The sequence below is a fragment of the Streptopelia decaocto genome (assembly GCF_964273445.1).
Source record: "Streptopelia decaocto genome assembly, chromosome: 2".
Lineage (NCBI taxonomy): Eukaryota > Metazoa > Chordata > Aves > Columbiformes > Columbidae > Streptopelia > Streptopelia decaocto.
This window is the reverse complement of record NC_138655.1, coordinates 148,762,677-148,906,855: the sequence shown is the minus strand read 5'-3', so window position 1 is coordinate 148,906,855 and position 144,179 is coordinate 148,762,677.

Here is a 144,179-nt window from a genome sequence, read left to right as displayed (position 1 = left end):
AGAGTAGCCATTCTCCTGAGACTTTTTGATCAAAACTGGGAAACCCCACAGAACTCCTTGATTTCATGTGATTGCTACTAATTAAGAGATGTAGAAAATTTGTAATAATAAGTTCATCTGATAGGATTTTTGCCAAGGCAGTTGGAAAGAGCTTGCGAGAATTTTACAATCTGTGTGTTGGTCCTGATTCAGCTTGAACCTGAACTCCAGGGTCTGCTTTTTAATGTCCTCTCTAGTCTCTACCCATGGCTTAGTTAAGCTCCTTATCTCTTGTTATGCTGCTTTTTAGTGTCCAAGCTGAAATATTCAGCCCTTTTCTAATACAAATACAGTAAATCTCTCCTCTGTCTTTATAATGCAGGATCCTCGGATGAATCACTTCACAAATTTCAAACTAATAACTTATTATTTTTCACTGATATAACACGTAGGTGGATAACATTCCATCACCGGTGACTGTAATCACCTTCAGCCCCAATTCAGCATCCCAAGTTCTGCCTTGATTAAGTATTTGTCGCTTCTATTTCATCCTCTCCTGACAGAGATAACTTTGTTTTAATTCAAACTGTCACACTCTGGAGTTCAGGAAGGACATGAAAATGTCAGGTAATAATCCCTCCTCAATCTTGTGAGTAGTTAACACTGCTAATATGCAGAACCATTAGTATGTTGGCATGATTTTAACTTAATCATTTGCAGCAGCCCAAGCTTTATTGAGATCCGTTAAAGGCAATCTGGATAAGTGTCACCCATCTTTACACTCTCTACTCTGCTTTCAGTGCTTAACAAAATAATGGAATCATAGCATAGTTTGGGTTGGACAGAACCTTTAAAGGTCATCTAGTCCAACCCCACTGCAATGAGCAGGGACATCTTCAACTAGATCAGGTTGCTCAGAGCCCCGAGCAGCCTGGCCTTGAATGTCTCCAGGGATGGGGCATCTACCACCTCTCTGGGCAACCCGGGCCAGTGTTTCACCACCCTCATTGTAAAAAATTTCTTCTTTAGCCTGAATTTCCCCTCTTTTAGTTTAAAAACATTACCCCTTGTCCTATTGCAACAGGCCCCGCTAAAAAGTTTGTCCCCATCTTTCTTATATGCCCCCTTTAAGTACTGAAAGGCCACAATAAGGTCTTCTCAGAGCTTCCTCTTCTCCAAGCTGAACAACCCCAACTCTCTCAGCCTTTCCTCACTGGAGAGGTTCTCTATCCCTCTAATCATTTTTGTGGCCTTCTCTGGACCGTCACCAACAGTTCCCTGTCATTCCTGTGCTGAGGAGTCCAGAGCTGGACACAGCAGTGCAGATAGGGTCTCAGCAGAGCAGAGCAGGATGGCAGAATCATACTCCCTCCACCTGCTGGCCACACTTCTTTTGATGCAGCCCAGGGTACAGTTGGCCTTCTGGGCTGCGAGCACATTGCCAGCTTATGTCCAGCTTTTCATCCACCAGTACCCCTAAGCCCTTCTCCACAGGGTTGCTCTCAATCCCTTCATGCCGCAGACTGTCTTGATACCAGGGGTCACCCTGACCCAGGTGCAGGACCTCGCACTTGGCCTTCTTGAGCCTCATGACGTTCGCATGGGCCCATTTCTCAGGCTAGTCCAGGTCCCTCTGGATAGCATCCCATCCCTCAGGCTTGTCAACCACACCACTCAGCTTGGTGTCATCTGCAAACTTGCTGGGGGTGCACTCGATCCCACTGTCTATGGCCAATAGGCCTTTGCTCTGCTAGAGATGAAGCTGAGTTTCTGTCTACTTCTTCTATTAGATGATCATGTCATTCTACTTTAGCAGGATGGGACTATTACTGAGTCATTTTTTTTTGTTCTATAGCTGAAGTCAGTAGCAATATTCAGCATTAGTTCACTTTCTTATTGCTTCAATGTACTTGCTTAACAAGCATGACACCTGCCATCTCTGTGCCTTAAGTAATGATGACTAAACACAGCCAAAGGGCAGTTTTGTAGCTGATGAGTCAATTTATCAACAGGACTAAATGACACACTCTTGTTCAAGAGTAAGTTTTTGTAAACAGAGCAAGCACTTCAGAGGTGAAGGAATTCTCCGGGCTGAGGAGTGCAGTTGTATGTCATTCAGTTCCTCCGTAATGTGGTTACAAACACTATATAGCTTCTATACTCATTCACAGAGCATCTGCTTCTATTTTTTGAAGCCTTTTAATCTGAACTGGATCTCCTATGAAAATCTTGATCTTTTCACTTTCCCTCATTATGTTTGTAGCCTGCCTACAACAGCAACTCACTAAAAGCAAGTATTTTACTTTCAAGCTCTCAACCCAATAGTAAGCTAATTGTCACTAACTCATAGCTTAAGTGAATTCAAGAAGTGAATTCAAGTTGTTTCCACGAGTTCAGTTTAACACAGAATTCATGAGATTATAAGTTTTCTTTTTGGGAAATCACACCTCGGTCATAATCACCTTTCTCTCAACAACATTTTAAGGTGATCCAGGGTCCTGCTCTCAAGAGTTATTTTCAGTTTCTCATTCCTGAGCCTTTTGATTCCTGATTTTGATTCCTGAGCCTTTTGATACAATTATTTGGTTTTTCACTTTCTCGCTGACTCCCATGACTTTTGCTATATCACCTGTACTTATGTGGTGTCCTTAGGTGGACCAGCAGTTATTGACCATTCTTAGTTTTTTTCATAATTTTCCTTTTTTTTTTTTTTCAGTTGTAACAACAACTAGAAATCATCTTCAAAACCGCTAAGTCTTTGACTAAATAGCCACAATAGCACATTTGATTAGTGTTTTCGTTTTCTGTATTCAACAGTTTCCATTTCTCCTAACAGCAAGTGTTTGGATTCTGTGGTGCACTGAAGCCTACAAAAGCTGCCTCCAATAGCATTCTTGAGCTCCCACAGAATTAAATAGGATCTTGTAGTCAAGACTAATCTTCACTCTGCTTCACACACATTGAATTCCCTATGCTAGAGGAAAAAAATCCCTGAATATTTCAAAAGTAAGGTGAGGTCTGCTCTGAGTGACTGTTGTGCTTAAAATGTCATTCTTTGCAAAGTATGTATATTCAAGTATTCAAAAGTTAAAAATCCTTGTAAAAGCCAGAATTCATTTATTTGGTGTTTCTTACACATATTTTTCCTTGCAAGAACATATTTTTTTCATTTCTCTTTCTGGTGTCACAAAGTTATTAGTATTTACTAATAAAAAACTATTTAGTAGAGTTTAAATCTCTGGAATTCATGAAGGATGTGATTATGAGGGATCAAATTTAATATCAGTGAGATTAAAAGTTTACCAAGAACGGATTCTAGCTATTTCTGCTGTCGCGTTGTAAAAGAAAGAAGATGAAAGGCCAAATTCTCAACTGGTATAGCTTGGCATTGCTTCATAGAATGAAATGGAGACGCATTCCAATGAACACCAGCTGAATATCTGGCTTTGAGATCATCAAAGCTTGTGTGTATTAACCCCATGTGGTTACTTGCCACACATTTCCCACTATGAAGTGCTGATGTGAGTATATTAAATATCCTGTTGGGAAATTAACTATTCATATTATTGGGAGACATGAATTCTTACAATAGAAACAATTTCCCTAATGGGGTTACAAAAAAAAAAAAAAAAAATAGTTTTTTGGGAAGTGGAACATGTACTAAGAGTCAAATGCAGTGTGTTCCAGAGTTTCTTGAAGTGGGAAATACACTTAGCTGGATCTGCACATTTGTCTTAATTGGAGTTGATGGGTATGGACTTTATGACTTAGTTTTCAGGAGTGCGTCTGAAAGCAAAGTTGACCAAAATTAAACATGTGCTTCACAGCACCAGAAATCTACATGTGCATTATCATATTCAATATGAGAAGTATCCTTAATGGTTAATGTCCTTGGAGGACTGTGAGTATGAGTTTCAAATATATTAAAAACCTTCATGGCCTCCATAAGGGAAAATAAATGACAAGTGAGAAAAGAAACGGAAAATAAAATGGTTGTATTTGCTTTTGCTGTTTTTTTTTTTTTTTTTTAAATTGAATTTTTATTTCCTGCTCAGATAATCAAAAGAAAACTATATATAGCTTAGAGCAAACTTTATGACAAAAGGAACTTGGTTTGTTGTGGTTTTTATTACCAGTAGCTTTTTAAAAGTAGCCTTGAATATCATGGACCTATATTATCCAAGAATCTGAAATAGTGCAGAGGAAAGATACTTGCTTATTGCTATCCACGGGGAACTGATTTCTTATGTGTTTTATGTGTTTTATTTGTTTTATTCTTCATGTTGGTTCCTTGATATCAGCTGAGGAGTGAGCTGTAGGTTCCTATATTATAGTAAGAACTCAGGATAGCTTCAAGAGAATGCTGAATAGACTGATAATTCAACAATTTCCTATTGTTTCTTCCTGCAACTGACATATTTTAAGATATTTTAAGATATATTTTAAGAAAAAAAAAGTCTTCAAACTATTTGCTGAGTCCCGGTGAGCAGTGTGAAGCACTGTCACAGATGTGTGCACGCAGAGGTTGAATGGTTCAGTCACCTTTATTCCTTTTTCTCAACCCAAAGTTGGTTACATATTTAAGAAGTTAAGAGTGATAGGATTCATGTAGGAACTACAGGAACTATCAATGGCACAGCTCTGTTCTCCCTAAACTTGAGTTATACATGATACCACTGTTTGTGTGCGGTTTGGATTTTGCTCACTGACAGGGGCAGTATTTTGAGCTTACGCAGAGTCATCAAAAACCAGGAGCCAATGTACTCCCCAAACTAAAATTTCCTGGACTGTGCTGATTTTCTCCTCCAGCCCTTTCTGAAATAGTGGTTTATGGGAACAGAACCACTTTTTTGGTCTGAAAGAGTTAAACTTGTTTTGAAAGCCATAACAGATCCTAGCTGTTTATAGCAGGTTTATTCTGCAGTAAATGCCCATTTTCATGTAGCTCTGATAATTAATTTGGCAGACTTTGGAAGAATAAAAGATGGATTAAATTATTGTCCTGGAGACTAAAACATTTAACCTGAAAGTCATATGACAGTTGTCAGGGACTGTGTTTGCAGGCACAGTGAAGGAAGAATTCCTTTAGGAAAAACTGAGATTTTAATTATTGACTTCTTGGAATACATGATTAACAAGGGCTTCTCATCCTCAGTTATCAAATCCCAAGTGTCTGCTCCTGCATCACTGTTTCTTCAGTAAAATCCCCAAACTTCCTTCCAGTTCCCAGAGTAGCCTCATTAAATCAACTGTTGTTAAACCTTCAGCAGATTAGAACTTGTTAGTGGAATGTAGACGTAACACTTGATTAGCTTTCTAAAGCCGATGACATGAATTGATTTTTAGAGACTGGTCAGCCCTGCCACCGCCAGCAAACGGCCTCGTCCCCACCCCCATTTTCCCCAGGCATGGGAGCTGACCCATGCATGTCACAGATTTGCAGTAAACAAACTCTTCTGTTCTTTGGTAATTGCTTAAGTTTTCACTCAGAATAGGAAAGCCCCACAAGTTCTGTAATCCACTGATGCTGTAGGTCTTGTATAATCTTCAGCAAAGATGCACCACCATGTAAAAACGTTGTATATCATCACAGCAGGAGCCTTTGAGCTGTTTAGCACTACGTAATTGGATCTAGGGCTAGTCCTTAACTTTTCTGAGGCTGAGAGCAGTTACACCACTGCTGTTTCCATCACAACAGTGACAGATGAAAGACCAAAACACTGTCTAAAAACTGACTGTAACGGATTGAGTGCATTTCAGTGTCAAATTTTGCTACTATAATATCCCTATTTATAATTCTTGTCTTTTATCAACAGAAACAAACAAAAATAAAAGTCCTAAAATAGTAATTTTAATGAATCATTAAGTGCCTTAGATGTGTTTTGTTATAGTCTGCCCTGGCTATCTAACAGATTAATAAAGGGAAGGGTTAAATCAAAGTACTGTCTACAGCTTTAGTACAAGGTAAAACTCTCCACTTTGTGGTATTGTGATTTGTTAATTTGCTGTTCTAGCAATTATAGAATATTATTGTTAAGCAAGTTAGAGGGAGCAGAACATTATCCATCTTTTCCTTATTGGATGCAGGATTAATTATCAAGTCAGTTTTAAGGTTTGCTCACTAACAAGGCTTTACATAGCTTAACTCAATCTTTCACCATGATGTTTCGATTGCTTATTCACAAGTTGTTGTTTTTTGTCATATTCCAATTTTTTTCAATTGTCTTCTATGTAGGCTACAAATGTTTTACATGTCATATATGCATTCATACTGTACATGCCCTTGGCAATGAAGATTCACCACAAATTTAATAATTTCTGAACCAACCATCCAACTTCTATACTGAAGGTATGGTTGCAAAATCTTATTGGTAGTGGTGGGTTTTTTTTGTTTGTTTTTTTCTCATAAGCAAATTTCATATTACAGAATTTTCAAATTATATTGATACAGAAATTGTCTTGACCCACTCCTGAAAGAGAATAATAATAATCTAGCTTTAACCAAAAATGTCTGGAAACTTGCATTTCTCCAATAAAAAGTGTCATGGCTCTCTACTGTCTCTGAATTGCAAACACAACTCCACTTTATAGGAGATCATGTCTGTGAAAATATTCTGTCCTAGTCTTCATAGAGTACAGTTTGGAAGAGCAAGAGCAGGGTTACTAGACTGCCAGTTTTGAATCTACAGTTCAAGGGAGTTTAGGTTTTTCAGACCTAGCTTGGAGCACCAGAACAGCTCCTCCACTTTTTGAAGTGTCAGCTTAATGAATCACTCCCCACAAAATAGTTGCTTCTGACATTTCAGCCAAAGCCCTGCTGCTTTTGCAGGAGCCTATATGCTTTTATCTCGCACATTGGTCTGAGCTGCAAAAATGTTCCAGTTTATCACATACTGTTCTGTACTGTCACTTAGAAATATGCTTGTGCTTGTGGAGTGAATATTGATAAGATACCTCTAGACTGTGATAAAAATGGGTCAAAGAGAAGATATCTTTCAGATTTGATAAATAAAGTCTTTAAAACAGTGATAAAAGACTTCTGAGAGTCCATTATTGAGAATGAATTCTCAGAGGTGTACATGAAGTTGGGGGCTTATTGTTTGGTCGTGCTCTTTCAAAGGTTTAGGGCTTTTACTCTGTGTTTCTAAGAAAAAGCTCTTTGAAGGTCATGTTTGAATTCAAAGCTGTACTTATTGTCTGTTTTTCCATGCTATCTACATTACTATTGCATATTGCATTTGGGAGCCCAATAGCTCCTGAAGGTAATATTTTCTAATTCCACTTATCCTACCCTCTGGTGTAGCATTTGTCAGTGCAGGTTTGTGTCTGCAGGTGTTGATAAGGTACAAAAAGCTACCTGACTAACATTATTATACTGCTTATTTTTTCCTAGGTAGTTTGAAACGATTATCGCCGCTGGACTATAGTCATGTGCTAAAAGATAGCATGCTCCCCTTCCGCAACACCACCCTCAGCACTTTAAAGCAGTGGTAGTTGTGCAGATTACCAGACAGTGGGAATTCTCACTGTAATGGAGAGTGGGTGAAGGGAAGAGAGCAGGAAGGAGGGCAACGGGGGAGAGCTGCTTTTCGCTGCTGGTGTTATTCTTGTACTGAAGGCTGTAGCTCCTTGTTCAGATATCTGAGTGGGCAATTAATCTCTCGCTGTTAGAGAGCAGTGCTGAGCATAACCGCTAAACTACTGATGGTAATGGTGATCACAGAAAAAGAAGGGAACACTAAAATGGAGCCATAAAACCCTCTGCAGTTGACTTTATCCTGTGCGATGTTGACTTTATCCTGTGCACCTTACACTCAACAAGTGTAAGGTGCAGGTCCTCCAGCTCCGAGAGAGGTACATCTGGGTAGGGTGAGGGAGTCACCCCCATGGGACCTGACAGAGATGCGGGGTGCCTGGCTGCACTCCCTGGGGCTTGCACACCTCTAAGCCACCTCAGCCTGAAAATGATTTTTGTTCCATTGATATTTTCCTTTGAGTATAAAAACATAAAAAGAAAAAAGAAAAAAAAAAAAAAGAACCTCACTGCCCCACGAACAGCAGCCCCTTGATTGCCACGTGATCTTGACCTGGCACTTCATTAAGAGGTTAAAATTAACTGTGTGCCTGATTCATAACGAAGCAGGAGATGCACTCAGGAGCCTGACTCGTCTATGCAGACAGCTCAGCTCCACTGCCTCCACTGCAGCTCTCTGTGCGTTCCTCAGCAGAGCATCAGGCCAGTTGTAGGCATAAATACAACTTGGCATGTCTGACCAGACCTATCTTTCAACACCTCCTGCATGACAAAACATCCCTCCTTTCTGTTCCTATAATAGAAACAAGCTTCCTAAAACACGTTTAGCTCTGATAGAGATAGTTTACTGCAGTCTTTCAAATCCCTTTTTTCCCCAGGCTCAGTAATAACACAGCACAGGGATCCAAACATAGGTAATAAGCACATTGGAAAAAGAGCATGTTTCTACAACATAGAAGAAAAGTTTCTGTAATTTCAGCACTTTTATTTTTTCCCCCATTTTTGTTTTGTCTTCACTTTTCTACTCCGTCAGCTTCAGGAACTGATGCAAGATATTCTCTGATATTCTTTGATATCCATTTACTCACCATACCACCATGATGACCAGTGTAACAGCATGTAGGTTGGTAGATAGCCTGATCTATGTGGGTTGTCAGTCTATGCCATGAGAATGCAGTATTTCAGTCAGCCATGTGAATGTGAACATGTTTCTTACTCCAAAGTTTTATCACAGATATCAAAAATACTACCCCTCGAGGCATGTAAAATATATGTTTGTAAGGATAAAGTAATGGATAACATTTTTAGCAGCAAATTTATTTATGTTGGACTAGTTCTTTCTGCCTTGGTAACCAAAAAATATATGAATAATAATTCTGTCCTGACCAGGATCCTATGAAGATTCATTAAGTAATTTGTGAAAGTAGAAGTCTTTTTCTGACTCTTTCACTCTGGTTTTGGAGCATGAACTAAAACTTACTGAGCTGCTTCTCAAAACATCCTTATAATCTGGGAATTATTCTCATTCATATGTCTAAATTCCAATTAAATGGAGATATAATCTCATTTCAGCAGCTCAGTGCCTAAACAGAGGCATCCGATACCTGTTATCAGACATACGAGACATTGCTATAGATGTAGCACCTGGAAGAGATCTGTTATCGCGTTAGAACAGCATCTGGAGACCAGAGAGGGCACCCACAAAAGGTGCTAGGCAACTCTATGAGAGCAGTTCAACAGAAATCTCAAGGAATAAAAAACCCAAACTCCTCTCTAACACTCTGCATAAAGCCTGAAAGTGCCTGCAGTGGAGCGAGGGCACTCGTGCAATAATCCTTGGCCATTCTGAGAGGATTTGACCCCATCCCATGGGAATGCACCATCATGCTTGAAGCAAGACTATGAAGGGGCTGTTCCTCCATTGAATTTGTTTTGCATGACATCAGTGATGCAAGTTTAACTGGACCAGAGGAAAAGCAAGAGTCAGAAGATAAGCAGTGTGCTCTGTTGCTGCAGCAATGTAAGGAACCTACACAGGGGTGGAAACATGTCAAAGACATGTATGCTTATGAATGTATCACTGGATGAAAAAGTCTGTGCAATGTTGCAAACAGGCACCAGAAAACAGGACCTAGCTTATTTCCCAGAACCATTTCACTTATAACTTGAGGCAGCTTGGATCTGTTTTGGTTTTGGCTTAATGAACTTTACATGACAGTGTCAGCAAAGGGGAGTGATTGGGAGTGGATAGAGGGATCTTCGGCAAGAAGTCAACATAAAGACAGCTGCCACAGTTAAAGTCTCACCTATATTTGAAGGTCTTCGGGAAACAAAGAGGCATGAAGTGGGCTTTTGAACAGGTGGAATATTTTGTGATGGGCCAAATCAAACCATAGGCCATAGGCTGTACATTATTGCTCTAGCACATGACAGAAGAGAAGCTGATACCTTGCCTTCTTGAAACTTCAGAAAGTATCTACACTCAAAATAAGCGCAATAGTTTTAATCTCTTATGGATAGGGGCATGTCTAGGAGCCCTTGAGGTAGGTCCTTGGTCAGAAACTTACCAGTGCTCAGCTTTTTTCTTGGCTTTAGGCTTCCTGCTTGACATCTTTCTGCAGCCAGGACAAGTCTCCCTGGTTGCTAAAGAGGACAGGTGGTTCTTTGAGGATCCACCTGATTGCTGGAGAGGTCACATGAGAAAATCAGCCTGTTTCAAACTTGTGGAATTTATCTCACCATCTTTACACTCCTTGTGCAACAGGACCACTTACCTACTCTGTCCTGAGATTCAGTGCTTAAAGCAGGGAGATATGAATATGGACCCAAGTCTCAAGGTTGTATCAGAAGTCCACAGCAGCATCTGAAGCTACATCTGCTGACCTTGTGTCCTGGTCTGAGGATTTGGCAACCCACAGCTTCACTATTTAACTTCAGCTATGAATACAGCATTCCTTTTTTTTCAACTAGGATTTTTTAATGATGGCAGCTGTTACCCTAATTATTAGTTCTGAACTGAAAGAAGCAGAGGAGAAGGAAATGCTGCTTCTTTTATTTCCCCAAATATTTATTGTCCTAGATTGCTTTTCAGGTAATTTGCGGGATTTGTTTCATTTTGCTTTTTAAAAATTCCCTTTGTTAGTTCCACTTAAATTTTAATTTTAAATGTTGTTTTGGTAGCTTACTACGTTTTTGATTAATGGTGAAGATTTCTAGAGTCCTGCTACTTCAGTAGAATATCCAACATTTACACCTTTTATTATAAGCACAGATACAAATAGAAGGTGTGTTTGCTTAAGCAAGACCTGGTAATTTTTCCTAATAGTAATCTTAATAATGAACAGTTGATTAAATCATTCAAGATAAACAGTAACTTAAAAAGATGTGGAACTAGATATTTAAAGCTGATGGAGCCCCATCTGCTGAAATAATGGCTATGTACATACTACCCTTGTCCCCATCATTTCTTCTTCAGAAATGAGGAAATGATCATTAGTTTATGGCTATCCAAAAACCAGAGTAATCATTTGTTTCTACCTGGTATGGCCATTACTCATGCATGCCTTTTATTTTAGCTAAAGCTGTATTTCATAAGATTGAAGGTCCATTTATTTCAAACATTCTTGGCAATATGTAGAAACCTCAAAGTGCATTGTTTTCATTTCTGACAGAAAACTATGCATGACACATGGTTTTTTAATGTATTGAACATATGTAGTACCTACTCCAGCAAAATGTACAAAATTAATAGTGTATAGCTTTTCATTTGAATTCAGAACTGATGCATGGGCAAAACATATGCACTTAATCTATCAATATAAGCCATTAAGATTAACCTATCCTGTACCTCGTTCTCAGTATAAAGAGGTTTTCTGCTGTGATAAGGTAGGTGAATTATCGGGCGGTACTACTCTGGCTCCCAGAAAACATAATAGTGACTCAAATAATAGCAGCTTCTATGCCTTCACATCATGACTTTCTGCTGTATTTTTGCTGCAAATCTGTGTAAATTCGTACTTATTTTCCCTTGATATTGTAAACCACTATTGCCATGGCAATAATAACAATCAGGTAGTGAAGGTTGTGCCTTGGTGCGTTAGGTCATCCACAATAATAAGAGTATTTCTCCACTCTTTCAAACTCTTTGGTTTTAAGCCTTTCTAAAATGCTTTTAGAATCATCTGAGACACAAAATGGTCTACTTCTTCAGTAAAGAACTCTAGCTGGTATAAGTTCTTAAACTATTCTTTTTTTTCTTTTTTGTCATGATTACCATGTTTGATAAACTGAACATCTGATGATATGTGTGTCCCTTCTACACCCACAAAATCTACTGGTACTTTAAAATATTCCCTCACCTTTGTAAGCTTGCTCAGAAAAAGTTTAACTTGCACTAGGAGTTGGAATATAAAAGCAAATTGAAGCATTGATTTCCCCATTTTGTCACCTCTAGAGAACAATTCATAAAGCACGGAAGTTCTAACTAGTCAATCAATAGTTGCTGCTTAAATCAGAGCCAATGCAGATAGCCTGTTGTTATTAAAAGTGTTCTTCAGAAGATGATAGTAAATGAAAAGAGAGGAACCAATTCAAGCTCTGAGTGGATTTCAAGATTGACACATTGAGGGAAGGAAAGCTGTACATGCAATTCATCCTTTTTCCCACAGGCAAATGGGAGAAGTATATTTCCCTAAAGACTTCCCAACTCTTAAGAGCAAGGATGACCTGAAACACCAAAATGTTTTCGTGAAAACATTCTGACTCCTGAATGGCATGGAGGTCTCTGTCAGATCCATGGCAGTCTGCTTGAACCCTTGATTTCCCAAGCCCAGTCCAGAGGTCTGGGTGCTGCATTGCAACCTGTTCCTGACTCAGACCCTGATGTTCCTGCAGTACAGGAGAGGCCTGAAAGTCTCGAGATATAAAGGACTTTTCTGAATAGTCAATCTGAGCTGGGAGTCTCCAGGCAACCTCAGAGCCAGGCACTTTGAGTGTTTGATGCTCTTGTGCAGTTTCTGGAACAGGCCGAAGAGATGTGGGAGTCAGGACCAGCCATTTCAGGGAAGCAAGACAAGTTTTCCCTGGAAAACCTTAAAGATTGTTTTCTTATTCTGGATGAAAAGCAAGAGTTGGGATTTTATTTTTTTTTTTTTAAATAAATTCATATGGAATGGGAATTTTAAGCTTTGAACATTTCAGCTATACAGATTTCACAATACTCATGCAAATGGTGCAGCTGACAAATGTGTTCCTCCATGCGATGGCAATGAAGGAAACTAAAATTACAGCACAAGACTCAGTGCTATGTGATCCCTTTCTGAAGATGAGCTTCAGAGTTTTGAATAATGCACACTTCAAATTAAGCTGATTAGGCTGTTTATCAGCTATTGGAAATCTTGTTATTTTTCTGCACCCATTATTAGGCTGTACTTCTTGATATTAGTTGAGGACCTGTGCAGATAAACGACTATCAGCAGAGTGGGTAAGGTGTGATCTTGCTTCCTTTCAGCTGACAGCATTTGAGTTGCTTGGGGACAGGAGATGGGTGATAAACAGGCAGTTGTGTGGGTGGAGGCGGGAGGGACCACGGTAGGACAGCCTGCCTTGGGGCAAACAGTGGAGAAACCCCACACAGCAGCAAAATTTAACCATTGCATGCCAAATATTTATCTTTTCAGAGAAGCACACGGTGAACATGCTCAAATGTATTTAGCAGTTACTGAGGGCTGGAGGCCCAATCTTGGTGAGAGGCACTCAACACCAAAAGCAGGGTCATGGACACTCTGGAGGGACTGCAGCCCATTGATGACATACACAATGGGGCAGGGACATGCAGAAGTTGTCTGGCATTCACAGCAGGGCACTACGAAATAAAAATGTGCACTCAGGGGTTTCCACTTGGTCTCTGCAGGCCCGTACCCTTCCTTACACTGCAGTAGTGCAACCATGTGCTGGGATGCCCATGCCCCAACTGGGAACAGATCACTTTTCTTTGCAGCCATGTCTTCACCATTGGGATGAACTTTCCTCATACTGTATCTGTGTGAAAAGACAGTCATTTAAATTCACCACTCAGTAGTATTTAAACAAATAAAGCTGGGCTTGCTGCCTCTTTGTTCTTTAATAAAGGGGGAAAAACCTCTGTTAACCCATCGACAATGGACTGCAAAATGACATTTAGTGTTTAAAGATATTTCTACAGTTATTATTAGATTTAGAGATCTCCAGCTATATCAGTACCCAGACATCAGTGGTAGGGTCAGTGCTATGCTGCTTATCTTGCTTAAAAAATAATTCTTTCTAGCTAATAAAGTTTTCTGAATCTGTGATTCTTCCTCTCTTGTTCATCCTGGTGCTCTTCTTTTACATTTAAACCTTATTAGATTTACACTAAGATGCCACTGAGGTGACATCCAATGACCTATTTGCATTGGTTATCTCTCACATGCTGATGTAATGGTGCATGACCTATCAGCAAGACATTCGAAAATGCAGGATTGATTAAGCTAAGTGTTAATTGTTCTATTAAAGGGGAAGAGAAATGCCCCACACCCTCCTTCTCATAACCTCACGTCTGACCCTGATACAGTCTGTCACAACTCAACATATCCTTCCTAATTCCATACCTCTACAACTAACTCAAAATAATTACAGTCTCTAATGGACCCAACATGTCAGGTTAAAATCAGATTCTCCAGAGAGATTTGATAAAGTGGGTTGAGGTAATTCTGTTTCAATGTGGCAAATGAAACATACATTACGATTAGAAGATGTGAGATGATACTGAACATTTATAAGGCCGCTGCGTCTGGCAGAAATGGAGATAATAGTCACCAGGAATAAGGGTAGTGTGGTAACACTTTTTATGTAAAAAACTTATTTTAAAGTATGATTATGAGACAGAATAATTGCCTAGCTAACAAGGCCCAGTCTATTGGCACTGGACTAAGAGTATGTTGAAAATGGTTTTCCCTGGTAAGCGTGTTACTCTTACAACACACCCAAATGTCTCTTCCAGTGGGTAGATAAACACCAGGTGTATGATTCTGTTCAGTAAAACACTGGAACCAATGTCAGAAGAAGAAGTAATTTTACAAGGCATAATGAAAGAAAACCAGGCAGCTTGCAGAGTGAGAAGTGACAGTCTGTGATTTTTAATTCATGACTATCTGCTTTTCTGTGAGTGTTTGGTAGTTGTCATGCTAAGTCTTGCGAGACCTGTATGGGATGATAAACAAAAACCTGGCTAGTTAAATTCAGCAGTAGCACTAGGAGTGGCATGGGAGGTCCTGAGCTGGTAGCCATCTAAACCTCAGATTGTTTCCAAAGTAAGCTAGAAAATTCCAGAAAATTGATTGGAGTGAATCTAATTCTAGTATTCATATCAAACAGATTTGTTCTATTTCAAAATAGAACTGGTTGCATGGCAGCCTTCTCTGAATGACCATGGTAACTTTGCTGACTGACAGTGGTCTATTCCCAGATACTAAATCCAGTGGAATTACGTTGTCTGAAAAAAAAGAGCAAGGCTTCGTGAAGGAAGGTACCAAAGGTGAGTAAAAGGGCATCAGTAAGTGGTTGTTGGGAGAGCTGGAATAAAAAATGAACATGTAACTAGAGCTCACATTGTATGGATTTCATCTCCTCTGCAGTAATTCCCTCTTTCCTGAATTTGAGACTTTCACAGAATGTCTCCCAGAGTTGCAATATCACTTGGTAAAGGGCAGTTGTAGGCAACTGTCAGTCGCTCTTAACAGGAAAGAATTACCGGTGGATTCATTCGGCTCCTAAATTACCCACTTGAATCTCGTGCTTTTTAATAGATGAGAAAAATTCTCACAGATTCAGCCATATTGTTGACTACATAAAAGAAGCCTGGCATTTATGGTCATCTGTGTGCATCAGCTTTCTTTAAAATGGCTTCAACATGGACCAAAATTCTTCTGTGTGAGCCTACAAAATAGGGTGTGACAGAAATACAACCATTTCTCCCAGAGTAGCATGAACTTTACCTTTAAAATTGTATCCAATTTGCTAAACTTTTCATTGCAAACAGGTTTGGGAACATGAGCAAATTTTACGTTGTCATGTATCAGACAGTGTTGGTTTGTAACAGTGGCAGGTGTGTGTCCTTTGTTAAGCAGGATGCTTTAAGTCTCTGACTTCATTCAGGATGTGAAGGCACTTAACTGCTCAGGGAAGCAGCTCCAGGAGTCAAGTCTAAGTCACTGTTGCAACAGTGCAACAAGAAAAAGAATTTTTCAGGAGAAGAGAACTTTAAAGGCACTAAAAGGACTCAGGAATATGAATCTCACTGCCTGACAGTGGCACAGGTTCTTAAGCACTCAGTGACCCAATTTGCAGAAGTATTTAGAAATCTAAAATTTAGATAAACACTGTCTGCCATTTAAAAGAGCATCCATTCTGCTGCCACTGAAATCTGCATCTCTAAGTGAAGAATTACCTTTGAAAAAATGTCTGAAGTCACTTTAGAAAGGATTACACTCTTGCCAGTCACCCAGTTGAAAACTTTACAGGGTGATGTATCATGAAAGCCAGGAAAGCAATTCCTACCCAGCTCCTGCCAAAATTAAAGGAAAATAAAACATTATCTCTAAGATCTTCAAACTCACAAATTAAAAGCACATTACATTCATATTGAGTTTAAGTGTGACTTTTTAAAGTTGACAGTGTCTTTTTAACATAAGTACTTTCAAATGGAACAACTGCTTATTTATGGAAAAGTTAATACTTAACAACCTTGACAGTGGCCCTTTGATTGGTCTGTAAAAATGAAGTTGCTTTTGACAGGAAAGTTCATTCACTTATTTAAAGTCTCTACATATTATACTGGACAATCTGAATATCATCATTCTGTCACTGGAAAAATTCAGTAATACATGTAATTTTGCAAGAAAATTTAACCCTGAGAAACAAAGATTTAAGTTGCTTCTTTCTTAGGCTGTTATAAAAGATGTTTAGATCCAAGGAAGGTGTTGTGTGTTGTTTGTTTGTTTGTTTGTTTGTTTTTGTGCTGTACACAGCAGAAATTAAATAGAAAAATAAATGTCATATTCAGGTTGAATTGCAAGAAGAGAAGAATTCAATTGGCTTAAGGATATCAAAGTAATTATATTATTTTAGAATCATGTGTTTCATTAGTTCCTGTAATTCTAGCCAAAATTAACCAGGTGAGAAAGTTACTGCATATAAAATATCATATGTAGTTAGACGTAATTTGGTCAAAATAAATGAACTATAATTATAGAGGGAGGATATAAAAGCATGATAAGCTGTTAAGATCGAATCTCTTTAACAAGTAAAGAGGTGGCTAGTGGAAACAAAGAGATGAGCTCTGATGTCAAAATAAATTCAAGGACTGTGTTCTGCCTTCACTGAAGTTTCTTTTTTCCCCCTCACTGTTACATTTAATGCTTAAAATCTGATCTTTATGTTGGCTTGGCTGCCCAGGAGCTACCTCAGGGAAATTATGACCTTGTCAGGACCAGGGAAGTGAATGCTGAGTGACTGAGAGTGAACAGGATTTTTAGTCTGGCGTTTTGGGTTTTGGCTTGCTTCTTCTTTACTGACTTCATTGATGAAAGAGCTGCCTCACTTGAATAAGTGCTAGCAGTTTGCAGGCTGGGCTCAAGCCATATTAAAAGAGCATAGTGGAAAATTATAGAAGCATGGCTGGGACAGACACAATAAGGGTATTTCCTTCTGCTCTTAGACTTCTTGCGTTGCTCTCCCTTCTACATTATTTTCTAAAAATCAAAATCAGAGCTTTCAGCAGAGTTTCAGCACCCTTAAAGAGAGGAGACATTATTTCCCTGAAGCGTGTGAAAGGCTTGACAGAGCTTCTACTCCTGGTATGTATTAGGATGGAAGTCCTGTATCCAGTCCTGTTAACCTAGCAACTCTTATTTTCTCCTTCCATTTTAGGAGAGCTGCTTCTATGTTCTGAGCAATTATCACAGTCTTTTTTTATTCTTACTCTCCCACTTTTCTACACCATTCCTTCTTGTCACCTCTTTCTTTGCTGACTCTCTCCTCTCTGCGATTTTCTGCCCCTGTTGTCCTCTCCCAGTCCCATGGCTTTGTCCATCACTGGCTACCCTGCCAGCCATGCTGAGGGGCTGCAGAGAGGGATGTTTGACCTGGAGCTGTAGCTGGGGTTCTGGCTCTCTATGGGTAAGTTACATCTCTCTAAGCGACACAGGGCACCACCAGAGGATAAAGCAAATGAGGAAGAAAAGAAATACTGAAGATAAAGCTATGGGTTCCAGGATTGGTTTTGCCATTGTTAGCATGTTAATGGCTTGAAGTGCAGCTAGGTTTAATAAAGACAGTGATAAATAGCTACAATAACAAAAGATGGGTTTCAATCCCTAGTGGACATGAAGCATCCCCATGAAATTGTCTTCTAGGCTCCTGACCTAAGCTCAAAGCTTGTTGGCTAAACAGAGGAAGTGTTATGATAGGTTACAAGTGCTAGAACTGATATTATAGATAAGACTAATATGCTGATCCTTATCTAGCGTTGTTCATACAAGATATCATGTTATTTTCAAATATTTTTCTGCAATTTGGACTTAAAGAGTTACTTTTCTCATGATTTGCAATATGTCAAATTTACAAGTGTTTTGATCAGCTGTTATTGTTTTATTGCTTATTCAATAGTAGCTTATGCTGTGTTAAAAGCATAATTTAAAATGGGAGAAAACATGTTTCCTTAGGAAAGGTTATAATGGAAGCATTGAAATTAGCAAGTCCATAGGGTCTTCTTCCAAAAAAATTATGAATGAGGGAAAACAATGAATTATATTAAAGACTGATAAGTTAGCTATAATTTTTGCTGCCATGAGCACTATAAAATGAAACTATGCACTTATCTGTGTAGAATATATAGCTCTTTTCTGAGTAACATTTTCAGGAGGAATAAAAGTAGCAACAGTCACAATGCAAATTCAGTTTCACATCTTAAAAAAGTGCCTTATGATTTCAGCCATTTAAAATGGGGTTATTACACTGGGCAAAGTAAAGCATATTTAGCTTTTTAATGAGCATGTATTGTTTAATTTGGATTAAAAGAAGCCAAAGCAAGAATACAAAATCTTGCTAAGTCCCCTATGAAGGCAACAGGAATTTCAAACTGAAACAAATCATTAAAAGTAAAGATGGAAATAACCGTCCACATGTAAAGCTCTAGTGAAAAGAGTTAACTGTGCATTCAGCTGAGCACGTTTATCCTGCTCTGCTGAGACAGGCTGGTAGGGCAGAAGATTTTCAGCATTTGTTCATTTAAAGATAAGGATAACTCTGTGCACAGAGCTCTGCAAGCAGAATGCAAAGAGACTCCCTTCAAAGTCTGCTCAAGTCAGTAAACAGACTTCTTCAGCTTTATAAGAATTCTTGCCCATCCTCTTGTAATTCCACAGGCAAACTCTGCCAAGGCAGCTACTTCTAATTTCTGTTAAGTGAATGATGTCTTATTCAGCTCAGACTGATAAATAATTCTCACAACTATGGGTCTGAACTTGCTATCTCACAGAGACTCTGATGCATTTGGCATCAACATTATGACTCATCTGAATTATGTTACAGCAAAAACCTCATTTGGTTGATACAGATTTTTTCTATCAAAATGAAACACAAAGTAGCTCTTCTCCTGATTTCTCTCCTTTTGCCATTCATTTTATTGTGCACGTTTTTAATAGAGAAACTGATTTTCTGGGAATGCTGTGTTTTCCTAGGGCCCAAAAAGAGCCAAATGACCTTCCTTGTCTTTCTTTATTTGTTTAAAAATAAGTGTTCACAAAAAAAACATACCAATATTAATACTTACCATTAAGGCAATCATTTCAGTTGGGAGGAAAATCAAGGTTAGGATCTGAGAAAACAAAGTGGAATATATATATTTTTTTTGCCTGTAGCTTTGGAAGCTTGGAAAGTCCTATTATCCTAAGAATTAAATTGGCTTACTCTAATGCATACAGATGGCAATGCCTTGTGCTAGGTACAGCTGCCATTTTTTTTTTTTGTCCTCAAAGGAGAGAGGGAAAAGTCTAGTCTGTCTACCTGCAACAAACAGTGGGTTTTCATAACATAAAGGTGAGCTTGAGGGTTTATTCTACATGGTCCCATATGCATGCTTTGAGACATCTTTTTGTGCATTTAACGGTGTTTTCAACAAGGGTATTCTGGAAGCGACAGTTCTTGGAAGGAAAAGAGAATTAAAATGTCATGCTTGCTGAAATGTTAAAGAAGTAGATGATGAACCCTGTGGTCAACAAAGACTATTTGCAGAGAAACACAGCAAAATTAGTTTTTCGAATACATCTATTAATAATATAAAGAGGGAGTCACTATAATCTTCATTAGACAATCTTTGAGAAGCCTAATGCATCAAATAGGAATTTTCATTTCAGTTCATTGACTAGTCATGCAAATACTTCTGGTTTTTTTTTTGTTTGTTTGTTTTTTTTTTTTTTGTTTTTTTTTTTGTTTTTTTTTTTTTTTTTTGGTGCATGACAATTGGTGATTTTGCTTAAATTGCTATTTTCCACTCTCAAGGCAAACTCAGTATCATTTTCAGGCTAAACATTGACTGCAAAAGCTGCTTATGAATAAAAAAATCAGGCTTTCAACTCTGATACTTGCAACCTTTGTTTCAAGTCAAAATGTGCAGGTTGAAGTAAATACTCAGAAGGATGCTCATAGAAAGCACAAGTTGCACAACACCTGTGAAGAGTTGCTGACAAAACTGTAAAACCAACCAAAATTCCTGTGATGTCTCTCTCAATTTTGATAATATAAACAATTGTCATCCGGTTAGGTGGGTTGGTGAGTGGGACTGAATTAAAGGTGCTTGTTCTTAGAGAATATGAGTGACCTAAGTAGGTCATAAACTACAGTAAGATGATGGTCACATAAAAAATTTAACTACTCCAAATACAATCTGTCTTTATAATATATATAGAGAGAGTCTAATTTACACAAAACTTATGCAACCCTTATACAATAAAGGAATGACCTTATCCTGGCTCCATTCATGTGTGGTAAACATGGCTGATTAATATATTTCTTCTGTAGAAAACTTTTAAATCATTAGATACATATGATTTACTGAAAGAAAAACAACCTCAGGAGAAATGGCAAAACTTTGCTTAAAAATAAATAAATAGATAAAATTGCATGTTATATAAGGACAGATACAGTTTTCTCTAAACTGTAATGAAAGCTAAAATGAGTACCAAATCACAAAGTGTCTGAGCTGTGGGGTTCACAGATTTTCTGTCTGGGTAAATTTAGTCAAAGTCCAATACTCAGAGAGAGGACTTTAGGTGACAAAATGTAAGAGGAACATCTTATTGTCATCAGACCTAGGGAAAACAGGAATCCTGAAGATTGTATTTCTCCGGATTGTAAGTATGAGACTTCTTTCAACAATCCATTGCCAGTCAGATTTGAAAACAACTTTCTATTTTTTTTGCTGCCTTTTAAAGTACATACTCATACTTGCTGCATGTTGTGAATGAATAAACCATCCCCAAACAAAGGTTACTGTCTGCTCTTAAATCCTCTGGTCCCTTGACATTTCTGACTGATGGAAATTGGATGTAGAGGCAAGGCAAACTACTCTGGCTAAATGCTTCTGAATAGGATGATGGTCTGCTGCTACATAAATCCTGTGTGCTGTCAAGTCCCCGGAGCATTCTTTGTTCTGGCCTTGGAGAGATTTCTTGTCAGCCCACCAGACAGTAAGAAGAAAACTGCAGTTGATTCTGTCAGAACATCACACTAAATGAACAAAATGATGATTCTCCTTGTATCTACATTCAAACTTCTTTTTCAGATATCCCCCAGGTTCTAGCTCAGTTAGAATAGTCTCCAGAACAAAGAGAAGTCACCTTTTAATTATCCAAACGTTCTTTTCAGAGAACAGCTATCAGTGTAATTTCTTTGAATGACATATAATTTTTCTCTACAGAATATTGCAAACAGGGAGAACATAGGACAGATGGAGAAGAGGGAAAGGTGATAAAAGGAACAGAAATATTGTGCAATAATTCTTCTGAATCTTTCCTTCCTGATGCACTGTGTTGTAATCATACGCAACTCATGATACTTAACACTTGAAACTGCAAACAGCAGAGATTAAACAATAAGCAGTTATTGAGGAAGTGAAGAGTGGGGTGATAAAGCTCGTTGATGGGACTGTTATTCAGGGTAGTAGAAATGACAGCCAACATGGATAAAATGTTGTAGAAGAATCTTATGATACTGAATGATTAGACAATAAAATAGCACATGAATTCAATATAGTTAATGCAAAGTGGTGCTCACAGGAAAAATTTCTAACCTCACCTATAAAATTACAAGGTCTGAGCCGATGAGGAATTCAGGAATGAAATTGTGCAGTTATAAGAGACAGTTCTGTGCAAACATCAGCTCAGTGTTCATTAGTAGTCAAAAGACAAATCGAGTATTGAATGCTAGGAAAAAGATAGAAAATAAAACAGAAAATATTACACTACTTTATGAATTAATTATTTATTTGCATCTTGAATAGCATGGGCAATCTCAGCTCCCCATTTAAGTTTTAACTGAGTATCCAGTCCAAATAACTCTTTGGACTGGAATAAACCCACTTCAGATGGACTATGACAAGTGTGTATAAAATAATGCGAGGTGTAGAGAAGATGAGCATGGATCTCTTGCAACACAGGGTCTACGACACCAGCTATATACTACAAGCTAGCAGTTGAAAGGTTCAACATGAAAGAGGAGACAGTCCCCATGGCATGTAAGTCAGCTGTGGAATTTCTTGCCACAGGATATTGGAGATGCTAAAAGTTTATGGAGTTCAAAAAGCAAGTAGAAAAATATATAGTGTGAGGGCTAATAAGTTCAAGGATATCATCCTTAGCTAAGGAAACAGTGTGTTGCAAATTGCTGGATTGTGTTTTGGGCGTCACTTTGTGCTTACCTTGTTGTTAACTGCTAGAGAAAAGATGCTGAGCTAGATGGAGCAGTGGTGTGGTTCAGCACTGGTGTTTTCCTGTTCTCTTATGATAAATGGGTGGTTACCAAAGAGAAAATGGTGAAACTTCAACTCTACTGAAACTAATAATCTCCACTGTCTTCAGCAGGAGTGTGAAACAAATGTCATTAAAAGGTATTTTTTCCAAAAATATCTCGTTCAACTACATATATATATTTGCAAACAAAAGTCTACACATGGTGGTAAATCACAGAATCACAGAATGTCTGGGATTGGAAGGGACCTCAAAAGATCATCTAGTCAAATACCCTGCCGGAGCAGGAACACCCAGATGAGGTTACACAGGAAGGTGTCCAGGCGGGTTTTGAATGTCTCCAGAGTAGGAGACTCCACAACCTCCCTGGGCAGCCTGTTCCTGTGTCTGTCACCCTCACTGAGAAGTTTTTTCTCAAATTTAAGTGGAACCTCTCGTGTTCCAGTTTGAACTCATTACCCCTTGTCCTACCATTGGTTGTCACCGAGAAGAGCCTGGCTCCATCCTCGTGACACTCAGCCTTTATATATTTGTAAACATTAATAAGGTCACCTCTCAGTCTCCCCTTCTCCAAACTAAAGAGACCCAGCTCTTATAGATTGTAGATTTCAAATCTTCCAAGGAGAATTGAATTGATGCATCACATTATAGAGATGGAGGGGAAGTGTGCAAAGTCTGACATAGGGGTACTTTGTTTCAGTGGCTTAAACTCAGGATTGCAACTTAGAACAACTTTCTATTTTTGGAGGAGCCAGCACCAGAGTGTGAGACATGGACAGGTCAGGTCATTTGAAATATTTGCTATTGAAGCTGGGATATTGATTCAATTTGTCTGAGAAGAAAGGTATTTGTGGGGGTATGTAACTGTAACTGCAGTTTATCGCTTCTGTTTTGCCCAATAGGATGTTCTCTGCTTTACTTTTTGATGTTAATTTACTGCACCTCAGTGAATCTAAGATATGAGGGTTTTTTCTGACATTTTAGCAAGTTAAATGTGATTCTGAGAACTCTGAGAAAAATCATGACCTAACCTTTTCCAGCATAATGATAATAATGATACAATTTACAGGAAAATTTGCTTTAAATTGGTTAGATAACACTTACGTTAAAAGACACCTTACCAATGTGGGGGAAGAAAACTCAGAGTACATTTTCATAGCTAATTTTGGTTAAATAGGCTAATGAATGTTTTTTACATGGCAGACAAGATTGCCATGTGGCTGCAATCGCTGCTGAGAGAAAATGCTGCTTGTTTTTCCTTTTCAGTTTGTTCCTGGATTCTGTGCTTGGCTTTATATGGATCCTGTGCATGGTGTCAACAAATTCAAAAATGATTTGTCTGGTGCCTAAGCAACAGAGCTCCTAATATGGTGCCATGTGTCTGGCCTATTCAAAAGGTGGATTCGCATTTACTTCATAGATTTTTTCATGCCATTTTCTGTGTTTCAGAGGAGAGAGTGCAACATCCCCATAATTCATCTCAGCAGATCTGGGGTTCTGAAGAACAAATATCTGTGGTGAGATTAAAACCTGGGTGTACTCAGAGTACCCAGCCCTGCCTCAATCTGGCTGCTGTGCAGAAGTTAAGCTTGGAGTTGGCTGAGGGCTGCACGAATCCACCATGATTGTAGCAGCATCTTTGCCAAAGCCTCCATTTTCAGCACTGAAGAACTGACTCTACCTACTCTTAATCTTTTAGGCATGAGATTTATGCTTTGCTTCATCTCTTTTAGATGCCTGTTTACAGTCCAAAGTTCTTCCAAAACCTTGAGTTTTCCTTAGAATAAGGTCGTCAGAGAAATAATTGCTGAACTCTTTTCCCTTGCCTCCTTCTTGGAGCACTGCAGGAACACTTCAGTCATGTTTTCATGACTTTTCTCTGTAATTGCCAGTGATAATAACTTTTCCTTTTTTTTTTTTTTTTTTTTTTTTTTTTTTTAAGAATAAAGGAATTGTGTCTTTATAATCAACTGACAGCAGGAGCTGGGGTTTCCAAAAAAGCATCAGAGACAGTGAGATTCATGATAAAAATCTGCCTCAGGAGAGCTGCTTTCATCTTTTACTCAGTCCATCTTTTTCCTTGCTTACAGGTTGCAGTAGTGGAGCCCTGAATAAGCCTCAAAAAATATATATATAAAAAAAGACTTTTAATCTGACCCATCATCACTGCAAATAATACTATTGGTGTGGCAGCAATATGTCTATTCTCTCTGCAGAGCTTTCAGATGGCAGCACTTTTTCTATTCTTGCTGCAGAGCTTTCAGATTTGAACTGTCCTGCAATAGAAGCTACACACGGTGTGAAACAGACTTTGGTCTGAAACGACAGGGGCTGTAATTAAACTTAATTGAAACCATGTCTGTGAGACAGAAGGACAAATGTCTTTAGGAGCATCATCACAGCTGCATCTCTTCTGAGTAAAGACAGCACTAGCGAGGGGAAAATAAAACCCAATACCAGATACTGTGGGTAAGCTAATGCTGTGTAATGCCCCAGATTGTACTGCAGGAAGATTTATGGTAGAACTATAAAGACTTTTTTTTTTTTTTTTAAGTATAAAAAGCTATGAGGATGAATAGTAGTTTAAAATATATGTATTTCCTTGCTGTTGGTTCTTTACAGATTATTTCACTATATTTTTATTGCGTATGTCTAGCCACAGGGACAAGCTGATTAAGTGGTCTAATTTTTCCTTATCTCTTCTCTTTACTGCTTGACCTTCCTGTTCAAGTGTATTGGGTATTTCCAACTGAGTTTCTATTATGAAATCCAGATTGTCTTCTGGAAGTACGTTGGTTTTGATGAACTACAAGAGAAACACAGGTGGGTTTCTGATAGCAACAAGCCTGAGTTCCTGCCAGCTCATTTTATGGGCTGCTAGTGGCTTCAAAGCAACTGTGTTTTGCAGAATCTACCATTTGGAGAAACTCTGTCAGGCCAGTGCCCTGGGGCTGGATTTGTTGTGAGCTGGCAGACTCCCTGCCATACATGCATGAACCATAGGAGTCTTGGCTCTGTTTTGCAGGTGGGATCTGAAGTCTTCAGGCTCATCTTCCTTTTTACATGACATTCTTTAATCTGAAGTGGCTCCTAAGAGGGAGCAGGGATCCCAGGAGCACCATCTCCTCATGAGTGGTGCTCTCTCAATGCTAGATGGGTGGTCAACAACCAAGACCAGAGCCATTGTGTTGCTCATCAGACCTTTTGATATTGTTGTGGCCAGAGGGACATGGTGAGACTGAGAGTAATGGGAAGGTTGTAGCACGTTGTGCAGATTATTGTGATGAGCTGGGCAAAAGCAAATCTCATTGCTGTAGTCTTCTGCCGCTGCAGCAAGGAGCCTGGAAGCCCTGAGGACTTCAGCTCCTGGCTCTGCAATGTGATGTCTGGCAACCTCGGAGGTCCTCCTCTGAGCTGGTGATCTTGTGGCTTCAGACTCATTGCTGTGGGAGGGAAGTGAGCTCAGCTGTAAATACCAGAACTCCCAACTTGCTGCATTCAGAAAGCCCATGCCAGGTACCTCACAGCTTGTGCACCTTCCAAATGGTGTTGTGGGTGTCTCAGATGGTGCTGGGCACATATGGTTGTGCTGCAGCATTTCACCCCAATTTTTCACAACAAAATATTTTGATCCTTTCCAGCGGAATCTTACTACAGTTAATTTGCAAGTGAAATTTCCACTTTCTGCTTACCATTTCATTTTGAAAGGAAAAGAGAACTTTCTCAGAATTTGAGAAGTCTCTGTAAAATGGAAATACTTCCATTAGACCAGGTCAGCATTGGCTTTTGATTGAAGGGACCTGTATCCTTTCTGACTCCTTCAAACCTCTGCTGATAGAATCTCCTTGGCTTCTCCCAGAGCATCCCTCAGAATACTGATGCTCACATACACTGTCTCATACCTCGTTAATCTAGTTCCTTGTCTAAGACACTTCACAAATTATTGTAATACTGCCATTTTCATTCAGAAATATGATATCTAATTGTGTTAACCCTGCAGCATTGGTTTCACTGATGAGATCTATCTGATCCATTTGAATTCTTGTCACTCAAATACCATCCTAGGTTGCCTCTTTCTGATGAAAACTTTCAGCAGAGTCACTTCCACCCTGCTTTTGCTCACTCCTATCATTTATCATTATCTTGTAATTATCCTATAACGCACATTTATAAAATGCATATAAGAACTCCAGTTGTGTAAATATCTGGTTTATTTAAATGCAACTCATAAGTACTGCTTTTTTCTTCTTCCTATTTGTTTGTGTCATACTTGTGTTGCTTTGAGGAGAAATTATGCTCCAAGTTTTTCAGGACAGGGAACACATTTTCTGGGTTGGCACGGTGGGTCCCAATATTGATGAAGACCAGGAGGCATTGCTATAACATAAATAAATAATAACATCTCTCAAAATCTTTTCATCACCTTAATGGCTCTGTGATCTCTGTGCATTTTTGTGATTGCAGTAAGTAGTTGTAGAAAGCATTGTGATAACGTCAGTAGAACCATGGTATGGTAATGTAAAATTAATGAGCTAGATGGTAATCTTTTTAGGCAAATTGTGTTCTTTAATACAGCACACCCTCTCAATTAGTCTGTTCTCAGGAGCCAAGGAATCAGTGTATTGTGTGTGAAGTGCACAGTAAAATTGACTTCGTTTCTCAGGAAGATCAACGTATCTGATAGTCAAAATACAATAACCTTATATGGAACGCAATGTTATAGTGAAAAGCATTATAGAGGCAATTCCTGGGACTTTCACGTTTATGTTTCTAATGTCCCACAGGTATTTGTTAGTAAAAGGAAGGAGATTTCAGTGACTTTTGTTATGAAAACCAAAATAAGGAAGCTGAGCTGATGTCTGCTGAAAGCCTATGCTCTGCCGAAGCACTCATCAAGTCATTAATGAAAGGTATGGTTAGCAGAGGGTGTGAAGATCTGTTTCATACTCTCTATGGCAATTACCTTTCAAATCACTAAGGTCAAGATTTAGACTTTCTTACCTGGTGCAACTGATATGTGAATCACTCCATAATAAACACTACGAAGCACGATATCAAGTAGAAAAGGGATGTGATGTGCAGTCATGGCAACCGACCTTCCACTAGACTCATCAGCACAAAAAGGCTGGAGACAAAGGTTCCTTGGTGGAGTGAAAACTGGGGGTTGTGCAGTGCTGACAATGAGTCAAACGATGCTACCAGATCTGGTACTTGCAGAGCACCGAGCAGAGTTTCTTTCAGTTTTACCTCTCCTGCCAGTTTAGCCTGGATGTTTCATGCTCTGAACAACATGGCCACACACAAGTATCATCAACACAGAGGAACTACAAGCTGTTGTATAAAACTCACTGCAGTAGCAAAATATATTTGAACCTATAGCTCACCCAGAGAAACTTCCATTTTTTTAAATGAGGTCCATGAGAATATGATTAAAGATTGTCAAACTTGGGTCATTATTACTGATGAAGGGGTAGGAAAGAAATTCATTAATGGAACGATTTCTGGAGGCTAGGACTTACATTCAGTTTGCATCATAAGAGAGATTCATTTCATTTCAAACTATAGCTCAGTGGACATTAATCTATATTACAGTTCTGCAACCAGTGAAAGTAGCAATTTGTGTTTGGGATTAGAAGAATGGCAATATAACCAGTTATGGATCAAACAAGTAGTATGGAAATTTTTCGATTTTCTGAAAATTTTGACCAGATGTTTATTTCCTGAATATTTCAATTTAAAATAATAACTCCAGAAAAGTTAAGAAAAGGAGAAAAGGTGGATTGTCTTGCATTTTATTTTATAAAGCAACATTAAATGTGTCCTGATTCATTCGAATGCTTGAGGAAAGACACCCAAGGTTACAGAAGTGAGGGGCTGAGGTTGACTGTAGAGAAAGGCGAAGCTTATCTTCTATTTTAAATCATTAAATGCTAAGATCTCATTCTAACACTCACAGAAAAAGCATCTCCACAAGATCAAAATAGCAATAATGGTAGAACAATGTTAAAGACATATCAACCCATATTTTGCATTCTCTGTCCCCAAACTATTGAAAGAAAAAAATACGTACTCTGTTTGAAAATTACCACAGTGGTCAAAATCATGTTTTCTGTTTTCCCTCATGTTCTTTTACAGTTTTTTTTGTTCTGTTTTCTCTTGTATCAGATGATTAAACCTTGTGCTTCTACACTGATGAAATACAATTTACCGCAGAGACATTACTTGGAGAATATCCATATTGGCCATTCAGCAATGTGCTTTTGTTCATTTCAACTAACAGGTATCCCTTTACAACATAAGCAATTGTAGTCTTCAGTGTTAATGGTGTCTACATTAATAAAGTTCACTTTATGAAAAAGCTACTGGACTGTGATTTATTTTATTTATTAACAGTTTTATGGAGTCTGTTTTCATCTAGGTCTTCAGCAGTGGATAAACAAAGGAGCTATTGATTATATACAGAAAAGTTTCTGACAGCTTCAATTAGAAAAATCTTCCTTTGTTCAAATGGCAAATCATATCCCTGGAAAATTTCCTACCTCTTTGGGTTTTGTCTGAAAGTTAATTTATCAGTTGGCATACCACTGGGTCCAAACCTGCTTTTACTGAAGTAAGTGGGAATTTTGCCATTGCCTTCAACAGGAGCAGGTGCACGCCCCTAATGAGGTGTGTAATGGAAATGGTGTACACACAAAAACCTGGACACAGTCAGCATCAGAAACACTGGAGAAGAATAATAATTTCTCAGAATCTCAGAGCATGTGAACATCGTGTTGCAGTGACATTTAAGCATTGACAAGAAAAGTGAAGAGATCAAGTGAAAGAATAGAACTAGACAAGAAGATATTGTCACACTGGAACAATTTGCCTTGTGCTTGGAAAAATTTGTAAAAACCTTGATTAGGGAGGGAAAGGCATCATGATAAATGAGAGCACCTAGGCCACATTAGATCAGCCGATAACACAGTCATCTTTGCCAAAATCCCTGAAGACCTTGAAGCACTGATGAGAGGATTAATCGTGAAGAGTACAGCTTGAGCAATTAGGATAAGAAGAGCTGAGTTGTCCCTAGTGAAACCTGACCCCCAGCTTTCACCCCGTATTGAAATCAAATATGACCCAAACCTTTGCTGAATTATGGAAAAAAAAAAAAAGGCAAAAGAAGTTTTTCACCTCATTATTTCTCATTTCATTCAGTGTATCCAGTAAAGTGTGCTGTGGATAATCTCAGACTGTTATCAACTAAAATAGCACCAGAACAGCAAGACACTATGACTTTATCTGCCAGTATTGCATCCAGAGCAATTAGCCCTGCTTCTCAGAGGTGAGAAAGGGCATGTTAATGAGGCTGAGTGCAGTGTTGCGCTAATCCCGTGGCACGGATTCTGTGAATCAAGTAAGGTGAATCACTTGCTTTGTGCTGGTCTGCTCCATGGAGAAGTGTCAGATCCTGTGGTGTTAACAGGGTTGTCTCCAGCATGGCAAGGTCTAGCACACAGTGAGGCTGATGCATGTGTATCCTGGACAATGCACATGCCAAGGTGCTATGGGAGAGGTTGTGCTTTTAGGAGCTCCGTGGTCTCTCATGGTCAGGAGGAGGAGGGACAAAGTAGGAAGACTGTGTGCACCTTCATGCTGCAGTCTTTCTGTAAATTGTGTGTTTCAGCCTTGGGTGAAATACCTTATGCTGAAGACAGGGGAAAAGAAATGTAGACACCGGTGGGTACTCCACTGTGTCTCCTGTTGATGAGCATTTCACACTTTTGATGGGAGGACCAGGCCTGTTTTGCCAGAAGGTGCTAACGACTTGTGTGATGAGTGCAAGGGCTACTCATGTCCAGAGTCTCTGGCTGTCTGAGGCAAGAGTGAATGTTTGTACTCCCAGAGCCAGACTCTGCCTCATGCAGAAAAACAGAGGTGTTCTTCAGTCTGCACTTGGAAGTTGTTTTTTATTTTTTTCATACATTTGATGGTGTTGTTTTTATTTTTGTTTTGTTTTGTTTTGTTTCCAAATGTGGCTCCGAGTCTGGAAGGAATCGTGGAGGGGTGTTTTTATTGGACATAACTACTGTTTTCCTATCCACTTCGAGTGTTTTATCTTGGCCACAAACTGAAGCTCACATAATGAGGAAAGGAACTTCACTCATTATTTGTCTTCTTGATTGGCGGAGCTGCATGGGTGAAGGCAGATGTGGATCTCTTGGGATGCTGCAACTATCATGGCAGGAAATTTTTCCAGTCAGATTTTCGAATGAGATCTGGGAGATGAATGTAATTTGTCTCCAGTTTTATTTTTAGTGATTTCACTTTTCTGGCTTAAGTATTTCATTCCCTTTTATTGTCAAGATTTATTACCCTCATAGTTGTCAAGTTCAGCCAGTTCCAGCCCTCCAGCTCCTTCTTCCTAAACTTAATTTTTGTCAATGGAATAGTTTCCTGTAAAATGTCTAATTGTTGGCTTATTGGCAGATTACGTCCACGAGTTTTTTTAAAACTGACTAAGGCTAGCACCAATTAAGTAGCTGGTGCCAAGTCCCTTAGTTGCTGATGGAATAAATGAGAATTTCAGTTGTTTCAGACCTGACTGCATGTTTGGACAATGAATACTTAAGAACATAAAGTTCCTAGTTCCTAGCCACAGTATCAGTATTTGTGTTTCTATAACTCCATCCTTTGACATCTTTAATAGATTTATTGACACAACTTTCCTATAGGGTAGGAAATGCTGTTATCATTATTTTTCAAGTGGTAAACCACAAGCCCAAGAAACTATGGCCAAGTTTATATTGGAAAGTGTATCACGTACAAGAGAAGAAACAACGTTCCCTAGAAGGGACACGGTGTTATACAGGAGTGCTTTTTGTGATTTATTTCTATTAGGTCTGCCAAGAGACAGGCTAGATTGAAAAAAAGGAAGTCTATGCTGTATCTTTGCATCTATACCAGGAGATTTTGTTCACACCAAGTCCTTGGAGGAAATCGTACTCCTAAATCTCTAGCCAAAATGGCTTGCCCAGGCCATGGTATCTGCAGTGGAGAATGAAGCAGATCTGACGCAATAATCCCTGGAGGTGAGTCCTTTCCTCCATAGCCCTACTGAACCAAGACTTTCCTTGTAGTAGGCAAAAATGTCTGCAAAAACAATTGATACGTGCATTTTTCTTGAAAGCAGCAACTTCCACTGAGTAATATGCGAGTCCAAAATACTGACAGGAACATTTCCGTCTTCCTCTTCACAAAGATAGCATTTGCAGGACCTCTGCATTCGGGTTTCTGTTAGTTGGCATGTGCTTCTTTTGTACACACATTCTTTGCAAGTAGGAAACACACCACACTGTGAGTAGGCTGTGATGAACATTCTAACTTGAGACACACAGAGATTCTCTCTAATGGACAAAAAAAGTGACTTAAACTATACCATATTGGGAGGTTCAGCTCCTCACCTATGCCTAAAATGTATTGTTTAAACTTGCATTTAGCCTAACTTTAAATTATTCTCTACTCTGAAGGGAAAGAATAAAGAATCAAAAAATAGGGAAAAACATACGGGGTTTACTTTAGTTGTGAGCTATGTCAAAATACAACTTTTTGTGGGTTCTTTTCTTTGTTTATGTAGGAAATGTCACCTAATTCTTTGATGAAAGCTAATTTTAGATATTTATTTTGCTTTAGATTTATTCTCCCTTCTCCAAAATACAAACACAAAGGTTAAGAAGTGAAGTTTGACTTCTGTGTTCCTGAGTTTTCTTAAAAGCCACAAAAGAATGTCCAAGATGATGAGTTATTGGTTGTCAATAAAGTAACTATTGATCATAGTCTTCCAAAATTCATCCTTCAGATGTGCGTAAAACCAGGATATGCTGTGAACCACAAAACAGAATTAATTACTTTGTCCCTGAGGAAAGAGCAGGTAATTACCAAATCACATTTCTATCAAAGCTTTAGCTAAGCCCTGATGCTACGTGAGGAAAATTCCACACTCCTACAAAATGAATAAACTTGTGAGCACTTTCACACAAACTAAACCTTGTAACATTTCAGTAAAAATTCTATTAGGAATATACTAATTTTTAAAATTAATTTGAATTTCTTTAAGAGTAAAGGAAAACAGGTGTTGGAAAGAATAAGCATATATTCAGAAATCTTGTGGTGTCCTGTGGATATTTTTAACAGATTTGCTTTGTGTTGTTAAGTTTTAAGGATTCTTTTATCACTTCTTGATCAATATAGTTTTAAAGGCCTTCAAATTGCTGAGGTCTGTACTAGGATGGTTGAAATACACATTTTGGAAAACAGAATTGTAGCAAAAGGATAACTCATGCTTTGCACTAATTTCTTCTTATCTACTGACATAAATTACAGGTTTGAGAGAAGGAGATGCTCGAAGCTTTCATTATTATGTACCAGCCTATGCTCAAAGAGCAGGGCAGATTTTGCAGCTAACATTTTGCAGGACATCTGAACTGTTTTAGTGAAACCCTCCAGAATTCAGTGGAGATGACTTCTGTTAGGGAACAAATACTGCACTGGGAATCATTTATGCAAAGCCAACTCTCTGTTTTGGAATGCAGGATTTTCTATTGAAAGAGTTTGAATTATTTATTGGAAATAAACTATGCAGCAAATGTAGCTTTTTACCATGTTCGCAAGTTAAGATCTGATTCTGGATTCCAAGAGTGCATTTGTTATTCAGAAGTATTTTCCAATAAAATTAGATATTTTGCTGTGCAAACCGTCTACTGGCTGTTTGTGGTACAGGAGCAGTCACTATCATAGTGCATGGTGTAATTACTGCCGAACTATAATTCACTGAACAGGGGTGTAAATGCACTTCCCAATCCACCTACTTCAATGTGTTGCAATAATTGAAAGTCAGCCCTTTTGTCAAGAAAAGGAAACTTCACCCACAACTTCACAATGTGACCTTTCGTTTAAGTGCTTTAATGAACAGTCAAATCACCAACAATGCAAACATCTGAAGCGGTATTCGCCTGGCATTTGAATGGCCACATCAGGACTATGTTATAAGGACGCTTTTTTGTCTTGACTAATGGGGACTTCCTCAGCTGCACCTTCCCACTGCCTCAGCTGGTGAGGCTTTGTGGTGAACAGGCTGAAACTGCATCTAGAGAGGAAGATACAGACAGCTGAGCTGGCCTATTTGCTTCCTGCTGCTGTTGTTTCCCTGCCCTCCCACCTGTTCTTCCTGCCTCTGCCTCTTGAGCCTCACCGTCCCCTATGCATCCTTCTCTTCCTCCTCTCCAGCTTGCACTGACTCCAGCATCCACTGGGCTCTTCACTGAGATGATTTAACTCACAAAGCCCCCACAAAACTATAGGTTTTCTTTGACTGACTTAATTTTCTGCTTAGTTACTGAGTTGCACCACTGCTTACAAGAGTCTGTGAAAAGAGTGTGACTTCCCATTTTAAGCAGTAGTGAGCTCCCAAATATGAAAGTTCATTTAACATACTAGTCTGAACAATGAACTTAAATGTGTATGCAATGACTAGAGAGACTTCTCCACCACACACCTGACAAGGAGGACCACTAAATAAATGATAACCTAGGTAACTGGTACCTTCTGAGAAGAAAAGTATATTAGAAATAATATTAATAGGGAAAAGTGGCCTTACTCATAAGCAGACTTCTACAAGGAAAGGTTTGAGTTTTCAGCATCTTTCTCCTTCCTGAACCAGAGGACTCTAAGCACCCCACACAGGCTTTTCAGTCTCTGGGCCATGGAAATGGTGTCCTTACAGGTCCTGAAAGTGAATGTGGGGAGTTAAGATCTGAAGGGACCAAGCACACCAGGGGTGTGCTGCTATTGTTTTAACAGCTAAAGGAAGCAGATCTGAAAAGGAGAGGAACGTCCATAGGCACAATTAAAGATATAGGAATCTCAGGCTTCTAGGATAGATAGACATTATGGACACGGCAGACTTCTAAATAGGGACTACAGTTTCTTAAGGTCAATTGCCTGCTTTCCTTTAAAAGGAAAGAGGAAAGTGGAAGGAGAACACTAAGGCTGTGTTCACTGAAATGCTCTAAAACATTCCACGCTGGTACAGTTCCCGGGAGAAGTGGATTTTATTTGTTATATATTGCTTAGAACAAGGAAGTGCACAAAAGTCTTTGGACTTTCACAAACCCATTTGCTGTAGCAGTGGTTTCTACAATATTTGGGAAAAATACAGGAGCTGGAATCAGAGTCTCAGGACTTGGGAGGTTTCCTGCTCAAGAGTTATGCAACAGTCAGGAGAAAAGTGCAGACCGAGAAAAAAAAAAAACATGGGAGAACAAGCAGATCAGAAGGATATTTCGACAATATCTTTTGCAGGTCTGTGGGAACAAGCTCTGCTTTTGCTCCAACACAATTGTAAGCTTTGAGGAAGTGGCTAGTCCAGTGCTAAAGCCAAGCAAATACATTCTGCTATTAAAAAAAAGACAGTAGCTGCAGCAGCTGTCTTGGAGTACAGTGTGAGCTCATATTTGTTCTCAAAAGACCACAGAGCAGGACCATGGGAGCAGTAACATGGTCTCTATGGTGTAAGCAGAGACTTAGACCTGAATGTACTTTCCTGTGTGTATACTGGAAAGCTTAATTCTTGTTGGAAGGAGAAAGAGGATCATGAGATGAAGGTTGGCCCAGTATTTTGAAATCTTAGAGAAGCTGGAGGAAAAGAACACCTTTTTGGTCCTCTGGACTTGACTACCACCCTAGAGTAGGATTATTTTTCTCTGCATGCAGCCTTGGTTCAGAGGAACGAGGAATGAAAAAGGTCTAGCATTTATTTCCATTGTATGGATCAGTAGAAGGGATGTGCCATTAAAATAAGAACAGTGGGTTCTGGAGTGGGTAAGGGGAAGGAAGGGAGCCAGCAAAGGTTGCTTTCTTACTTTTATTCTTGTCTTCTGGGTACAAGCCTGAGATAACAAGAAAAACTACTGCCTGCCCAGCTGAACATGGATGGGTCCTGGGAGAAGAAAGGGCAGAAGCTGCAGGTGTTTTCTGGAAGCAATTTTCATGGTCTGTTCAGGAACCAAACTGCATACAGCAGGGCTCTGCAGTGAGATTGTGTTGTGCAGCCACTCTAATGTGACAGAATATGATAAAAGAGCTGTTTATAGGAAAAATATTATTTTCCTATGGACAGCTTAGCAGGTATTTTTGCTGGAGGTTAGTAATTGTTTAGTCATAATGCATGGTAGATTAACATAACCTAGCATAAGAGTATTGAGTTTAGTGACATCAGATATGTTTCAGACATCCACATCTTAGAGGGGTCTGAGAAGGGAAACAAAAATCGAACAGATATATCCTCAGAAAGCTACAGCAATGGTCAGATGGTGTAGAGGGCAGCGTTAGACTTCTCAGACCACTGTTTGGTCCAAGCTCAAGTAAGACTTTATGGGATAGCTACATTTGGCTGGGATCTTTGGCAGTGAGGTACTTGTTTACTCAGTAGTGCGGCTACAGCTAGGAAGATTGAAAGCATCTTTGGGCAACAAAACATATTGTTTAGGAATTTTATGCATCCCAGATGGAATGGTGGATATTGAGTAAGCTGATTCTGGTGGCCTCCCTCTGTTCTCTCCGGATATTCGTATACAGCAGATTTCAGTCAAATATCATGTGAGAGATCTCTGTAGCCAGGACCTGCAAACCAGAAATATGTGGATGTGAGGGTCTTTAAGGGAATAAGGAAGGAAATAATACCATGTTGAAGGAGAAGACTGGGAATCAGACAAATCTTCCAAAAGCTTGAAGACAAAAACAAGTGCATTCTTCAAAAGCAGGGAAGAAGGTGGTGAACCTGGGCTTTAGCTAAACATGAAGACAATTTCCTTCTTCATCTTATAGCTCTGATCAATATTGCTTTTCCAATGACGGGATCGTTGGTCTGGCTGCTACACAAAAACTGTGCTGGTATGCTGAGGACACTTTAGGATTACAACAGCAATGTGTTTTAGGAGTAAACCAACTCAGTTTTCCAAAACCATTTCTTACAGTACCACAGGACTGACAGAGAGGATCAGTAGTCCTGTACATGACTGACAGAGATTCCTGCAGTCGTGTTGGTGCTGAAGGACACAACTTCCCTTGGGGCAAACAGTTGACAGCAGAATTACATTTTCAGGTTTATTGAGCCTCTCTGTATGGTTTTCAATTATGTCTTTGGTAGTGGCATCTTACCTGGAGTTTCTATTACAATATAATAACAGTTGATGTGACTTAGAACCACTTTTTTTCTTTGCTTATATTCATAAAGAATGAAATTTTCATGAACTCAGACAGGAGACTTACTTGCAGATTTGAACACAAAGTATTGCAAAGCTAAGTGAGAATAAACACAATTATTCATACTGTTTCAACTGTTGTTTAGAAAATCCCTACCTTATTCTTAACTACTAAAATAATTGAACAAAATTAATATTTTTTGTGGCCAGTCTGCAAATGGGAAACATGAATGCTTCTGCTACGTAAGGTTTTGGCCATACAGAGTTGAACATAAACAAATGCCATCGGCTTCAAGTGATCATTCCTACCAAATAAATAATGTTATGATAAATTCACTAGATGTGTTATCTCTTATTAACAATTCAATTAGTTGCAGCTATAATGAAGAATGCAGTGGAATCTCATCTTCTGAACATGTATTTTGAATTGTCTTTTACAACACCCTAGCCAAAATTTCACCAATCAGGTTTTATTCCTCAAGGCTTTCTTTCATGTCATGGATTCCTCAGTATTTATACGGGGAAGACAGAAATGGAATGGTTGATTTTTTTTTTTTTTCCTAATGTACATTACTCTGCTACATTTAATTTGACAGTGCAGCGTTTTGAAGAATGATACACTTGAAATATTAAACATTTTGCTAGATGCCTGATCTTGCAGTCCCTCTCTGTGCTGAACTAATTCACTTTGATGTCCATGTGATTTTTGCACATAAAATAATTACATGATCACACCCTAATTTTTTAACAATTTGTTATACCAATAACAGAAAAACCACACTGAGATAATTGACCTTGACTTCTCATACCCACACGCCTCTTTATCTTACCATGTATAACATCCAAGATGGTTAAATCTGTTCCCCTGCAAGAACAACAAGAAAGACTGATACTTGAGTGGATGCTGGAAGCAAAGTGATTGCAGCACCAAATGTGAGCTGTGAGTCAGCTGATAACATACAACCTATGATAAGGAATGCATGCTTGTCTTTATTTATATGTGAAATGTGCTTATAATATTCTAGTCAGAGGCAAGATATAATTGGGAATCGGTTGGACTAATAAATGACATACCAAAATGAATTTTAATTAGATTAGAAAAACACTCAGAGAAAGTCACTGTATAAAAGAGGAAAAGGAATAAACACACAACATCTCAACTTTTTTTTTTTTTTCCACAATATTAGGTTGATAATAAAGGCTAAGGATCTATTAGTATCTGTAGTGGGCTGCTTCTTCAGCATAAAGGTAAATTTAATATTCCCCTGATCTAAGGACAATCCTTTGCAACCACAGCCTCAGTAAATTTCAAAGCAAATCAGAATCCTGAGTTGTGTTGGGAGTGTCCAGTTGTTACAGAAAAAAAATCCAAAAAGAGTCTATGCTGAAAAATGAAGGAGAGCAAAAAACTGAAAGTTGATTTTTTTTTTGCTAGTACCATAGAAAGGTTACAAAGTCCACTCCTGCTCACAATGTCATTCCAAATCGGTGTAGGAAACGTGTGCTGCCTTCAGCTGTCAATCACTGTTTAGAAATGTCACCAATAATTTGTAGTCTGGAAGTGCTCAATGTGCAGACCCCTGGCTCTAATTGGATCCACTGATTTCAGCTAAATCTTGTCCTGTCAGCAGCTCAGCAGTAGGTAGGACATTGAAGCTCTAATGAATCCAGTAATAACTTTAAATTGCCAACCTGGATTATTTTTTTTCCTGGTGAAAATTGTTGTGTTTTCCTGGGGAAAAAAAAATATCTTGAATTAGTTCTTAAATAACTATGCTAAATTACTGACCAAGCAGGTGGGACATTTGCATTTTATAGATGTGTGTGTATATCTGTACAGTTCTTTTGGTAGAGAAAAGAAAATTAGGAGAGAATGATGTCCAGATAAATGGGATTAGAGGAATAAAATTTCATACTTTGGTCTAGCAAGCACAGAAATAATTACAGAAGAAAACCCTTTTTCTAAGGAATGGGGATGAGGAAGCCAGAAATCTGTACAGCAAGCTCCTATATTTTTTTCAGTAACTGCTTTTGTGAGGCAGGGGCAGTGCTGCTGTTTCAACTCCTGAGTCCTTACCCTGGTTGTCTAAGGAAATGAGATGTACACGGAAGTGCTACTTCTCTGTGTCCATCTGTCTGTCTGTCACCTCATGTCTTCCCCCAGGAATTTTAGAAGCTGTGATCAAAGTTTAACAAATTTGACAAAGGATTAAATGTCTCACAGATATCAAGTGCATACAAATTTTATTTTACCAATGTAGAAAGATCCTATTCAGGATCAGGGGCTCAGGATTTGAGCCCCTACTGTCCTGGTCATCCCACTCACAGCTGTGCCATGGCAGCCAGAAAGCCACTACCCCAGTCTGGGCTCCTGGCCATAGAGGTGGGGACAGTGAATGAGTACAAAGCCCTGCACTATCAATCCCTCCATCCCCTGCCTGCTGGCAAGGTCTGGAAAAGGCCCCTTAGTGATAAAAGGAAACATCTCAGGCTGCTTTAGTGAGAGTGTTGAAGGCAAATCTCTACTTGATGAGGCAAGAATGGAGAGATCCAGCAGCATCATGGAGGGCAGAGAGGATGAGGAAAGCTTCTGGAGGCACTAGGGAGCTTGGAGGGTGCTGGGACATGGAAGGCAATCACAGCTGGCATGGCAACGTGGTATGGAAGAACTGGGAGATACTACACTAGTGGTTTGGGCAGGCACATGTGGGGAAGATTTAGGGATGTGCGGGTGGGGGATTAGCAAGGAATGTAGAGTTACTGATGGTGCTGGAGAACACAGGATACATGTACAAGGGCAATGAGACTTCACTAACTCTACAACACGTAGAACAGTTGGGTTTGTTTTGTTTGTTTTTTGTTTGGTTGGGTTTGGTGGTTTTTTTGTTTTATTTTTGGTTTCTCTTGGCTAAAATAAAAAGTGGTTTTCAAAAATATGATGCATTTTTTTTTGTTATCCAACTATGTAAGTGTATACTGTATATCACAAAGCTGAACAAGGTTTATGCAACCCATAACTACAATATCGTCATAACTTCCTTCTCCAAGGAGCTGAATATATATATGTCCAAAAAATACGTGGTCTGTTCGAAGACATAAGTCTCAACTATTTTTGCTGTAGCTATTATGTATTCATAATAAAATCAATGAACTAGAACTAAGAACAACTTTTAAGGCATTGACTTTGTCCTTTGATAAATTATGGACTCTATTCTGTATTGCATATGGAGTAGTCATTCGCATGATCATTCTGACCTATAGTATTTTTCCATTTTGCCCTCTCGTTGTGCTGTTAAAAACAGCAGTAATAACTGTAAAGTAATAGTAAATCCTGTTTTGTATTTATAAGTCCAGTTTTTCTAGTTTAAAATTTTTTGGTTTAAAATATTTTCATGACAGGCTATAGTGTTACTTGATGATTATCTCATTATTAAGATTTGTTTTTCTGATATTCTTATGAGATATTATTTTCTTTTACTCTAGCCCCAGATATACCTTCTTTTATCACTTTCAACATTTGTTCTCCCTTCTGAATGCTTGCTATAGTCAAAAGGCAATACACTTCATTTTCCGAAGATCTCAGTCTTAATTTGGTCACATCTGGCCACATTGGAGAAGACATTTTTAATACAATTTTTAAAAGAGATAAGCATATGTTTCCTGGACACTGAAGAAACAGAAGGAAGGTTTTGTACACACTCGTTGACTGAGCTCTCACAATCTGATCATTTGAATACATTGTGATTCAGTCATACTGCTAATACTGTGCTAAGACACTGAGAGTTCAGGATAGAATCTTCCAATTATTACTTCATGCCAGCTAAATTAATAAAATATTATTGGACAGATATCATATTCCTCTATATCATAATTTACCCAGATTTTAATGTGACTTCATTCAAACTCAATTCCTTCAGCTTGTTTTCTCTCAGTTCCCTTTGATTTGCCCACATCCTCCTGGTGCTGAAGAATCCAAAAGAGAGGAGAGGAAAGTGATTGCAGAAGCAAGATAAACTTGGAATGTAGGAAGCTGCGGTTGAATTATTTTATGTGTAAGCTGGGTTAGAAACTGCAAGCACAGTACAGAGAGAATAGATTTGGATTTTTGGCTTGCAAGAAAAGGAAGCAACTCATATGAAAAATGACCACAAAAGGAAACGGGTAGCTGAAGAGCAGGAGGACATAAGCCTGCCACCTGCCTTCTTTGGAACGAAGTAGCTGGTGTATGCATGTTTTGCTTGGATTCATTTCAGTCCAGCTTTCTAAACTTCTGCTTTCCTTAATCTTGGCTTCTTTTATGGTTGGATATCCCCAAAGATCCGTTATTATTTTGCTTCAGGTAAGTTACTTTATACTGCTGCATCAGCCAGAGCTGCACTCCTTTGAGCAAATGTTGCATAAATTATGAAGAGGGGAAAGGAGAAGAAGAAAAAAGAAATCCATTAGCAACATTTAGATTCTAAGTGTCTGATAACTGTCTTAAGGATCAAAGACTCCAAAGGCAACTATGTGGATTTGCAGCTTGTTTTCATTGCTTTGTATATCTGTAGGTGGAGAAACAAAAATAAACACAGATAACACCAAATGGAATGAGTGACTGGAAAGTTAAACTCCTTAACTCCTTTGAGATATTTTATCCAGCTAGCAAAGTTCTGCTAGAGATATACAGTAAATGGTAAGGAAGCTGATATTATTTTATTAGCTAATATTTGTAATGTAAATGTTGATAAATTAGTTAATGGGCTGCATTCCTTCCCTGCACAAGGATGGTCTATGAAGGAAAGGAGAGGTGGCAGCATAAGGTGCCCACAGCTCCCTTGTGTTTTTGCTGGATACAGCGGACAGATAACATGACAGCAGCTCTGGCTGCAGGAAGAACAAACAAGGAACAATCTTATCTGGAGCTGTGCTCTACTGCTGCTGTCAGTCTTTCCATTGACTTACACTAGTAGGAAATTCAGGGAAACAGGAAGGGAAAGTAGAGAGAAAGTTTCCTCAAAGTGTGCATGAGGTGTACTCATGTAACCTCTCACTGAGGATGTGTTACAATTTGGGAAGTGCAAAAAAACAGGTCAGGTATTGGGTGTTGTGAGTGTACAACAAAGTTCTGAACATAAAATGCTCCCCCAGCCATGGTCAAGGTCTTGCCTGAGAACCTTACTACCTGGGGAAGTGGGACAGGGAGATGAGGCTGAAGGTAAGATCCTATTATAGCCATGGCAGAAAATCAAACTAAAAGACCAACTAGGACTGTGTGACTGATGACTCCTGTATCTGTAGTCTGAATGGCTGTGTGTACTTGGGGATGATAAAAATGTCTGAGTTGATTTCTTTTGCTGTGCCATGGCAAAATTTCCATTTTAGAGTAAAATGCATTTCTTCAGGTGCCTCACGCAAAATGCAAGTGTTAAAACAGAAAAGCTAGGCCAGCACAGCAACAGAGGAATGTTTAGGAAATATTAACTGGAACGTTCACTACTAATTTTTCTAGGGTCACATTTTCAGCATTGAGTTCTCTTCTTGCACATAAAAGTTCATGTCTGTAAATAATTGCAAACACATTTTTCATATAAGCAGTCATGGTGTTTTCATCCAAGTTTAAGAAGCAAAATACTAATACTAATACATCTGCAAATCAAAGGTCGAAGCTAGAGGTATCTTTACTAGACTTTCAGGTCTACGTTGTTTTTGTAAAAAGTCAAACTCTTGGACATTTGCTTGTCCCGTTTAAGTAGTGACAATAATTCTCACTATTTTCATGGCAAGTAGGGCAGGAAAGATCCCATAAATTATTTTCTAACTAAAACTAGGAAGTATTTGAATACAAATTACCAAGTTGGACAAAAATGATAACATTTTAAAGAAAAGACTTTTTTTTTCTCCAGATATATACTATTTTTGCAAGATTTTTGGATTGCAAGCCTGCCTTAAAAGATTTGTACTGACTTTGTTTCAGTGCTCTTCCTTTCAAGCTTATTCCCAGGGACTTGCCTGTTCTTTGACAATGATTAATCCGAGACTTTTCAGTGCCCCTCATACACACAGGAACAACTACTGCTCTGTCTCTCCCATAAATACACCTTCTTTACTGAGGGATAATTGTATGTCTCTCTTTTATATATATCCCTTGCCACTATGGAGTATTTGCACCTGACGGTGAATACACAAGCATGGCAGGAACAGCAGTTTTGAATACCTGGTTGCTAAGTAAAGCTTTCTGTAACTAGAGGATACCATGACAACTTTTTGCCCCAAGTCCAGAGGCTCCACCAAAGGTCATCACCTTCAGCATGTGATGTGAATAAGTTCACTATACTAAAAGCAGAACCGTGTGCCTCTTCTCTCCTCATAATTCTTTTGTAATTGTAGAATAGTTTGCCTTGGAAGGCACTTTCAAAGCTCATCTAGTCCAAACCACTGCAATGAGCAGGGACATCTTCAACTAGATCAGGTTGCTCAGAGCCCCATCCAGCCTGGCCTTGAATATTTCCAGGGATGGGGCATCTACCACCTCTCTGGGAAACCTGGGCCAGTATTTTACCACCTCATTGTAAAAAATTTCTTCCTGATGTCTAGCCTGAATCTCTCCTCCTCTAGTTTAAAACCATTACCCCTTGCCTATTGCAACAGGCCCTGCTAAAAAGTCTGTCCCCAGACCACACTGGGGGCTACATTTCTCCTGTATCATATGCCCTAAAGCTGAAGACATAACTCTTCTGCTGTTCAGACTGTTACAAAGCCCCAGGAGCTTCCCCAGGGCAGCTGGGCATGGGTACAAGGCTGTGTCGCAGGACGGGCTGAGCTGCTCGTGCTCTCCCTCCTTGCCTGGCTGCTTTGGCCGGGACTCTTCTCTGCCCTCCTGTCAGTCGCTTTTACCCATGGACAGTGAGCAGTTCTCCTCTGCAGTGCCCACTTGCCACCTCTCGAGTTTACAACTCACTACTCAAGCACTGGAAAAAACCAAAGTGGCTGCTGAGTTTTAATTCAAGCGTTTGCAGGTATCTGGCAAATAGCAATAACCTGCCTACCCCTGCTTGTACGAAGACAATGAGAACTAGCACTCCTTCTGCTTGATTATGATTGCTAAGAAAGGCTGGCTAAAATGTGTCTGGGCTGTTCCCTCCCTCTCCCTCACCCAGCTGGCTCTATAATCCTTGGCCCTTTCCACTCAGCCTGTAAAATAGCAGCTACCTGAGAAACAAGGCTTGAAAAATGCCAGTCACTTTCATAACCACATGGTAACCTCATTCATTGGGTAGCAGTGAAGGGTTATGGTGCTGCCACACATCTGTAATTTTTCTGTTATAATGTGGACCACCCCCAGTACAAATTTAGCTTAAGCCATAAGCAGGTTTGAGTATTTCCTCTGTCTCAGGTCACACTGTGCAGTAGGAAAACACAGATGTATTCCTACTTGCAAAGCAGTGTGGTGAGTCCCTGCAGAAAGCAGATGGGACTGATCTAAGGAAATAATCTGATATTCTAGGTGCAGAAGAGGCCATCACAAAAGTTTTCCTTTTTTACTGACTGTTTACTTTAAAGTAATACACAGCAGAGTATATACAGTAAGAAAAATAATGCAGAAAATGAGGCCTGAAAATTCTCCTTCACCTCATGGCCCCAAGACACTTACTCCTGCTCCTTGCTTCCTGTTGACACCAGCACCTGTGTGGTGGCAAGGCGAGCTGGATCAACTCACTGAGCTGAGAAACAACACTGCAAATAAAAGTTAGTTTTTTGGATAGTTACATGCTGGTGCAGATTGGTGCATGGAACAGGGCAGGAACACCTGGGACAAGGGACAAGCACTGGGACCATACCATAAACTCTCACGCTGATGATCAGACATGAGGAACAGACACTCTGCTGAGAGACACAGTATTTTTTAAGTCACCTTCTGTATTCAGGGACCTTGCAGTCATCAATAAGTTAACAGGTAGCTGACACATTTCAGAAGAGGTGTTTTCAGCAGAAGATACTTATCCTTATGTGGGCATTAAGTGTAATTAGTAAACAAAATGTTTCCTTGGCTTGAACAGAAGCAGTAGGCAGAATGCATATATATATATATAATATATATAATATATATATATATAAGTATGAATGATCTACTTTGCTGTAAACAATTATATCATTGCTGTATTTAAACCATTCAGACTACTTGTGACCAGGGGAAGGCAAAATAACTTGCCTATCACTCAGTGTAAACTAAACACTTGAGGTTTTGACAAAGTCAGTGGTTAGCCTGAAGCACAGAGATACACATGCAGAGATTCTCACACTGGTCTGTGCAGCATACGTGGCTTGAGAGGTTTCAGGGAAAAAATAGAGTTTTAAAATTCTTTCTGGTTAAACATGACTAACAGTGAGGTAATGGTGGCTCAGAAACATGTTGTAGTTAAGGTTGCACTCTAGATACTGTGGTTAGCTTCCCAGGCTCTGCAACTGGGCCAAGAAAAGTAATTACAGTGATTAATAATAATGTTTGATTTGCCAGTCACACAGTCCATTCCTCAGAGCTGGTTGGTCTGGGGGAGGGGGAGGTAAATTGTAGGAAGGAAATTAGAGCAACAAAGTACAGTTCTTGCAATGTATAATCCAAACACTGCTGGAGCCATCTCAGCCTGGCATCAGCTATTTTTATACAGCTGTATACTACAGCTATGGTTTTGTGCTGTACAGCAGGATTTAATTTATGTATCTGTATATTACTGCTATGGATGTGTGCAGTACAGTATGGATCTTTCACGAACTGTACACTACAGCTGTGGCATTGTGCTGTACAGAAGAGCCTGCTTCGTGTAACTGAACACCCCACAGATGATGCTGTGCTTTGTAGATGAGTTATTTTGTAGGTTTGGACACTACAGCAAGGATAACAGTTTGAATTTCTAAGGATGAACAGCTATGACTAGCTCACCTTTCTGATAGGAATTTACTGGGAACACAACAGTAGCCAGCAATGTGTATCAGGGATCAAAAAGGGATTGTTGGCTGTAGCAATAATCATAAATCCTTAATAACATCCCATCGGGTGCTTCGTGCCTTTGGGTGTGACTGCAGGGAGGGTGAGGCGGGCAGGAGAAGCAGAGGTGCTGCCAGGGTCTGATGCACAAAAGCCAGGCACAAAAAGGCGAAAACTGATCCCTTGGCAAAGTTGGGCTTCCTCATTATAGGCGTCCTTGGTGGCACCACAATGAAGAGAAGTTGCCATGGAAACCATTGCAAAAGATTAAGCATATCAAGGAAACCTGATTGGGTGAGAATGGGTGGAAATAAGAGAATTAAATTAATGTAGAAATGATGTTTTTGTTTCATTCCACAAGTCACGGTAGAAACCTTTACATTCACAAACATCCAATTAAGAGAGAAGTTACAGTGAAATCTGCAAGCTGTGTTTCAGAAGAGCATGATTGCTCCATAATTAAAGGAAAATAAATAGTGTTTCTCTATCCAAAATGAAAATCCAGTGGTGCAGAGTCTGTTATTCTTTACTTTCCCACTGTAGAATCTGCTGTGTTCTTCTGACATTTTGAGGCAGACAGGCCACAGTGACCCCCTGGGATGTACTCACAGGTGCAGTGGCTTCCAGCCACGGAGTGGCCAAATGAATTTCAGATATTTGAGAGAGGAAGGGAACACTTAACTCCTCATTTTCTTTTGTCACATGCTGGCCAGGCTCCTGGACCAGCTAGGCTGCGCTCATTTGCAAGTTATGAGAACAGAATGGCAAAGTTCAGCAGTTTGTTCTACCTGTGCTGGGCACTGCCTACGCCAGTCCTTGGCATGAAGCAAGGCAGTCTTCAGGCTGTTGTACAGGGATGAGAAATAACTAGCACAGCTGGCTTAGGCAACTGGGAAGGAACAGGTTGTCAACCCAAGGACAACCAGGGCTTTGGCATCTGGACCCCACAAAGAGGACTAAAGCCAAGTAACCAGTTAAAGCTTTTATATGGTGCCAGAACACAGAGTAGTATGGATAGACTGGAGAATCTAACCCACTGACTCCTGTCCTTGCACCAGCACTTGGATATGCCACCATCAGCAAGGGATTCCCCTCTTAAAGATAAACTTGTGGCATAGCATGAAATTAATGACTTTGGTTTCACCCTGCTGCTTTGGGAACATTTCTGGGCAAAGTGGAGATTATGCTTCATTACTGCAAGCATGAAACCCTACGTCAAGAAAAAGCAATTAAGTGTTTCACAATAACACAAGACACCCCAAAATGACAGAGTAATTGTGTGCAGAGGTTCTTTCTTGGTTTGGAACAGATGTCTTGGACCGGCTGTGTTAGGGCTGTCTTGCTCAGCTCAGAGTGTCTGAAATAATCACACTGGAACATCTGAAGAACACAGCTCCTCCAACGCCTCCTTGGACTGAGTTGTATACATACATCTGTATAGCTGCCTGAAACCAGGGAGCTGAGGTTTTATCCAATAGATTCTTCATTCACTTTAAGCACCTGTCCATTGACTAATCACAACCCAGTCTTATATAAATACAGTTTCAATTGCTCAAACAGCGCTACTTTTAAATGAAGATGCTTAGGGAGATAACAGAACCATCCAGTAATCTTGCCATAAATCGGGAAATACAGAGCTTCCCCCCTGCCCCCCTTTTTTTGATTGAATTTATGTGATGACCAATGCCTGCCTTTTCCAGTTGCTTAAGTGATTGCCTGAGGTAACAGAAACTCACACCAGAGAAGACTAACACGGTCCTTCCTGATTAATTTTTGTTACTGAACACCAAAACTTTCATTCAGACTGAGTGTCCTGCACAGCACTAACCTTTGTGCCCTCACAAAAAAAGGCCTAAGTCACTGCCACAAAGTGTTTATGGTATTGATACTATACCAGCAGGTGGTAGGTGATTAGACTTGATGAGTGTGCCACTGAATCACTGAATGACAGAAGAGTGTTGGTTGTTCCACATCAGGTCCAAAAGGTCGTGTGTTAAAGATGGGTTTGACACTGCAGCTGGCTTTTTTTCATTTACAGCTGTCATATAAAACTGTGACAGTGAGCAACATTTGTCTTGATTTTGCAAGATCCCAGACCTGACTACGGCGTGGTGCTTTCCCTAAGATACTTTTGGAAACTTGAGTTGGTGCAGATGATTATTTTAGATGCTGTGAGTAGAAGTGCCCTGATACTGGGATGATGAATGTAGAATAAAACCCCAGATAAAGGAAATAACTACACCAGAAGACACAAACAGCTGTACTGGTTTCCTGTTTGCAGCTGGCTTCAAGTCAAGCTGCTGAGACAGCTCTCTAAAGTCCTGCATGGCTGGAGTCCTGCTCTGCTGTGACAACCTCGGCCTCTTGGTATCAATTTTGCAGTGATATTTAAAGCCAGCTGAGATATTTGTGCTCATATTTTGTTGCTGGGGACAGCCAGCTCTCATGGTCTTGTCTTCTGTGTTCAACAAGAACAAACAAGATGCTTTCAGGGTCTGGCATCCAATTCTTCTTTCCTCTCAGGCTTTGTCAGAAGGGGCTTGGCATTTAAATTGTTGTCTTGGTGGGTTTATATGCTGGCACTGATAAATAACATGACATGTAGTGTTTGTCACTACTGCACATGGATTCTGAGTCTCATATGGAGCAGGAAATAAAGTACAATGAAATGAATCCATAAAAACATGTTTTCTTTTTCATTCTAGCAGACAAGGAAAATGTATGGAAAAGAAGAGAAAACACTTTCAGCTCTTGTAATTATTTAAGGTTATATCTCAATGTGAATCTCTGTTAAGAATATACAGTTCTGTAGTTTTTTTCTTTCTTCTGCCTTTCCCACAGTGTTGTGCTGTACACTTTATTATTGCTGTCACAATCTGCTCTCTGTCCAATATGATTACTATCCCCAAAGGTTTATTCTACATAGCAAACATCCTGTAATAGTGACCTACTCTAATAACAGGAAATTTATTTTTAAACTGCATAATGCCTGCTCCATATTAATCTGTTTCTTTTCAAAAAAAAAAGAAAAAGAAAAAAGTTTGACATGAAAATCTACTAATATTGCCCAATGCCTGGTTGGTTTCCACAAAACCTCGTATCTTCTCAAGTCCACACTGTTCATTAATTTGAGGTAGCAATGAGGCTTTTTTTCTTTCCTCTTCCGGTCAAAAAATGCTAAATTATAAATATTAGCAAACAATATCAAATCAATCAAATACCAAAGGTCAATGTTCATCAGTCACAGTCTTTTTGGAAGCTACTTTATTCTCCTTATTTCAATCAGTAGTTGCAGAAAGAAATTAACCCTTGATGTGCATAGATTGTCGTCTAAAATGGCTTGTGATTCTCACCATTCTGTCATTCCAGAACAAGTTAATTTTTTTTTCTAACTGCGTGCGTCTTCTCTTCTTCTTTACCTGGCCTTACCTTTGCAATATCACTTTGAGGCCAATGACACTTATCCAATGGGTGATAAGACATCAGCGTGGATTTTTCTGACCATTAGTGATTTTCTTGGGAAGCAAGAAAACTCATCATGTCAGACACTTCTTCAAAGGGCCCAGTAAGTTTGCATTCACTACATCTGCTGGAATAGATAATGGATAGGTGTAAGCCTTTGGGGTTTGCTAACACAAAGGACTAATACATCTTAGGCCATATTTTAATACCTTTAAGCCTAAAGGGTCGCTTTATCAAATCTCTGTTCTATCAAAGTATTTTTAACTGTATCTTTTTTTGACTCCCTTTAAAACAGTTTGACAGTACTTCTTCCAGATCTAGTTTGCATTCTGATTGCCTGCCTCAAGGATATTGTATGCATCTCTGCCTTAATGAGATTGAGTTCTGTATCTACTACCAGGCTATTTTCTCCCAGATAAATCATCAGGTCTGCTTCTGCCAATGCATCTAAAGTAATGCACATCTGAGACCATCAGTGGATTTCCACTAGTCTGTCTCTCTTCCCCTGTATCACAGCACTCTGGACTGCCTAAATAGCCCCTAATGCTTCCTTTGTCACCACTCTGACACTGATCACCTTTATGCTTCATGGTTTTCCCTTTTAGATCTTTAGTGAGGACTCATGTACTCAGACCATTTTGCAGAAAAGAAAACTTGCTCTGTGTGTTAGGTCCTCTGAGAATTCAAACAAAAAATAGAACAAAATTTAGCAAAGCTTCAACATAGTTTTGCTTCCCAGCTTGGCTAAGCCCTTCTTCAGATAAAATGCTCACAAGCTATCATTGATTCTGACAGGAAGGATGTGCTTGATGCTTCACATTGGTGCTTTCCCATGTTAGCATTTGACGTGGACAACACTTAATAAAAAGCCTAACTTGTCATCTTAATACTAGAACTGAGACAGAGTAGAGTATAAAGCCATTAATTTTTGTATCTGGTGCCAAAATATCCTGGGAACAACCACACTCCAACCAGTTAAATTTGCTAAAATGTGTGTGCTGTCCACTGCTTAATGGGCCACTGCATTCTTTTTAAGGCTTTTTAGTCATTAAAATAACACAGTTACAAAAGGTATGGTTTGTGCTTCCAAATCTCTAGATGGATAGTGACTTTATTTGACTTGTGTCTAATTAAACTTCCAGAGAGATGACAAATGTCTCTTCCAATTCTTTGATGCATTTGTTTTTGAAATGCTCGTTGCATTTATGGAGTCCCTGTTGGGGAGCGGATATGGCTGAAGCTGCTCTGCCTGCGCAATGATGAGCTGCAGCCTGTCCCTCCATGCTGTCAGGGTGACAACTGGTAACCAGTGCACAAAATCCTTCACACTTCCATGGACACAAGGCATATTGCTAGGCAAACTGATCTTTACATAAGCTTGTGTTGCCATTTCTCTCTTTTCCTTCTCTCTGGCGTCTTAAAAACAAAGAAAGAAAAAAAAAAAGCAGCTCATTCTGTTCCCCAAATGCATGGCTGATTTCTTTAGTGTAAAATACCTTCCTTTTAACTTCTATTTCATGTTTCAATAATTCTACCATATGCAATAAAAAATAAAGATAGAAGCATACCAGAACACTGGATTTTTATCCATGTCAACATATGCACTTTTTCACCTGAAAGGATAATATCTGTATACAAGACAATGCTGCAAATGCCAAAAAATGAGAAAAAAAATGCAAAATTTCACAGACTCCTGTAAATAGTTGTGAAGTGTACAAGTCCTACCATGTGGACTGCTGAAGCAACATCCTGTTCAATTTTCTTAGAATGATTTTCCGTATAAGCAAACTCTCTTTGATATTTTGTTTAAAAAAAATTACACCAGTTCAACACACTTTTGTGACAAAAAGTATCTGGCTGACATCTAGAGAAAGACCTCTCCTGCTGGAATGGCCATAACAGTTATTTAAAAGTGAAGATTGCACCTGTTAGAATCACTAGTTTCCATCGCTTTTAAAATAACACAGCAATTTGCCTCTCAGATCTAGTTCCAGCATTCAAAATCTTTACAAAGACAGCTGAGTACTGGGGTCAGATGCAGTGAGGTGGAGCTTCCCTCTTTCTGGCATAAGAGCATGTCTGCATTTTTATAATGAGCAAGCCAAAGCTTGTAAAAAGTAATTTATGGACTTGGATAGGAGTCTGTGCTTGAAGAGAAAACAGTTGGTGTGATTATGGACAATTATGAGGAAGGTGGTGGGATGCTCTTGAGTTTCCACTGGAAACATGCAATGCATGAATAAAAAATGAAACTTGAAAGAGTACTTTCCTTGGCATTTGCATTGTCAAAACTGTTCTGACTTTTAATTGGTACATCCAGCATATTTTCCAGTGCCTGTGACTGGAGCATATTTTGCTAACAAGGGTGACCTAGTATTAAAAGGAACTAATCTCATAACTTTGTCTTTATGTGTTGAACTTTATGTCTTTATGGTTGAACTGGTTTATGTGTTGGTCCACATAAAAAATATTGGGAAAATATATCAGAGAAAGAACTATGTATTGCAAAGAAAAACAATGTATTGTAAGAAGAGCAGCAAGAAAGAGGTGGAGGATATTAAGGCAACAGCACTGAATTAGGATCATAGAATAATTTCATTTAGAAGGGAGCCTTGAAGGCCATGTGGCCCACCTTCCCACTCACAGCAGAGAGCAGGGAGCATCCAGCTGTAGAATAAGCGGACTGGAGTTCATTTGCAAAGAAAAAATTTGAAGAGAAACTATTTTTCTACAGTAAGCTGCTTGCCTTCTCTTTATCTGAGACATAATGAGGTACACAAGGTGAAAACAAACCCCTCTGTGATACCGTTCAATGCCCAGAATACCACATTAAACAGCCCTCTGTATCAACTGCTTCTGCTTCCAATTACTGCTTACCAATCCAGCTCCTGGTCCCCACAAAGACTAACTGACGGATGCTGCTGAAGTCACATAAGTGCTGATAATACCAAGAATTTGGCCTGCACTTTATCAGCAGCCCTCAAATCTCATTACCAGGTGGGTAGACATCATTATCTCTTTATTCCATTGGGAATAACAGTGTGCAGAGAAGTTCCTTGCTGAAGGTCATATAGCAAGTCACTGCAAGAGTCTGAAAGTGGAATTAAGGTTAGTTGTATCCTCATCACGGACACTCACATGTTGATAAAGCTGCTGGCATCGCACCCATGCAGTTATCAGAACCATTAATGGAACCTCCTTGTAGTGGGGACAGGAGGGCTAGTAACTAAGAACTGTCAAATGTACCTGCCTGGAAAGATGCTCTTTGTCCTGAAAGATAAGAACTAAGCTAATGTTTACCTTATGCTTCAAATTCAGGCATTTCTAGAGTTTCATGTTGATGTCACATTTTAGTGTTTGCTGTGTAGTAGGACCACAAATCAAGAGTGTAAGACACCAGAAACTGGAAGTGTTCCTAATGCCAGTACATATAAGCTGAACTAAAATGAGCATTTCAGGTGTACCCACTATGGAAAACTCATGGAGATAGTAAGAGGGGGTACTGAGGCTTCTGCTGTGATGCTTTGCCAGTGATTTAGCAAAATCCAGTAATTTTTTGCTATTTCCATTGGTGGGTTTTGTTTAATTTCCCTTTGTAGGATCAGGCAGATCTTTATGTTTATCTATGTAATTATTTTATTTTGTCAACTCTTTCTTTTCTTCATTTCTTTCCCAAGAGATGTCTATATTCATTAGATCTCTAAGTCTTTTTCTTTAGGTTCTCTAGCTATGAAATACAAGATATAATCCCTCAATTTATTCCAGTTCAGGAAAAAAAATCAACAGAAGAAAAGCTCAGGATATGTCATAAGATTTATTTCCACTTCACTATTGCAGACAACAGATGATCCATTTACAAAGCAGTGATCTGTGTCCAAGACTGGACTTTCCTGACAAATGGATGTACAATGAAGCTACACATCTGAGTATGAATTCTGATTACCTGTGACAAGTACCTGAGGGTGTCTGTCTCTTTTATAGTTTGAGAATCTTGTCTTGAGAATAAAGTCCTGCTGAATTGAACTGAACTGATAAACTTCAGGGATGAAATGAGCTTCTGATTGTTAGGAAGAAAAATGGTATGATGCCTGGTTATGTTATTAATCTTGAGAAAATGCTTTAGGGTAAAGAATTATTGTTTCAAATATATGCGAGCACTTTTGAAAAAAAAAAAAAAGTAGAAGATCTGAGAATCGTAGAAGAAAGACAACTTTAAAAGAATAGGGGACCTTTTTTTTTTTTTTTTTTTCAGTTCAAGCTGCTTAAAAGAAATTTAAATGTCTGTTTCTAATGTAGTGTCTAAGATAAGCTACAGATATTCACTGTTGCCAAGAAGGTGAAGGTGCGGTGAAAACACCACCGGGAGAATTAATTTCACCCTATTATTCTTCAGCATGTATATTGTTCACAGTATAATTCTGTTACCAGATACTATACTGAAATGGAGCAAGCAGAGCCAATTGGAGTGTGGGGATCTTGAATAGATGCTCACAATAGCACATTCATTTTCAGCCACTATACAATATGCAAATGTATGCACTGTGATTTGTAATTGACCTTAAAACTTACCATCTACACACCACAATTCCTGTATGGCAAGTACTGTTCTCAGTTTTCCTGCCAGTGTGACAATAAAGCATCTCATCACAAAAGTTTCACAAATATAGAATTCAGACAGCAGTATCTTGAGATTTTTTAGCCCCATTTCTGCCTAATCATTACATGGGACTCATAACATTCCTCAGCTCAGGATATAGTAATGATTTAATAAATAGAAACAATTCCTATTGGTGGTTTATAGAAATAGAACCATTTGAGTGGGCAAGTGAGATTCCTCCAACACACATGTGATGTACAAACTGTTTGATCATCATGGTGCAGAAGTAAACAGAACTCTGTTTCACCAGCTCTTTGGGTTCTGGTGAAATGCAGAAAGGGACAAGGACAGAGAAATCTGTTGCCATAGGCTGTGGGGTCATAGTAGAGTTAGTTCCTGAAACAGTGGGCACTGGATGTGAATGCTTCAGGGCAGTGGTAGTGCACTGACTGTCCTGATTTAATCAGGGAAGTTGTTCAGGTGTGTGGCCATAGTACAGTCCTCTACAGAAGTACAGGCTATGTCGATCAGCGCTAAAGGACAGGGCTACCCCTCTTTACCTCTGACCTCCTGTATGTATGTCTAGAGTGGAAGGAACATCACAAAGGATTTCCTGCTCTATGTTCCTTCCTATCTCATCTGTAAAGTAGTTTTGTTTCAACCCAACGGTTCTACTGGGAGTAGTAGATGAGATGAAAATGGCATCAGCCCCTGTAGCCAAGACACTCCCTGACCATGGTGAGAGCTGGAGATGGGATCAGCTCAATTATGCACCTACTGAGTACAGTTGTCATTCTCTGCTTTTTCCCATTATCACTGAGTACAGTTATTGAAGAAACCTGGAGCAATGAGTAGAAGGTACCTTTTACAGAATGTGGACACCTTCCCCACTTTGCCGTGGTCTGACAATCTGGAAGTGTCCCTGCTCATTTTAAAGGGAGTGTTTATCCACAGGCTTTCCTTCACAATTTGAATTTTTAACCTCAGTTCTGCTTGACACAGAGAAATCTTTAATGGCTAAGATAAACACTATTCCATTAAGCAAAACTATTCTGTGGAACTATGAAACCTACTCAGTTTATCAGGAGGCTCAGTAAGGGATAGTAGGAATGGAGATTTAAATTAACTAAGACATTTGTAAGCCGAGATATAGCCAGCATTTCTGGAAAATCAGAAATCAAGAAAAAAAGGCCAGCTATCCAAATATTTGTATCCCAGCTATTTAATTTGCTAAGCATACTTGCATTGTGTTTATATTGTATGGTGTATTGTATTTTACAGGGGCTCAGAATATTGTCTCTTGGTAGAAAGGAAGTTGTTAAACAATTGTCCTTTTACATCTGTCAGCTCAAGGCTATTCAGATTTATTCTAGTGGAAGCTGAACCTTTCAACTATTTCCTCACATTCATCTGTCTTATCCCTCCCACGACAGACACAGAGTCCTCCAAAACAAATCTGAGAGTTTCACAAATGACAGGTTACTATATGCAATTGTGAACTCCCCACATCATACCCAATACAAATAAACAGATTAGATGTTCTCTGATTAAAATAAACCTTGTCAGAAAAAATGCTATTACACATTTGTCTCATGTTAGATACTCTCAGGCACCAAGCCGATGATGTATTACACATTTTGAATAGGCTAGTTTGTGCCTAATATAGGACCCACTTGAACATTGTAGTCTTGAAAGTTTGATTCAGGTTGATAAAAAAATGACTTCATATTCCGCTAATAAGAGATTGTGGGAAAGGGGGAGAGAACAGAGAAGACACAGGCTAATGAAGAGGGAAAATACAGAGACTGAAAAACGAAGGGAAGCAGGTTCATCCATCTTTATTACTTACACAAAAGTTAAAACAGGATAGGAATAACTGTTGAAAGGTAGACCAAAAAAATTGGTTTCTGGCATCTCAGCTCTGTAGAAACATGCTTGATAATTTGTACTTCACACAGGAAATCATAGCCACATATGTCACTTCAAGAAATTCAGACTTCTGAGATTTAAAAAGTTCCTCTATTTTTCCAGCACAATACAGCTACAGTGCTTGAAATTATAAGGGAGTAAACCAAGAATAAAAGTCTTGACTTCAGTGGAGTTTGTCTGGATTCACATTCTTGTAATTGAAAGTCTTGTTGGTGAAAAGCCATTATATGTTCCATGTACTTGTTCCAAAATGCAAAAGGGCTGATCGGTTATCTCCGCAGCTCGAGTAATGAGACCATTTCTTGCATTTTTCAGGGAACAAGTACTTTGTATGAGTTTTTCTTTCATTTGTGTTAAGCAACAATGAACAAACACTCTGAAAATGGCAGGAAGGAGAAACAACAGCAGGGCTCTGGCAAAGGCAACACATTAAGTGTCTCTATTAATAAAGTAATCAAAGCAAACACACTGGCGCAGGCACTGGCCTGAGGAGGTGCAGCTCTGCCCTCGTTAGCATGATCTGCCAGGCAGGATCAAGGCCAACCTGCTCTGTCGGGTAAAAGAGTTCACCTGTGTGGGTTTAGCTGGGTCATGTTACCATGCGGAGAACTGGCCATGGCTTGTTTTATTTACTATTGTAGAAGTGGTTGGTGAATTTACTCAAGCATCACAGGAGGGAGACTAAGCACAGCCACTTTGGGAAGAGAGCAGTGGTTGGCAACAACTCTTTCTCCATATTGGTAAACACCTGCAAACCATTTGCTGAGAGAATGGAGAAGGCCAGTTCAGGCCAATTCTCATATTCATTTATTATTGTTGTGGGTTTTTTTCCTCCTCTCTTTAGGTGTGAACACAACAGGCCAAAGGAAGCCTTGCTGTCACTGGGGTTTTCTTGGACATAGGTGTAACAGCTAAAACCAACATGCTGAACGTAGCAGCAGAAAAGCAGCAGCCTCAAACCCCATCTATATAGGAAGGAGCATGACCTGGCAGTTGAAGGACCTCTGCACCGATCCAAGAGTTGGTAAAATGCAACTCTATGGGCATAGACTTTCCACAGACCTCTCACACACCTAGATCTGACGGGTGGATGTAACCTGTCACACACACTGGGATGACAACACCTGCATGGCCCTGGGAGAAAAATGCAAAGGAAATCCAGGAATGATGGCCTTGAATCCCTTCCTCACAGTCTGCCCATACCAGCCCTGCCATGGCTCTCTGCATTTCTCCCTCCCCAGACCCTTTATCTGCCAGCTTAGGCTAACTCTATCAACTGAAAACAAACACCCATGGGAAGCTGTGGCATCCCTGGCTGCTATCTTTGTCCATGACCACTTCTCCTCCCTTCATCCCTCCCTTCTCTTCTGTGTCAGTGGGGTTTCTTCAGTTTGTAACTCTTTGGGGCACCAACTGCTTGTCTGCATATGGTATTGACGGACACCATTCCTGGCTGGCCCCAAGGCACAATCAGAATAAATGTGAATAACAACAATCATGACAAACAGCATCAACATTAGTAATGACAATAATAATTATTATTGTTATTATTATACAGTCAACCAGAATGACTTGGTAATTATTTGCATAATTTGTATATATAATTTGCATAAGCAGAATAAAAGACTGTTCCCATATCCAGAGAAGATCTCAACCATAACGTTTTGTTCCCTGTATGTGCCAAGGATTCCCACTGGTGTCAGTGGGAGATTTTTTTCCTTACTTATTCTCAAAACCAATTGCTCTGATGACAGAAATCAGTGGGAGTCTCAATAACATGTGGCTTCATCCAGTAGGGTGCTGAAGGTGCTTTGCTACCTTTGTCTCTAATTAATCTCTTTACAGATTAAGGCACTCAGCACTTTTCAGAAGCTTCTTGTGATGTTCAGGATTGAGCCCCTCCAGACAGCTGTCTTTGGGCTCTGGCTATGCAAAGCTGAGCAGAGAATTTTTTTTTTTGTTCTTCATTTTAATTATCTATTTACAAAACAGATTCCAGCAGCTCAAGAGCATTTATGGCCTAATAGAGAAAGCCACAGTGGGTGGGTTTTTGGCTCTCAAAGAGTGAGAGCCTCATCAGTGGCAGAGGGAAGAAAATATGAATTACTCACACAAGGCATAGCAAGGAGTGCAGGGGCCGCAGGGGTGACTTGCAGGGGTGTTTGCAGAGTGCTCTTCCAAAGAGCCTGGCAGTGCCTCCGAGCTGCCAGGCTCAGGAGGACAAACACTGTGTTTCAATTTTGTGCAGAGAATAGACTCTGAGAGGCACCAAATGTCTGCAGCAGTTTGTGTCATTTCAAGGGTGTCATTTCTTGGACCTTTTTCTAGTTTGGAAGCTCTTGCAGGCTGTGCCTGGGTCTCTGCGTGAGGGGTGTAGCCCCTGGCACATGGCATTGGGGCACTTTGCTTCAAAGGCAGCAGATGAAGGATGTTTAAAAAAGGCTGCAATGTGAAAAACTGACATTATATGGGATGGCAGGGCAGAAACTTCAGGTTGTCACAGAACAGCCCTTCCAGGTTTAGGATTTGTGGTTTAATGCCATGCTAAATTCTCATATGCTGAGACAGTTTAACTTTTCTTGCAGACAAACAGCCTGAGAGCTTAGAGACGGTAATGCAAACTCTCCAACGCTCAGAAAGCCAGGGGCCCCTCTCTGCCTCCCGGTGAGCCCTCCCTGGCTGGGAGCGGGGCTCTGCACAGGCGCTCGCCGCCGGCGCTGCCGCTGCTCTGCGTTCCTGTCCTGCCCGGGAGCCCGGCAGAGCCAGAGGAACGCGCTGTGTAAACCCTCTTCATCTGTCTCAATACCAGCCGGGTTAGATTATCCTGCAGGCAAAGGCATGTTTTCAATGTTTACTTTCTTGTTGAGCAGTCAGCGCTCCCTTTTGCTTCTGGAACTGCTCGGGCTCTGCGGCTGGAGTGGAGCATAACAGAGGACAGGCTGCAATTGCTGCTATCTAAACACGTTATTAAATATGGGCATGCCAGATCTTACAGGGATCTGGCCTTCCTGCACTTGTTTAACTTAGCACTGGGCGAGTCAGAGCTTGCTTCCCCTCCACACAAATGCATCTGCACATTTCACTGCTTAAGTATGAAAACTGACAGAAAAGATAATTTGTTGCATGACATTGATTTGCCTTTTGTCTCTGTAAAACTGGCTGACTTACCTTGATTGTGAGGACACTCCACAAACCGTCAGAAAAGTTGCTTCAAATTCATATTCTGTGACCATGAAGAAAAACATAGCAACCTGTCTAACCATAAACCTGGAGCTACTCACAGTGTCTGTATTTTGCATTTATTTTATGGCCACAATAAGGATGATTTTTTTTTTTCACAATAAGGGTAATTTATTTTTTTTTTTCATGCTGACAGCTATTCAGCCACCTCAATAATCTAATTTCTTAAATACTATTCCTCACAAACCAGAAACCCTACAAAACTGTCAGCTACAGGGTTAGCTTGGTTTTCACAAAGGCCACATTACTACCCCTGTCCTCATGACTCCTTCCCTTGGGGAATGTCTGGCTGTGTACCTTGAACCATTTGTTCCACCCACGGTTTTAGTTTTGAATATTGACAGATGATCTGGGAGGGAAGATGTTTCTGAATCATTATTCACCAGCTTTAGATAACAGTGTACGCCCAGAAGATTTTTATCTCTTACTTGTAAGTTCAAAATGCTCATTCAGCTTCAGTGGAAGACAAAAGTAAGTAACCTGTACACTAACTATGGGAAAACAAAAAATCCCTATAGATTGTTCCCCATTTCTCATTTTATATATATTCTCACATACACAGAGGTTATTCCCAAAGCCATCTCTTTTTCTTGTGTCTGAAAAAAGCAGCTTAGTGCCTCTAAGTCAGAAAATAATCTGTTCCCAAAGTTTTTCTGGAATTAAATCTTGGTTTTTCTCTTGCTCTCCTGGTAATAGCTTTATCTTCCAGAGTTAATTTTCTCTTTGCTGTGTTGCTATCTCCAGATTACCAAAACTGATGCCAAAACTGACTCATAATAGATGCTCACACAACATTGTTTTTACATTATACAGCATAGGGGTTGGGATGTGATTACATTATTAGATTTTTATATGTGAAAGAAGGACCTGTGTTTGAGGAATCAGTTTGGAAGAGCAGAGGAAGGTAACCTTCGTGTTTTATATTGAAAGAGTAATCTTTAGGGCTTGATTTTGTGTGTAACCTCATTTTTTTTTGCACCTGCATGAAACTAAAGACATTTACATGTCTGTCTATAATACCTGATTGCTGGCTAATTATGTGTGTGAGAAGGGAGATGGGGGGGAGGAGAATAGATCTAAAAATATCTTTTTTTCCTTGGTGTTTTAGATAAACTGAGATGTTTCCCATATGAAATCCTTTACAGTAAGAGACTTTTGGCATGGAAGTGAGAGGTGTGGCATATGAATACCATTACAAATACCATTTTCTAGCCATGTTATCTGAACATAAGTGAAAACATGTTAAATATTCTCCCAGCCAGATTTCAAAGCCAATTAGTCTTGATTGTTTTCTTCAAACGTTCATTAGGGGCTGGAAAAGAAAACGCGTACATGTTTCAATAGCAAAGGTATAGCAGGTTATTTCATTCATGGCTTTGTTGAGCAGGACTGTGTGCTCCAGGACTGTGCTGTTCTAAAACTCCTTGTCCTCACTCAAAACAACAGTCTGTGGAGTACAGATAATTTGCTGTCCTCAACACTGTAAATCACAGCTGCACCAAATACACTTACTAGAGGGAGAACAGAAAAAAATGTATTAGTGCTCCTGTGTTTTTCTTACTCTAGAGAGGATAAGAAAAAGGAAGAAATGAGAAAGAAGCTTTGTGTTTGTTCAGTAACACAGTATGCATCCATGAGAGCTGACCAAATGCTCCCAAATATGCTCATTTTGTCTGGCATTATGTAGAAGACATTTTCAGGGTGCCAGGTTACTAAGTCCTCAAATCCATTTACTGTGGCCTGGAACAGTTGTTGATTTCCATTTCAATAGTTATTAGGGGTTTTTCTTTAGTCATCAGCAAAGCTTGAAATAAATACATTTTATTAGACTTGGCAAGTCTGAGAACAGATGTGAGATCTCCCATAATCTAAAGACAGGGAACCCATGGGACAACAGTGTTCAGGATGAGGGCTGTTTTCTTCCAGAAAGCATTGGCTGTGGAAATTCTCAAAGTGTGTGAGGTCTGCACACATTTCAGTTATGCAAAAGGAGAACTGAAAGGTATTTTACCCAGTTTGGGTGCTTGCCGTTTTATTCTATTAATACACAATGAGCTATAATACATTCAGTCATGATATATTTATTTGCACTTGTTTGTGACACCTAGCCCAGACTGCACAGACATTTTACGGTATTAGACCCCAAAACCCAGACCCATAAATCATGAAGAACATCCGTTATTCCCTTGTGGGAAGGGTCTTAAAAGAGTGTCTTCTGAGCATCTCTGTTGTATGTCATTTATCACAAGTGGGCCCTCAGCCTGAAACAAAAGAGACCTCCTACATCCTCTTCCCCAGGCAGCAATTAACTGACCTCATCTTCCCACCCCCTTCATCAGCCCCCACAATCAATTATCCGAATCAGCACTTCTGAAGAATAAAATGGGTCAAACAGGTGGACCATTATTCTAAATAGTTTTGGACATGTAGGAAAAAAGTTCAATACAATAGGGTGTTTATGCAACAGTGGCCGCAATTGTATATAACCTGATTTGTGTAAGGATATACAATTGCAAAGACCGTTACAATATTTTTAATGATTTTTTAATTTTTCCTGGATACGTGTTTGTATCTGTGTGCCTCTGTGTGAAATAAAATTTCATAGATCTTTTGAGGTCTTTCCAATTTACTGGATAGAGCTTATCCAAATAGTAGTAATTCTATATACCTGTTGCTGGCCTCTCAAAAAAAAATATCTTGGTAGGATTGTATAGCTCCTAATTATTGTCAGAATAAGAATGTGTGCATGGAGGCTGAATTCAGCCCGTGGGGTTAAAAAGTAATATGGTAGAGGGCAGCGGAATATGTTTAAGTGCAGCAGAAGTGCTTTCGATCCCTGGACAGTCATGGGCCAAAGTGCTGAGTACGTAAACTCTCTGTCATTCAGGTGGGAGAAGCAATTAAGTTCCTCCCTGGAAGAAAGCTGAAACAATAGATGCTACTGTCCAAATCACTGTCCTTGGTGCAGGCCTTGACTAAAGGAGAAGAAAGGGAGATTTCCTGAATGGGAAATAAACATTGTTTTGATTATGTGAGTACAGAAGAAAAAGTTGAACAGAAAATAATGTAGAGAAAATAGTCATGGTCAGAACACTGACCATGTTATCTTGGGAGAAAGCAAAAAAAGAGAAACAAGATCTTTTGGACACACCACTGGCAGTACCTGGCTTTGAACTTCTGGACAAGAGAACATGTTCTTTGGTCTTAAGAAAAAGAAAAATAGAAAAAATAATATACAGAAGTGAAAGAAGTTGACTGCTTTCATCATGGGTATCACAACAAAAGTACTACTGAGGTCTAAAGCACTAAGAAAAATACATGATAGATATTTAAATGAGAGTGTTAAAGAATATTCTCCAGATATTAGAGAAACCACTCCCATATATTAGATGTGTTTTCTTTGTATTTTTTGTGCAATTCTCAGCTTACAATTAATTTAAGCTGTATGAAACTCTGCTGTATCAGTGGAGCAGTATATGGGTAGAAGAGTTCACATGCATGTGGTAAACAGAAAATTGGTACCATACTGAGTATAGTGTGCACATAGACACCTTTGATTCATATAATGGATTGTGCCTCATATCTCTTGAGAACTAATGCAAAAATAATAAGTGTCCAGCTTTGTGGAATTTTCCAGACAGTCAAACTGTTAGTAAAGGAACAAGTTTACTGACGGCATCCTTCTTGGCTGGCTTAAGTAACTTCAGTATTCAAAATGTCCTTTCTCAGCTTCCACTGTGAAATATGGGAAATCAGAAAAGTCGCTGTTTCTAATCCAGTTGTTTCGAAGTCCATTCTGAAATCTGTACTCCGCCGAATAAATGGCAAAACTCCAACAGACTTAAGTGAAGCCAAGATTTTATCGATGATATGGAATAAAGGAGTGATTTTTCCAGGCTTTCACAATAAGTATTTGAATCTGCAGCTTATTTATGCACTGCATTATTTTATTGGTGCCATTTTTCCATTATATTTATTATTCTGCCAGTTAACTAGAGATGAGCCCCAAAAGTACATCAAATTGTCAGGCTTGATATTCACAGAGCCTGCAAAACATACTCTGGCTAAGGAAGATGTCGCTGTTTTCGTAACTACAGTCTCAACATACTGGAACATTTTTACTATGAACAAGCCCATCTTTGTGCTTTGTTCAAACTAAAAGTCTAATGGAAATAGGGCCCCCAAACTAGAAGTTGCCACTGCAGTTACATGATTACATCGTACAGCCTCAGTATTTTGAGTTGATTCACTGAAGCTTGCTTAAGTGTTTTCTACTACATTTGTTAAGTTGCGTTATTATTACTCATGCTGTTAGCAATATCAAGTGATCTCTACTTTGCAGAAAACACCCACCTCTTATTTCCAAAGCACTCAATTACACAGCAGATAAGTATTATTACCCCATTTCATAGATATGGGAACAAAAGGAGTAAAGCATCTTTCTTCAAGGACAAGAGTTCACGTTTTGTGTCTCAGTCTAGTCTGCTACGCAGTAGGCCCTGCAACTTCCAGCTGGGTGCTGGTGATTAGGTGTTTTTATAGTGAGTTCTTTGTAATTCTTACTTTTTCCTAAGGTAAAGGATTGGTGCATGGCTGCAACGTCTATAAAATGCTAAAGCTGTTAAAACACAGTTTTTGTTGTATGTCATCCAGTTTGCAGTTGGGAAATAGTAAAATTTGCTTAAATTGAAAGCATATGTTGTGCTGGAACATAGGTAATGGAATTTCCACCTTTGCATGTTTGATTCTTGTGCCTTTTCTGCAATTTACACAATAATAAACCGAACTAATGAAGCTATTTTAGCCCTTGTAGATCATTTTATTTGGTGATATAAGAGTCTTCATGCTAGAGGTGGAGTGGAAATGTTTTTCATGTCTTGTAAAAGCTTTCATGATTTCAAAACTGTTCCCATTCAAAATCAGATGATCCTAGAGGCTACTGAAAATGAGGTACAAAAGCAGCTCCTCATCCATCCCAGCACAGCACAAGCAAAAAGCCAAATACTCCTTCAGGACATGGGATGCTCAGCTTAGAGCAGGTGGTACTCTCTGATTTTCACCAGAAGTTCTATACTTTATAACTGTCATAAACATTTTAAAGGAAGAAAAAAAAAAATCAGTGAAGTTGTTTTCTTTGATTAAAAAAGTTTGTTTGAAAATTTCTGTCAAACACCCCTTTTTATTCTCAACAAACATACTGCAGCTGAGATATGTTTCCTAAGAAACTTTGGGCTTAGAGTTTTTCTTAGTCTGTCCATTCAGAAATGGATAGGTTTTTTGGTATTTATTTATGAATTGCAACCAGCCATCCTGAAAGTGTGCATTGAAAATGTGCTGTAAGAAAAGCCTGTGACAATGTAACACAGTTTCTCCATTGCTGTCCTTCCCCTTCTTTCTTTGCCCCTGTTTCACTTTACTTGTTAAATGTCTTTAAAGCAAGTGTTTTGAATTTATTTTCAACTGACATGTCTTAGATGTTTTTATTTTTGCTTGGCTGTATTTTAAACATTTCTTTTAAACCTTCACTCTTACTTTCCAGAATTTCTTCTTGTTCTTCTTGACTGTTTTCTTCCTGTCATCTTTTCCTCTTTCTTCGTATCTCGGATTGTCATTCTGTTTAGGATGGGAAATAGCTGCAGGCCAAAAGTCTGAGAGCAATCATAAAAAACTATCAAAGTATGAGTAAAAGATGAGAGTAAATATGATAGTGTTGTCTTCTGAAAGCATAATGACAGCACCTACCTGCCTTGCCTGGCTTTAGACAAGGATGTCTTTGGGAGTTTTAAGAGGAAAAAATTGTATATTCAGTCAGACACCTGACTAACTCTGAGTTATCACTAATTAAATTACATCTGATAAATACAAAAATATTCCCTGAAATTTTATGGAGATAAAAATGCATATTACCACAACTAAAGGCCTCAAGCTTTGATGGAGACTTTACTTTGGATATGAAATAATGACAAAAAGAAGAAATGCATTTATATCCCCCCTAATTCTACTAAACACTACCAAAGATGGTGACATACTCTCTGCTGATGTGATGAGCTAGCAAAAATAGTGCAGCATCTGTCCCCTGAAATTCCCTTGCTACTTCAACTTATAGTTGCATCTTGCTTTGTATTTTCTCTGCTTTCTACAAGAAAACATCACTTTACCATAAATAATGTCAAATAATATTCTCATGATCCATCAGTAACGATCACATTTTAATTTCCTTGAAGTTGACTTGATGTTTATTGTCTAATTTTCCGCTTCATTTCTGCTAGCCAGTACAATCTGGCATTTCTTATGTCAAAGATTATAATATTAATAAAAACCTCACACTAAACCATTTTATTTTTTCAGCATTTCAACTTCTTTCCCCATACAGTTTACCAGTGAGGATTGGCCAAACACCACACACATGAAGGAAAATACTGTGAACTTTGGCACATACCCACAGTTATTGGGTCTTTGGCTGAGGGAGGACAAGAACTGGTGAGAAGACCTGACCGTGCGGATGAGCTTACAGAAATTTATTTTTTCACAAAATAATTCTTCACCTATAATGCTAGAAACTTTAGATTGTTGAACAAATATTACGACAGGAAAAAATTTGAAGTACACTAGTAATTATATTCTATCATTGCCCAAGAGTTTAAACAAGCCTCTATTAAATTGAAGCCATTTGATGAACAAAATTGCTTCTTTATCTTTTTCTGCATTGTTCTCATTTTAGTGTTATCATGGTTATTGCCATTATAATTAGTCCCACTGCTTCTGCTGTTGTGCCGCAGTCATGATACAAATCAGATGCTCTTTAAGAATTCTTGTTGTAAGAAGAAAACTTTTGCAATTCAATCTCAGAAGGGTCCCATTTCTCCTTCTGCTGAGGTTTTACTCCCATATGTATTTCAGATCCATATCTCAAGGACACCCCTGACCTTTCACAGCCAAATGTCACAGCCTTAGCCACTAAGGTTAAAATTGATAGATCACACAGGAGAAGAATATTGGTGTATTGTGCATCCGTGTATCATGTATCATCAAGTAAAATACTGTTGAAGCTTATGCCATGCCACCTTCCTTGTTATGTATTTGTGCATTGCCTAGACCTCAGGATTCTAATCTATGGTTAAATTATCTGCAAAACAAGACCACCACCACAATAACATTCTTATACCATCTTTGATGTTCAAATGTAAAACATACTCCTTTTAAAGATACCAAGAAGACTCTGTTTAAGCTACCAAGCAGGATATTAAAATTTGTTTGAGCAACTGCTGGAGTGTGAAGTGTATAGCTGATTTACTTTATAAGAAAAAAAAAAAACAACACCGTGGATATGCCTCTTCCAGATATAACTAATTACATTTGCTTTTACATTTAGGATCTGGGGAGGCAGAAATAACTGTAGAAGAGTATTACCCTCTAACAATATCTATGAACAAACCAGTGTCTTAACACACGCTTGCCTCTTGCCTTAAGAGGCCAATGTAGGGATCTAGTAATGTTATGAGCTTAATAGACATTCTTTTTGTAAACTTACATCAGAATTGTATTCACCATGTTGGGGAAGATTTTGATATGACCTCATGCTGGAAGCAGCTTCTTGATTAGACTGATTTTTAGAAGTTTGTCTGTGTTCCGCTTCAATACATTCCCTTTTTTTCCATCATTATGCCAGAGGTGTGCTTCAGCTGCAAAGACCATATCTGTATTCAAACTTCTTCAAAGTTGGGGAACATTTGATGTCTAAGGGCAAATGAAGGTTCTGCACAAAATAAGGTTGCAGATGAAGGCACATAGCAATTACTATGAGAATCAGGATGAGAGTTCCTTGAAAAACGATGATGCTCTTGTTCTTTACTTTGTTTATGGCTCTAGGGATGAGTTTCAAGACGCAAAAGAGTGGAAATACGCTAGGATATGTCTCTGTTGGGCAGTCTGCTGTCCCAGATGTTCTTCCAGAGCTCTTTGTTTATATATGCTTATGTCTGATATTCTGCCACAGAAAAAAAAAAAAAAATCCCAGAGAAAGAAAATATTCTCATAGTCTCTGGAGGCAAAATCAATGCAGTGCATCAGACTGCAGCTTTGAAGTCCCAGGGCAGGCTGGAGAATGAGCTTGAAGCAGAATTGATACACACACTGGATGAGAGGTCAAATATCCATGAATTCTGCTGACTGCAGCTCTTGCTGCAGAAGCTGAAGGATAGTGACAGGTTCATGGCAAGATGTGGTGGCACGACTGGAAGTGGCCTGAGGAGGTTGTACAGAGCCCTTAGCAGCTGCAAGGAGCCATGGGGAAGCAGAAGAAGTCCTTGAAGGGAATACTGAGACAGGCACAAACAAGATAATAAAGGATGCAGAATACTATACACTACTAGATAAATCTCACTGTGATTCTGGCTTTATCTGTCTGTTAATTAACATCCCTGACATGTACAAACTCAGCTGCTTTGACTCAGTTTCATATTAGCAATGTAAGGAACCTGGGCATCTCTGCCTCTTTTCCCCTCGTTAGCACTATACTTTAATGGTTGTTATCAACGGAGTATTGAAGTTGGAAGGGACCTCTGGAAGTCATTTAGTCCAACCTCCCTGCTCAAGCAGAACCACCTATAGCCAGTTGCCCATGACCACATGCAGATGGCTTTTAAATATCTCCAAGGATAGAGACTCCACGTTCTCTCTGGTGAATGTGTGCCAGTGCTCAGTCACCCTCACAGTGAAAAAGTGTTTCCTGATGTTCAGAGGGAACCTCCTGTATTTCAGTGTGTGCCTCTGGTCCTCTCACTGCACACCACTGCAAAGAGCCTGATTCCATCCTCTTTGCACCCTCCCTTCAGGTATTTATATATGTTAATAAGATCCCCTCTAAGCCTTGTCTTCTCCAGGCTAAACAGTCCCAGCTCTCTCAGCCTTTCCACATAGAAGTTCCAGTCCCTTAACCATCGTTGCAACTCTTCTTTCCCTCCAATATGTTAATTTCTCTCTTGTACTGGTGAGCCCAGAACTGGACACAATACTCCAGCTATGGCCTCACCAGTACTGAATAAAGAGGAATGATCACCTTCTTCAACCTGCTGGCCATACTTTGTCTCATGCAGCCAAGAATACCATCGGCCTTCTTTGCCATGAGGGCACATTGCTGGTTCATGCTGTCTTCCTGATTGTTACGCTAAAGACTCATTTCAGACACAAGCTCCATCACTGGCTTCTTACTAGCCACCAGCTATATCACATCACCAGGCATTGCTGCTTGATTGCTCAGGAGAAACTCCATGCCCAGAAAGTTCCCCTGATGTTTTTGGAGAACACGCTTAGCTCTGCCACGCTGACAGGCATGGCAGAAAGTGCTGCCTTTGCCAGGATTTGAGCTCAGTCTGTGCTTCCCGATGGGACTGTTGGGACCTCCAGGGCTGTGCACAAAGGCAGAGAGCTCTGCTTTGCGCTGTCTGGGAGGCTTGTGAAGATCCTCATTTTCTGCATAAGCTAGCTCACGGGTTTTGAGTATGATTTGCACATTAGTCATGCTCTTTCGATATTGGTACCTGAGAATGGGATTAGCTGCAGTCCCTATCAAAAGCACTGAGCTCTAAAATAGTTCCACATGGCACAACAGAGCCCCAAGTGACAAAGCATGCATTATTTTCCTCTCCCAGAGTGTCTGGAACAATCTCTACTGAATGATGTGTCACATATTAGGAACAACTTTATTTTTATCCTGATGGAATTCCAGGAAGCCAACTCCAGTGCCCTCACACTGACTGAAAATGCGTGACATGTCCTAATAGCTACAGGCGGGACAAAGCAAGTATGTAAAAGGGATATCTAATTAGTTGTTCCAGAGGGAGGGGAAGTGTTGTTACATAAATTGTGTGTTTCTGACAGGCTTGAAGGTATATAATGATTTATAACAGTAGAAGAATTTTGATATGTTCAGTCTAGAAAGGCTGTGAAGTTTATGAAACAGATCATTTTAAGTTTCTTTAGTAGGATTTATGGGAATTTAAACTAAATTCAAGAGAAGACCATGTTACAGTTCATCCTAGCCTTTAAACAAGCTTCTATTGTTGGAGTAGGACAATATCTCCAAGCTCAAATTGTTTCAGTTGTGTCTTTCAGTCCTGTAAAAAGGTGGAAATCAACAACTATGACGATACGGTTGCTCTAATTCATGGTTTATTATAATTGCAATGTATTATCCATGTGCAATGCAACACCTACACAAGCTTACTCAGAGAGCAGGGCCCCATTATTCTCAGCATGCTACAGTTCGGTCTTGTTCTGTATGCATGCGTCAGACAAAATGTGTTTGCGATTGAGCAATTTACACAGTGTATTAAGGTGAACATGAAGATACATAGTTTTTCTGACCAACAACATTTGGAACCATCTTAGTGAATTCTGCTATTGTGTCACTTAGATTTCCAGCTACATGTGTTTACTACAAGCCTTTCTTGAAATACGGGATTTCTAATTGTGCCTAGCAGCCCAATTTGAGTGCCAATCAGATCCTCAGAACGTGACTCAAGAGAGATTCTTCTCAGTGCACCAGAAGTATCGGATATTCCTGGGGTGGTGAGGGGAACTGAGAGGGAACCAGGAAAAGCAGAGCTTGGAAAAGAAAATCAATCCAGTGGCCAAAAGCTCTTTCCAAACTTCTTAAATAATTTATTCTAGAAAGCTGCTCCAGCCAAATGAATATGAAGTTACACCATACTATTTTCTTGTCTTTTTGAAAGCAACTAATAACAACAGTTACAGTTCTTAAAACAAAATTTAGGTATGCAAATTTTCATACAGAGGGAGACATCTTAGGTCTTGTGATACAAAACAGTGTAATTACACCAAAACATTTCAGACATTTAAATGTCAGGACTAGGAGGTGCTAAACACAGCTAATAACACAATAATGTTTTCTGAAGGAAAAGAAGTGTAAAAGGTAAAAGAAAAAACAATTAGTTAACATAATAATAAAGCTTAGCTTTCAGCAGCTGCTTTACATCTTCAAACCATTCCTAAGTTATTAACTAATTGATACCAGATCCTCCACACACTAGCTCAGTGCAGAGTCACGGGGAGGGTGCCAGCAGAGTGCTGTTGTTGGCTGGGTAGGTAGATGAATGTTGCAATGCAACTGGTAGGAAGTAATAGTATTACCATATACAGCACAGAACCAAGCCCTCTGAGTCCTGGTTCTAGCAGTAGTAACCTTGCCTTCGAAAGGATAGAATTGCTCTTATGGGGTTGCCTTACATGGAAACCAAAATTATATCAAGCTTTAATAATTAAATTACGCAGCAAGTCAGAAGAGGATGGATTTGTTCTCAATAGAACACAAGAAACTACTTACTTTGGTGACACAATTGCTGCAGGGTTTTGTTGTTGTTTTTGTTGTTTTGTTTTGTTTTGTTTTGTTTTTTAACATTATGATAGCTGATTAAAAGGAGCCAGAGAGCTTATTCACATTTACCAAGAGCACATGGCAAATCAGGCTTTATGACTTGAAATGAACTTGATGCTTTGTCCAGATTAAATTAAGAAAGGAGGTCACCAAAGTGAGGAGTTCAGAAGAGCACCTGAGGCTGGAAGTATGAGAAAAGAACAGGAGACGTGAAATGAGAAACGTATAAGGGAGGCAGAAGCCATTTTCTGCTCCTATCTTTCATTTTCTTCAGAGGCTAATGAGCAGAGACAGGGGAAATCTTTGGCACAAGTCTAGCTAGTAACCTGGTAGGACTGCTGCTGCATCCAGACACCATCAGGGGAGCTTGTTTTGTTGCCTGCTTGAAGGAAACATGCCCCAAAATGAAAACAAAATTAGAGGATTCTGACACTACAGGCAAACAACAGTTTCTCTATAACATACATAGGATTTGGGAGGCTCATGGTACTTCTGTGTTTATAAAAAAAAAGTGGTAAGAATCACTAGTGATGAAGCCCACAAAGGCAATTCCAGTGCAACATTGCAGGCTGTTGCATTCTGGCAGTCTCAGCCTCCCTTCTGCTGCATAGGCAGGATCTCCTCACCTGAAACAGGGAGGATTTAGGTATGCAAGGGCTGGATTCCTTCGTCTGAGGTCCAAGTCTGTATGACGTACTCCTGATTCCTTAGCTGTTGAGAACAAATTCTCTGACCTCTCTGAGGTGTACCCTTCAGGAGGTGAATTGCTATCTAGATATACTTTCTCCCTATTCACTGTGAGTTTAGGATGACTGAAAAACAGACCACTAATTTTTAGTTTCCCAGGTTAGGGCATGTGACTTGCAAGAAGTGGCATCACCAAGCTGTTATGCAGAGCCAGGAGCTTATTGCAGTTAGAAAACAGGGGAAAGAAAAACAGGTGAAAGCTCTTACCCTTCACTGTGATCAGCCCATGGCCACCATAAGGATTAGTGATGAAATCTTCCCTTGGCATAGGAGTCCTACAGCTCTTTGCTGCTCTGCCCACCTGGGTGTCAGGGAGTGGCACAGCAGGAGGCAGAGGAAGCCCCTGCTCACAATGGAGCTGCGGAGAGGCAATCAGCTGGGAGAAAGGAGGGGTGGGCAGGCTTTGAAATGTTGTTCCAGCTCTTCCCAAATAGTTTATAGTCTCCTGGCACAGTAAACTACAGTGTTTCGTGTTACCTTTCCATGGCAAATGGGTTATAGAGGATTTAGCTCAGAGCATATTGCATCCTGCTTCACTAGACTCACATGAAGAATTCTAAAAATCTCTTCCTCAATTATATACATACACCACTGGCAGGGTATTTATCCATTGCCATTAAATACCATTGTTATGATTCCTGCTATATGGAAAATGTCTCAAAAGCAGCTTTAATGGCATGCAAATACCAGCTTGCCAGGTTTACAGTCCCCAGTGCAAGAATACATTTGGAAACGTTAGTGTAGCAGTTCTTGGTACTTAAAGAGTGGGGCAGCACCTGAAGCTCCTGACAGATTCCTCATCATCTTCACACTTAACAGGCCATGAATGTTGCTGTGGTGCTCTGCACTGAAGGTTTGTTCTGAAAAGCAGTCTTGTTAAACATTTTTCAGGGACCTTTCTTGAATGTGGGCTGAGTTTTTCAGAGGTGTCTATGGGAGTTAGCTGTTTCCTAAAGATGTGTAGTGGAAGTTGTTCTTTGTAGTTTTGAATGTTCCTGTATGGGCAATTTATGGCAGCTGCTTAAAAATGCTATTGAAACTTAATCAAATAGGCACCTTGCTATGTTAAAAATACATAAAGGAACCATGACATTTTTAATGAGGTTTTTTTCCATTGTTTTGTATGACTTCTACTGTTTTGTGAAATATGCCTTGTCCATTACAAATTCTTTTATTGAGAGAGAGAATTTTGGCTGGGGCCTCAAGGTTATTACTCACTGTATTCATAGGGTACTTGGGGGATCTTTAATTTCCAACTGGAGAGCTGGCAGAAGGACAGTAGGTTTAACATTTCTACTGAAGGATGACACCTCTAAAAGTGCCACACGCTGCTTATTGCTGCAGTACACTGGATGGGAGCCAAAGTCCCAGTGTGGGACTTGAACCCACAAGTACTTGGCTGTGAGACAGACAAGCTACCCACAGAGTCACAATGACACCTAGTAGCATCTTAATTTAATCGACCACTTTTTTCAGTGACAGTCTCTTGTCTTGCATTTTTATGGTCTGGATCATCAAAAGTTTGTTTTTCACTTCAGCATGCATTTATGGAGAATAATCTTTTCCATTTCCCTTTCCCTTCCCTTCCCTCTTTCCTTTTTGCTATTGGCAGCTATGAGAAATATACTCTTCAATACTTATGTCCCTTTAAAACTAAACACAAATTGAACATTTTAGCACCAGTTCCTCTAAGCTCCTTTCAATGTTACAGTAAGAAAAAAAAATCTAACTTGTTTTAAAAATAAGCTGGGCAAACATCTGAGTCCACATGAAGGCCACTGTAGCCCTGAATAGTCATACCTTTTTCAGAGATTTTCATACATGTTTAAACTGAAGACATTCAGAGTCAAACACTTAAGCCAAAACTTTAAAAACCAAAAGATTTTGTTTGCTCTTGCGTTTGAATGTTAGATGTAAGACACCCTATAAATGCATTATCAGCACTTTCTGAAAATCAGGTCTCTTTAAGGTACTTCAAGCTAAGCCCAAGTAACAGCAGCCAAAACCACCAGTTACTTTCTGGCATTTAAAGTGGGGAATTTGAGTCCTGCTATAATATGCCTTAGCATTTGAATTTGCAGTAACCAGATGATGGACCAGCAAAAACAGAGGTAAGAAACTCTTGGACATGATCTGGGACATCACTGTGCAACTCTCAGGCTGCTGAGCTCTTGTTTGAGTGCTGACCTGTTGTTCCTTCACACCGTTCATTACTGGTTAATGAAGCCTCCTTCTGAAGCATAGCCAGGTTTTCAACACAGGTGTTTACCACTTATTTCTGGAAGTGCAGTAATTTGGGTCTCCAGACACCTTTGTGGCTACTTGGTAAGAACACAATGTCAAAACTTGCCATTCTGCCTGGAAAAAACATGGCACGAGGTGAGTCAGCCGGCAGGATGCCAGGGGGAAGGAGAGGAGGGGTTTGAGTTGGAGGAGTGAACACGTCTGATGGAAGACAAAGATGGGCAACACGGGAAGCACTCGGGGCAGAGCTCCCTTGTCCTGGCACAAAAACCCAGCACTGCTGCCAGCAATGGTACCGGTGCTGCTGACAGGGCTTCTTTGTGTGCTTTTATTTTTTTTGGATCCCAGTTTACCAAAGGATGGGCAGCCCTCGCCTGAGCACAGACCCAGATTTGCAGGTGTCTGTGAATGGAGCTGAGGGAGCACTGCCCCAAGCCCTCCCAGGCCTGCTGCTCCTCTCGCTTAAATGAGCTTCCCTGTGTTTGAGTGTTTGCATAATCCAGGATTAAACTGTAAGAGCTTTACAGTGTGTTTGCCCTCCAGATCTGAAAGTTTATTTTTTACCATAGCTAATAAATAGTTAATACTCACATTTGATTAAAAGAAACCTTTACTAAGAAAAAAACAAACCCAAAGCAAAACTCATAAACTCCTTAAATATCAGAGAGATTTAAAAAAATAAAATATATAAATAAAACATTAGTGCACTCAAGGGAAAATAATATCATTTTGATCTCAGTTAGAAAATATATTTGTCAGCACTTAAAGAAAAATATAAGCAGTTCTGTCAGGTAACTAATAGGGTTTTTGTGATTGGTGAAGATGATACACTTCAAAAGCACCATCACTAATTTATCTGTGCATTTGAATGCATCAGTTTGAACGTGACACATTCCTCACTGCAAGATGAAGTTGGTGGGATTTTTAGAAAGCAGGAATTTCTCCACGGAGCAGTCAGGTCCTGCCTGGACACAGGTTTTCCCAACTGCTGATGCACAAAGTAACCTTTCAGTAGCACCACAGTCTCCCCAGCCTCAGGGACATCCCTGCAGCCTCAGGTGTCTAGGTAGTCATGGAGCTCTTCTCTGTAGCTCCAGCTGGGATCTTAGGTCATTTTCCCTAATGTAGGCAACAAAAACTAACACAATCTTACTACCATAGGTGCCTTTCTTATGTAAGGGTGAGAAGAGCCACCTCAAGCGAGAGATTCATGTCATTCTGAGATCCTCAAGAGCTGAGGCATCCTAGACACCAAAGCAGAGTCCAATGAATCGCTGTCTGATGGTGCCTTTTTTTCTCCAGTAGCTAGAAAGACGGCACAAGGTCACTACCACTGACCTGGATAGCTACCTCTGCTGTTTGAAGTTAGATGATCCAGCCTATGGTCAGTATGAGGTATATGAGAGATGCATGCTTCTTTGGCCAGCCACATTTCTGAGAAGAGCAACCTTATATTTTAAACCAGAATTTGTACTTCTCTATCTTTTCTTGACTTATTCTTGGCATTAAAAACTGTTGCAAAAACAATGTCATCAAGGAGGATCTAGAAAATAAAAAAGAGGAGGAAATTTATCTAGGGAAGAAAAACTGTGTGTGGTGTTGTCTTATGATTGTCTTGTATTTGAAATTTGGTCTGCATATTGATAGGACCCTTAATTGCTACAAATAATTAATAAATGTTTCAGAAGTCTAATTCTCTCATTCTTCCCATAACAGTTTTGAGCACCCATCACAATTTTGCATATGCTCAGCCACATAGCGGGGTCCTTATCTGAGATGTAATCAGTATGTCTATCTCAGACATCTAATTAAGAAGCACATTTGGCAGCAAATTTCATTATTGAGAAGTCACTCAGAGATTCATATAACTGTTACAAGCAAAAAAGAAAAGTAATCAAGGAATTAACTGTTGGGCAAACATTTACCTATGAGTCTATTAATTAGTTAACCAGCAGTTCAAAAGCAATTCTCACAGCTTTAATAGGGAAGCTATTGAATGGTAATGTGTCTATTTTAATTCCATTGTGAAGGGGTTATGATGCTACCAGTTCCAAGAAGCTCCATTCATTTGATAATTTTTTTGAAAATCTTAGCCTGGGATTAGATGAGAATTTCATCTCTAATTTGGAAAACAACAGGAAGAGCAAAGAAGGAAGTATTGAAACCAGGAGTAGCATCCCAAGAATTCTGACTTATAGAAATTAAATAAAAAGATCTGAAATGCTTTTAGTCTAATACTTTATAAGCAGTATCTGGAATATAAAGGATAAACTGGTGAACCTGACATTTTTTGGCACCTGAGACTGTCAGTTCTTCAAAGCTCTTCAAAGAAAAATAAGGAAAGGTGTACCAAACAGGGTCAAGCTGCTCTACAGCAGGTAAGGTGTAGGGAGTAAATGTGCCTCATTGTCACTGACATTTGCAGTTACAGAGTTAAGTGGCTTTGAGAGTCCACTACTCAGTTTCAAGGCATACATTGCAAACCATAGAACTTCTTATAAACTTCTTACAAATCACAGTGTCACAAAAAGTGCAAAAATGGCTGAATTTTAGCCTATAGTGTAAAGATTGTAGTTAATGGTTTAAGTATGAAATCTGTTAAATTCTGAATTTTTCATTTCAACAACTCTCATGACATGTGAAGTTTTCTTCTTTGTCATTAGAGAAACAAAACAGCCACGGACCCAGACTGTTAAGTCAGTAATTTTCACTACCATGCCTTTAACATGGTGTTCAGGTCTGTAGATTATATAATTATTTTCATTGGAAAGCACTTTTTAACATCTGGGAGTCATTTGAAAGAATGTAATCAACTTTTTCCTTTTTTGCAGAGAGTGTCTTCTGTTAATATTTAACCCATAACTGATTGCATGATTTACCAATTTAACCCTGACCAACTTGTGAAATTTATCATCTTTGTCTGTTACTACACAAATCTATCATGGTAACAGATTTTTTTTCCAGTTGTGTCAGTATACAATGCTGTTCTTGTCTATGGCAGGCTGCTCCATTCACGTCCCTCTGCTGTGTTGGCGGGGCTAACTCTGAGAAAAGGAATTTCCTAAACATGGTGGAACCTCTTCAAGGTGGAGGTTATTTTTTGACTATAAAAATTGCCAAATCATGGGCCAAATCCTTACATTCATCCTTACTTTCCACATTAAATCTTATGCTTTGAGTCTTCACTCAATCTAATATGTGGTATTTTATAGTATAACATAACTGAGAAGAACCCTAAACTTTTATCAGGTACATTAAAAGAATGCCCAGCTGATTATAAATACACACACCACAATACTACCAGGGTGTGATCCCAGGATTTTGTGGCTTCTCACAGTTTCCCAGATTTTGAAGGACTGACGCCCAAACAACTTTCTGTTATTTTTCAAGACTATGGTGGGTCAAAATCAAGTCTTATGGAAATCAGTGTCAGCTTTGTCTTACTCTCAGTCTCCTTAGGCCCCCTTCTCTGAGTGAACTATGAGGTTGAAGAGGGGCTGGAGAAAAAGGCCAGAAAGAACAATATAGCAACAGAAAGGGCGACATATGTCTTTTAAATAAGGTCTAGGAAAGGTCAAATAGTAAAGAGGTGAGAAAAAAATAACAAAATAAAAGGGCAGGTGCAAGTGAGAGAGCTATTAAATCAAAGATGAAATCAAATTGGGGAATAAATCAAACTATAGAGTCTAGACAAGAAGAAAAGGTTGCAGGCCCTGAAAGTGCTGGAAGAGAGAATTTGTCAGTGAAGACAAGACAAGTCAGGATTTGCACACTTCTAGTGAAAGAGTGGCCAGCAAAGCACATCTTATAGGGGAATGAGATGCAGGGGGGAAATTTATCTTCCGTGTGTCCAGTGATTGTAGAAATATGGTCAAAATCAGTTTGTTGCTTAATTCAGAAGGACCAGCTCTGATTGCTTAAATATTGTATCCTCATGATGGAGGAGAGCAGCATCCTCTGCCCAGACAGAGACCCAGTGCTGATAATAATACCAAATGTTTTTGGCCAAATAGAGAAGGGGGGAGTTGAGGGAGTTCCCCAGACATTAATCATCCCATAGTTAAGTAGAAATTGAGTCTCCCTTCCTGCCACGCTAATACCACAGGCATTCTGGTGTATGATTTAATCTGGTCTGACCCCAAACTTTTGTAAAGATAAATTTCTGCACATTTTTGGAGAGATTTCATTCACTTTTAGGTAAGAGCCGCGGTGGTTGCACGCTTGGAAGATGGATGGGTTTGCTGTTGTCTGATCCACAGAACAGTTATGCTCTAACCATGCATATTATTGCCCCTGTAATTGCATCCATCATACCTCCTGTAAAAACAAACAAATGGACTCCCAAACTCACTTAAAACTAGATAAACAACTGTTCTTTGGCAATGTGACAGATACTTATTGCCTGCGAGTAGCCCATAACAGATAGGAAGGACAAGGATTAGGGTGGATTTGTAAACCATAAATTGTAGAAATCCACTCAGAGTCTCCAAGCGAGACTCTTCCCTTAACTTTATTTGAGTTATGCCAGGGATAAATCTGTCCTTCTGTCAAAACTCGGTGAAACTTTCTGCAGTATCCTTTACTGTGTCAGTCATTTATGTGTTATAAAAGCTCCAGCTTCAGCAAATCCAAGTTAGCCTGGTAATTTTTTCCTCCCAATTTGTAGAAGGATGAAATGTTACATTTTCTGTGGCTCTGCTTTGCTGTATAAAAATGTACTAGATGAAATTCATTAGAAATAAGTGAAAATGCTGCCACAACATGATTTTATCTGTGTTGGTTCTGAAAGAGCTGAAAATAAAATTGCTTTTTCTGAAATATGTGTATAGACAAATAAAAAAAATTCAAACTTCGGCTTGTTTTGCTTTTGCCCACAATAACTAAAAGTACAAACCAATTAATCAAGACTAACCAAGACCATAACAAACCACAACAACCAAAAAAACCCAGAGGATTGGCTAACAGTCTGCATGGGTATACTAACTCAACATTAGAACAAATGTGATATTATTCATCCTAATTTACTTGGCCCACGTGGATTTGGAATGCGGTGCCTGGCAACGAGGGACAAGCCAGCAGCTTGAGCAGCACCTTGTTCTGAGACTATCCTGGCCACATGTGCGCATCTGCTAACTCCAACTGGGGTGTGTGTGGGAGCAGATGTGACGCTTGCTGAAGCACACGTGAACGCTAGCAAGCTCTGATTGTGCTGTCTTAGCATGTCGTTGGTACCCAGGTGGTGCTCTGATCTTTCAGACTTTATCTCTGAATGAGAAAGTCTACACAGGAGTTGAAAGCAATTTAGGTCACTGAGAAATGTTCATTGCAGAGAGCTCTGGCAGCTGAAGATGATCGCTCCCTCTGCTCCTTGCTGCTCCTCATCTGCCAGAGGAAAGGTTTGAATGCACTTCTAAATTCAGCCCAAAGTCACTCAGGGTTGAAGGCATTGCAGGTTCTCCAGAGCTTTGCATCCTGCATAGCTTTGCAGCAAGCAGCCCAAAAGACCAAAAGCACTTTTTAAACTTGAAACCTAGATTTTATTTGAGTAAAAGCTGAAGGAACAGACTTAACATGTAAGAAAACTGGAATGAAATGTAGTGAAGTGAGAACTTGTAAATTAACTCCTTCCTGCACTGTGTCCCGGCAAGACAGGGGCATTCTGACAAGACCTGCTCTGAGCTTTAGCAACTCAGTGATATTCTGGGCTGTGACAAAATTGAAGGTCTGTTTTTTGGTCACTACAGCAAAAATCTTTCTTTCAGTAATCTCTGTTGAACCTGTGTTCCCTGCACTTCTCAACGGTCTCTCAGCACTTCAGGGTCTGTCCTCCCTTGCTCGGTGCACCATACTCATCCTGTGTTCCGGAAACATCCCTTTTCCTGTGCCCAGCATACTGTGTTGTTTCCCAGAGAGTAGGGCCTCTCTCTTTTTCAAGGTTCCTTCTGACCCAGAGCAAAAGAAGCAAGGAAGCTTCTGCCGTACTCTCTCTGAAAGAAACCTGGCATGAATTAACATATGGTTCCTATGAAGAACAACAGAAGTCCCTGCAGTAAGCTCATATTATTGAGGGAGAAAGTAATAAGTTCATCTCATCAACTATGGTCCAATGGTAGCTTGATTCGGCTACAAGCCCCAATTACAAACCGTCTTCAATACCTGTGGCCTTTCAGGATCCCAACTCCTATCCATCCACCCAGGTCTTTGGAAAGGGTCCGGCTCCTCTCCACTTGTGTCCCTGCAGCGCAGGGACACCTTCACTCTCCAGTTTAAGGTCTGGCCTGGAAGCTCTTGGTTTTGTGCTCCCTGAATCAGATGTTCTGAGATGGACGACATGTTTCTGAAAGAGAGCCAACCCATCTCATCTGCATTGAGGTGAGTGAGACAGCCTTCCCTTCACACTTTCCCCAGGCAAGATGGTTATTTCTGACCACCATCTGGGAGCCTTTGGGAGCTGCAGCATCTGGACTACTACCTCCAGAAGTGGATCTCTGTGGCTTTGGCCAATCTGTATCTAATTTTCCTGCATCACTCTCCATAAACAAGTATTGCTTTGGTTAATCTGTATCTAATTTTCCTGTATGACTCCCTGTAAACAAGCATTGTGTTTCAGTTTAACAACATCCTTAGTAGTGATGAGCATAAAATACAGCAGAGGGAAACACAACAGCATGGTGACAGGAGCAGAAGGAAACCACTGGAGAATCTGACACATGTTCTGATCACTGGTTGATGTTGTCTGTAAAATGGGACAGGTGGGAGTATATATGTCTAATGGGAGTGGAAGAGGCAAAGTTCAACTTAATAAGACAAAGGCAGAAATGGAACAAATGGCAAAGATGTCATATGGATAGGACAGCGTGAGGACACTGAGAGAAATAAGGGATTGGAAAGGATGCTGTTCCTCCTCAGATCCAAAGTGGTCACAACCAAGAGCAGCTTTGGTGACTAAATGGCCAGAAGCAACAGCATCTTTTCCCTTTTTTTCCTGCTTTTTTATGGTCTGTGTGACAATAGTTTATTCTTCTAAGTCACAGAAACTCAGACATACATCCGTTCCTGTTCCGGGAAGGCAAAACATAAATGAATAATGATGCTTTCCAGAAGTAGAGTGTCAATGCAGATCTAGTTCTGAAACAGATCCAGCTTCTTTGGGAAAATACCTAACAATTCATGTAGGTTCCAATCCTTGATGTTTCATTGTTTTGAATTCATAGTTTAACAACAAATAGTTATTTCTTCTTGTGCAAATGTTGGTGAGTACAGATCATTTCGCACAAAGGGGTTTCTCCCATTTGCTTGTCTTTCCTGTGAAATACTTAACATTGTTATTTGGAAAAATCTCAGCTATGTGCTGCATTTCAATAGAAGGAAGGAGTGTTGTGACAGCTAGCAGGGGACATAGCTGTATGTTGCTCCTTTACATTTACTGTATGTTGCTCCTTTTGATCCTTCTGCAAAGTTCTGTACAAAGACAGCTGCTGCAGATTGAATAATGCATCTTGAGCATATTAAATGTATCCTGCATATTCAACACTGAAAATAAATATCAGATTCTCACACTATTGTGTATTGTTCAATAAATTTGGCCCATTGTATGCCATTTCCCTGGCATGGTTTTTCTTTTCTCTCTTTTGCCATTTAACATTTTATTTACCTCCTTTATTTCTTTTTAATTTTAAGATATTACAATCATTCCAATATTGTTCAGATGGAAACAGGACTTCTTCCAAAGTCCCCAGGTGAACTCTGAAATAAATGGAATATAGTTGTCGTTGTCTGATATTTACTTGGATCTGAAACTTCATATCACTCACACCCTAACAGACTGTATTTTACAATCAAGAGGTCAAATACATGGCTGGCACAACTCCACTGAACTCACTGGAGCTGAACTGCGTTATTGAATAGCCTTGTGAACCTAGATACTGTAAGTGGATGTACTGTAGTCCTTGGAGTGGAAATATCAATGCCTTTCAATATAGCACAACTTTAAATATAACCCACAACTCCTTTAATTCCTCCAGGGATACGATATTAGTTTTATCAAGAAGTGGGGAGGGTCTTTTTTCCAATCTGCTTCATTAGCCTGTGCTGGTAGAGAGGCTGTTTTTTAAGTCTACTTCAATTGTAAAATTGGAAGCATCTCTATGACCTAACCACTTTAAGAAGGTATTTGAAACTAGAACTGTACTTCTGGGAATGAGATCACATCATAGGCATTGACCAGTGTTGTTACTTCATTGCTCGAAATACTGGGGGGAAATCACTTCTGAGAATTACTTTGTTATTTTAAATGTGTTTCTGTGCTGCGTATCCCACCCACCTCCAAGTTCCAGCTACTTGGACTCTACTCCTTACCTTCCCTCCCTCACCCAATGTTAGCTTTAGCTCACGCTCGTCTTTGATTTTCCAGTTCCAGAATGAAAACTGCTTCCCCACGGACCACTCTATACACATATGTTCACCAGCCTACCACCAAGGTCTCTCATTTCAGGTCTCAAACTCATTCTCATCTGTCATCATGATCTTCCACTTCTGCCCATTTTAGCCATGTCTGTACCAGTGAATGAGGCTCAAGTGCTCCTCAACAGTTGTTGATATTGTTTAATTACTAGGGCTCTTCTGCCACTCCAGTCACCACCCTTCCAGGTGAGTATCTGGGGAACAGCGTGGGACATAGACAGTTCCAAGTGGTCAGCAAGGGTCAAACAACAGTTTCCAGGAGGAGAGAGTTCTGCTATATAAGTCCACACAAGCTGCCACATGCTCCTTGCTCTCCTGGCCTGTTTGAGATATGAACAGAGATGTAGCTGTTTTGCAGATTCTAGAGGGTCTGATTACAATTTTTCTGTTCTTACTGAGAAATGATGACCTGGACTGCGACTGTCCCATGAGTAACCACTGGATATGGTGAGATGAGAACCAGGATCTGATTTCAGCTGTAGGCTGCACGTAACACGATGCAGGACTGCCTTTCCCCCTGCTTTTAGTACAATGTTAATCAAGTGAGTACTGATATAATACATGATAACAAATGTTCCTATATTTAAATCTTAATTAAAACTAGATTTCACCTTCGGAAGAGAGGTTATACCTTGATGTTGTTTTTTCTGGCTTTCCCACACACACTTACTGTGTATTCAACTATAACTCCAGGTGATGGATATCCAGAAGTTGATGGATTTTAGAAAATAAGTTTTTCATTAAGAGGAAGAAATCACAGCTCAGTTTATAAAAATATTTTGAATATTTATTGCTAGCAGTAGCTAAAGCCAAATCATAAATTGAGCTGTAGAAGTTCTATCTGGATTATTCGATTTTTCAGAAAAATATCTGCATTGTTCATATCTGTGCATCCAGATGTCTGGATTTCTCTGGATGCCGCCTAGGAATCAGACAGAGAAAGCATCTATTCCAAAATAACAAGATAAGTCAGTATTTAAAATTATGTAGCTTTTACATGTCTTGAACATATAGCTATGAACTTTGATTAGTATCAATACAGCACCCATTCTTCAAACAAGCAAGAAATCTTAGATTATTACACAGGCACAGATGTCTGTACCCCCCTACTTCTCCATTCATACAGAGTACAAGAGGACTACTCTGTGTGGAGGACTAGCTAAATATGATAGTAACTATTAAGTTCCAGATCTTTAAAAAATATGCTTATCTTCATGTAAGTTATTCGTTCATGTGGACTGATAGCTGTTCTTTGTATGTATGTTTCTCGGCTGGTTTGCTGTCATGTAAAGCAAGTCTTACTCATTTATTCAAAAATCTGTGCAAATTTAACATCATTTGGTTAATGATTTCCCTGCCAAATTCAGAGAGACAATTGTATTTAACTACAAACTTCATTTTAATATCCTATTTAAAAGTCTAATTGAACCAATCCTATTTTGCCTTTGATTTGTTGTATTTTTGTGTGTTGTCTTGGAGATGTTGATGTTGCTTTTTTCCAGCTCTATCGATATTTATAACATGGATGGCATGATTCTAGAGGCATAAAAGGGTGGAGAAGTGCTCTCTAATGGGATATAGTTCAGGTTACGATAGGTCTAAGCAGGACACTTCCCTTCTGTAAGATGGAGATGCTCTATTAGTGACAAGGTTAAAAGAAAACAAGTGGCTAAAACTGCAGTGCATGTTGTGGCAATTATGTTCAAGGAATTAGCCATGAATACTAAACCCAAAGCTGGGTCTTTGAAGTTTTCAGGAAAAATTAATATGTTAACATGTGCAAATAATCCCTTCTAGCAGCAAGAAGAATACATAGATTAAGAACAAAAAAAGGTGAGTCCACATACATTCTCAGTTAGGCAGTTTGAATGCAAAATATTGAAATGACGTTTCTAAAACAGGTCTAGCATTTAGTGGGTGCTGGGATGGGGTACTGGTTGGCAAAATGTTGATGTAAAATGCCTATAGGATCAATCCAGTGCACGATTTCCCAAATTCTGAAATACCAGAGCGTAACCATCTCACATGCGTTGGGCCACATTTTTAAGAAAGATGGTTCTGGTGCTAGAAAAAAATGCCAGGTTTTGCCCAGTCTAAACACAAAATGAGAGATAAATACAGAAAACAGTGATTTTTGCTGGTTTTGTTCCTTTTCAGGATTATAGCAGCAGTCATAAAAAATTAAACGAAACCAAAATAAAAAGCAAAAGCCAAAACAAAATTAAAAAAACACCAAAAAAACCCTAAAAAACCCCACCAAAACCAGGATGGTGCAACAGACATGCTTTACCTTGTAACAGGAGCAAGGCATCCATTTTCTCATGCACAGATTGAGTTATGGTACTGCCATATTTTATTTCCAAATTGGAGGAAATGTCACTCAATGCTCATATTTGAAATGAGAGAGAAGAAAAGCATTGCCTTCATACAGTTTAAAGAAAAAAAAAAAAACAACAAAAAAGTGAAATCTGTTAAATATCCTCTGACATTTGCATGAACTTAAAGCAAAGCATGCATCACATCTTGGATTGCCACAGTTCATATATCATATTAGGTAACATTTATTGATTTTTAGGCTGAAATATTTTGATTTTCTGTATGGTAACAATTTCACTGGTTTGTTTATTACACAGAAGATCCAGGGAAGAGTCCTGCAGCCAGGTATGCAGGACACAAAGATGCCCTCTCTGCAGCCTGTAGAACTCCTGGAGCATCTCACAGTAAGTACAAGGGTAGAGCGAGATATACTTTGTCTATACAATGCATACCTGCAAGCACAGAGGATTCAGTCTCCTATGGGAATCTTGGAAATTGTTTAGCCATCTGCTCTGCAGATCACTCAGTCCAAATATAAACAATTTGGACAGCACATAAAGGAGATTTCTCTTGTTTTCCCTCCTACACACATTCAAAACTAATCTTGAATTTGAGGTCTTTCATTCAAAATTATAGTCCAGGCTACAGTCCCTGCTGGGAACTGACATAAAGCATTACCTATAAAAGTGATTAAAGTATTGGTATCTGCATGTACTTCCGAGCAGCTGGTCTATATTTGATGTATATGTCTGTTCTTGGCTCCATTATAGAAAGGGACAGTACAGAATGAGCTAAATGGCAGCAATCTCTGAGGATTCTGCTTTGATATCAGCAGCAATTTTAGCAGAGTTTTCTTTCTTCTCTGCTTGCATAGAGAAAAACATGGCGTGCTTGAACCTGCTGTGCGTATGGCTGCTTTTGTCAGGGCTGGAATCTGCCGGTTGTTTTGTAGGGGCTCAGGAGCATCCCAGGGAAAACAGGTTTCTCAGCCTGCTGCTGGCTGTCCTGGTAGTAACACTGAATTCAGGTTATTCAGAGCATTTGAGCTCAGTTACCTTTTTTTTTCAGAAAACACACTTTATTATCTTCTTCAAGTCTTTATATTTCACTTTCAAATATTTCTCCTACCAGCCGTTGTCCAATCCTACAAAGTGCTGGGCACTGTCAGCCATCACAGGGCTCTAGCTGGACAATTAAGAATTTGCACTGCTCCTGCTGTGTGCCACCACTGGAGCTGGAGGCCAAACAGCTTTGTGCAGATAGACTTATCCTTCCACAGTGAGGAAATAAAATGTTCGCTTTCGATTATGTTAGTTGTCTGTCTGAGTTGCTTTAACACATCCAAATAACTGTCCTATTTCTCATACAAGCCAGCAGTCTCCCTGATTTTCATCACCTGTATCAATCTTAACACTATTTAAATAAGAAGGAAGAGCTTTAAAATGTGAGAGAACAAGCCTAGATATTTTCCCATGGGTCACCTCTGTGCACAATAGTATCTTGGCTTCAGTATTTTCTCTGCATCTCTTTCAAGCTAACCACATCCAGACTGTGGACATGCCAGGAAATGCCATTCTGGGACTAATTTACTGGTACTGAAAATGTTATTTCCAGAACTGTCACTTTCCAAGGGAATTTGAGTATCCACAAGTATTTCAACTGTGAGGATCCATTTTCTGACATTTGGGATCCATCTGCACTCCAGTCCAGCTGGAACCAAATGGGCCCCATCCATCTATAATCTCCCTGAAACTGTCCAGGACTGTCAAGGAAATTGCACTATGACCACACTGGAACCAGTGTTGGTGTTGGCTGGTACGGTTCAATGCTTTGTGTGGAAAGGGATTTAAATGAGATCATTTCACTACCCTTTTGGTAAATTCCGTTGGGAAACAGCTGGAGGCAATGATTTCATTGCCTTATTATTAGCTGTATTATAGGACACAATAGGAGCAGAAAAGAATAGTGATTGTGTCAGAATTTTATGTAAAATTTTTCTCTCCTGCCCAGGCATCAGCACTGGGTCAACAAAATACTGATCAGACCTGAATCCCACAGACAGTCTAAAAATGGAAGGACACATCAAATGGGGCGCCACAGGGGCTGTTCTTGGCTTGGTATTTTCCTTAACAGATGATGAAATAGAGATTATACAGACGATAAAAAACCCAGAAGGGACTGCAAGAATATTTACTGCAGGTCAGCCCTTGAATGCAAAACAGTCTTGACAAGCTGGAGGCCAGTGTGTTGTCTGGTGGAAGTGCTGGGTAGTACACATGGGCAGTGCTACTCTTCTGCACAAATACATAACATGGACCAGGCAGTTCGATAGAGCAGATTATAGTGAGTCAGCATGTGAACACAGGTCAGTAATTTCAATCTGTTGTCCCATGTTCTTCTTCTTTGCAGGGATACACAGACAAATATAGCTGGAAAGAGAAGGGAAGCTGACTTTCTGCTCCACAGAGCCCTCTTTGGACTCAGCAGCAGACTTGCCAATCTGGGGCACTTTGAGACACATGGTGACGAGAGTTCTCAGGGAAAGAACCAAGAATGATCAGAGATCTAGAAAATCCAGCCAATTGGGTTAACTGAAGGAACAGGCGATGTCTAGTGTGAATGAAAGATAATGGAGGGGAAAACACAGTTACAGTCATCTAGGCATGTAAAATGCTAGTGCTGGGAGAAATTAATATAGTCTTGTTCTTTGGACATGAAGTAATAGATTGAATTACTACAAGGAAAACTGGGACTAAACATTTGGAAACATTCTTAATTGGTACAGACAGGAAAGAAATAGGTAATCTGCTGATGCACTGAAATACCCAGCTGTACAGATTTTTAAAAATATGGGGAACAAACAGATTTTAGATAGAACACAGGAAGAATTGATCTTGGTTTGGGAGTCTCCAACTCTTTGATCCTTCCGAGTTGGAGTATCATGGCCATGGTCTCAGCAACATTCCCCAGTAGCAGCTTTTCTAAAGTGAAATTGCAACCAGTCAGCATCCTTCAGGTCCAGTCCAAAACCCCTTTGAAAAGAAACAACGAATACACGAAGTGAATTAAGATTTCACAAATATGATGATCTTTCAAGAATAAAGAAAACATGCTCAATGGTTTAAATTACTAATTTTAGAATTTAATTTTTTAAAATAGAAAATTATTTATTTAAAATTATTTAATTTAATGTAATTATTAATAAATTAATAAAATTAGTTATTTTTAAATCTAAAATTTTGTATTTTAGAATGATGAGTTTGTCACCAGCACTGCAGAGGTAGGAAGGAAGAGTGGCATCTTCCTCTTTTGTACCTTATGTTTTCATACTTAAGCAAGATCCAGATCTACCTCTTTGGCTGAGAAAATCCAACAACTTTTTAAATCTATAAAAATAAAGGGATTGGCCAGACACTTTGCAGAGCTGACTTCTTGTTAGAGGTAACATCTGCTAAATCAAAACTCTCCTTTGCTGTACAGAGACAATAGCAGATTAGTGCTTGTCTTGGACTCGGAGTCTTATTTGGGATGGGTCAGCTGTGGATCCTCTAGGCTGTGTTCTGGCCCTAAACATTAGTCAAAGCACATCCTCTAAGGAAAGTAACGTCCCTACCAAGCAAGATGAAGTAACCCAACCAAACAAAAACTTCATACCAATCTTCAAATAGCTTCCTCAGGGGAAAAATAAATGGCTCCATAAACATGACTTTCTACATGTTCCTGAAAGTCAACAGTTTTCTTTGGTCACTTGAAGGTATGCGATCTGGTAAGTTAGGTAAATTAGAGCTACATTCCCGCAGTGGTATTTGGGCGAGGTGACAGTACAAACTGATTTGGAGAGTTCTGGGGACACTGGATCTGCCTCCTTCATAGTTGAAAGAAAAATTTATATTGCCATGCAGAGATCCTTGGTCAAGTTCTTATTGGGAAAAGAATTAAGTGACACATTTTATCTTGGCCTTAGAGAGCCAGGAGCTACTTGAGGACCCTCCCAAAAGAGGAAAATAATCCCAAATAAATAATTCATGCCCCTTATTAAACTGTATGGGTAATGAATGGCAGAGAGTGCCTTACAAATGGGATCTGCAAGAGGAATTTATTCCTACAATCCACTGATGTTGCTCCTTTGGAGGGTTGCTGATTTATTTAGAGTTGCCATTTGCATATTTCCAGCCCCTCAGCTCTTCTGTGAATTGCCGTCTCTAACTCCTCTTTGCCCGCAGCCCGTCATCCACCTCCTGCTAAGTTGTGTGAAAAAACCTGCCCTCCCACAAGTACACTGCTTTGGTTTTTGTATAGGCAGTGATAAGTGTTGAGTGTAAAAGAGTCTTTGATAATTTAATTCACTTTGCCGAATTATGATTCTGCATGCACCATTAGTTCAATCACAAACCAGCTACAATAAGAATTAGGTCTGTTTTGCAACAAGAAGCAGACAAGGCTGTTCAGTGGAGCAGTCAAGGGTATTTAATGTTACATTTGTTGTTGACTTTGAAAACAAACATATGTGCACTGATGTACAGCAATCTGAAAGTCCTATGTAGATATAACAGCAGTGGTATCTTGGGGATCCTGGGCTTGTGTTCAGAGGTGGAAGTAACAGAGAGGCAGCAATTCTGAGTGAGAACCTCCCATGGCTGTGCAAGTTGTATCATGCAAGATCTGTAGGGAAAGTGGCTTTCTCCAACTTTGTGGGAAATCAAAGGACTCAAAAGTGAAAAATAGGAGCTTCCATCATGAGGAAGAGATGTCTGAGGAGCACTGGGTTTAGACAAATAGTATAAGCAAGAGCATTTTATGGGGGATATCACTCATCTCAATGTAGGCTTGACATTTTGAAAGAGGAAACTTCATGTCACTAGGTTACACTTAGTATTGAATTCTGATCAGCTTTCCCTTCTAATAATATTTACCTTGACCTTAGCAGGGCAATTTGTGTCAGAGAGGTAATCTCAACTTCTCCCTCATCACTTCTCTCTCATCACTCTTTCACGCCACATTTTAACACTTACTCCTGAGAGGTTGGCTGGGAAACCAGAACCAAACACCACCTAACCATGGCTGAGTGCCAGCCTACAGCTACAGTCCAGTGCACATATTGCTTAAGAAACTCTCCAGTATTTATTTTGGAGAGCATTATACTGATATTTTCAAAATTAAGTAGTGAAGTATTTAGCATAACCTCTTCTACTTTCTTCTTGAAGCCAGAATTTTCAAAAGGAAGTTCCCAGTCAGAAAAGTGTTCTTGGCAGGGAAATTACTTTTAACCCCTAATATGTTGTTCATTTATGCTGTAAAAGCACAGGCTGCTCAAGACGGAAAGTCAACAACTTCATTCTTGAACAGTGTTGTGTGACATCGAGAGGGGTGAGAATTCAGTGATAACAACTCAGAGTTATCTCAGCACTCCCTTTATCACAAAATGGTGCAAAGCCATTTTGGCCTGTAGAAAAAGGCAAAGTTGCCCCACTTGGTAATCTATGAGAACACTGCAACATGAAGATGTTTGCCATTTACATATGACTGAGGACAGTGAAATAATTGTTTCGTGGTAAATTTTATATCTTTTTTTTTTCTGCCAATCAATAGGAAAGCAGACAGAGTAAATTGTTGTTTGGATGTACATATTGAGAAGCAAGAATTTAATTAATTGGTTGACATACCTTTTCTTAAATTGAATAAGAAAATATCTCACTGCCTTGAAGGCTAGTGAGCCAACTGATCCTTGCACTTTCCTGGTTTTGCTGTGATGGAGTTAATAGACTTGAGTTGCTTCATCCAGCACATTTGCCATCTGTGTTGTCCAAGGACCTGCTCCAAAATCTATTGAAATTAGTGCAAGATCTTCAAATTAGGCCCCAATTCTTGAACAAATATCAATTGGAAATATTTTTGTGGTTCAAGATAATTACCTGTTTCCTGCCACAGGCTGCTGTAGCTTTCCACTATCTTCTTGTTGTTGTTTTCTAATATTTAGGTTACAATGGCAGCTCAGGGTCCTGGCCAGATGATTGCTGCCTTGTGCTGGCCTCTGCACATGCACACACACATGAAAAAGGCAGCCCCTGCCCCAAAGAGCTTACGACCAATGCAATTATCACAGAAGTTTCCTATTGGTGTGATTTTATATTGTAAGCTTCCATTGCGCTAAGGCGGCAATAAACCTATAATCCCCATACTATTTATGGATTGGTTCATTACATTTCTTTTTAAAAGCAATATAAATGTCTAAGCTCCTATAAATACATCAGCATTGCTGCTTATCTTGCTTGTTAAACTGGCAGCTTTGTAACCTCAAGACACTGCAGCTGTGTAATCTTTCCCATCTATCTGGCACAAGAACCATGTTTTTTTTTTTTCTCTCCCCTGTTTCCATGTATGAAAAAGGTGCTTTGATACACTGCTTGTAAACAAGCTACAACTGCTACTGATTTCAAATATATTGGCTTAGCCATAGAAATGCTAGGCTGTAAGACAAGATCGGAATTTTTGTATTAACTTGGTATTCTGATCTTCAATCAAAAGTAGCTGTATAACCACAACAAAAAATTTCTCTTTTTTTCAGCCATGAATCAAAATCTCTGTCATGCTGGAATTCTGTTGGCAAATCCTTGAGAACGAGATGCTTTAAAATATTCAAACAGAGTTTTCAAACATGGATGTATCCAAAGACAAAAAGTCTAATCCACATATCCTCTGATGTTGCTGCATTTGTCATGTCTCAGAAAAGAGAAGACAGTGGGGTTCCTAGTCTGACTGAAGACATCTATGGTTTCTGTTATCTCTTGCAGGGATATAGCTGCTTTTTGTGCTGGACTTGTGCTCTATGGCTGTGGTTATGTACAGGTGTGGTGAGGTTGGTGGCAGAAGTAATGAGTTCATTTTTACAGCTCAGTAGCTGTTTATTTTTTCTCTTTGGAAGTTTAGTTTTCACCTAAAATAACAAAAGCAAAATCCTATTCCTTTTAGTTACATCAACTTTAAGAGCTGCATGTCAGGAAAGAGCTGTTATACTGGGCTGAATAAGTAAGGTGTCCCTCCAGAAAAGCCATGAAACTCACACTGCCATGAGGGCAACACACCCTCATTGGAGTCTGGCCCAGGGTGTGCTCAGTACCTGAGGAGATCTGCCAAGTTGGCCTGAAAAGCTGCCCCTCAGACAAACCTGGGCTGCTGGCTACAAACTACCAATGACTCCTCAAAAATATAAGAAGCTGAAGTCCTCTGTCTAAGCACAGCTTTCTGTCAAAAACATATGAATCTCATCAGGGTGGATGTCAGCTAAACCGATTTTGCAGAACAGTGCTGTTGGCTGCAAACCATTGATAACTGACCTCTTGGAAACTGAAGGCAGCACCTTACACGTGCACAGATCCTGTCCCAGCTGTGCAAGTCAAATCTTGTGGGTAGGGCAGGGAGGCAAGGAGGAGAGAAGGAGAGGGTAAAGAAAGAAGAATTTAATTCTGTAATGTTTTCCAGAGTTGACACTGGTTCTCATTATCTGCTATGTTTCATGGCTGACTTTTCTTCTGAGACGTTTGATTTGCATCATCACAGTTAATTCTGTAGGCCACAGTATGCTTTGGCATCTTTGCTGGTTTAGGAGCCAAGCAGTGCATTCTTCTGTCTGCTTTTAGCAAGAAAAATATCTCCTTTTCTACAATATCTGTACTTCATAAGTAATAAAAAAGAACACTTTTGCTGTGCTAAACTTGGAAGTTTGACTCTCAAAACCCTATTTTGTTTCTGTAAATCCAGTAAATGACCTCACCTTACTGCTTCGTCTTAAACTGAATTACAACCCCTGGCCTTTTCATCCTGCTGCCTACCTTGCAGAGAGCTGGAAGACAGCTTTGAAATGTGCCATGTGTTCATTCTGTAAGAAAAACTATACATGACATCTGGGTGTTTGTGGACTAAGCAGAGAGAGTGTCACTGTGCTGAGGGACACTGTGCTGATCTCTGGGAGTCAGAGGTCAACTGGGTAGCAACAGCTTTTCTGCTTCACAGAGGGAGAAGAGAGGGAGAAGGAGGGCAGGAGCAGATGATGCCTGGGTGTGGGTTTATGCTGCAGCCAGGATGTGACCCTGAGCTCAGGAGTGCACCTTGACACACAATTTTGATAATAACTCCAGAGTTAATTCCCTTTACTCTTCACACTATGATATGTGGTTGTCTTCCTTTTGCTGAAATAACTTGCTTGTGCTCACTCCAGGTTGGATCCCCCATCCCTGCGAAGGTTAATCCATACATTGATGACTCTCTGCATAAAGGGTCTCTCTTTAAAACAGAAAGAGAAAAGTTTACCATGGCTAACTTGGATCTTGGAATAGCAGGTGGCAATTTAATTGGAAGATGTAAGCTGCTTACTACTAATTTGCATGATTATAAGATTTTGTAATTGCCCTGTAAAAGTTAATTTAGCATTGGGTTCAGTGAAACTCAACTGTGTTAGCATGATATTGATGTGTGTATGAGATTTGCTGTTGCTGTTTGATATGTTCCCTGCTGAAAGACCAAAGAAGAGATTTGAGGGGGTTATTTTTAAATATATACATGCACACATAGAGGTGAATCTCATTGTTATGACCCCCGTGGGGCCTGGATAAATGTGTGTTGTATCAAGGAGTTCACTGCAACAGGAGATGGTAATTTGTTCCTTCAAGATAATGAGGAAATATCTGGTTTGAACTGAACACCGATATCTAGTAATTTTTATGAGGATTACTTCATTGATTAACATTTAACCGGCTTTTTAAAAAGAAAAATGTTTGAGAAATGAAAATGTACACTTATAGGATAAATAAAGCTTGCACTGAGGAAGGTGAGAAAAAATACTATTTTGTATTTAGGTCAACTTTGTATTAGTGTTTGCTCTATCATGGCTAATTAGGAAGGAAAAATTGCTTCTGTTATGGCGCATGCATAAAGGGGAGTCTGAAGCAAAGCTTATCCTAGTGCCATTTTGCTTTCTGTGTGTGTGTATTATCTGCCTGCCTCCTTCTCACATTGTATAGACACATCTTGCAGGCTGTAACGTATAAAAGGTTTCTTCTGTGCAGTGCAGGTCCCCATCAAAGGTTTCAGGGCAAGACAGCAGGAGTGAGGATCTGTACTGCACTGTGGAGAGGGATTAGCACCAGTCCCCAGTGCGGCATGGGGGCCCAGGGCCACCAGTGGGTGGGTGAGTGTCACTGTGTCTGCCAGCCCCTGGGACGGACCACAAGATCTGCTGCTCCACAGGGAGCCTGGAGTGTGAAGATATCTCTGAGGGAAACAAAGTGCCCTTGAAAATCTGAGAGAAGTGCCAGATTTGCCACCTTCTTCCTTTCCCCTCCCTGTAAACTGGCAGCCCAGATTGGTGCAGAGGGTGTCAAGGGCAGAAATAAGCTGAGAGAGGAAAGGTGTAGCAAGGGTTGTGCTAAAACGCCTGATTCCCATCATATATCTACACCAGTAGAGAATAAACTGCGCTTGATCGAGCTGGTAAGGTACATGAGCACGTCTCACTAAAAGCACAGTAATGGAATTCTTGATCTTACATATTTAAATTAGTAACATGTCGATGTGCCTCAGTGGGCTGGGACCCAGTGTCGCTGAACACACACACACACACACACACACACACACACACACACACACACATCCATAGTGGTTTTTAGCAGGTAAAATTTGATTTCTGAATTTTTTTTCACTCTTCCTTCCCTCTTCTTTCCCTTTTTCTCCCTCCCTTCTTGTATTCTATTGTGTCTGAGGGAAAGAAATAAGGGCTGCACATGATGTTTGTGAATATTATGTCCAATTTAGCATCAATGAGCATGGTAGTGATGAGTGGATGCCTGTACACTGGTTGATAGGGCAGGAAGGAGGCACCTAAAGACAAAAGCACAAGGAGTGTTTTATCTGCTCTCTGGCAGTGGGGGAAGGCCCTGACAAGAGGGTGGCAGATCAGGAAACTTACCTTTGCAACTGTGTTTTATATGTTTTAGTGGGAAGAAAACTGGAAGATACAGAACAAATTACTCCTGTGAGTGAAAACACAAGGAGAAGTATGACAAAGATTTAAATATTGCATTATAGTCCTTAGACAAATTCTTTTAAGTTGAGAGCATGGGAACGTTTTCCTAATGGGATGCTGAAAGATGTGTAGATAAAGAAACAATTAGGAAGGAAATTGGAAATCTGGAGATCTAAACCTATCTTTTAGTTGGATGCTTTAAAGTCATTCAGGTGTTCACAACTATTTAAATCCTTCACTTGTTTTATGTGCCTCAAACAAAGCAATGAAGCAGCACTGTCATAAAGAGCCCAGCCCTGCTCCAGCTGAAATTCGTCTGACATAGAAAAAACAAAACAAAACCCCCAGAAGCCCAACAATGCCATTTCATGTGCAACATTATATCTACTGAATGAGAGGAAATGTAGGCATGCATCAGAGTAAAGTACTCTTAAAAGCTCATTTGGATGGTATGTTTTTTACCTAGAGGGGAAACTACTGTATATGCAAAACTCAGATGAATATTTACAATATCCAGGAATAGGTACCAGAGGGGGGGAAAAAACATGCCGCAAATGTAATCATCTTCCGAATGGTCCAAAAACAAATTGTTCTCGCTGCTGTTGCTGAGCAACAGTCCCACGATGGGATTCAGCCTGTGCAAATGTACGGTGGGAGCGTCCAACCTACCCAGAGAGTGAGAAATCAGTGTACCGGGGGAGGCGGCGGAGGGGCCTGGCATGGCTGAGCTCCACTTCCCAGCAGTTGTGACCCCCCTAAGTACATATTTTCACCATTCTCCTGACCTTTCGCTGCCTCCTCGCTCTCATAACTGGCTTAAAATAAATAGCGAAGCAAGACCAGTACCAGAGAGCAATGGGACTCTGGCTGCTGTTGTAGCAGGCCAGTTTGTATCTAGGACATTTTCTGTGAAGCAAAGCATTAGCACTTCTTCTGAGGTGTTCAAAGGCTACGGAACTCTGGGGAGGGAGAGGGAAAAGCAAACAACAAGTCTACCAGACAATTCATGGGATTTAAAAGTAGTGCCCCTCTGTGACTTCAGCTCTGAAGACCACATGTGCTCTCATTAGGTGGTAACACAGTAAAAATCCACTGTCTAAAGGGACAATGATCCACTATATTTTGAAATAAAAATTCTGGAATGCTTAATCTTCTGACACAGTATGATGTCAGTTTTCATCCACTTCCTTCAGTAGGTTATTCTTCAAATAATGTAGAGATAGAGAAAGGAAAAGCAAACCACAAAAAAATTATGTCCAAATAATGCTAATAGATTGTTCTGAAGTAAAAAAAAGAATTAAAATTGAAAACAACCAAAAAGTGATTTGTGGCTGATGAGATGACTTGAGAGAGCTTCATACACCGAGGTGTGGAAAATGGTACATTGAAATAAAGATATTTCAAATGTGTGTATGACGGACCTGGTAATTTAGTACTTGGCTGAATTTGCTGTGGTTGTTCCTAATGCAGTGTAAAGCTGGCAGTCCTCTGGGTGGAGAAGTAAATCTGGGCCTGCCCTGGTTTTAATAATCAATATATTTTTTAATTTTTCTATGTAACTTTAACACCAACATGGTATTTGTAATGTGAAACAAACTCTGCCTTTCATTTTGTACCCCTAAAATTATTATTCTATGTGAAACTCTAATTGAAAATGCGTTCTTTTAGGCTGAGGTATCAACAGGCAGGCTTACCCTTTATAGAAAAAGCCTTTGTAAGAGTAAAATGAACGGCTGCAGCCTCAAAATGTCTTATTCCAGCTTTGAAAGGTGGCATCCTCTTAGTGATAAACCAGCACTAAGTGTCTGTGTCCCAGTCCCCAAACTGCCAGGGTTGTTCTGACTGTCTGTGTGGACACATTTCAAAATCATCACAGCTGGATCTCACCTTAATAGTGAACCAAACTGAGCACTAAATGTAAACATATGTAACCTTTCACATGCTCCAGATCAAGATCTCATTCCTGTTGGGGGACAGGAAAACAAACAAACAAACAACAACAACAACCACACAACAAAACACCACCACCACCAAAACACTACAAAAAAAAGCCAGAAAGAGCAACCCCCTATGATTCCACTTCCTCAGTTCAAGAGGAGGACTTCCTTTTAAAATGCTGGAGAATAAAGTTTTCCTGCTTGTTAGACTGACTGCCAAGCGGCCGCTTTTGGGTAGCAGTTTAATAGAGTTCCTCACACACACGACAGGCTAGGTGGGAAATCGCAGAAGAGCACAGAGGAAACTCTCACAATATATTTCCCCCCTATTATTTCTCAACCTATTTTGAAATTAGGAAATCATATGGAAACAGCAGGAGCATTCCTAGCCTTGCACTATTTCCTTCCCCTGTGATCATGAAGTTTTATTGCTGCATGAGCCCTGCTGCCTACCATTTCAGAGAAACTCAGCAAGAGGTAAGGTTTTTCTAAGTGTGGGTGGTCATGTCCGTGTATTCAGCAGAAGAAATAGGGCTATTCAGCTTGAAAAAAGGCAGCTCAAGATGAAGCATGGAAGAATAATTTTCAAAGAGAAAATAATGAAGAACTAACAAAGGCACCCAGGGAATTCATTCTTTTATTTTTTTTTCCCCTTCAGTAATTGCCACTGAAGAGGCTGGCACTGAAATGACATCATTAAGTCAAGTTATCTCACTCGTACACTTGTGGGGAAAATTGGATGAAATGAAGGGAAATTTCCCCGGGACTCAGACTGGGGCATTGGAAAGCTGTTTTACTGGTGGAAAACAGTCCTGCTTACAGAAAGGCGTCCTGCTTGGTGATGCAGGCAAAAGTATAGATGTTTTTCAATAGTTGGGGGGATAGATTTTGAGTTTCTAATATTTTAGTATTATTTTTATGTGCAGATATTCACATTCATACCCACCTTTATGAGTGCATTAACATTATCTGTGTCAAAGCACGTTGCTCATTTTTCAGAAGGCGTCAACAAATGAGGAAGGCAATTTCATCAAAACAAGCCCTTAAACTTTGTTTTTAAGCAAACAGTGAATAATATTTCTAGGAAGAATATGTTGACTACTGAATATTAGCAACCTACCCCTCATAAATACGCAGCAAAGGAATGTTGGCTCAAACCATACAGTGGCTAATGTTTACCCATAAGGAAAACCTTTCAAGAACTTCATATGATTGGAGAAAGATGATTAATTTTTTTCAGAAAATTTGCAATTTACTGAATTGTTCCACACAGTACAGCTAATATTCCCCAGTCCCTCCCATAGGTATATCACGGAAAGTTATAATGGCAGACCTCAGTTCTTTTTTTCCTTACAACATTTGACATCCTCACAAGCAGTTCAGGGATATGTGCCACAGCGTGCTATAGCACAGGAGAGCGTCAGGATATAACCTCCATTCTGCACCTGCAAGTAACCTCTCTGAAGATGATGAGGAAAGTAGCACCTCCAAATATGATACCACACTGGACTATTTTTTTCCTCAGGTTAGTTAACAAAAATTTGACTAGGAAAAGAAAACACTTTCACATATTCATATTTTTATTTGCTTATTAACTATAGTAATGGAAAGCTGCTACAAGTAAAGACATACTTTAAAGCAGACAACTATTATTTAGTCAAAATTATGATATCAGACATCCTATTTTCAGAACACCTGTGTAATAGTGCACAAAAATCCTGGATCTTCCTGTTTAATCACGGAATGTAGTTAATGTCAGAAGGGCAAATCTGAGAAATAATAGCAGGGAAAAATATCTGGTTTTTAGCAGAACAACATTTCTATTACAAAACTTATACTGGTAGCTTCATAACCAAAAGGAAAATTTTGTCTCCTGAGTACCTGGATATTACAAGCTTTTGTTTCAGTTTTGGTCCTCAATTCCTCCCCTCTTGCTTATTTTCAACCTGCTGTGGGAGACAACTGGTGTTGCAGTGTTGTCGAAAGCAGAAAAAAATCCGCTCCTCTGATTTGAGTTTACAAAGCAAAATGCTCTTCTTTTCAAGCTCTGGTCTGTGCTTTGTGTACTTCCATATGGTTAGAACTGGAGTAATTTATTTTCTATACTTTCTGTTATCTCTTCTTGCTCTGGGGCTGTCACATCTCTTGCTTGGACAGGCATGGGAAGGGAGAAGTTATCATTGTGTTTAGATGGTATTCAAGGAAATATTTGGTGAAATCTATTGCTCTGCATCATACCAATCTTCATGGTTCATGAGCTTCTCATTGCTCTCCCTCCACGACCAGGTAGCGAGGGAGCTCTAGAGCCGTAGCTATGATTTGCCCAGATACTCAGAATAATTGGCTGTTAACAGAGGAGCTTAAATTGCTTCTTTTCGTAAGTGAAATATCTCACACACATCCCTGCCCCCGCTCTGAGCCCACCAAGGGAGGTTACTCTTGCTGCTTCCTATCACACGGCAGGTTAGCTTCTCCTTTAAATAAGATTTTAGGCTGAGATTTTCCCTTTTGTGCTTTAAGCCACCTTTTCCCATCTCTGGACACAGGGGACGTGTCAGATCAGGAGAGGGTAAAGCCAGAGCAACCAGTACTCTCGGTGACTTTTGGCTGCTAGAAAATGTCGCTGTGCAACCTTTTTGGAGGCTCAGCCTCTAGCACAGGGCAGCCTGTGTCCTGGCTTCAGCATTTCAGGAGGGACCACACGGCACAGCTGCTTGTCCCCGCTGCGACCAGCACCGTGACCCAGGCACGGTGCAGAAGGGAGCCCACGGACATGGGCTGCATGCAAACTGCTCATTGTCTTTCTGTCAGAAGCATCACCAGACTTTCACTTTCTCCAAACAAAAGCAGATATGGATTGCAGAGCTGGCAAGAAAAACAAACAGCAACCCTGTTCTTAGAGAAAACACTGCCAGATGCCATGAGTAACACAGAGAACTAGCATCAGACAGATGCTGGGTAAGCGTAGCTTAATAGTTTTAATAGAGGTGTTCTTACCTCCGGCTGTTTATGAGAGCAGTTAAGGTAAAAGAGCCTTCCCTGCTCTCTTTACAGAGCAGTGCATACTCTGTGCTGAGTACCTTGGTGTAATGACTCTTTGCATTCTGTCAACTTAGTGCAGTAATCTAAATATCACTGAGCAGGCTGGGGTTTGGGCCAGTCTTAATGAGATAATATCTCATAAGGGATTGATCCCAGACACATTTAAGGGACCTCACAGCTAATGTTTTGCAGTCCACTGCAGGTTCTGCAGCCTAGTGAAAAAACCAGAAAATTAGTAAGATGTATGAAAACATGCAGGATACAGACTGTCAGTCCCCAAGACATTTCATGCTCTGTGGATTGCAGATTCTTATACCAGGTTTATGTAGTTATTTATTTTTTTGTCTGCTGAGCATGGGTGACATCATTTGACAGGCAGCATGCTTACTTATCTGTTTTTGCAAAGTAATACTTTTGCACATTTTTCTTCATTATAAGCTCTGAACAAGTGAGGTGCAACGTTCCACTTAAATGGCTTTTGCATGCAAAAGGCAGCATCACAAACCCAGATTGTAGGAGAAAATACAATAGGCAATAGAATTTAAAAAGCAGTACTGCAGAAGCAGGGCAAAATATATTTCCTTAAGTATTATTTATCCTTTTCAAATAGTTTACTCTGTACCGTGACAGAAATGAAATGTATTCCATGGTACGAAATTGTTTCCTGGGAATGAAAATGTGATTGACACCTAAGTTTGAATTATTGTGAATATGTGGAAAAAATGGGATTTTACACACTGACAAAGCCAATAAGAGGTTTGAAAAGCATGGTTATATTGGGAGAATTTTGGTACAGAACAGCCTAATTTTTAAAAGAAAAATAGTGTACATGCAACAGGCTCTAGTTGTGAACAAAGTGCCATTCAGCAAGAAGGAACTGATTTAACAGCTCAGTTATTGATGACGCTGAGTCAGGAGTCTGTGGATTTAAAGTCTCTGTTTGCTTCGTCACTGGGAGCAGGGAATCAGCCATAATACACAAACCAAAGATTTCTGATAAACCTGCACTGCAAATTATGCATTTCTGATTATGGTGAGATTTCTCTTAGACAAATGATGGGCCAAGTACTAAAACCCTTCCTCAGCTATAATTCCTTGCTTAGTCAGGCCAGTACTGATTCAATCCTGTCAAGCTTTCCCTGACAAAGGAAGAACCGTTGTCAGTCCCACACTCCCCTCAGTCCTGACACCTCTGGGAGATCTGTGTGCATCCCCCCAGGGCTGGGCACTCTGGAGATGTTCACTCCCCCATGTCTTTAACTAACACCTCTGCACTGGAAGCAGTGTGTGCCTAAGTAGAATAAAATAACTGAATAGCAGAATGCTGCCTCTAGTTTTCTCAGCTACAAATTGGAACTACTTTGTGTAAAGGATGAAAGAAACTCTGCTCTCCAGCAGGAACACCCAAAGGAAAACCAGGAGCTCATGTTGGCAGAGCATTGTTTGTCCAGAAGACTGGCCTTTCGCATTCACAGCGCCTGGGCTGAATTATGTATTTCTGCTGCCTGTATTGTCTGGACACTATGAAACAAATTATTCTATTCTACCTCTCTCCAGATAAAAAAGGGCATATGCCTTCATATTCCGAGAGAAAATATTTTTCCCCCTTAGATATTTACTGGGCTATTCCTGATCAACCTTTTTACACAATTACTTTACCTTCCAACCACTGCAGTACTGTACAATTTTAAAGAATAAAGTGACCATTAGGAGGCATTAGCCAAGAAGTGAGGACCCTAATTACTTCTTCAAGTAAGCAATAAATGAAAGTGGCTGAGTTTCCGGAGGGTCGGAACCTTTGCAGTCATTTTCAATAGACCATTGCTACTCTCACCTACTTTTATACCAGGTGAAGTGGAAAACTAAATGTAAATGCACTTAGTAGCATTAGTCCTACTCTTTTGTTTGTTCTTTAAAGAAATTACCTGTGCTCCCTTCAGCCTCACCCTATGAAGAAGCATTGAGAATATAGACTTCTTATTGTAAAATATCTTTTGCATGTGCAATAAAATCTGAATGTCCATATGGCCACCAAATGGTCCATGTCCAACTGAGAAACAATGGGGTTCTGTTGTTTCTTAGATAAAAGAGTATCAAAGACCGTCTGACTCATAGAGATAGGTCTGGTTTCTTTTACATTTAACTGCACGCAGTTTTTTGACTCAGTAGGAGAGTAGCTGGATGATGTTTTCTTGAGGGTGAATAATGCCCGCGTTACTCCAGTATGACTTGATTTGCTGTACCACTGTCTGTTATGTGTCAGTTTGGGAGTGAAAGGCAGTATTCCGCCAAGAAGAGGCACTGCTCGGTTCCTGACAGACCCTGCACAACCACAGGGGCATTCAGAGCATGTGATGCTGCAAACCAGGCAGTATCTCTAACACACAGAACCCTCTGTGTCTTGGTTGCTTTATTACCAATGTATATTTTTGTTCCATATACTGCTTGATCTGTTACCTATCAATTGCTAGTCTTGGTAAATTAGGCGATTTTTTAAAAGCACCTATATTCATGTACAGCATGTGGGTGATGCTTTTCCCTTCTTTGTTTAAGAATGGCCTATCCTGATTGCAGCAAGCCTTTGGGGAATATTATAGGATTAGAAGCTCCTGAAAACTGATAGTTAACTAGTTATGGGGAAATAGATGAATCATACCAATTTTCTTTCACTTTTACTTTCAGGCAGATGATTTTGTAGGACAAGACTCTTTAATTGGATGGCTCAGTGTTGCGAGAGAAACACAAAGTTTGTTTCTCTGAATAAGAATACATCACAGAAAAGATTGCAGAGTGCAGTAATACTGTACATTATATAGATCTATCTTTCTAGCTCACACTGATTCTCTGCACCAACTAGGGTTTTTAACACAAATGAAAGCATATTATCCTCAGAGGCAACCAGTCAGGAGTACATGTTCCCTAATTAGCACTTTGATGTAGTCTTGTCCAGGTAACATACATAGCTTTAATCATAGGAAGTCATTGTCTGTGATGGTCAGCAAATCCCTGGGTCATCTTTTCATCTTGATGTCTCAAAGATAAATGTCTAGAAAGACTTTCTTTTAATATCTGCTTATGAGCAGGTGCATTATGGGAGGCTCACCTTGATCCCTAAGATGCAGAAATTTCTTGGAACAAAGACTCAATAATAATGTAAAATCTTCTCCCAAATGTATCTATTTCTCTGATCTTTTCTGGTTTATCAGCAAGTTTGCTGGCAGAAAAAGCAAAAGTGGAATTTTATTTAGAAAGAGTAGTAGTAGACCAGGTCCCAAATTCTGAATGTCTGTCAAAGCAAAAATATTATGAATTCATCATACATTAATCATATATACCCACCAGGGAATTTGCTGATTCTGGCTTTATCTGCCATAGGGAAAGTCCTACAACCCAAATTATTCAATTTATCTCAGTACTAGAACTACTCAAATGCATTTTTTGGCTCCATGGTTTGTGATGCATTCAGACTGACTCACAAGATGCTGGAAGGGAACAAGATGGGTCTGAACTTGAGCTTTGCTAAGGACCAGGACTCCCCATCTGCTCCCATTTGCATCGCACAGGTCACTGTTGGGTGAGAACAGTGGATGGACATTTTTACTGCAGGATAGATCTGTTGGCTTCGAATTATTGTCGAGACTTGGGAAAGCAAAACTGCTGGTGGAGTATCAACTAAAGGATTTGAATCCAAAAGGGTTCAACGCAAAGAAGAAATGCAGGGTGATAGTGCAAGGCTGAATATTGTTAGTATGAACCTATTCTGGCTAATGTGGTCAATGGTTTGCTTTTCACAGTTCAGTTAACATTTATTTGAAGGCTGAGAGGAAAACACTGTGGAAATTTCTAACCCACTCAGACACTGTGGGCTCAGGAAATTCAGCTGGGACCAAAAAATTAATAAAATCTGTGTAGCAGAGTCTTTCTCTTTAGAAGCAGCGCGGGAGGGAGGGTGCACACATTTACCCTCCCAGCCTGCCTCACCCCAGGCCAGCAAATCAAACGACGTGACATTAATGGAGCAGCAGCTTTGGAGGCCATTGGCAACAGACTTCAAGAGTCGCCAAGCACAATGTGTGTCAGAGGTGGCCCAGAAGGTCCAGTTCAGAGAGACCAATTACCCGGGGGGGCTGTGAAACCAGAGAAATGCCAGGGAATGAGTAGTTGAGCAAAATGGGGCCGGTCTGGTCTGGGCTACGCTCAGGCACCTGCAGGGAAGGGAAGGCAGGGACATGGCTGCTTCCAGTGCAGAGGGGGACCTGGGGAGGGGAACACTGCCAGCAGCCGAGGGAGGAAGGAGTGAGACAATTTAATGGCTGTGACAAATGAGCAGCAAGTGAAAATCACACAGAGAGGAAAAGAAAGAGGAGCGCTGGGGGCAGCCGAGGCAGTGAGTACCTGAAGCGGCCACAGGCAGATGCCCCAGCCCCGGCACCGCAGGGCAACAGGCAAAGGGGCATGTGTCAGGAAGCTAATTAGTGGCTTCTGGAAAGGAAAACAAAGTGACAGAAAGGCCACTCTCCACGTGGGATCCCATCCAGCCCTCACCGTGTTCTGTACAAAGATCCCTATTCATCTCTGTGGGCTCCCGATAGGGCTCCAGGAGTGTGAGGACACACACGGGGGCAAGGAGCCGCACGAACGTGTGACTGACCCCTCCAGAGGTTAGCGGTGGGTCCCGTAACTGGTCCTGCCCTATAAGTGCATGTCAAACAACTTTTTTGAATTATCTGTGGTTCTTGTCCCTGACTCTGCCCTTGGTGTGTTTGGTGGTTGCCCTTGGTCTGCTTGGTGATCCATTCCCTATGCAGAGAAGTCCTGCTTGGCCCCACTGGTGCCCGCCCTCTGCCGATGTCCATCTGTCCCTGCCCTCGGTGGTGTCACCAGCTCCAAGAGCCTCGTATTGTTCCTCTTCACTATTACCCTCAGGATTGTGTGTAGCACACCAAGGCTTCCTTTTAATGTGCTATCCTCAGACACACAAACCTGGATTTCATCTCCAGTCTCTGGATAATCGAGATATTTCAACAGCTGTCAGTTTCTGGCAGAGGCCTATTTTACCTTTTTTTTTTTTTTCAATAACATATTTTTCATAGCTGGTCAGAAATATGCAATATTTTGTCATAAAACCAGCCTCATTTGCAGGATTTGAATGATTTTTTTTTTCCTGCTTTACAGTTTAGAGATTTTTTTTCAGGTTTCTTGCTGCTGTTCAGCATTTTTGCTTATGATGTTAGAGCTTTATCTGTCACTAACCCCATATACAGCACTTCTATAATGTCTGTAATGTATGGCTATTGAGTGGATATTCTCTCGTTTCTTGTTCCCACACATACTTTGAAAATTATAAGCTACTTATCTGTCTCCAGCTCCTAGACTGTATATTCTGAATTTTGTTGCCCTCCTTCTTTGTTTTGACTGCCCCTTCACTTTATATCATCAGCAAATGTAATCCACTTAGTACATCTTCTTTCTTCCAGGTCATCGATATATAAAGTGAAGAAAATTGATCCTCACACTAATCCTTGTGACTGTCTTTTGGTCACACCCTTACATGTTAAACTGTTGGCATGCATAGTTACCTCTTATCAAAAATACTTGAGCTAGTTCACAGCTTGTTGAAATTGGATATCCCAAGAAGGCTGAGACTGTAAATACAGCAAAACACAATAGGAAGAACGAGGGGTACCTGGAAGCCATTGGTCTTTCCCCATGGGGCAGGATTTTTACAGGGGTCTCCAGTCCTCCTGTGGCTGCAGATGCCCCCGCAGCCAAGGGCAAACTGCCCGTGGGGTGCAGGGGCTGATGTGGGATGTACTCTGGCAGCGTCAGCAGCTACTGCCAGGCTTGTGTCTCCTCCATGAGTCCCAACTTGAAGGGCCTCATGGGCAATTCCCTCTTTTTAGTGCTCTTGATCATGTTTTGAAGCTCCTGGAGGTTTAAAGCTGTCTTCTCATCCCTGTCTCCATCATGTGAAAGGGAAGTCTTTGTAGTTTCTAACGGAAAGCTGTCATAAGCAAGTGTTAAAAGGGGATTTCTTTTGCATTCCTTCACTCCCTAAAGTCAGACACATAACACAAAGAACCTGACTTTTCTGTGTAAAAATCTAGTTAAACAGAATGTATGGATTCCTGTTATCAGATATTTTATTATCCAATCTGAAAAAATCCCATCAGTGGATTGTTAAACACAAGATTGCTTTTGTGAATTCATGCTGACTTTTCATAATTAAATCATAATTTCCCCAAGCCTGACCCTGACTAGTATTTAAATTTTTCCCTACTGCTGCAGTTAGATAAGCAATGCAGGTTTCAGAAACTTCCCAGTCGCCTTTCCACAGGAGAAAGCCTGTCTAATGCTGTGGGCTAGGACTCGGGAGACCTGGCTCTAAACCTTCTCAGACACGGGTTCCCTGTGTGAATTTTGGCAATGGCCTTAACCTATTGTATGTCCTACTACCACGTTTCTGAACAGAGATCATAATTTCTTATCATTCAGGAATCCTGTGCAGATAAGTGTGAGGCAGTGAGATGCATGAAAAAAATAACCATTAAGTGATTATCATGATGATGTGGCATTTCCTTGTCAAATGATCTTGGCTGAAGATGTGACTCCTCAAAGGTGGTGGGCATCTTAATGCAACAGGAATTAGACATCTGAACAAATACTTTTGAGGCACCAGGCCCGAGTTTACATCATCAGACCAGCTTTCATAGTGGGTCCAGCTTCTTTATACAGATCCAGCTGAGAGACAGGCATTGCTGTAGCTCCTTTATAACTGAAGATGCCTTTACAGAGATGTGTCTGCAGCTGCAGCATCTTAGCTGAGCAGGGGGCTGCTGGCGGACGCCACAGTCTGTTGGGGTGCAGTTCCCACATCCCCTTGGTGCTGGCTCCTGCTCCCTCCCCACCAACCTCTGGAGGAAGATGGAGCAAGTGCCTTTCCTTTTCAAGCAGAGGACCCATACTACCTCCTTGGCTGGTTTTCAGAAAGCTGCACAATACTGTGGTAACAAAAAGGCTCTGGCTGTAGAAGAAAAAAAAAGGCGAAAAGAAAAAAAAGACCTCATGCCTGCTGTTGTATCACATTCAGTCATCCACTTACCCCACAGCTAGCATTCCTCTGGCAGGACACCCTGTCTCCAGCTCCTGACAAAAAAAAAAAAGCAAACACAGAAAAAAAATAGATTCCTTCACTAGCAATGCATAACATTATTATGTCTATTTTGTAGATGGGCTGGTTGAGTTGAGGTAAAATTGTGACTTTCTCAGAGGACACCTGAAACCTGAAAGTGCTTTATGCCAGGAATCTTGGATTCTGTGTCTTTTCTCCAACTCAAAATTTTACTATCTACAACCAGGACTGAATTTGTCAGATGTGTGGCAAAAGAGGCCATACCTTCCTTATCAGCATTGGCTAGCACAGTATGTTTTCTGATTCTATAATGGGGAAGCAGCTCCTCATCTCATGTCTCAGATGCATTCAACTGTGCATATGCTGCATGGTACACAAGAATTTTCCTTTGTTTTAGTCCATTTTGATTTTAATGCCACAATTGTAAATTCTACATTGTGCAAACCTGCTCCAAAGAGACCAGGATTTTTACTGAAACATGTGAAGGAGTTGTTCATCAGCCAAATGGATTAAGAAATTATTTGGGTTCTTAAGAACAAAGACTTAGTCTGGCTACCATGACAGACATTCTGAATGGGAACAATTTGTTGTGGAGGGTTGTGACTCTGGGAGGGGGATAATGGTGTTAGGATCAATTTTGTTCACTTTCTGTACCAACAAAGAAATAAAGAGGCAGTAAGTGGAATCATTTGTTGTTCAATTGTGAAGTGGCAGCCAGGACAAAAGAGAAGGGCAGCAAAGTTCAGACTGAAATGATGAGGAGCTGGAGGGAGAAAGGCAACTCAAAAATTCCAAATAATGTAAGTTTTTTGGCTGGAAACAAAAATAAAAGCAAAGTAGAGTTGCTATGCACTCAGAAGTCATAAATGATGAAATGAATGCATACAGTATACTTGCACACACAGGTGCTGCCATTATGGATGTACATTATAAATCTGCAGGGCACTAAAGTGATTACTCTTTCCCCCATGTCTCTGAATGCCATATTTTTCCAGCATGCTGGATCCCATCTGGCCTCAAAGTTCCGTCATTCTTCAGACATTTCAATTTCTTGATTACCTGTCAGGTTATGACCCTCATTTTTTTTTCTTTTTTTAATATCTCTTCCTCCTCACTTGGGAGATGTCCATGTGTTTCTGACATCTGCCACCCAACCCCCTCCATGAGTCCCATGACAAGGGACTAATTACTGTGTTTATTTTGACAGTGTCCTCACATCCTTTCAAGAAAAGACCCAGGCTTTGTCTCTGAGCACCCATACTGATCTTAGTTCTTATATTTCTGCTCTTCTATAGTTTACCATAACTGTCTCCAGGTTTTTCACTGAGGAAGAATGGCCTTTGAATCCAGAAAGATTGCTCTTCAGGGTCCCAGCTGAAGGTGTTATGCAGAAACTATTTCCACGGTACTCCTTTAATGAATAAGCTTATTTTCAGTTCTGCTGTCAACCAGGACCATATCACATCCCTTGATCTTCCTATGAGGTTCTGAATACCTTCAATTTCCATTCATTCCAAAAGTAAAGGCATGATGGATTATTTTGAAAAGTAAATGCTCTCATGTTTCTGGAAGAATCCAATCACAGCTTTTAAATCTAGTTCCTTATTTCCACCTTCCTCCCCACATTCTTCTCATTTTAATGGCTTAATAGCATGAGAAACATATGAGGAAAATCTTGCCCTAAGTAAATACACAGCAGGTGTGAAATTTTGATCTAGACTTGCATACTAGTCCTTGGTCCCATCTGATGACAAAGTATGATTCAGAGTCCAGGGCTTATTTAGGATTGTATTTACTGTTTCGTATTGGTTTTGTACTTGGTTCTTTGGGTAGGGTCCAAAGATTGAGTTGGATTTCTGTTGCTTCTGGGACAGGGATGGGAGCTGTTCAGTGGAGTTCAAAACAGCGTGATGCTGAGTGAAGTCTTACCTAAGAGAACTGACAGAAAGGCAAAGGAAAGACTGTAGGACTCTGGGGTGTAGTAGCCAAGTCACAACTAAATGAATCTTTCTCTCATTGAAAGAGTCATTCTTCCTCCTCTTTTCCCCCTAACTGGGTCTGAATTTCATCCTATCTTAATCTTAACAGGTGACATCAATAGTCAGTACCTACTTATTATGTGAAGAACATGGTTCTTCCAGTGTGTGATCATTATACAGCAACAGGATCTCTCCCTTTCAAAATCCACATGGGGAAATCTTAATGGTAGACTGTGACCGAATTTAAGCATGGCCTAAGTGACAGACTGCTTATGATGGCCAAGGTGGAAAGGGTTGTAAACACCTGAGAAACCTTTGTCTCTCAGGGAACTTTATTGGCACAAATGCAATCAACACATTTTTAGAATTACATTTTTGGATTTAGATGCCCAAGTTCCACTGAAATCACCCTTTGGATATTTAAGTAAATTGGGAGGATTTGGGATGAATAGTTGTGTTATTTGCACAGCTGAAGAGCTAGTGTTGCCTAATACTATGAAGATTATAATGTAAAAATATATGAGCAATAAAGCTCATTTTCACTGTGATTGTTTCCTCCTTTTCCACTACAGCGATGTTTTTTCTTTATTCTTATTCTTCACTTATGTCTTTACAACATAAAACTGTATTTTATACTAAAATCATTTGAACCTGTTCATAATTAAGGGCTTTAAAGCAGCAGGTGAAAATGAGAGAGAGATACCAGCTTTTTAGGAAATTAGAGAATTTACTTAATTTACAAATGATCATTGTGCTTATAGAAGTAACCCCTGCATTTAAGTATTAGCATGACAAGCCAGAGCAGGTTACAGTGCCCTGGAAGTGAACTTGGATTGCAGTAGGGTCATGTCTGAATGAGAGTTAGTTTTGGCCAAAATTGTGCCCTCAGAGGATTACATGTTCCTCTCAAGAGGCCAATCCAGGCAAAGATTAAATCCACACATTGAAACGATGATGCAGTTTGTATTGTTCAGGAGTTTGAGGATTTTGGAAAAGATACAACCATTTACGTTATTCAATCTACATTTTATTTGATAGTCTGGTTGTCAGGCAGTAGTTATAAGAGAGACAGGGCTGATGAACAGTTGCTTGATGAGCAGTAGGCTTCAGACTGCATGCTTTAAGTGGGGATAATTTGGAAATACTGATATTTCTTTTGGCTGAAACCTATAATAATGAAGTGTACAGGATACTGCTTTAGTTATCTCATTATCTTACAACCCCTGGCAACCTTTGACATATTATATTGATTAAAGCAAGAGAAAGTTGGGCATTTCAGCATAATTTATGCAAACTCAAACCGATAATTAGAACAGCTAATTAGCTATTGGTATCTGATTTTATAATAATCTGGGAACTAAGATAACAGAAACAATACACACAAGTCTTGTTTGGTAATAAGGAGTTTGGTTTCTCCAGCCTAGCAGTGATCATTAATTTTGGTGTTTTGATTTAGTGTTTGCATTAATATATTCCAGTATGTCTGAGGAATGAAAGTAACACCTGGTGTGCTCTGTGCAAACGTTTCTCTGCTTCAGGAGAAAAGCCAAAGGGGACATGCAGCTAAACCTAGAGCATCATTATAAACAGTCTGGTGGGGATAAATGCCCATACTTTCTAAGGCTAAAAAAGCAAATGAAAATAAGTGGTTCTGTTTATGTGTTTGTATATATGTAAAGAGAGTGCAGGGGGTAGTGCAGAAAGAGCGTTTACGCTGAGGAGTCTGGTGTCTATTTGAACAGTACAAGGGGCTTGACATGCAGGTTTTTGTTTACATCTATGTTCAGTCTGTGTTTGTAATTTGTTAGTGGAGGCAGTAAGCCAAAGAACAATCCTCGGTGCTCAGAGTTTTAATTTTGCGGCTATCCCAAGACCGTCAAAGTAGATATTCCACCCAGATTTGCACGTGCCAGCACTGAGGTTTGCTAGGGTAGGGTGAAAATAAAGACACTTCACTGCCTTTTGTTTCCTCAGCTTCAAAACACTCTCTCCCTGTGAACAATGCTCATCTCCTTATGCAAAACTGAGATTTGGTAATTCACATAGTTAGGTTATTACATAAAATAAAAAAGGGTCCAAGAATAACAGGCAGGGCGACTGACCTTGAGACACAAAAACAGAACATTGGTCACGCCAAGCTGCTGGATTGCTGGAGAAATGTGGCATAAACTCAGTCAATTTTAGCAAAGACAGAAGTGTCTACTTTTTAATTTCAGCACATAAATACGTCAATGTCCTTTGAAGATAGCTTTTATTCTATTATGGCTTTTCAAGAAAGGTTGGTAGCTGAATCAGACCCTTTATCAGATGGCATTTCCTGGTGGTATAATACCTACAGATGAAAACAAAATTAATCCAGCCCTATCATTCACTTTATTAAACTCATCTTTAAAACAGGAAACTGGAACCTACCATTATGTGAAAGAAAGCCAGAAAGATTTGTTCAGACCTCCCATATATCTTACACTTAAGAGGTAAAAGCATCTTCTTTATGTCCACCCACCCCAAGTGCATGCGCTTCTCACTCTTTTATACTTACACACATATTATGCATCCTTACAAGCACTTCTAGCAGTATTAGTGCATGGTAACTGGAGCTTATTACAACTAGTAATGTTGACATGCTAACTGGGCAAGACATTAACATAGCATCTGTCACTCAACAAGATGTGATGGAGCTTCAGCAGGAATTTTCTAGCCTGTGAGGTGAATGGAGCTGAAGGGTTAGCTACATCAGCTAGTTTACACACTGCCAAATGCATTTTTGGAGCTGTATTGAAAGAAAACAAAAATTGTACTCTCTAACGCGCTTTCCTGAAGGCAGTATGAGAAAATGATTACATGCACCATAAGCCCATGAAATCTCAAATCTCAGCTGTGGGCTGTTCAGACCTGGGATTTGGACTCATGTCCACCTCTGCATAAAACCTGAAAATCTAAGAAGAGTTTAGCCTATAGCAGGAATATTGTCTACTTCTTGAATGGCAGCTTTCCAAACCGGATTCAAGCATGGTCTTGTTTGATGACTTGGTCCCATAACCCAGCCTCTTTGAGAGAGCCCCATTGCTCACAACCTCCTGCTCCCGATCCTGTGTATATATATATAAATATATATATATACACAAGGCAAAGCTAGTCAAGCAAGAAAGAATGGCTACAAAAAATCAGGTTAAATGTCTGTCTTGCCCAGTTAGCATGTCAACAAGAGGGGACAATGGAGATGAAAATCTTAGACAAAGGTGAGTATATAGTCACACTTCCCTAGTATATTTTTCCATTCTCCAGTGATCTGTAGGTCAGGGCACTCCTGAACCAAAGGAGATTTCTTTCTTTTTGATAGGTCTTGATGCTGCCTACTAAGCACTTTTCTAAAAACTTCTTTAAGCCCAGAAATGTCTGTCACTCACAACAGCCTACAACTCTGCATTCCATAGCTTACCTATGTGTTACAAGGAGGACCTGATCTCACTGTGTTCATGCAATATCAAGTCTTTTTGCACATACACTGGAAGTCAGACTCTTGATGTCCTGCATATGTGGGGAGTACAAAGAGCCCGATTAATTATTAAGTCACCCTGGCCAGGGGACTGGGTTGGTGAAGGATTCATAGCCATCATTGTTGCTGCAGAAGGCTTTTTGAGAAACAAAACCCCAATAGTTAAAATAAAGGAACCTTATGAGGATACTCAGCTGATCACCAGCTGGGTTACAATGGCAGATGGATAACTGTGCTCCAAATTTATGTGATGCAAAAGCAGAAAGGTCGCTTTGGACATCTCTCTTTCTCTGTACCTACTACCTAGGCAGGACTTCATAATGTTCAGAGGGTGAGGGCACATCAAAGCTTGTTTGAAGCCCCCTACTCCCACCTGTTTGAGTTCAAGTGGCTCTGGTGAAGGCACGTGGAAGGCAATAAGGCAGAGGTAGATGCTCCTGCACAGTCTCCAAATGCTAGTCAGTACCCTGGGAACACACCTGGGAGAGTGTCGTAACTGCAGAGGTAACTAAAGCCCAAAGCCATTTCTAGCCCACACAGCCTTTGCAGAGGTTGGGACAAGAAATGCTACACAACCCCCAAGGAAATGCAGGAGAGGCATTTGGAAAGATTGTGGTTAATTCCCAGTCACAACTTCCAATGTTGAATTTCAGTTGCTGGATCAGTGCCCAAGTTTTTCTACAGGATGAATCTATCCTTTTGGATTCATTAGCTGGTGTTCAAGATGTCCTATCTAGGGTCATAAAATGATGGACCACATTTTGAATTGTCTGTATCTGTGTGCACAAGATGCTGCATTTTGAATCGCATTTGATGTCCTGGGACTAAGGGGCAGGATGGGAGGAGAGAGCTACTACAGACTTGCTCCAGCTCTGTAGCTCCATGCACCTTTGCACCAATGACCATTGCCTGGATCACTTGGTGGCAGCTCACCAAAGAGGGTTACAAACAACCCACAAACTTGTAAGAACTGTAACATGCCAAGCTAACTCCAGGGAAGCACAGGTCCATCATCATAACTGGGCGTTGTGTGGTCCATGTGTGTTTCGCTGTCATCAGCTGTATGACACCTGACTGCTATGAATGTATTGCTTTTTTGGGGACATGGAGGGAAAGGCTTCCCATGAACGCTTGTGGAGAAGGACTAAAAAGAAAGTGTTCACTGTGGCTGGATATATTTTCATTCCACTAAAATATGTGTACATATCTATATCTTGCAGTATTTTTTCAGCATTGGAAACAGCCAATCAAACCACAAATTTGGTTTTATTTTAAAAAGTGTAACCAAAGCCATAAAGCCAAACAAGGCGAAATCACAAATAAACCAGTCACTTGATCTCATCTGTTAAGGACCTTTACAGCAAGATATTTTACAGTACCTATTCTTCCTTATAACTGTATCCTTTTTCTACAGGGAATGATTTTAAGCTTTAGAAACTGCAGAAGCCATCCCAAATCCATTTTTTTTCCTGATGGGAGTATTTAAATGGAAAAGAAACCTTTTCTCTTGATTTAGAGTGTGTAAAATGCTATCCTGATCCTACCAGGCTGAAAGCTGCAGCCTTCATTCTTTCCCCAAATTCTTGCATCTGCAAAGAGACCCATTTAATGCAGAAAAGCAGTGTAAGAGCTTAGCAGTGTACCCATGTGTTTTACATTATAAGAAGGGGCCTAAGAAGCCATTTTCCTTGCACTTTCCAGAGAAACCTGCCTTTTGTCAAAAGGTGCTTAATCTGTTGGGATGAAAATTACAACCAACTGAAAATCCACTCAGAATCTTGAGACAATCCCAAATAGAGCATTTTCAGACACTGAATCTTTTCTATTACTTGAAAAGATTTTTTTTCCCATGTATAATGCCCTGCCCTGTCTCCAGTTCCTTCTCATAAAAAAATTCAGGATTGCCAGCATACCAAAAGTGAGCCTGCGCTTCAAATATTTCCTGCCTGGTAGGAAGTAGTAAATATGATGAGAGAGAAAAATTGTTCCTGGGAGATTTTCAACCTAATTTTGTGGACTTAAGATATCTGATTGTCCTGGGAACCCTGCACTTGCAGCTCCCATTAATTTCAGTAGCAGGTGTCTAAATATTTCTCATGCCCAGAGGTTCACATATTTGTAGGAGGATGTAGATAAGGTTTGGGTAAGCATATAGCAATTCTCAGATTAAACAAAGTAGAGCTCCTTACCTCTTGCCATACACTTATTGTTACTTATTGTTGAATATTAAATATGACAAGGATGTGCCAAGCTGATCTGAGAACCAGAAGGTGGTTTCCATAATGCCCTCTGTATAGGATGTGGGGTGCAATTTGTAAACTCTCTTTAGTGGATGCATAGAAATTTCTTCACTCAGCTTCTTAAATTTCTGAGGAAAGAAAAAGGGGATGAAGGTTGTTGACCTCATTGTCTGTTTTCAGAGATTTGTTATCTTACTCTAAGCCATTTTTCTCCTCCCCTCACTGCTTTTTGGTCCCTGTAGGGAGGGGTATGCCCTATCCAAGTATAAACTTGCTGTGATTCAGAAGAAAGGAAGCCCACAAGTCTTAAAAGTACATGACTCACACTCCCAAGGAGACTTCTTGCTACTAATGTAACAGTGATTTTAAAATAGGATGGTGCCACAAGTTTACTCTGAAAGTTCAATTGCTGCTTCGCTGGTGAGACGCACACAAGTTGCTTAGTTTGCGTCTGGCGACTTCCACTGAGCAAACAGATGCGAAGGGACAAATCAGCCTCAGTGCCGTAGTCCTGCTGCAAGGAGATGCACATCTGTGCCATCTCCCCAGTGCCCTCAGGCTCAGGAAGGCTGGCTGTGGCCTTGCTCAGAGACATGGCCCATGGATTGCATACTCACACCAGGGAGAAGGTGTTTAGCTGCAGCCACAACACAGCAGATGTTCCATCTGAGATGATTATATTTAACTTCAGGAGCTGTCGGTGACAGTCTGTCCAAGTGGGACCATGAGGTCTTCTTTTGCCTCCTCTCCAGCAGTGAAGAACATGTGATGCTCATGTCCATTTCCTCTATGACTTGTCCGGTTACAGACTTTGGCATGCCGGGACTAAAGGGCAATTCCTTAATGTTTCTGAGAGCAAAATATTACAGCTTCTTCCTACCAAAGGTTAAGTTGAAGCTTCAAAATTTGATGCATAAAGTGAGCATTACAACATTGCCTATGTACCCAGAGACCTTGATCATTTTGCAGCCATTTATTTCTGATATGTTAAATGATCTGAGAAGGATTTTTTTAATTGAGTTTTGTTTCTTTCTATTTAGTTGGTTGTTTTCTTTTATCACTTTAGAGTGTCTTAAAAAGGACTATCATAAAATTACACTTTCTAACAACACTGGAGTTAGTAAGGGGAGATAGTGTGACAAGATGGTTTTGATCAGTGCAAAAGCTAATATGTCTGTGGTTTTGTATTAAAAAAATAATAATCCCTTGCAGCTTGCCTGAGAACTGAATATGTAAGGGACACATTTTGATTCTTTGTTTTATTTTTTTTTCTGGTAATTTTCTTTTCTAACTTGTTAAAAGTGTTGATACAGATTAGTAATATATTAATGCTTAAGCAGATAGAGCAATTGGAATTATAAAGTAGGATAATGTTGATGAGGTAAAATGCTTCAAAAAGAGACATTATTTTAATATTTGTGGTTTAGATATGGTTCTAGGACAGTATCTGTCCAGATTCCTTTCTTATCTATTCATTGCCTGACTTGCCTTCCTACTTCATTAAGACGTTCTTTATTTTGCATTAACTAGAATCAGACATTAAGGATCATCTAATAAAGGTGTCTTAAGAGTTGGGCAGTTCATGTTCTTGCCTATAAGTCTCACATTGCCAATTTTGTCTGAACTCTATGAGATAACCGTGAGATATTACTTAGTTTAAAATAAATAGAAAATCATAACATGGGCCATGCTTCTGTGCCTCTGAAAGACATGGAAGAGATTTTTATGCTTTTCTGATATAAAAATGTTCTACTGATTTATTAGATTTTCTTGCCCTTTTACTTCAGATGTATCTTGAATGTCAAGCTTGATTTTTTCATGTTTTAGTCATGTGCATTCATTTAGTGAGTTCAAATAATTTTCCTGCCTTTCTGGTTAAATTATACCTTTTAAAAAGGTGTCCTTTAGACAATTAGCAGTCTCTGTTAACAAGAGCCAAAATTCTAAACACAGACTACTATGTTTTTTCTCAGAAATTTGATTGCCATGGTCCTGACCTCTTTTGAGTTGGATTTTTATAATTTTTAAAGAGGAAGTGTAGATATTGTTAGTATACAAGCTTGTCTTTTTGTAATGTTCTTATGATTAGTTGACGCACTACAAGCTAAAATCAATTGTTCCTACAGCAAGTTTTGAGCTCTAGTGCTTTTACCCAGTGGTTAGATCTGTTGCAGATACTCTATTCTACATTTCAGAGCAAAAAATATCATAATTCCCCTCTGTGAAGGATTAGTGAGAGCAAGTGAGCTTTCAAATACCAAGTTTGTGGTTTTGATACAAGATGCAAAATAGCTAAAGGAAAATAATGTTATTATTAGCCTGAAATGTTATCCTAATTTCATTTTATTTTGCTGAAAATAAGTAATAGTGGTGGCTGTGATGTTACAAACAACAGCAAGAACTTAGTGATCTTGAGTCCCCTTTGAAGAAGGATCCCTGGTGACGCACATCTACTGAACCCCCACAGACCCAGCTGTGCTGGCTGGACCACTGCAGCCATTCATCTGCATTAACACTCGACCAAAAATCACAGTGGTATAAAATGTGGGATTGAGAAACACAAGGTAGATGAGAAAAGGTTGAGGGCAGGGCAAGAACAGTTTCTGGAGCAGATAAGGGAAATACTTATTTCTAAACTGAGTTATATTTTTTCAGCTATTTCTGCCTACAAAGGTTTTAGTTCCTTGCCTCATGCCCTTGTCCTACCCCATGAACTGGATCTTTCACGAGACGATGCATATGGGTCACCTTCTTGATCCAACATTAGTGGCAGGTTCACATGGCTACAGTATATTTCTGAAAAAAATATCCCTGGCTTTGCAGTGCATGCAGTATCTTATCACTGTCATCAAGAACAACAGAAATACAAATCTGTGTTTGATTTAAATCTCACAAATGATGTGGTTCTTTGCGAGTTGTTTCAGTATTTTTCTGAGGGTTGTAATTTTCAAGTTAGATTAAATATCAGTATTTTCAATGTATTTTAAAAATAATTTATAACAGCCATTGATAAGGAAAGCAGCAATGAATCCTGGCATTAGAACCACTGGCACTACATCCATGCTTTTGCTGTACAATGTTACACCTCTTAGAAACACTCAGTTCTGCCCAAGGACAGTGCAGCAAAGAATTAAAATTCAAGCACTAGAGGCAGTCTCTTTCTTTCCTTCTGAATAAATGAAGGAAAACAGAGCACAAGGAATAATACAGAAAACAAAGCAATGGATGATTCTGCCAGGATTCATACCAAATATTCCCATGCTTTGTCAATGCAGGTTTAACTAATGGTTTCCTGTTTGAAAATCATAATGTGTATGAAAATATATGGTACAATATTTTAGTGCAGACCAGCAATTACTATTGGCTTCACTGGGACTGCAAATTGTGAGTCAGGGTGGATGGGGGCCAAAAATCCACATATTAGACATGCAAATGCATATGGGGAACTTGCTACCTTGCATATACACACTAAGGAAAACATAGGCTTGCTAGTTTTTAGCCTTTGCATCACATTTGCAAAATAAATGCAGTTTGCTCATGAATTTTCTTAAAAAAAAAAAGAGGGGAGAAACAGTTTGCCTGCAATAAATGCAAGGCACGGGGAAACCCATGTGAATACATATGACCAAAGCAGAGCAAATAAATCAAGAGGTACAGTATTCTGCAAGGAAAGCAAAGTCAGCTGAAAGGTGACGTTACACAAGGGCTAAATCATTTCTCCCCACCCATGTGTGGGGATGCCAGAGCAGGGACGAGCCGGGAGAGCCCCCAGGACAGCTGTGCGCGAAGGCTGTGGAAACCAAATACGTGCACCCCAGCTGTGCGGAAGAGGTGGGGGAAGCACCATGGAGGTGAGGGCAGGGTTGTGGGAGGGGGACGGGAGAGGCAGATCTAGCGCCGTGCCCCTGGGGACCCTGTGCCTGGCCCGTGCCCAGCAGCCAGGCACAACGGCTTTGGCAGGGGGCCCTGCGCTCTCCTCCCCAAAAGCACCTCTGCCTCCTGTGAGGCATGACTGGGCCTCATCTGTCCTCAGACAGCGGCGTTTTCCTTGAAAAACACATCTTTATTGCTTTATAAATTCATTATAACAAGGGACTCGTGTTCAGACTGAAGGACACACTTATTACTGTCCTGTGGTTTTCAATTAATAAGTTCACAGCTAACAGTTTTTAAGTACAGTGAATCATGCAAATTTCCGTATCACAGCAGCTAATTTATTTGTTTGTTGGGGAATATCAGGCGCCACATGAATCTGTTTTGAAATGAATTCCAAGAAAGGCAGATGAATTTGGTCCGAGCTGTGGGAGGAGGGAGCAGGAGGGACCAGCAGGGTAATGTAACGAAACCTCTGCACAGCACAGGGTGTCTAATGTGGGGCATGAACGTGAAATGAGCAGCAGCACAGATCTAATATCCAGGGGACTGATCCTGAAGCCCAGCCCTCACTAACTGGGGGATTTCTGGCCAGAACTAACATGACTGTGTCTCCAGGTCGGAATGATAAAATCCAGGTGTTTTCTGTATATGATTGCCAATGACTTCATTCTGTCTTCCATGTACAGTTCCAGCTTTTGTTCCCCAGGCAGTTTTCACTGCTGGTTGCAAACAGAAGGATCATTAAGTTACAAGCTGGATTTATTTACCGTTTGCAGCTAGATCTGAGGATAGTTGTCTGTTATACCAGATTTTAATTTCAAGCCTGTCTGCTGGGCATATAAGATGTGTTCTTACCTGTTCTTGCAACTTCACACAATTATGCTTTGGACTCGGTTCTGCTTCTAAGAGCCATAACAGAGCTCAGAAGAAGACTCAGTAAAGAAAGGCACAGCAGAGCACTGTGCCAGGGGCTTCCAGGACATGGGAATGTTGCGACTTGAGGCACTGATGCTGTAGAGCTCAGCCATGGGCACAACACCCACAGACAGCTCTGCAGAAAATGTGTTAGGCTGTGGCCATCGCTGGATGTATGCTGGACTCCAGTGGTGCAAAGGCCCTCTCTGTTTGGATGAATTTCACTCATGATTCATACAGATAATCTGCAGCTCACGTGGATGCTTTCATATTGAAGCTGCCACTGTGTTTTTGGCCTGGTCCTTTGGAGGAGAAAACCCAGCAGACATCTTAGTGACATTTTCTAAATAATCAACACCTTAGGCAGGGTACTGGGCTCCAGATCCATCTCAGCAAATTTTAGGCACCTGAGGCTTTTAAGTGGTCTGCCCTAAGCTATATCGTTCAGAGGTTATCTGTCAGCTCAGATCTAGTGCCTTGATTTCTGGTTTGGCTACAGAGGCAAGGAAGATTGAGCTTTAAATGGTAGAGATGATTTTGTGAGATGTCAAAAGCAAGGGGCAGTGGTTCTGCACCAGCAGCACCATTCCCACAAGTGACAGGTCACTGACTCACCTTTCTGAGCCCTCTTCCAAGTAATCTTTTTTTAAAAATTATTATTATTATTATTATTATTATTATTATTATTATTATTATTATTATTATTATTATTATTATTATTATCAGGTTGAGATATGGGCTGAACATTCTGCAGCCTGCACACTTTGTCTGCTTTATCAAACAGAACTGGTCTGCCTTATTGTAGTCATCTGTGCAAATGATAGCCCCTGTATGCTTACACAATGAGGCTATAACTTAAACTATAAGTTAAATGTAAAAGTAACAGGAGGCCTAAGCAGGCTATCCAAGGGAGAGACTGAATGATGTTTGGGATGTTTGAAAGGAGATGAAAGAGTCACTGATATGGAGAAACCCATTTGAGATAATGGGAACGGAAGAGGAAATGGTTCCTGCAACACGAGAGATGAAAGTGGAAGAGGGAAACACTTATGTAGCTGTGAGAACTAATTTGTCTGGTTGCGACTGAAAAAGAAAAGATGCTGGGAAGAAATAACATTGTGAAAGCAGAAAGGGAGGAAAGATGATGAACATTTCTTAAAGAGAAAATATACCACTGGTCAGAAATAGGCTGGAACTTAACCAAAGTGTGATAGCACGGAAAAACTTCCTGGTCTCTCTCTTCATGAAGGATGGATATTCACATCAAGTGCTGGGATTTAATTAAAAATGTATTAAATGGAATAACTCCTCTGACTGTCTTACATATATATTTTTTTTCATGTTTTCATTTTGTTTAACTATCCAGAATGGGGAAAAGGCATAGTTCCTGCAATTCAAGGAACCTGACTTGAATTTGATGGTTCCTTTTACAATCCATAAAACTCATATGGCTAATAAAGAGCATTTCTGACCTTTAACATTAAGATCATTCTGACTGCTTCCCACATATTCAGCCCATCTGTCTTCTTCTGGTTCTGTACTTCTCTTCAGAAGTGAAAAAAACCCTAAGAGAACTAGGTAACCAAAAATGAAACTCTTTAAACTGCAGAAGACAGGAAAATACTTAGTGTCATTAGAAGTGGTTTACATTTTTCTGTTTGATGGAATAAAACTCAGATGTCTCAGTGTTTTCACTCAGTGGAGATGAAGGCAGAGCATCATGGCAGGCAGAATCTCAAATATCCCAAAAGCTACCATCAAAATGCTTTTTTCATGTTTAGAACAAGTACTGATTCACAAGCACAGAGTTGCTGTAGCTTCACTGAAGTCAGGAAAGTCTGTTCCTTTGAAATGGAAAGGACTACTCAAACTCTCCTCAAATCGGACCATGTTTCTCCAACATAATTTCACATGTTTTTAATAAGAAATAAATAGGTAACAGGAAAAAATATATATTGTGACTTGAGTGATCCTTGTGTAGTACACTTAGTTCAAAATCTGGCCACAAACATGTTTAATATGTAAATAGTTCTGTTTGTAATCAAAACCTTCAGAAACTCAGTTTCTGGAAGAAAGCAAATCCTACAAATTACAGTGCTCAGACAGACCCACTGAAGTCAGTGGAGATATCTTCTTTGTCAAGGTGGACTTTGAATCTTGGTCTTACAATAAATAAAAATGATACACTGAAGTGTTGCTTAAATACCAACAGGCTCTTGGGGGAAAGGAGAGCATAAAAAACAGGATCAAAAAGAGAGAAGGAGAATGAAACAAACAGAAGGGAGGGAAAAAAAAAGACAGACTGGAATTGATCTACAGGATAAATAAAGGTAAAGGGCATGTGTAATGCAGGGGAGAAGAAAATGACAGAAAAAGAGACAGAGGAAGAGTGACAGGGAGAAATAGTGGGAGGGAAAAAGAAAAAACCCACAACAATAACAGCAAAATGAAAGCTAAAATAAGAGTGAATGCTGGGAATGCTGAAAAGGTAGGTAGAAACAATGCTAAGAGAGAAAGAGGAGAAAGACTGGCACAAGGCCTTGGTGACACTGTCAGGAGAGAGGCTTGAAAGAAGCCTCAGCTAAACAATAGAGGGATGTGAGACAGAGGAGCGAGGGGGGCAGCAAAGATTAAATGAGAACCAAATGTAACCGTAACAAAGGCTCTGAGATGTGGGCAATGAAAGCATGTTAGCATGGAAATGTTTTGTGTGTATGTGTGCATGTGTGCATGTGTGTTTTCACATACTGGAAAATATTCTGCCTCTCTCCCACCAAAAACCCAAATTCCACAGCAACCCAATACAGCTCAGTCTCAAAAACAAAAGCCAAGAGCACTCAATGTCATTCTGGATATTTCTTTTTCTTCCCTTTCTGAATTTTCAAACAAGCACCTCTGTGGTTGCTGCCCCTCCTTCAAATCCATTTAAAAAGTTCTCTCTTGCTGTGATGGATGCAAAAGATGTGACAATTGGCTGGCTACTGCTGTGCTGAAACCAGTGTTTGTGCTGACCAGTTTTCTAGCTGTTTCCTTGTAATTCCTAGATAGGTCTTTGTACCTGCTTATTGTCTTTTTTCTTGGAGAGGAAGCACTTTAGGATGGAGCTGCCTCTATGTTTGTGCAGCAGCCAGTGAAGAGTAATATTAACAAAGATCCTCCTATGATTGCTATAAGTCACTTTTGAAAATTTCTGCCTCTGTCTGAGGGATTCAAAATTGGTCTTTTTCTTGGTTGGAAGGAGGTATTTAGCCACAACGCTGCATTCTTGTTTACCCATGCTACATCAGAGCTCACCGAAAAGCCTCCAGACCTGAAAGGAGGTTACAGCAGCACATACACAGACTGATGGCTGTAGCTCCCATTGACGCTGACACAGCAGGGTGGCTGAGGCTCTGTGGCACAGGCTTGTCACACCAACAATTCAGGCTTCTTGCTTGCTTTCCCATGACCTGCTGTTGCAGGTGAGTGCACAGGGTCCCTCAGGGTGTGTTTGTGTTGGCCCAGTCACCCACAGAGCATGGCAAGAGCCAAGACAACATGGGGAAGAGAAGCAAAAAGTACTCAGGTTTGTTCTGTGCCTGGAGAAGCAGTAAATCCTGCTCCCTCTGTGCCTATGATCCTCTGAAGGGTGCAGAATACAGGAAGGTTTGCCTGGGCACGGACCAGCTCTGTCAGCAGAGTGCTGGATTTAACACCCTGATGTTCTCTCAGACCCAGGTGGCTGCCCACTGTCACACAGCATCAGCCTGCTCTGCCCTGACCATCACTTTGTTAACCACACAGCTTTCTACACCAATGTTTCTCTATCACTCATCTCATCTAATCTCCCAGTGTCTGGGACAGCAGATAAACCCTGACCATAGGACAGCAATGCGTCTGTGCAGTCATCTGATGGGAAAGGTGGCTCTTGGTTCAGCTGTTGAATGAATCTCTGGAGTGACCTCTTCTGAGCCACGTTCTCAGCTACGACTCAGCCACTACTTCCCCTGGCTTTATGAACTTGCGTGTGGTGCAGTTGCTCAGTTCTCTTCTGCAGAACAGCACAGAAATGCAGTAACACCCATCGCTACCGGCTGCTCAGACAGGTGGTACCAGAGAGCCTAAATCTGTGTGCAGCAGTAGGGGATATTTGAAGATGTTCCTTAAATATTTACTGTCACTGATACTTCATGTAGATTTTTCTTTTTCAAAAAGAAGCTACAGTGAGAATCGACCAGGTCACTTGGCACGAGAAGGGTAATGTGGAAGAGGAATAAAATGCAATTATTTACAGTGTAACTGAGCAGGGTTTTTTTTTTACACAGAGGGAGATAGAAACAACAGAAATGAGGAATAGTTTCTAACTTGACTGAACAGCTTTCTAGTTCTGATTATATTCTTATTCTAATATTCTTTTGTACTACGATCAGGGAAAATAAACTCTTGAATGGCTAAGTGCAACACATGGGGCAAAGTGGGGAGCTGCTGTGAATACCATAGAGCTCTTCAAAGAGTTGGTGCTCCTAAATGTACTGCTCAGGCACCATTCAATGAACAGATTGAAACAGGCTCAGGTTGTGAGGTTTAGATCAAAAGTTGCAAAAAATTCCAAGCTTTCCTAAATCTATTTGTGGATATATTACTGGGCATTTGCAAGGATGAAGTTCTGCAAGTGGATCTGAATTTCCCGAAGGTCTAAGCTGTATTTCCATGCCAAGAAATCCACATTATTGAGTTTTTAAACAAAGGATCATTAATGATGATCTTAATGATCATTGACATTATCCTTGTAGAAGAGCCAGGGAAATGTCACCCAGTGTAATCCTTGCTGCTAAGGGGTTAAACATTTTCTTGGCTAAGGCTGCTTGCTGACCTAGCTGAAAGAGAAAAAAGCTATAGGTCAGTGAGTGAGATTGCCCTTCCTTTAGAAGAACTGCCCAGACAGCCCAGGAAGATTAGAATAACTGTGTAGACACTAAGCTAGGAATTAGAGACTAGGGAGTGCTGATTTCAGTTCTTTTATGTGCAGTCTTTGGGCTAAAATCCAGAGAGCTGCATTGGCATAAACTATTCCAGTAACAGAGGCTACATTGCTAAGGCTCACCTAGCCCACGAGCTTGAGCACCACCATACCTGGCACTGCTGACACTTGGTCAGGGAACTGGCAGAAGAGAATATATATTGGTCTGATTGGATAAGTGGAGTCATGGCTAAACAATTATGCATGGCAAAAGAGGATCAAGGGAAGAAGCCATTATTCATAAGATTTCTCTCTGTGAGACTTTCTCTTGTTCTCCGTCTGTGAGAGAAAAGCAGGTGATGAAGGAAATGTTGAATACAAATTCACAGAAATGGTGTTGCATTTCAATCAATACACGGGATAGGAGGTTATATGAAAAAGATCAAATTTGGCAAATACAGGACATGATCTTACTGTTGGCCTACTAGCACGGTTTGAAGCCTTGGATCAACAGCAATGGAGAGGTCCTCAATCTGGTCTTTCTCTGGGTGGGACAGTAGAAGAAAAACACAGATGCTTGGCAGTTGTCGACAGTAGAGATTAGAGCTGATATAATTAGAGTTATATAATTTACCGACAGCAATACCTCCAATTTAGCATTCTGTGTGCCTGGCAATGCTGGGCAGCCAATGGCAGCCAAGTTTACAACTGACAGCCAGTGTTTTCTTTTAACAATATTTTAATAACCTGGCTGTTTGAGCTTGCAAGTACTCAGCACCTTGTGTCAGATGGCTGGCACCTGTTCTCACAGAAGTAATAGAAGCAGTATATGACACTTTGGAACAGCAGTTGGCTTTTGACAATGTGACCATGAAAAGTATCACATTCAACTGCAGCCATACTTCACCTTGTGGAAGCAAATATTGGGAAATAACTGAGAGTGAATTCATCAACAGAGATTTGGGTAGGAGAAGAGATGAGTAGCTGTGCATTGGTTCAAAACTCAAGTCACAGGTAGAGAGGGTTAAGGCAGAGGCCTGGAAGTGTCTATAAGAAATAGAATGGGGAAGCTGAAATTAAGTACTTAAAGTTCTCCTGGATGAAGCAGAAGACAGCAAAGCACTTAAGCAGAAATCTGGTGTGAAATCTTTCTGGAGAAACCACCTGGAGGCAGATTGCTTTCAAATGCAGCCTTGAAAATCACTCTGAAATTAAGGGAACCTGCTATAGCCATAGTCTATTGCCTTTAATGCACTGAGAGAAGGACCATCTCCCCTCAGTGCTGACCTGTGCTCCAACACAATTACTTCTTCAGTTAATTGTACAGGCCTCTTCCTCACAACGGGGAGCTATTTTCATAGACCTCATTGTTTTAGACAGTTTTAGAAATGATGGTCTATTTCTAATGCAAGAGAGCCCTAGCAGTGGCTTCCCTGCTAATGGACTGTAATTACAGGATTGATCCCACATCCCAGCAATATGAACCCTTCTGTGCTTTCTAAGGCAACAACAACAGCATAAATCAATGGTCTGCCACAACAAGCTTCAGAGGATTCAGGGTGAATAGACCTTGGTATATATGCAGTAAGAATTGCTAAATGAGGACAACACACACCTGATTAGCATAGTATCATTAAGTTATCTCCATGGACGTGTGAAGGATTGTCCTTGTACTGTACTTCATTTAACAGCTGGCAACAAACTGATCATTTTCAGAATGGGTCTTTACACTTGGGAGTGGCCCTATCTGTGTTAGAGGCAACAGTAGAAGCTGCAGAAGACATAGAACAGATGTTGAACAAGATTCTCCCCTTGGGGGAGAATGATCTCTTTCTTCCGTGAAGATATGACACTGGCATGTTATTGGATAGGAGCAGGGAAACTATCACAGCATGGACATTGACTACAGTCTCTCATGGATAAAGTGTCTGCAAAATCATGTTAATAAAGAGAAACACTTGTCTGTGGAGCAATAATGAGGATGCCTTTCAGTATATTCATGAAAAAGGATACCTACTTCATATTTTTATATTTGAAAGCGAGACATCTGTTATGTCACATTACCAAAACTAAACTTACGAAGGGTAATAGATCTGATTCTTCTCATGCTAAATGTTTTGGCAGGAACTGTTAAACCTGTTGCATGAAACCCTTGGTCCTTGTCTCAGCAATTTTTCAGCTATTTCTGTGATGGGCCATACACACCACTGATGTGAGTTCTGAGCCTGACTGGCAGACTTGGCCTCCTGGCTTGACTTCAGACTTGCCTTGTCACTACAGACTTGTCTGGCAATCTTGACTCTAGGCTGAAGCCAGATCCTGTCCCTGGACTTGCGCTGCTCATGTTGCTCAGATGCTATGTGGCTGTGTTGGTGAGCCCTGTGCCTGCCCACTCCTCTGCTGTGCTCAGCTCCCGGCTCACTCCTCACAGAGCAGTTCACTTCTTTTGTCAGTACGATAAGTTGTTTGACTCTGGCAATGACACCTAGATTCTCTAACTCTCATTGCATTGACAGTAGTGACATGACAGAGGCAGACTGGGTGGGGTCTGTAGCAAGCTGATGCATAATGCATTTACATGTCTTTGAAAGCCAGGTCTCCTACTCGATAACTGAGGTGGATCCAACAGCATCCAGTGTACCAAGAGTCTGTCAGCTTCAATTGTTCTGAATGTCCTAGAGGATGATCTCTGATTTATCAACAGAAAAGTGTTTACTTCTTATAAATCAAGAATCTGTGTACACTCTCACATAAATCAAACTGGTGAGCTACTGCAGTGGTTTAATTAAACTGTGAGGGAAATTATAAAATTATTTAGTTGAACCTATTGCAACCAGAAGATCATAGACTCATTAGAATGATTTGGGTTGGAAGGGACCTTAAAGATAATCTAGTTCCAATCCAAGGGTGTGCTGCCTATTGACAGTGAGAGTCATTTCATCAGGTTTTTCTCATTTTGGCATCCTACATGTTCCACATCCAACAATAAAATGTTTCCTGAGGGACAGCAGGACAACACCCCTGCCATCATGAAGTATACCCAGAAACTAAAAGGTTTGCTAAGAACTTTGTGTGACTTTGCACAACATCATGTCCATTGGGTCCAGACAGAGCAAGAACAAACAAATAGAAAAGGAGCCAGATGAAGAAAATGTGAGTCTGGGACTGAGTTTTGGTGTTAGTGTCCAGCTGGCCTCACTGTTAGCCAGATGGAAGGTTCAATATCAAGCCTTTGGAAGGGTCAGCCCAGCAAATTACAAGATCTGCCAACTGGATTTGGGAAAGAGAATTAAAAAAAAAAAAAAAGAAAGGAAAAAAGAGGGGGGGGAAGAATAAAAGAACAAAACCCAAAACTCTGCTGGGCAGATGGATAACCAGAGAAGAGTTTCTCATAGTCTCATGTAAGTATGGTCCAGGGTTGGAGTTAAGTGATGATTCCTCAGAGTACAGACTATACCAAGATGACATCTAATCTTTGCACAATACTAAACAATAACTTGTTTTGTAGACATATTCAAGGCAAACCTTTTCTAGTTCTGTTGGATTAAATGTCTTCTAGCACTTTTTTCCATACTCCTATTGGATGTCTGATCTCCTTTGTGAGGGCATATGAGGAGCAGCAAAAGAAGAACTTTAGAAATGTGGAAGATGGGCACCATTTGTTACAAAACATTTGGTGCAGTCTTGTTGATCTTAATGCCAATCCAAGATCACCCTGGAAAGTTCAGCAGTTAACTCTTCAGTATGTGCCTTTGAATTAGTTTGTTACTCATGCTGTGCATAGGAAAAAAATGATATGTGTCCTTAAAATTAACCAAAGCTGTTGGCAGATATCCATTCCTCAAATCCTTCTCTGAAAAGGCTTCCCTTTTCTATCACTAAGTCTCTCCATTTAGGGCTGTTGTTGTCCATTATGCAAAATATAGCAGCAATGTTTCAATGAAAAAGTCTTAGAAACTCGTAGAGGCTACATTGGACTCCAGACAATTGTGAAAACTGGAAATATCATCTGGAAATTACATCCCATGTGCAATTCTCCTTTGAAATTTTCTTCTAAGCAGTAGATCCATTAAATACGTGACTAGAGGTAAGACACCTATAGTACCAGCAATATCAGCTAGGACCATAAAATCATTGCAGACTTGCCATTTGAGACTACCAGATTTTTGGGGCCAAGTGAGAACTATGGTCCAGCTATTACATGATGTTTTATGCTGACTTTGCTGCACCTTTTGCACAACTAATCCAGGACAGCTTTTGCTTGTGGGAGAGTTCCAATGTGTTTTGGCCGCAAAGATTTGGTACATTGAGCTTTCAATCTTTAGACGGGCTCTTTACAATCTAGACTCTCTTACATAAGATAGCACTGGTAACTTGTGGCAAAAGGAATATCCACTGTCATATTCAAGGCCCAAGGTCCAGCATGGTAATGAAGGTTACCTCCAATGTCCAAAGGTACATCAAGACTCTGAAATATGTTTTTTTAACAATAACATTTGGTTTGATTTTATTTACCTTACATAGTAGCTTAGGAATTATGATACAGTAACATACTTGTAAAAAATCTATTTCATGGTAAAGTATTGCCCTGGATGACAGTCTTTGTTTTATTCAGGATGGGGTCATGGGGAACTGAGAACTAACCAGGAAATTAGCTCCTAATACTTATGTCTGATCTGAACTAAAACACTGACGTAGATGCACCTGTAGCCAATTGATACAGCACAGTTCATGTCTACCTAACCTCTCCAGCTCCCACGCAGGACAAATTAATCTAAACTGTGAATTTCAAACAGTCTTTAGCTCACGCTGATCCCTGGGCTATGTCCACTACTTTCTGTGAGCGTATTGGATCGCCTGGCCCAAAGACATGTCACATACCTTGTTATTGGTTTTACAGTATGGTCAGTGAGGTGCCAGTGCTTGGGACATGCCCTGGCCTTACTCAGTTCACTGGCATTGTTGTACCAGCAGAGTCCCAGGAAGGGTTAGGGGCATGAAGACAGGGGGAGGTAAAGTAGATTTAATTTCCAGCTCCAGTAGATGTGCTGCCAAAGTCTACATAGATGAGTGGTTTATATTTTGTGGGGTTAGAGACTGATAATCCTGTGATAGATTAGCATCATCCTAGGTTTGGCACCAAGGAACAGAAGGAATAATTTTGGCAGAGATGTGGAAACTTTAGTAAGAAAGTAATGGAGAGCCCATGATAAACCTCTTGGGTTTTTTTTGCTCTTCCTGAACTCCAAGAGGAGAAAAGCTGATGAAGGCAGACTCTGACTGAGATACTTGGTACTCATTTAAAGCTGCTTTCTCATCTGCACTTTATATTGCTCAATCTGCACTGCACAAAGCATATGTTATGTGTACACTTCTGGTATGCACTTGCAAGGCACCCAAAGGTCAAAAATCTAACAAGAAAGAGATGGCAGGAAAACCCAGTTTGTGAAAGAAACAGTGATAAACTGACAAGTCTTAAAATACTCAATGAAGTAAATATATTATTTTTACAAGACTCTAGCAGGAGTCATAGATATCGTATCATAGCTTTCCACTTTTTTTTCAGATTAACTATGATTTCTTGACATTTCTGTGAATTTGGGATTAGTCAAGAAGTGAATGAAAGTGGGGACAGTGGCTGGAATGTGGCACGTCATGTAGTCTGCAACAGAGTGTCTCAGCAAGGACAAGGTACACATGGGTTGATGTGCTAGCATCACAGCAAGCTGAGGTAGACATCAACCACATGAGGAGAAGCAGAGAGCTGGGGCTGTGCCACCTGAGCAGAGGAAGAGTTGCAGACTTTTAGACAAAAGCAGCATTTCTAGTAAGTGAACCACAAACGATTCTACCACTGCTTGAGCCAGCAAGAGTGATGTTAACTTGTCTCATCCAGAATAAATTTTCATCACTCTTAGTTTAGTACATGCAGTTGACTCACTGCAATCCTTCAGGAGGCAATATTTATCCAGGCAATATCTTAATGTCAGTAGGCAAAGCAGTAACACAGCAGCACCCGTGTAATTGAAGCCACAGCATGCTACTGCATGTAATGAAAGCAGCTCTATACCAGGTTACCAAATCTGTGGAAGCGAGACCCATATGAGATGTTGCGGTCATTAACTTTCTTTGTCTTTATCTTTTTCATTATGTTTGAGAGCTTGGTTCCAGGCTAGCAACCTGTGGCAGCAGGCAGCAAACACGAGGTTTTGCCCAGATACAATCCCCAGAGAGAAAATGTGTGACAAAATTATACTCAGGAGGTAATGTCTTGTTGATAGCTTGCGGTTGGGAATGGCCTTATCTGTGTTCCTTTATACACTGAGAGAGTGATTAAAGACTCATTTTCATTTCCTTTTGTACCTTACTGTTATCATCCTGATAATTTCAGTGTCTTTAATCAATATTTGCAGGAGTAAACAACGCTATGCTAATAACATTGTTGTTCCACAAATGTATCCTAAGACATGCAATGTTACCACAAGGAGGGTAAATGTCAGATTGTCCCATTTTTAGAGACAAAAAAATGGAAGAAAAGACTGGTAAAGTGAGTGGTATGTGATTATATTAGCCTGGGTCAGACCAGGGATTCCCAGCTGTCCTGTATTTAAGCACCAAACAGTTCGTTGTCTCAGGATTTGCAGCTCTGTATGAAAAGCTCCTATGTGAATTAGTCTATAGATTTTAACGTGAAGAAAACAAAAACAAACAGAAAAAAAAACAAAACAAACAAAAATTTTAAAAAAACACCAACAACAAAAGCAAACACAAACAAAACCACAACACCCAACTTGAGGAAAGATTTACACTTATTCAATGAAGGACAAATGTTTCTGTAACACGGCAGTGGATGAACAGAGGAAGAGATACACAAGTTACCACTCATTACCTGTTCCACAAGGAAAAAAGCAAAGATGATGAACAAGCTTGTTAACAGATATGATACCCCAAGCAACCATGAAGCACTTGCTGAGACAGTTGGGATTTTAGTGCCAAACATCTTGATCTTATCACTATCACATTGCATGGCTAAATAATATAGAAGTGAATGTGATGTGTTCTCTCCAGCGACGACATTATCCCATAAATGGAAAAGTGTGGAAGATGGAATGTACTATATAAGCATAAAATATAGATGTGGGCCTTAATTTCCACTAAAATCAGTGAGCCTGGCTTGTGCTTTGTACTTGCATTGCACACTCCACCTTCCCTGTATTATTGCCTCACCAATTAGAAAAATTAAAAAGCCCAGGCAGGGGCAGCAGCTACAACATCCAACAAACAACACAGATTGTCCAGGACCTCAAGAAGATCATGCACATTTTTCATAAAAGGATAAATAATAGCGAGCTTAAAGTTCTAAGACAATCCTATCATCTTTATCTCATATTCTCCCAGTTTACTTAGTGCTCAAGTGTTGTGGCACTCCTGTCAAATCCTCTGAGTTTGGATACTCTCAGCTTAAGAAGGTTTCTAAATCACATTTTGCCTGGAGTGTTAAAGATGTGACATTTTTCCTTTTTTTTTTGCGTGCCACTATGACTCAGCTTGCCTGCTGTAACCACTCAACAATAGGAACGTGACAGAGCATGAGACATTTTATTGCCATAACAGACACTCAAGATGGTTTGATTTCAAGAGGGAAAATATGCCCAAATTAATATAGGGACCAGACAAGAAAAAGCAGCATCAAACTAATATTTCAGACACCATGCAATAAAGTTTTACCATACGTGTGTACATAAACAGTAACAGGTATCTTGTCTTCAGGAGCAGAATACAAAGCAAGGAAGAGAGAAGCTTCTTCCACAAAGCCAGATGCCATCCTGCAGGAGAGTCATCCCAGATGGTACCAGTGCCTGACCCCTTCTCGCTGCTGGGCAGCTCCAAGCAGCACCAGGAAGCCTGTAGCAGTGAGCAGAGGGGACAGTGATCAGCCAGATCTTGACCCTGTGCTCAGTGGCTGTTAACTGCTCAGTATAGACACAGTCAAATGTGCACAGTGTCATGTAGGTGTACCCCCACTCCCTAGTAAGCCTGCCTGTCGAGATTGTCCTGCTGAGTTGCTGGGACTGCTCTGGCAAAGCCCAGGCAGGTTTGGTGACTGGTAGGGTTCATACTCATGTTCACATGCTGGCTATGGGCAGGGCTGGACATGTCCAGAGCAACCCAACAGCAGGGAGTCTGAGCTCGGTCACTGTGTAGACCCACTGAAGCCAGCTGATAACCCAGTTAAAGTCAACAATCAGGAAGGAAGGAGCATAATCATGGTGCTCTTGTCTAGTTGTCATTTCACTCTTCTGCTAGAGCAGACATGGCCAAGAGATCCAGTGTTTCCATTGCTGTCTGGCAACTAAACATATGGGCCTAGTGGAGAGGCAGTACTGATTCTATGTTCACCTGAACTTCTAGAGATCCTTGGGGGTATGTGGTTGTAATGACAGATAAGATAATGTTGGACCTAAAGTACAAACCAAATATTTTTTTGCGTGGATTCTTCTGGCTAAGATTCATGTGAAAATTAAAAAAAATATATACATCCTGATTCTGGTCAGAATTAGGATCTAGCCAGTTGGAAGATATTTAGATGTTATTTTAACCTGATGACCTACAAAAACTGTCAGAAACCCTGTTCTCACAAGAAAAAAATCATGTAAATATTGCAGATAATCGAAGAGCGGAGACTTCATGGAGCAAAGCAACTCCTGATTCAAAGCTCTATTAAGACAAAACTCTCCTTGGCCTCTATGAACTTTGAATAAACTTGAAAGTAGATAATGGATATCGTATTACTTCAAATACTTTATTTTCTACATAAATCCAGCCTACAATGTCAATAAAGGAAAGAGACCTAATTATTATCTGGGAAATGACTGCCTGATGCATTGGGGAGAAATGCCACACATTCCTCCTGTTCTTTCCTACTTTGATTCTTAGGAGACAAAATATTTGGTTTCATTTTTCTTTTAGTAGATAATATGCCAACATTAGCTGATATGAGGCTGTCACCCGCTCACTCTTTATAAGTAAATTACTACAAGCTCACTGCTTAATCTTGCTGATTGGCAAGTCTTAAGAAACAGATATCTAAAGGGATCTGTGCTGTTAATCAGTGCACCAGCATCAAATTAAAAAATGTTCTCTGTCATGCAGATGACCGTCTGGCTAAAGCAAATAAAACAGAAGTCCAAGAAGCTGCTGTGCCTTTCTCTGTGAAGTGAGCAAACTCTTTCATGTAAAGTATTTCTATGCAACAAAATCCAAGCAGAACACCCAGGGAAACCAGACAAGAAAGGCAGATGTTTGGACTGACTTCTACTCACTACAATTTGATTGACACATTGGTTAGCTTTGCTTAGTTGCTGAGGAGACCTGCGTATGAAGTGGGACCTTTCCCAAGAATTACAAGACCACCTGTGACTTTAACCCTTCCTTCTTCCTCCAAGTTAAATGGTATAATGGGGTTTCCTGTGCTCGAATGCTGGTATGTCTGGTCCCTTCGCCGGAGATCAGGAAAATAGTATTAAATGGGTTATAGATTGAGCTCATGTAGTAAATCACGAGCAAGACGTTCTTGAATTATTTCATACAAATATTTACAGATCAGTTACCCATATTCCTCCTTGCGTTCTGTAGCTGCCCAATCACTCAGCAATTTGGATTACTATTGCTGGCCCAGGAGTCTGCAATATATTGACCAGTACGTGGGAGTTGGAATATTTTGAATAAACTGGGTCTAAAGAGAATAAAAGATTGCAGACTGTTTTCTAGATGAGACATTCCTAAAAGACATATTCAGGGAAGTGGTAATTCAAGAATAACTGGATAGGAAATTGCCCAATCAATGTAGTTTGATGTTTACATATAATTTCACAATATGCTATTATGCTAACCACTAGGTTGGCATATATTTATATTGTCGTGGTTTCCAAGCACTCAGGAAATGTGGACCCAAGAAAGGGGTGATTTCTTTGGGAGTTGAAATAGTTGTCAAATACAAAGAATACTGATTGCTGTTCCACTTTGCTTACCCGTTCCTGCTGTCCTTAACAAGAGAGATGAAATAGCAAAGCCCAGTGTGGCTGATGGGTCAGAGATGAAGAACAACATTTTCTGAATCCAAGGAAGCTCAGCACCATTGAGTTTGTGTTTTCTTGACCAAAGTGCTTCCAAAATCTGTTGCAAGAACTCTCAGCCCTAGCCTGTTTCCCGCACCACGTACAGCGTGAAGCTGAGCCTGTGCTGACTCTGGTTAAGTCTGAACTTGTCCTTAGCTTCTGTTAAGCCTGTGTAATTATGCTGGCTCCTCACAGAGGAGGGGTTTAAATCCAAATAAGCAAACAAACATTTCATATTGGTCCTTGCTTATGACGGTTAGTCCTGTCCTTATAAATAACATTAATAGTTCAATAGCTTTTGTACTTTTGCCACACTACCACTTAGTCAATTTCCATCAATCACATGCTGAAATAAATCTCTGATAGTATTGAATTAAGTGCCCTGTGAACAATTTACATCACTTCCCGAGTTTGGTTCCTGAACAAGGACCCTCCAGTGCCTATTGAATATTTACTTCATGCTACCTACTGCACAATGCACTCTCTTGCCCTTATCCAGAATCCCCATGCTTAATGAGTCTTTTAGCATGTGGAAAGGAGAGGTTTATAAATAACTACACTATCAGAAAATGCCCTCAAGCTCTTCCTTTTACAGTATTTACTAACAGCTTTTCTATGTTATTTTTTATTATTTATCTTGAGATTAAAATCAGACTTTATTGTGTCATGTTCAATATTCTACAGGAAAATATATAGCAGATCTTGTCTCACCAACTGCCATTCACAAATTGCCTGCAAGATGCAAAGCAAAGTGACATGTGGCCCAGAAAGTCATTATATTCTATGATAGATCCAATTGTGTCTGTCCCTAGTGGGTTCTTATATAAATTCTGCCCTTAAGCTTACTTCCAAGAAAAGCAACATTCTAGAAGCTAGTCTGTACCCTGGAAATGGGGGCATGGGCATGTCCCTCAACAGGTGGTTCTTGTTCTTTGTCCTTGAATTCAAAGTACGTCTTACAGAGCAACTCTTTGCAGAATGTTGTGATAATTCAGAAAAGATAATAACATCTCTGAACATATTCAGCATAAATGGATCTGAATGAGGTACAAGTAAGCTTATCTGGAAGTGTTGCACTACTCTCCTTCTGCCTTTTATTATGAGCAGGACTTGGTATTAAAGATCCCATCCTTACCAAAAACTAGGGAACTGTCCATCATTCCAGAATAAATCCAAAACTGATTTAGAGCAAAGGCTTATATCCTGCAGTCCCTGTTCCTCTCCCATTACGAAACCTATAGAATAAAGACATCCATTGAGGAAGAGTTGCTGTCATTGTTGATGAATTTGTCTGGTTTTGAAGTCATTATCAAAGTAGCAAAAAAACCTGCTTAGGTTTAGAATGAATATTCATATTTGCTTGTGTCTTACACAATATTAGTCTTAAATAGAAAACAGTCTCTTCTTTTGTACTTTTGTAGATTTGTGTGTATATCTGTATTGGGTTTCTGTGGGAAGGTTTTGCTAGTGGGGAGGCTGCAGGGGTGGCTTCTGTAAGAAGGCACCAGAAGCTGCCCCTATATCAGGAAGAGCCAGCTCCAGCCTGCTCTAAGGCTGATCCACTGCTGGCCAAAGCTGAACCCATCAGTGACACCGGTATCACCTCTGTGATAACATATTTAAAGGGTAAAAAATGCTTCACAACAGCTGGGAGAGAGTAGTGAGAATATGTAACAACAACTCTGCAGACACCAAGGTCAGTGAAGAAGAAGGAGCAGGAAGTGCTCCGGGCACCAGAGCAGAGATTCCCTTGCAGCCTGTTGTGCAGACCATGGTGAGGTCAGCTGTACCCATGCAGCCCATTGGAGGTCCACAGGGGAGCAGAGATCCACCTGCAGCCTGGGAAGCACCCCATGGCAGAGCAGGTAGATATGTCCTGAAGGAAGCTTACAAAGAGTCCATGCAGGAACAGGCTCCTGGAAGGAGTTTCAGCCTATGGAGAGGAGCCCACACAGAGCAGGTTTTCTGGCAGAACTTGTGACCCCACTGGAGCAGTGTGTTCCTGAAGGGCTGCACCCCATGGAAAGGACCTATGCTGGAGCAGTTTGTGAAGAACTGCAGCCAATGGGAAGGGCCCACATTGGAGCAGCTTGTGAAGGGCTGTACCCACACAAGGGGCCCCATGCTGGGGGAGGGAAGAACATGAGGAGGAAGGAGCAGCAGAAATGAAACATTATGAGCTGACCACAACGCCCATTCCCCATTGCCCTACTCCACTCAGAAGCGAGGAGATAGAATTGTTGGGAGTGAAGCTGAGCCTGGGGAGAAAGAGAGTGGGAGAAGGTGATTTTAGCTTTGTTCTTGTTTCTCATTATCCTGCTCTGTTTAATTGGCAATGAATTAAATAATTTTCGCTCAGTTGAGTCTGTTTTGCCCATGATGGTAATTGGTAAGTGATCCGTCAGTCCTTGTCTCAACCCGATCTTGACACATGAGCTTTTCTTCCTAATTTTCTCCCCCTGTCCTGCGGAGAAGGGGGAGCCATAGAGCAGCTTGCTGGGCACATGGCAGCCAGCTGACGTCAACTCATCCCAAATTCTGAATACATGTACTTATTTAAGGAGGAAAATTATCTGTTTCTGCTTGTTAAATAGATAAATTTATCTTTCATTTATTCTTTTTCCACAGGCTTCCATTAGATCAGAAATGGGAAGAACGGTTATAGATTCATAGAGTCCTGGTTAAATACTTCTGTTGTTGTAAAACATATACGGCATTTGTGGTTTAAAGCTCCTAATAATTTTCAGACTAATTGATTTTTTATTATTCTATTACAAATACTGATTATAATAGAAAGAAATATGAAGATTATAAATGGAAAATATTTCTCTTTATAAATGAAGTCCTCACCTTGCAAAATTGGAAATAAAAGTCTGAGGTGGGTATAGTAGAATTGTATAAAAAATGCATATTTTATTTCTTTGCCAATTTTGTGAAGAAATACTTCACATTTGAAAACATTTCCCCTGGAAAGAGGAAAACCATGAAACCTCTTCATTTTCTCTCCAAAATAAAAAAATCTACAACCAGGTTCTTCCTGGAAATTCCTAGAAAAATTCAGCTTCAGCTTATTCTTCTCATAAAATATCTTAATGTTAATATGTAAAAGGACTTAATTATTCACTTTTACAACACCTTTTCAGGGAAATAAATTAATTTGAAAACAGGTACCTTGTGTGAAGAAATTCTTAGATTTGAACTTTTTAAACATATAGGAATTTTTAGATTTTTTTACAAATAAGGATTTTTAATGTAGTTTTATGTTTACTTGATATCATTCTTCACTTTTATACCTGAGAATTTGCCAAAATGCATTTCTAGTTGAGTTTTGCTTGATACAATGTACTGCCATGTATGTGTGATTCAGGTGTGCCTCTTTGCTGTACAGCACACCTTGCTACTTCACAGGCATGTCACTACCTTCACAACTCTGCTTTTTTATGATTAGGCCCGAGAAGCATATAAATGATAAATGGAATGAGATGGTGGCACAAACTTTCTGAGGAAGTTCAGCAACTGTGACAGAGGTGGTTCCAAGAGCTAATAAAGTCTTTCTGTCAAACCACTTGCATCACTGAGAACACACACCTTGCTGTTCCTCTGTAACTGCACTGAAGCCCACTAAGATGTCAACTCAAAATGATGGGAAGGTCCTTATTCTCTATCCCAATAGCTCTAAGAAGCTATGGATTTTTTTTATGTCAGTAATAAGTCCAGTTGCAGGAGAACCATAAAACATTGTGTTGCTCCTTTCAAAAGTGCTACCATGTAATGTCAGTAGCTTTGGTTTTATTTAATTTTGTGATTAAAGTTTTTATTGATTTCCCTGCAGCATGGAATATATCAATAACTTTCGTTTCAAAGGAGTAGTCGGTAGCACAGAAATAGAGAGGACTCAACATAGAAGCAGGTGCTTTATTTTAAATTTATGAAACCTCCATAGTGAATCCCCTGAGCATGCTGCCAGTATTGCCTTTCAATTGTGCAACTCAGCCTCTGTTGTCAAACCAAGTCCCTTTGATGCCTCCCAGTTCATGCGCTTGTGTTTTTTAACTAGAGGAATGCTTGTTTATGAGTCAGTTGGAACGAACATTGTTATAGAGAAAGCTTTTAAGCCATCGAGTGAATTCCATTAAAAGTTACTGTAAATCATATGTGCTTATCCCTTCTCTGCCATTGGCAGGCTATGGCATGCTGCCTGGGAGGAAAGAGAGGTCCTTTCATCGGAGCCTATGAGAACAGGTATGCTTTGCACTTCTGAAGAATTATAGCGTGCCTGGGTTCAATATGGATGATGAAACCAAAGCCCTGGCCACTGGCAGACACACCTATGCAACTTCTGCAACTTCTGCAACTTCTATGGTGTCTAGAAAAGACAGGGACCTGTGGTAGACAGTCCAGATGAGGGCTACAAAAATTGATCAGAGGGCTGGAACACCTCTGAGAGTTGGGGCTGTTCAGTCTGGAGAAGAGAAGGCTCCAGGGTGACCTTATTGCAGCCTTTCAATACTTAAAGGAGCTCATAAGAAAGATGGAGACAGGCTTCTTACTGGGACCTGTAGTGATAGGACAAAGGGTAACCATTTTAAACTAAAAGAGGGTAGATTTAGGTTAGCTATAAAGAATAAATTCTTTCCTATGAGGGCGGTGAAGCACTGGAACAGGATGCCCAGAGAAGCTGTGGATGGCCCATCCTTGGAAGTGTTCAAGGTCAGCTTGGATGGAGCTTTGAGCAGCCTGATATAATGAAAGATGTCCTTGTCTATGGTGAGGGGTGGGTGAGTGTTGGAACTAAATGATCTTTAAAGGTCCCTTCCAACCCCAACCATTCAGTGATTCTATGATTCTATAAACCCATAATACAGATTCAGTTGGTTCGTGGTTACAGGTCTTCAAACAAAGCCACTCATCAAACTTACATGTTTTTCCCCCAGGGTTGTTGTACAGTAGCACATTTCAACAACAAACCTATTTGTAGCCTTATGTGGGGAAATCATTACAGCTTATGCACCCCTGAGTGCATGTGCATAATTCCTGGTATGTCATGAGGAGTCCAGGTTGTGTAGGATTGGTGAATTCATAAATGACATAGGTAGAAAACCCTTTCACAGAACATACAGCCTGAATCCACAAATTGAAATCTTTTTTGAGTAAAGAGAGAAAGAGCCAAAGAAGAAATCGAACTCACAAAAGGATTCTCCAAATAAAAATGGAGCAGGATTTACCTGAATGCACGTGTTAGTTTATTAATGTGTTTTTTTCAGACAGGAAGGAGGTTGCCTAATAGCCACTTTGACTAGCTCCTGTATGATCAGCTCCCATTTCCACTTTAGAGAGAGATTCCACATCTAAGTGGTTTGTAAAGGGTTAATCAATTATTAATAATGTCTGACTACACAACAGGCACAAGGGGCCATGCCACAGCTGGATATAAGCATGCCGGTATGAGGTACTCTTGTTAGTGATGAACCACGGATAAAAGCAACCTGTTAACCCATTGGACCGCTTACACCCTTCTTAAACATCTATGAACGTATTAGCAAACCATGGATTGCATTTTGTAAGTAAATCCTTAGCAGAATGTGTAATCCTTTTTCCTTTTATTTTATCAATCCATTGCTTTTAAACATTAAAATGGCATCACAGCACAAGACCAGGTGCAAAGGCATAAGTGCAAAACAACTGACAGAGTGGGATTCTGAGTGTTTGCAGGAGGGGCTAAACAAGCGTGCTGTGTCCTGCGTCGGGAGAGCAGACGGGGTGAGATGGCTTCTCCTCAGTAAAAACAGCATGCCGAAAGAATCCAATAAACACAGATGAGCTTCATTTTTGCTACAAGGGTGGCCATTCCTCTTGACCCTATGAGCCACGTGCCCAGATCTCTGTGTGGCTGAGAGCCATGAGACACACACCTCAGAGACCCTAAAGAGAAGGGACCTCCAGGAGAGTTCCAGAGGCAGGAAGCACTAACAGCTCCCCTGGGCCTTGCCGTCACAGCCGAGGCGGGGTGGTCTGCTGTGGCCGCTCTGCTCAGCTCCCCGGTGACCCCCCAAACGGCAATTTCAGCTGCCTTGCCTGTCCCGGCCTTGCGCAGCAGAGCAGAGCTCCCACACGGCCTCGCCTGCACGACCCCAGCACCCCGTTTTGCCCATGTTTAGCCACATTTCAGCTGCTTGCAAGCCTCAAGCCACTGCTGTTCTACAAGAAGAAAAAGGAAAAATAAATTGGAGAAAGTGAAAAGTGTGCTTTTCTAACCATAGCTGTTATCTCATACTGTCTTTTTCAGTTTGTTCCATGTATATATTTCTTATTGTATGTAGACTGGGTGATCTCTCAGGCAGGAATCCTGTTTTCACAATGTGGTCATGCCATTCCTAAACAAATGGATAAAAAACTAGCACACATCCTTGTATCTAAGTAAGTCTAGCAGGGAGCCACGTTCTCCTAACTGACCAGTGCCTAAATCCTCTAGTCTTGGCAAAATCATTTAAGTCCTTGGGAATTTTTCCTCAGATGTTATGAGGTACTATTCCTATTATGGCTTTTAAACTGGGTTTGTTCCACTCTCAGTTCATGTTCAAACCACCAACGACTAGTTAATAATATCATTACTAGGGTCTTAAAACAGCATGTTTTAGTGCACAGATGCATGGTGTCTTTTTAAACCTGGGCAGAATCTTTCCATCCTGCCAGGCTTAGTTTCAGATATCTCAACCCCACAAAAACCTCATAGCTCTTCACTGGAACACCACAAAAACCCCTAACAAGCAGACAGGGAAACATTTGTTCCTCCTTTCCACTTCCAGAATGTCTGATCATTCAGGACCCACCATAAATATTTCCTGGCTGAATTTGCCTTACACACAAACTGTGTTTTGACGATTTTTTTTCCCTTCCCTTTTTTTCTCTTTTTTACAAGCATCATTCAATTTGTCGGCAAGCAACTTGGGCCAATCTCACAAATAGTTTAGTTAACAGCTTATGAAATGAAATGATGTAAGGGATCACTCCAAACAGGGTCAATTTAAACAGGCTGCCAAGTCTGTAACCTCAAGGGACTTGGACTGGGTTGAGGGGAGGCACCAAGCAGTGTGGGCTTGCAAAAATTGCTGCCAGGTGGGCTACAGATGTTCAGCTTCAGTCCACTTGCATGGCATTCACCTAGGGGGAAGCTAATTCAGTACTATGCATGTAAAATATTAGCATGCGTATACACATTCACCCTGCAAAGGCCCCTCTCTGGCTCTGCTTTCTGAACCACTAAGGTTTATAGGTAGAGTGAAATGGCTTCACAGGAAGCCTCAGCATTGCTTGTATCAGCTCTGAGTTTGAATTTGTTTAGTCAGCTATCTCAAAACAACAAAAACACAGCGTCCCTTTCTATAGATGGAAGCTGTGTTTCACGGCACATGCAGCTGCGGTCCCTGTCTTGCAGCTGTTAAATGAAGAAATACCACGTGAACACTTGGTCTGGTTTCAAAAGACCTAAAAACACTGGCCAAGAAAAATGGTACATCACGGTGCTGCTTGGCCATTTGCCAAAACAAAGAAACTTGTAGATTTCTAGGGACAAGAGGCCATGTGAAAGGAATTTTCCTCCTTTCAAAGGCACATCAAAATATACTGGAGGATTTATTTATTTATTTATTTTGTTTGTGCTCTTGGCAAAGGTTTGATTGATCACTAATGCAGTACCAGCATTAAACTCACATCACTTAAAGAACAACCCAAAAAACAAGGCAAAGGGGGATATTTTAAAACTGTAGGTCTGATGTAAAACATAGAAGTTTAAGGCAGAATTATTTCACATGAAGAATAACAAGTAGGTGGATAAGAGTCCCCAAAAAGGCAATTAAAGATAAAAGTTTATAGGGAGGAAAGGATTATTCTGTGGCAAAGGCTCAAGGAAGAAAAAAAGAAAGCTATTAGAGCAAAATTTTTTTTTTTTTTTGACTGAGACTCAGACATGGGCTTGTCTACAGCGCAAATTCTAGACTGTGGATTTCACCAGTTCTCCTTGCAAGACATACCTCAAATCCCCAAACAATATAGTTGCAATGGTCTGCTACTGGCCAATATTAATTTGGAGATGATAGTGCTCCGTCTAAGGCTTTGCTTACTACCTGACCTAATGCACATGTCCCCCCAAGGAGATGCAACTGTAATCTCCTCTCACTACCTGCAAAACAGAGGCAATTCTAGTATATCTTATTTGCATCTGGAACAATCACATGCACATCAGAAAACTCTTCAGAGTCAACAGAAAATTTCATTAGAAATACAGCACAAAAATAGTAAGCTTTCTCATTGCTTTTGTTTGGCTGTTTCTCCAGAAGGATAGAGAGAGACATTTAAAAAGCCAGGCACAGGGATACAGGACACCCAAAAAGAGATCAGGTCCTTTGGGTAGAATTATATTTTCTTCATTCTAAAGCATCTTCTGCAGTTAGCTGAGCAGAACATCTGGCTTGGGCCAGCTCCTGGGCTTGTTTATGTACTGGAGACTGAGTGCCAAACTCTCCTGAGAGGAAATGAGTGAGACTGCAAAGTGTATTTCGACAATACAAGAGAAACTCATAAGTTTTGGTAACCATGTTATTTTATTAGTTTGTTTGCTTAATGTTGATACTATATTAAAGGTCAAAGGTACATTAGATGTTAGGGGAAATAAATATGCCGGTGAACAGATAAACACTATGGAACCCCCAGTAATTAACAAGGTCCATATGTATAGTTTGTTCATAAGAGAAGAAATTATTTTCCTCCAATCTGAAAAGGCAACTCCCTTTTTTGCTAAATCTACATGCAGGCTTTATGTGCCAAACCTTGCTGCCCTTTCTCAAAGGAAACTCCCATTGAGCTCAAGGGGAGCTTCCACTGAATAAGACTTTGGTATCCGGCCTATTATTTTGGTCTTCTTTCTTTACCTTGTCCTTGAAAAGTCGCTTCCACCTGAGGCATTATAAAATTCAGTTCTGGAGTCACTCCATACTGACCACACTTTGTGAGTGGAGGACATGCTCCCAGGACCTTTGACCTGGTTCTCGGAAATAATATTTCCATTTCCATTTGAACTCCTTTTTCACATTCTTCTCTATGTACAAAGTTTGCGGAGGAAGTTAAACTTCTTGCACGCGTTAGTCTGAAATAGCATCTGAGGGCTGGAAGAAGTGTTTGTATCATGGACTTAGGCCAAAGCTCTGAGAAGTCGAAGGAAAGATTCTCATGACATCACCAGCTTTAGGATTAGAGTCCATTTGCAATAGAGAACTTGAGAAAGATATTTGTCCTGTTCATAGTACACTAGCCAGATAGTCTTCACCAAGAATGTCACACACATCTTTGGTAGAAGAAAAGGTTTAAAATCAAAGCCATCAGAACACATGGTTAACTGCATTGCATCTCATATGAAATATGTTCAGGAGTCACCATCAGGAGATTACTATGGAGGCAAAATGCTATTTGGAATTGAAGCCAAATGCTGATTAAAGGAAACTGAATGCTTGATGCAGTGACCCCTCCCACAAACATATCCTGCATTTGCATTCCCTTTGTGCCCCAGAAATCCTCTGTGGCTGCATCCTTATTCCGTTCAAAGTGTCCATCCCAGGTGCTGGGATGGACAGGACCGATGGGTAGTCCCACTTACTGCCCAGCATTCCCTGGAGCACAAGTCAGCAGAGCTGTGATTCCAGTCTTCAGCTGCTGAACCTCCAGAGCTCTCCTAACCATGGCTCTGAACTTATCTTGGAAAGACTGTTCAGTATCTGCACTTATAAAAATAAAGAGTCAAAACCAATTTTGCACCTAACATTTCTAGGAAAGAAATATAAGTGTTGTTATTAGCCAAAATCTTCAAGTCCAGTTAAATAATTTTTATAAAATCCTTCAGAGGTGTCATGTTCTGTGGAGAACTTGAGAAAGGTAAGCCCATGGGTTTTGGATGATGTTCTTTGGTTACCCAAGGAACAAGTCACAGCCCTTACCAGAAGCATCATCAGGGCCAGTGCTGACGCAGAGGGTTAATTCCCACCCCTGCCCCTTCCCTGTGAGCAGTTTCATCAGAAAGGCCACTGGGAGAGCTGGCGTCAGGGACTGGGAGGGGAAATGAGGGGGTGAGCCATGACTCTTGTGTTGAGAACTTTCTTTGAAGGGCTGCCAGTTCAGGATTTTTCACCAGTAACAACACTTGTTTCCTAAAAAAATTCAAAGGTAATAAATTACAGGGAGTACAAGTTATTTTATGCTTTGCGGCGTGATGATCAAAAGATGTTATCATGCCATTTCACATGTTTGCAGACAGGTAGTTGTTACTCTGGGTAAGTTACAGGCAGC